General features: G+C 39.8%; 8 protein-coding genes across 20 annotated transcripts in view; 5 read left to right on the top strand and 3 right to left on the bottom strand.

Moving 5' to 3' along the window:
* The window catches only part of msna (moesin a), a 17384-nt gene extending 5196 nt beyond the window's left edge, over nt 1-12188 (top strand). Inside the window, exons 2-13 of one of the 2 annotated variants that reach the window (XM_040150158.1) lie at nt 3802-3885; nt 5006-5101; nt 5234-5508; nt 5639-5722; nt 6161-6307; nt 6432-6528; nt 6633-6796; nt 7758-7888; nt 8011-8171; nt 8323-8415; nt 10303-10533; nt 11134-12188. In XM_040150158.1, coding sequence (XP_040006092.1) covers nt 3802-3885; nt 5006-5101; nt 5234-5508; nt 5639-5722; nt 6161-6307; nt 6432-6528; nt 6633-6796; nt 7758-7888; nt 8011-8171; nt 8323-8415; nt 10303-10533; nt 11134-11298 — 1728 coding nt within the window. In that variant the 3' untranslated portion in view covers nt 11299-12188. Of the gene's footprint in view, nt 1-3801; nt 3886-5005; nt 5102-5233; nt 5509-5638; nt 5723-6160; nt 6308-6431; nt 6529-6632; nt 6797-7757; nt 7889-8010; nt 8172-8322; nt 8416-10302; nt 10534-11133 lie in introns of those variants that run through there. The other variant, XM_040150159.1, reaches the window with a different exon arrangement.
* Nucleotides 12189-21185: 8997 nt separating this feature from the next.
* Nucleotides 21186-28126, bottom strand: LOC120802899 (lactosylceramide 1,3-N-acetyl-beta-D-glucosaminyltransferase-like). Its single transcript, XM_040151082.1, has 4 exons — nt 27928-28126; nt 24833-25249; nt 21534-21663; nt 21186-21372 (listed from the first exon to the last, which is right to left on the bottom strand). Exons 1-4 carry the CDS (start codon nt 28124-28126, stop codon nt 21186-21188), a joined length of 933 nt encoding a protein of 310 aa, XP_040007016.1.
* A 17164-nt stretch (nt 28127-45290) lies between these two features.
* LOC120802122 (androgen receptor-like) lies at nt 45291-71163 on the top strand. 5 transcript variants are annotated; one of them, XM_040149612.1, is made up of 9 exons: nt 45291-46950; nt 53417-53568; nt 53732-53848; nt 61950-62228; nt 63314-63458; nt 66687-66817; nt 66937-67088; nt 67516-67581; nt 70237-71157. In XM_040149612.1, exons 1-9 carry the CDS (start codon nt 45803-45805, stop codon nt 70258-70260), a joined length of 2214 nt encoding a protein of 737 aa, XP_040005546.1. In that variant the 5' UTR covers nt 45291-45802; the 3' UTR covers nt 70261-71157. The 5 variants fall into 5 exon arrangements, with proteins under 5 accessions (XP_040005546.1, XP_040005545.1, XP_040005543.1 ...); XM_040149611.1 differs by having other exon boundaries at nt 70233-71157; XM_040149609.1 differs by having other exon boundaries at nt 67516-67642.
* Nucleotides 71164-72426: 1263 nt separating this feature from the next.
* LOC120802725 (oligophrenin-1-like) lies at nt 72427-92194 on the bottom strand. Its single transcript, XM_040150825.1, has 24 exons — nt 91556-92194; nt 90189-90284; nt 89595-89656; nt 88640-88711; nt 86873-86974; nt 86655-86765; nt 86319-86423; nt 86087-86216; nt 85856-85956; nt 85675-85766; nt 84248-84326; nt 81265-81298; nt 81021-81083; nt 80464-80538; nt 79969-80053; nt 79528-79586; nt 78639-78744; nt 78320-78479; nt 78016-78163; nt 77072-77374; nt 76207-76366; nt 75586-75636; nt 74499-74547; nt 72427-74340 (listed from the first exon to the last, which is right to left on the bottom strand). Exons 1-24 carry the CDS (start codon nt 91707-91709, stop codon nt 74335-74337), a joined length of 2403 nt encoding a protein of 800 aa, XP_040006759.1. The 5' UTR covers nt 91710-92194; the 3' UTR covers nt 72427-74334.
* A 6305-nt stretch (nt 92195-98499) lies between these two features.
* On the top strand, nt 98500-100557 carry gjb1a (gap junction protein beta 1a). Its single transcript, XM_040151081.1, has 2 exons — nt 98500-98527; nt 99821-100557. Exons 1-2 carry the CDS (start codon nt 98500-98502, stop codon nt 100555-100557), a joined length of 765 nt encoding a protein of 254 aa, XP_040007015.1.
* Nucleotides 100558-103003: 2446 nt separating this feature from the next.
* On the top strand, nt 103004-106722 carry gja2 (gap junction protein, alpha 2). Its single transcript, XM_040149533.1, has 2 exons — nt 103004-103305; nt 104544-106722. Exon 2 carries the CDS (start codon nt 104596-104598, stop codon nt 105664-105666), a length of 1071 nt encoding a protein of 356 aa, XP_040005467.1. The 5' UTR covers nt 103004-103305; nt 104544-104595; the 3' UTR covers nt 105667-106722.
* Nucleotides 106723-111517: 4795 nt separating this feature from the next.
* Nucleotides 111518-127915, bottom strand: tbc1d8b (TBC1 domain family member 8B). Of its 6 annotated transcripts, XM_040150028.1 has the most exons (21): nt 127615-127915; nt 124814-124924; nt 124349-124467; nt 123317-123542; nt 122556-122796; nt 121881-122088; nt 121572-121739; nt 121288-121449; nt 120873-121023; nt 120455-120669; nt 119827-119944; nt 119422-119707; nt 119199-119328; nt 119018-119116; nt 118862-118930; nt 118502-118742; nt 118348-118413; nt 115428-115520; nt 115227-115274; nt 115036-115133; nt 111518-114894 (listed from the first exon to the last, which is right to left on the bottom strand). In XM_040150028.1, the coding sequence occupies exons 1-21, from the start codon at nt 127739-127741 to the stop codon at nt 114466-114468; spliced, it is 3405 nt and encodes a 1134-aa protein (XP_040005962.1). In that variant the 5' UTR covers nt 127742-127915; the 3' UTR covers nt 111518-114465. The 6 variants fall into 6 exon arrangements, 5 of the variants coding, with proteins under 5 accessions (XP_040005962.1, XP_040005963.1, XP_040005964.1 ...); XM_040150029.1 differs by lacking the exon at nt 115428-115520; XR_005709221.1 differs by lacking the exon at nt 111518-114894 and having other exon boundaries at nt 115075-115133; nt 115428-115491.
* Nucleotides 127916-136993: 9078 nt separating this feature from the next.
* Nucleotides 136994-143672, top strand: part of radx (RPA1 related single stranded DNA binding protein) — a 7700-nt gene continuing 1021 nt past the window's right edge. Inside the window, exons 1-15 of one of the 3 annotated variants that reach the window (XM_040150098.1) lie at nt 136994-138115; nt 138679-138818; nt 138970-139162; nt 139691-139799; nt 140044-140144; nt 140267-140386; nt 140484-140579; nt 140689-140856; nt 141391-141548; nt 141629-141771; nt 141915-141962; nt 142044-142159; nt 142259-142495; nt 143227-143409; nt 143548-143672. The exon at nt 143548-143672 is cut by the window's right edge and continues 1021 nt beyond it. In XM_040150098.1, coding sequence (XP_040006032.1) covers nt 137521-138115; nt 138679-138818; nt 138970-139162; nt 139691-139799; nt 140044-140144; nt 140267-140386; nt 140484-140579; nt 140689-140856; nt 141391-141548; nt 141629-141771; nt 141915-141962; nt 142044-142159; nt 142259-142495; nt 143227-143409; nt 143548-143672 — 2532 coding nt within the window. In that variant the 5' untranslated portion in view covers nt 136994-137520. Of the gene's footprint in view, nt 138116-138678; nt 138819-138969; nt 139163-139690; nt 139800-140043; nt 140145-140266; nt 140387-140483; nt 140580-140688; nt 140857-141390; nt 141549-141628; nt 141772-141914; nt 141963-142040; nt 142160-142258; nt 142496-143226; nt 143410-143547 lie in introns of those variants that run through there. The other 2 variants (XM_040150097.1, XM_040150099.1) reach the window with 2 other exon arrangements.

Below are 143672 nucleotides of genomic sequence, written 5' to 3'. Positions count from 1 at the left end.
GACGGGAGAGGATGAGGCAAAGCTCTATGACTGTAAACTATTTAATTATGCTAATAGTGACATTTAATAAATTTAAGAAAAAGTGGTTGCAGGAAACAGTACTAAAAGACCCCACATAGAAAGAAACCCTGTGCTCTTCCTATCACCCAGTTTGTTCTATTCAGCCAAGAACTTCTGTCTACAGACATAAAATACTGCATATAGCCCCTGCGAAATGAGCAACTTTTGGTCTACTTAACCTTCCATTCACATCAAACTTGTGTTTTTTACCTAGGAAGTGAATTGTTTTCGGCTGCATACATATTTTCCTACTGGCTTACTCCAAAGTCAGTACTATAGTGCAAGGTAATATTTGAATATTGGCTTTTGAGGATATAAACATGCTTGTCGTCTTGCTCACAAGTCTTTTCACATGATTTCCCTTAATTATTAGTTTTCACATGGTTTTCCCATGAATTATTGGCTTTAAGCGATATCAAAACAAGGCTGTGATGCTGTGCTTCACACAGGATAGGTCATTACCATCACACTTTCCCACATTTTCACACTTCATATTCAGCTTGGCATTACCTAAATTGTTATTTGTATGCTGCTGGCAGTGACAAGGTTAGAGTCTAGACTTCAACCACATACATGTGATGTTGGATCAAAGTGAGTCTCAGTGGAGAAAAGTAGTATGCTAATCAGTACTTCCACCACTGTTTCCGCTCTAGGCTTCTTTAAATCACGTCTTTTCTGTGAGTTTCAGTAGTTTCTCTTCCTCTTCCAGGCAAGGTAACCTGAGGTGTTTCCTAAGGTACACTTTTGGGTTAACTTCTCCATCATAGAATATGCATCTTAATTTTATTATAAAACAAACTTCCCCACTTCCTACAAATGGTAGTTAGTACTTTAAATTTTCTCTCTCGACGGGGTTAATGCAGCTTTCTATATTTCTGTCAATCATACAGCTCTCATGTTTTCTGTGTTAGCCTTCTTCCATTGGCCAATTAAATTCAACAGTTAGATTGCATTTTCAGAATTACACCTCTTATGAAAACTTCTATGAAAGATTGTAAATTAACTGATAAAAGTCTTAATTTACAGATTTTTGAATTATATGGAATTTTAGCCATGCTAACAGCAAACCTCTATGGAAGACAATGTAGGTCAGCCTGTTGGTCAGTACACAGGTCCACCACTTTGGTCCAGGCTGAAATATCATTACAAATATTGGCTGGATTAAATGACATTTTCATCTGGTGCCATCATCAGGTCAAAATTTCCATTTTTCCAATACTTTGGTTTACGACCAAATACCCACAAAACTAATGACATTCCCATCAGCCTCAGCTGTACTTTGTGTTCATTGCTAATTAGCAAATGTCAGCTGTACTTTGTGTTCAGTGCCAATTAGCAAATGTTAGCATGCTCACACACTAAACTAAGATGCTGAACATGAAAAATATTACACCTGCTGAACATCAGCATGCTAGCATTGTCACAAGTTAGAATGCTGATGTTAGCATTTAGCTGAAAGCACTGCTTTGCCCTAGTACAGCCTCATACAGCTGCTAGCATGGAAGATATGTAAGAGGAGTGTATAATGTATTGAAGTCCAAGACGGTTTGAAAAATGATCTTAAAACTTGATGTGAATCAGATTTGAATGCTCAGTATATTTAAAATAATAGGTCAACTTTTATACCATATTATTTTTATATTTTATATAATTTAATATCAGTAATTAGGTTTTCATTTAGTAAAAATGATAAATGCTGCTTTTTGCGATACTGGACTGAAGGACATCAGAACATCACACCATGTTTGATTAAGTGATGAGCTATGAAGTGATGAGTTAGTTTGATAAATCAAAGGCCTATTATACTATCAGAAGAGGAAATTAGACCTTTATAATTTATTTGCGCCGGTACAGCTATATAAGTAAGGATAAAGCAAATATTAAAAGTTTAAGATAGTTTGTGAAACGGAGGATTCTCAAAGAAAGCTTCACATTTCATAAGTCAATCAACAAGCCAATAGCTTATCATATCAGTTATCAATTATTATTTCACTGCCACAAAATGAGTGTTTAGATTAGGAGTATAGTTTTGGTGTGTTAAAAAAATAGTGAAGAAGTAAGTCATGGAAACATTACACATGGGCCTGAGAGGGGTGTTTCTGAACATGTGCTAATAATAGCGTGTTTAGTGTTTTTGAATTCCAGCCATGAGGGACACACCCAAACTAGGCAGAAAATTTATGAGCATAGTTCCGTTTTCATACAAGATCAGCTATTCTGACTTAGGAAATGAAACCGCATAAACCCAAGTGTGGTCATGAACTGAACTCCTATCTGCATTAATGAAAAAATTTTAATCAAAGTTCAGAGTTGTTGGTTTAAAGAGTTCCATGTCTAGACGACTCTAGACATCTGTGCTGGAGTTCAGTGTAGGCCCAGATTGTAGGTTTCACTCAAGCTCAAACCGCTGGCCCTGCTGACATGGATGGGAAAGAACGCAACTCTAATCAGCCCCGCAACTGGGAAATAATACATTCCATTGTTGTTCAGGGCAGGCGTGGGCCTCAGCCTTCGCAGTTATTTCCCAATAGACACGTGTGCTGCTGTCCTCATCATCTGTAAGAGAACAGAGAAAATGAAAAAATGCCTACATTGTCAGTTTACTAAGTATAGAAGCAACTTATTCTACTTAGTGAGGGGAATTTTGAGGTTAAATAAGTGTATTCAACTTTTGACATACATTTGCACTCCACAAACATTTCGAGTCACTTAAATAAGAAGTGCGTCACTGATTAAATAACAAGCTGTAACAAAGTATGTTACCTGAAGATGAAACAAACCTAATTCAAAGTCTGTTGTTGTTAAATTCCACTACAGCAGATAGCTTAGCAGAAAGCTGACATGTTGCTTGATACATGGCAGGATGTAGACGACTCTCATGAGAGCTAAGTGTTTAGCAGCAGTGCCTCAGAAGGCCCAGCCACCAGAGGATGTGGTTACTTCCTGCAGATAAGTTCTATACTGAGACACAGCCAGATTGGTACATCTGTTGTACAAAGTGTGGAACCAAGAGAGATGATCCTTCATGTATTCTACATATATCAAAATATAATTTTTCATCATATGATTATTGTTTGATTGTACTTTGGAGTTACCTTGTTCTCCAACAGACATCGCGTGTTGAGTGTGTGAAGTGAGGGTTGTGGTTTCACCTTACCTGCTTGGTTTAATCATCTGATTTTATATTAGAGTGTTTTAATTTAAAATCAGCTGATGAACCACAGTGTGTGGAATTTGTTTGTGATTATGTAATCGTTTAATTTTTCTAAAGGTTTAAGTCTTTTAATCATTCTTTTTACTACCACTGGGGGGGGTCACCAGTTTGAACATTTCAATTTCTACATATAGTAACTTTAAGTAAAAAAAAAAAAAAAAGATTGTTTTTTTTTCAGTTTAAGCATCAAATGGTTTCCCAAGAATGAGTGTTAACTGCAGCTTTGCATGGCTTTCTTATGCCAGAGTTGTGTGTATACTATATGAAGTTAAGTAATTTTGAAAAAGGGCTGATTGCTGAAACCATAAAACAATATTCATAATTGAAGAAGTAAACGTGAATCAATTTCTTTGAGACAAAAGAGCCAGTAATCTCTTGATGATGCAAAGAGTAATAATAAAGAAATGGAGGGATGATTTTACATCACATATTCATAGTGATATAAGTGAGATGTATTTACTGCCAGTATCCAAAATGCTGTCTACATCTAAAAATGTCTCATTCTTCCAATTTGCTCTCTTCCTCAGATTAGTGTAAGAGTCACCACAATGGATGCTGAACTGGAGTTCGCCATTCAGCCCAATACAACGGGAAAGCAGCTCTTTGACCAGGTATGAGAAACTTGTAACTTGTAACTAATATTATGTGCTTTCCAATGACAGTAACAAACTTTTGAATCAAACTTAATATGGAAGCAGAAGTTATCATTATTATTATTATTATTAAAAGTTTTTTTTTAACATTTTGTTTGTCTTTGTGTATGATACTGTGTATTTCTAAACCCTAAGTTACTGTCAAAAATAAATAAAGCTATAAGCAGAAGTTAGCTGTATTTTCAATTACAGTGTAATTACCATACTAAGTGGATAGCTTTGGATTTGAAAATTAATTTTTATAGTGTATGAAACAGAAACTTTATGAGACAAACTGGTCCTTTTCGGAGATACAGTCACATTTAGATTTTTATTTTATTATTATTTTTATCACATGTGCAATGTTTGGAGGTTCTTGGTTCTAACAAAGTCCTTTTCTTTTTCCAAAAATAATTTGTATTCGTAGTTTTTGTGTTAAATGTTTTCTGTTAAGTGTGTGAAACAAACTAGAACTGCAATTATTTTCATTATCGATTAACTGCCGACTATTTTCTCAATTAATCTATTAATCGTTTGGTCTAAAACATCAGAAATTGGTGAAAATTTTCCATCACGATTTCCCTGAGCCAAGGTGATGTCCTCAAATCTCTTGTTTTCTCTGACCAACAGTCCAAAAAGCAAAGATATTAAATTTACTATAATGTAAGACAAGGAAAATGGATTGCACTAATATAGCACTTTATTGACCACTGAAAGCGCTGTACACTACTGTCATATTCATCCATTCACACACACATTCATACAGCGCTTTTCTATACACACACAATCACACACTGATGATACATTGGGGCAATTTTGGGGTTCAGTATTGTGCCCAAGTACAAGTTGACATGTGGACTGGAGGAGCTGGGGATCAAACCACTGACCTTCTGGTTAGTGGACAAGCCGCTCCACCTCCTGAGCCACAGCCGTCCCCGAAAGCAGCAAATTTTCACATTTGAGAAGCTGGAACCATAAAATGTTTGGCATTTTTGCTTTGGTATTTGACCTTTTTGTGTTTGATGTTTGTGAGGAGTGGAGTTTACTAATGTTCTGGTGAGAAGGCACCTTAACAATAGTTCTGCTTTTATGTTTTAAGGTCGTTAAGACCATTGGGCTGCGGGAGGTTTGGTACTTTGGACTCCAGTACCAGGATACAAAGGGTTTCTCTACATGGCTCAAGCTCAATAAGAAGGTGAGCTCTTTAGTATTTTGGTTTACAACACTCATTTGCCCTCCTTTGTCAAGATTGAACTACTCTGTGGAGCTCAAGTCTATTTACAGAAAGAGAATCTTTACCCCTCACCCGTGTCACGTTTTATTTTAGGTGACAGCCCAGGATGTGAGGAAGGAAAGCCCGCTGCTGTTTAAGTTCCGTGCAAAATTCTTCCCCGAAGACGTGTCGGAGGAGTTAATCCAGGATGCCACACAGCGGCTGTTCTTCCTGCAGGTGAAGGAGGGAATCTTAAATGACGACATTTACTGCCCTCCGGAGACAGCAGTCCTCCTGGCCTCCTATGCAGTGCAGGCCAAGTATGCTGACTACAATAAGGAGGTCCACACACCAGGCTATCTGTCCAGTGAACAGCTGCTCCCTCAGAGGTAATACAGGTTTCATCACCATTTCTGTCTGGCTGTTAACGTCAGATTGATGTCACCTTTCAGCCAGTGTGTTTGTATGAGACATGTTTCTCTGCATGACTTCTGATGCTCAGATGTCTCATGTTCTCAGAGTTCTGGACCAGCACAAACTCAACAAGGACCAGTGGGAGGAGAGGATTCAAGTGTGGCACGAAGAGCACAAGGGTATGATGAGGTAACCACTGACACACGTTTTCACTTGTTTATGCCTACACACACACAAACAACTGAAGGACAGAAACTTCGTTGCCTCCTTGCTCTTTCAGTAAACGCTATGTCAAGACAATCTTTCACACTCTTACCCCAAAATATTGACTGAAATGTATATATTTGGAAGACTAATGCACCTGATTCTTCCTGCCTGGACTGTCGGCCAAACTATTTCTATTTAGGGTTGCAGTTTGGTCTTTGGAGGTTTCAGCAAACACTGGATTACAATCTAACTCTTAAACTTTCCTCTTCATTGTCTTGTTCTTGGCAAGGCTTATTTTCAGGCTTGTTGCTGTACATTTCACACATGCCTGCCACCTTGAGCTCAGTGTGTCTTGACTAGTTCCGTGCAGTTCTCAGGGTCAGCTAGCGATAGTCAATGACATGTCTTATTTGTACACAGAGAGGAATCCATGATGGAGTATCTGAAGATCGCTCAAGACCTTGAGATGTATGGAGTCAACTACTTCAATATCAAGAATAAGAAAGGAACAGAACTGTGGTTGGGAGTGGATGCATTGGGACTCAACATTTATGAACAGAATGACAAGTGAGTGATTCCACAACATTGTATTTATTGAAATAGCCAGAATTGGTATACAGTATTATTACTGATTTCTGTCCAATGTAATGCAGCTGACCCAGAGTTTTTGTTTTTGCACTTGCTTCAACAGAATGACACCCAAAATTGGATTTCCTTGGAGTGAAATAAGAAACATTTCCTTCAATGACAAGAAGTTTGTCATTAAACCAATTGACAAGAAAGCACCTGTATGTTAACTCTTAATAACAGACAGCTTGTTACAATTAAATAGTCTGTATTTACAAGTCAATGTATGAGTTCTGGAAATAACCCTATAATATTGCTGTTTTAGGACTTTGTATTCTATGCTCCGAGACTACGCATCAACAAGCGCATTCTGGCTCTGTGCATGGGCAACCACGAGCTGTATATGCGCCGCCGCAAACCTGACACCATTGAAGTGCAGCAGATGAAGGCTCAGGCTCGGGAGGAGAAGAATCACAAGAAGATGGAAAGGTAATAGTCACAAGCAGGAAAAAATGTACAAACATTTTACACATAGATGTGATCACACTATGTGACATCTGATGTTTGAAATCATGTAGTAAATTCAGGAAATGGACTACTACTGTAAATGTACCAAACATGTCATAACCATAGCTTGTTGTAGATTGCAGCTGAATGACCTGCTTTAAAGATGTATCATACAACAAGAGGGTCAGTTTTGTTCTTTGCAACAACAACTATAGAAACTTTAAGTCTAACACTGAAGCCCTTAGGACTGTAGTCTCCCTGTCAACTGGTCGATTGGTGGGTCGATATGCTCTTGGCCGACATAATTCTCATTGGATGGACAGTCGCCGGTATTACTTTCATAAAGAAAAAAGCGCTACGTCAATAGCCTTCCAGGATTAATCCATTATTTACTGCGGCCGTTGGAGGGACAGGCTACGTGTGAAAACAGGGATGTTTTGAAAACACTTTTGTGTTTAACATTTGAGGCTTTGAGCATTTATACGTCAGTAGTTCTTCACCAGTCGATGTAATTTAATTCTATTTTCAGAAATCATACAAATGTGGACAGGTCTGGTCGGCTCTGAGTCTGTTGTTATCATTTAGGTTACAATGATTTAATATGCTTAAAATACTAACTTTTTATGAGTATTTATAAATTCATTTAGGCTAATAAGACTCCCAGTAGAGTGCGCTCAATGCACTCATTTTTTTCCCTACGCTCAATCTATTGTTTGAAGAATTGGTACGATTTCAGTCAACCCGGATTTTCTTTGGTCAACTACAGCCCTGCATTATGTGTGATGGTTATGTGTGACTCTTGCGCAGGGATGTGTAAACTAGTGTATTCTTAAATACCCTGTGTATAAGATGGTGATGATCTGCTCTACTTTCAAAAGAGCCTCCTTTTAACTGTATAATCTAATACATTTTGTATGTTGTATACTGTCTCTATTTCCATTAGAGCTCTGCTTGAGAATGAAAAGAGGAAAAGAGAAGTTGCAGAAAAGGAAAAGGAAAAGATTGAAAAGGAAAAGGAGGAGTTAATGGAGAGATTAAAGCAGATTGAGGAGCAGACTAAAAAAGCCCAACAAGGTGGGTGACTTGTTGATGTTCAAGAAAAGCTTGTTGTTGTACTGTAATGAATGGTGACAATGTTTTTCTCACGACACTTACCTGTAGTGCTTCAATTTGTGTGTGAATGTGTGTCTGCACAGAGCTGGAGGAGCAAACACAAAGGGCTCTGGAGCTGGAACAGGAGAGGAAGCGAACGCAGGAGGAGGCTGAACGCCTGGAGATTGATCTGAGGACTGCTGAGGATGCTAAAATGGCCCTGCTGCAGCAGTCAGAGAACCAGATGAAGAACCAAGAACACCTGGTCAGTTATCAAAAACTATTTTTCTTATCATAGGTATTGAAGCTAAAAAAAAAAATAAATGTACGGGTTTGATGGCTGAAAAATTGTGTGCTCTGGTGCTTCAAATATCAATATCAAGAAAGTCACTTAAAAGAAAATGTCATCCTTTTAGGCCACAGAGTTGGCTGACCTGACTTCAAAGATTTCCCTCCTGGAGGATGCCAAGAAGAAGAAGGAAGATGAGGCAGTACAGTGGCAACAGAAGGTGTGGTCTGAGTTACTCGTATCTTTAAAGTAACCCAATAGTTGTCTTCCTTTGATTACAGTGACAGTTACAGTTAACACTCAACATTAGAACTGATGGCATAAATAAAGAGTGTTTGTTTATTGCTCATCATTGAAAAAAGAGTAATAACCGGATCACTCTGAAAAATCTTTTTAAATATGAAAATGACTTTCATCCATAGTATGGAACCCCAAAATAATATTAAATACAAAAAATACATTAAAAACAAAAATAAAAGATAATGAAATAAATAATCATGTGAATAAATTGTGAAATATAGAAATGAAAAAATAATTTGTGAAAACTCATTATACAAATTATTTTTCATTAATATATTTACAACATAAATACAAATTAAATGTCATCTGCCTGATATTCTGCTGATCACATAGCCCCTCCTTTGTGACACAGTGAGGACAGACATTCCTGGGGTCCTGTTGTTGTGTGTTTTTGGGGGAGGGGTGAAAGCTCCCAGCTCGCCTCGTGTCTTTTTTGGTAAAAAGCATTTGTGCCAGCCCAGCCTCTTCGTGTTTTTGGGCAGAGTGACTCATACTGTTTGTGGTGGTGACAGCTCTCTTTGTGTGAAGGAAATCCTGTTTAACTCTTTTCCCCCATTATGATATTCTGGCTTATAAAAGACTGTTGTTAAGTGGTGGTTTCCATGTTGGCAAACGTTCAGTTGACGTTCCAGTCTCCCTCATAACTGTCTCTAATTTTAAAAAACAAGGTAGAAAAACAGTGATATAGCTGTGGGGAGGAAAGTATAATGGTCAGCCTGCTTTTCTAAGTGAGTCTCAGTGACATATCAGTTATTTTTTTAATTTCTCTTTCTCAGCAGCTTTTTAATTCTTGTTCTCTTAATTTTGTAACACAAGTTGCCATCTACCTTAGTGCTGAAATGGACTATTAGTGTTTTTAATACATTGTTTAAACTAGTTTTTAGTGTCGAAAATGATATAAACTATGTTGTACAGTCAGTATGGTAGAGCCGAAATGATTAGTTGATTAATTTTCAGTTGATGGATTAGCATGCTAACATGCTAAATAAAGATGGTGAACATGGTAAAACAATGTTACACATCACAAGCAAGTTGCATTGTCATTGTGAGCATGCTAGCATGCTGCCTTTAGCGTTTAGCTCTAAGCACCACTGTGCCCTACTGCATTTGAATCACTTCGGAGGCCAGAAGTTTCCAAGTGGAAAATTCCGAATTCTGAGCTCGAAGTAAAATTAAGCCAATGTAAATGACCAGCATGGCGAGAAACTTGTCTTCTTATGGCAGGTTAGCATATGAATTTATGCAATGTCAGCGGAGTTTAATTGGTTACATGAAAGAAACGAAGGAGGAAAAACGACAGATAAGGAAAGAGGCCGTCACACATACTAGTTTACATCAATTTAGTCAGAATATTACACACAATAGTAATTTCAAATGTCATTTATCCAATAAAGCCCAAGTAAATAGTCTTCATTTTGAGTTTAATTCTTTTTTCTTATTTTTTTTTTTTTTTTACAATATTTAAAACAAACACAATCAAAACACCCAACACCACTGAGACAAATAACAGAAAGGAAGACAGGGGAGTCATATCCTGAAATCTCAGGAATAGTCCAAAGCTACCAGTCAGCAGCAGTATCAAAACAGATGGGGGGAAACAACAGGAGAGTTTTATTCATTTAACACCATTCGAAACCAGTTTCTGTGGATGCCAAGTGAGTGACTTTAGAGCATCCGCTTGTCGCGGGCATCCATTTGTCACATTTTTTCAAGTTAGAGGTCACGAAATTTTCAAGTTCTGAGTTGTTTTTGTAGCGGGACTTTTAAAAGTAAGGCATAATCACCTCATTGTTCTGTGTTCTCTCAGGCTACCATGGTGCAGGAGGACCTAGAGAAGACCAAAGAAGAGCTTAAAAACAAAGTGATGGCGGCTCATGTTCAGGAGCCCCTAAACGCAGAGAACGAGCACGACGAGAATGACGAGAGCAGCGCTGAGGCCAGCGCTGAGTTCACAAGTGCCGCCACATACAAGGACCGCAGTGAAGAGGAGCGCATGACCGAGGCTGAGAAGAATGAACGTTTGCAGAAACATCTACTTGTAAGTTGCTCATATCCCGTATACAACATTCAGTAGATCTGTCAATAAATTATTGGACTGATAGATCAGAAGGCTAATCGTCAAATTCTAATCTAATAGGACACAAGCATACTTCTGAAATGGCTTTTAATAAACTAAAATGAAAAAATGTGTTGAAGTAAATCATACTCCAAAATTAAAAAAATGCAAAAGTAGGTCCTATTACTGCTTTCCTGTTGTCAAATGACAGTTTGTAGCTATCAGTGTGTCAGTTACACAGCATCAGTGTTGTAGTGCAAGTATAGTGAATGCACAAAAAATTAGGAAAACTTGCCATGGTGGAAAAAAATGTAAAAAGTCATCATCTTTTATTAATTTCACTTTAATGTATCAATTTTGATAATAAAGAAAGGGGAGAGGAAGATAAAGAGAGGTCAGTCATTTAGAGAAGGAATTTTACATTTTGAGCAAAATGTTTAAGTAAAATGTGAAAAAACGGGTGCAAATCACGAAAAAAGTTCTTGAAATATTTTCCACATACAGAGATAGAAATTAGTCTCATATGTTCATAATAACGTAGTGGTGTGAGATGTATTAATACTGTGATGACTGTGTTTCTAGGCTTTGAGCTCAGAATTGGCCAACGCTCGGGATGAGAGCAAGAAAACGGTGAATGACATCATCCATGCAGAGAACATGCGAGCCGGACGAGACAAGTACAAGACCCTCAGACAGATCCGGTCAGGAAACACCAAACAGCGCATTGATGAGTTCGAATGCATGTGATGTATGCATTCACCAAAAGCCCATACAGCTGGGCCTTTCTGCCTGGACTGCAGTCCTGCCTCACTCAAGCTGTTTTCTCTGTACGCAAATAAATCAGGTCCACAACATGACATGGCTGCACAAGCACAGCACAATTTACAGATACGGATCTGGAATATTCCATTTATTATCGTTCCTAACTTTGAATTTAGGCAAGTCACTGGTTGAAAAGGGACATACTGTATTTTATTAGTACATTCTTCACAAGGGGTTTATGTAGCATTTTAGTAATGGGCTCACGCCACCTATCATGATACATTGAGTTAGCATTTTCAATTTCTTTATATTTATCTGTCACATTTTTGTGTCATGATTTAAAACTAGACCAATCCAAATTTCAGTTTGAAAACTGTGCCTATAAATATATTTCTGATGTAAACATGCAACGGTTCGTCACAGCAAGCTGGGTTTTTCAGATAGTAATATCACTCCCATGATGCATTGCCCACAGTTTTAAAACCAAATGCACTGTAATCTATATAATCAAATGCATATAATATGGCTCTGAAATGTCTGGGTTGAGCATTCATAGAGCAGTATTATTTTTTGCAAATTTACAATTTACTTTCTTTTCATTTGACTGTATTCAAAATCTGCCAGCTGTTAAAAATATTACAGTATTTATACCCCACTCACAATGTGATATTAAAGATCAATTTTGTTTTGACTTTTTTTTTTGTCTGTTTTTACATTTCTGTACACGTTCAAGTCAGTTTTCAGCTACAAGGCTTCAATGTAAATTTTACTGTTAGTGCTAAAATAAATAGATTCCTTTTTTCCTTTAATACCTGCATGGAAAAACCCTGAATTGTAGACAAAATGAACTTAAAATGACATTAAAAAAAAAAAAACCTAGAAACCTAAGCTTTACATCCCATATGTTTGCAATGTACAATTTTTGGAACAATATTTTGAAATTAAAATTAAAATTTATTATCCACAATTTAACTCTTTCTCATGCAACATAAAAAAAGAAGGTTCCATTTCTGTTACGAAGAGTCTGATGCAAATATGGTGTCTGTAAAGCATTTGATTTTTTTAGCCTACATACACTGAGGTTGAAATTTTACTGCAAAATCACAAAGATATAATGCATTTTCTGTATACACAGCCCAAATCTGTGGAAACTTTCAGTTGTCACTTTTCTTAAAATTGAATGTAAATCAGTAACATCATCAGTTCAATTCAGCATTCAATTTAAAAAACTTATAGGACGTTCGATCTTACTGTACCTTAAAGTGTTTCATCGTAGTTTTATGCCTCTTCTTTTAATTTTTAATTCTGCTCATCAGTGAAGAGGTTGTTTGAAAATCAAAATACACTTTTTTTGCATCGATATAACCAGCACGGTGTAAGGAATTACACTGTAATTGTCACATGTCAAGTTGGCTGTTGTGAGTGAACAAAGGCCGATGAAGTCATCCCTAAAGGTGAATGTTGTAGTTTAATCTTAACTGCTCGGTCGTGTGTTCTCTTCGCTGAAGAGAACTTTTTTTTTCCAAAAAATCTTCCTAGAATTTGATGCGTAAAATCTAATTATTTCATTAACCATGCACTGGAAAACCACAGTTTACTTTTGAAAAATTAGTCGCAACATATTTACTGTCCTAGAAGGGCACTATTTCCAATGCATGCATTATTGATTATTGATATACTGTATGTATTTAATTACATTTGTGTATTTTGTAATTGGGTTTTTTTCAAATATGATAAAAGTTATGTGAGGTGCCAAAAAGGACATCTCTGAGGATATTTTTGTATTATAAAAGTCTAGAAGTACTTGTCAAAGATAACAGTTCAAAATGAAATGCATTTTGAAAATAGTATTTTGTTGTTAACTAAAGGAACAGCTCACTGCTGTGGTTGTAAGCTGATGGAACAAGCACCACCCAAAAGCCTGTGACAGGACTAGTGAAAAGCCAGATGCTACAGGAATTCCTATTCATGTTATGGTGCCAAAGGCCAGCTTTATACCATGAACGGAAATTATGAACAGGTCCAAAACATTTTTTTCATAGAAATGAACATAACATACTTCCTTGTGCCATTACATTTGGGCCTTCAGACATGCAAAGGGTTTTGTTCGTTCGTAGAGTTTTAGAAATTAGTGTTTGAAAGATTTATTTACACTATTTTGCAAGTTCAAAGTAAATGTATTTTAGCGACAAATATTTCTTTTTATTTTATTTTGACGTCTGTTATTGAATGAACATTTGTCATTTGTACTGAGATGCATTTTGATATACAGTGTTTTTGCCCATTGTTGCGTGTAGTTCTTGTATCTGCCAATGAAATATAAAAATGCAGTTGTTGCTATTTTGGATACTTTTCCATGCCTTTGACAATAACTTTTATGATGCTGCACTGAATGTTCTACCTGAAGCACCATGTACTGACGGCCTTCCTTTAAGAATCAAGTGTAATTTGAACTCAAGTCATCAAATGAAACAGAAATGTTTGTATTTAAAGATGCTACTCAATAGCTTGTCTTGAATCAAAAAGGACTGAAACATAATTAATATTGTAAATTGACAGACAGTGCCTTGCCCAGGTTATTCATCAGATCTTGCTGCTTAAAGTCTTCCTTTCACAAATGAATAAAAGTCAGATGAAACTGCCTTCTCTTTTCCTGCATTTTACTACTATTACTACTATTGCTACGATGTCTGTATAGTAGTTTCATTTATGTCGTACCTCATAAGCATCCTTATTCTCCATGTTTATTTATGTTTATCTCGACATGTATGCAATGTATTAATATCTTTACATTACCTCTATATCCCAGTAATCATACTCATCAGATCTGATTTTGGCCTTATGGTTCACAAGCTTAAATGCAGTTACTATGGCACCTGCCGATGTACTTCCAGTTGCAATCTTGCAATGAGCCACAAGGTGGCAGTTTACCCTCAGTCTCCAATGAGGGTGACATGGCAACAAGTTTTACAAGTGATTCAGGTTTTTTTTACATCAGTTTAGTCAATGATCCCTGGATTGTCAGAAATACAAAAGTAATTTTAATCAGAAGTGACTGTATCTATATAAGAAATACGGCAGTGGGGTGAATTTTTCTCTAGTTTACCAAAGCAACCTCAGAATGGTTGAAAACTCACAGTTTCATTCACCAGATAAAAAAAGTATAGCTATAAAGGACATCCAAAACCACCCAATAGCAAAACTCTGCAAATTATTTTTCTGAAAACGAGTGGATTTTTCCCTCTTGGAAAAAGACTCAAATGCCACATATTGTCACATACATTTTGGAAGTCCCACTTGAAACATTCAGGTTTAGACTGAAAACTCAAATAGAGGTGTATAATAAACCCAGTGACTGACAGGCAAGCAAATTAGGCTTCTTCTACTTTAATAAGAGCCCATTTCCACAGCCACATGCTCCTTCCAGCTGAGTTCAACAACTTTCAACTTTTCATAACATTGTATTATTAGTATGTTAAATGAAAATCAACAGAAAATAATTTCTTGTCGTATGTTGACAGCACTTCCCTCTTTTACGTGTGGTAGCCAAGTATTTCACCAAATAAGTGAAGGTGGTTCAAAGAAATTTCAGCTCTTATTGCAATAGGAATTTCAGTTTATTCTTGTTTAACTACTTGATGAAAATCTACCATCTCTTTCTCAACCCCAAAGGGAGGTGGTGTTTTTTCATCTCCAACTTCCCCTGTACGTGTGGTATTACTGGCCTGAAAAGGGTGTTGAAATGCTACACACTGATCTGCTACTTAGAGATAAACTGCCACGAATCTTGCTATAGGAACCACACTACAAGTATATAATTCAGCATTTCACATGGAAAATAGCTCTACTTGCCTCCTTGCTTCATTCTTCCTCTCGTTGTTAGATAGGAGCATACATCCTATTCATGTCCTTTCCCAAAATACTTTATTCTCCCTGGAATTTTTAATTCACAGCACTGTACACTGGTACAATCTGGGGCCGAGCACAAAAAAAGGGCCGAAACTGCTACAACCATTTTTTTTCTTTGCAGATTTCAAGCTTCAAGAATAATAATCTGCTTTGTCAGTCCCTTTCCAAGCAAATCATGTGCATGTTAAAAGAGTATTTCAACATTTTGGGAAATGCACTCTCATTTCTGTGCGCTAAAATATAAAGCTACAGCCAGCAGTCGGTTATCTTAGCTTTGCACAGAGACTGGAAACAGCTAGCCTGGCTCTGTCAGGTAGCATTACCCACCTACCAGCACCTCTAAAACTCATTACGTGTCAACATGTTAATTAGTGACCTTTAGAGATACTGGTAGGTCGATTTTGTTATTCTGACAGAGCCAGACTAACTGTTTCGCCCTGTTTCCAGTCTTCTAACCTAAGATAACTGCTGGCTGTAGCTTTACATTTATCGTACTGCAACAACAGTGATATCAATCTTCTCATCCAGCTCTCAGGAAAGCAAAGACAGAAAGCAAAGAAGCATATTTCTCAAAAATTTTGACAGGCCCCTTTAAGTGACTAATGCGAGGGTTTCTGGTCTTCCACCACTCTCTTAGGTGTGGACGGTTATGTTTTGACACTAGTTGCCACTAGTTGGCCTCAGAATCACTGAAAGTTGTTTAACAAAATATCAGACACTGACCATTTGAAATACAGATATATCGTCTAAGATTGCACTTTTAAAAATGCAGCATAATAGTCTATACTACTGTATACGATACACCTTGCAGGAGCATTCACTTTGCTGTACAGAGGCAGATAGCATGTACTGGTCTGCTGCATGAGTGGCAGGATGTTGCATATATTGGGCCGTAGCATTTCATAGAGCTGTAGGCATTTTTGTGTACAGTATGTGTATGGTGTCATACAATGATGTAATGAGGTAGAGACTGAAGATGCATTGAAGTTTCGTTCCCACACTGCACCCTTAGCTGTGGTGGGAGTTGTTATCTATGATCAAGTTCAATTCAATTCAATTCAATTCAATTTTCAATTCAATTTTATTTATATAGCGCCAAATCATAAAAGGGGTTGTCTCAGGGCACTTTTCATGTAGAGCAGGTCTAGACAGTACTCTTTATAATTATATATTTACAGAGACCCAACATTCCCCCATGAGCACGCGCTTGGCGACAGCGGCAATGAAAAGGTCAGTTTAGTTTGATTTGGCTGGTACATACAGTTACACTGGAATAGCTGAGCGTCCGTAAAAACAACAGCCCACTCTGTAGTCCACTCTGAGCAGTGGGTATATAGTACGTTCAATGTTCAGTCATTCTGTAAATTAAGGGGACTCAACATACAGTGCAGTTGTAGGTGTAAAGGGAAGTCAAGTGATGTCATGGTGCATTGGTCCAGATTGACATGAGGAAGTTACACTGCTGGGTGCATACATTCTGTCCTTGAAAAAAAAAAAAAGGGGGGGGTATTGTTAAATAATATGTATGTAAAAAGCGATAATAATAACTTTCACACTGTCTTCCCTGAGGAATCCAGACATTATGAAACCATTGCTTGGCCTAAGTTACTGAGTTGGCTACGTAGGCCGACAGGAAGGTGTTGGGTGCTCTCTGTCCAAGTAAAGCGATGTCCCACACCGCATGAAGGCCTTTGGAAAAACAGTGGGTAGCCCCTTTCCTGCACAGGGGGGTAAACTGACGGATGGACCACCAATCAGCACTGCAAACGACACACTGATGCTTGTCCTTGGAGCAGGAAAGGTGACAGTTAACAGGGCAGGAGGAGATGTGTGCTAAAGTTTGAGTAAAATACTGCTGACATTATCATTGATGGAGATAATGTATCAAGATCATTATGATAGAGAATGATAACGCAGCCTAAGGAACGAATTTCAGCCCATAATAGTAAAACTATTCTTAAGTGCAACTGTAACCTTCAAATAACACCTACACTCTGCACGAAGGATATGAAACTTTAGTTGATTGAATCTCACACACGAGGTTACTACTTCCTTGATTTTCAATATTATGAACCCATAAACATACAGTTCCATAAGCACATTCTGAACACAATAGTAAGAACATAAGAACGCCACAAACGGCAAACAAAACTGACAAATATGTCTCAGCAAACTATTATCTCAAAAGCTATTAGCCACAAAAGCCTTCAACAGCATTTCTCAACTATGATATGTTGACACTTTATTTCCACATATTTCCTGCGAGCTACTTTTGCAGTTATCTTCCTTGTTTTGACTTCCTCTTTGCAGCATTGAAGCCCAGTGGTCAAACGAATTGTCTTGTGCACAGCGTCATTGTGAATTCTTTTGAGAGGACAGAGGAGCACTGCACTCGGACTCATCTGCGTCAAGATAAACAGGTAACAGATTGGCATCAAATTTCTAAAACGCTGTGCACAAAAAAACATTGAGCTTGTGTATGGTTAGAGTTGTACCATCGTCTTGTTTTTTTTTACCCTGCAGAGCCGTCTTTGATGTCGTGAGAGATCAGGCCCCCCACTTAGTGTATTTGACAAGCTGAGTTGGACACTCTGTATCAGTGAGTGTCAGTTTGTCAAATACCCCAAGTGAGGTGTCACTTGTCTACAAATCGAGGTCAGCCTGGGTTACTCCATACTCGAGACTGACCAGCCAAGTCCACAGGATGAGCTACACACCAAGGGAACTGAAAATACCGAGGCAAAAGGCTTGAAATGCTTTACTTGTGGATATAGACAAAGAACACTAACCATTTACGACGGTTAAAGTGGTAATGGTGAATATAGAAAAAAGCTTAGTCATTGTATCCTCTACGCAACATTTAGTAAATCCTATGCAAATTACTCTCACACATTTAATTGCTGTAACAGTCAGACAGATCAGTTTATTCCCTGAGAAGAAGTATGTCTATGTTAATATGTTTATCGACCAAAAAAAAAGCCTGAACCCAATGTTGTTTTTCTGACTGTTTCTAGGTTTCTAGGTGACACAGTCCACAAATATGTCAGCCAAACATGCCACATATAGCCATAGCGACATAGATATGAGGTTTGAGTGTCATATACAATATGTTGCCTGCGATGCCAATGAACAAAAATAAAAATGCATGCCGTGACTATCTTTTTGTTAATGTCAATGGATGATCAGTTTCTACTTCAACAACGACTAACGTGGTAATTACCTGTTAAGGCGACTGCACATCTACTTGCTTCATTCAGTATTTTGCTAGATTCTTTTGTTCAGCCTTGATGAAAGTGTCCTCTCTCTGCCAGCATGTGGGACCACATGTCTACTCAATTTCACAAGTGAAAAAACAGACTCTGACCTGGTCGACATGCAGGGAGGAAGAAAAGAGGCCAATAAAATATATGGTGACCCTGGAGCTTCATGTGTCCTCATGTGCCCTCTGAATCTTTTGGGGGAATTTACGTGTGATAGCGTGATCTGACAAAATGCATCAATGGTGTATAATAAAGGCGAACGAGGTGTGTTTTTTACAGGCTGATCTGTGATCTTTCAAATGTTATATTTATATTATTCTGAAGCCTGTGGAAGTGCTGCATCCAGACACTTATTATCTAACGGACTTCTCAAAGTTGAGGCACGTCAGTGTGCCTTGCACTTCCTGTTCCTGACATGCTGCATTCCCTGCATGTGTTAGCCTGTTTGACACGTGGTTACCAATTAATGGCTACATTCTCACTAACTCACTGGCACCAAATAAGACTTCATCGTCAAAAGGGCTTTTAAAAGTTCAAAGCTGCATGATGTGAGTGGGCATCACTCATGTGCACTCTGTCTAGGCTGCAGAAATGAAAGGGTTTTTTTTTACACTGCTGCTTTGGTTTGCATCTGCATCTTGTTTTTATGGCGATCCCATATACAGTTACCTTAGTAGCTGCTGTATTCTTCAAATTTGAATTTGTTTGATTCCAACCAATGTATCGAATATATCTATATATTTTACATTGTTAAGCACTCCAGCCAAAATTTATTTCATGTTGCTCGTATTGATTTCCAGATAACTTTTTGTGAAGGTTGTCCAATTGTCAAGTTGAACTGCGCACTGTTACTGAGTCTTGTCTAGCCTCCAGGGTTGTTGGAAATGTTCTGAAATTAACATTGGTCTGGAGCAGGACTTCAACACATCTTTTAAAGGCATATGAATAACTTGTCTGTAAAAACATCCTTTATATATATTTTTTTATAAGATCAGTTCCCCCCCCATTAAACGCAGCAGAGACATTAACAATAGGTGTACCTCCTCCCAATTGTTGAGCCAGCTAGGCTGGACGTCTGTCAATGCAATTTGTTGTTCTCAACGGATTTAATTTCACAAGAGCAATGGGCCTCCAATAAGGCTGCCGTCTTGTGCGTCACAGCACTTATTTGTGTTACTACACCCATTTTTCCAAAAATGAAGTCAAAATCACACCTGCAATACTGCCTGACATTAATGGGATTTCAGAGGAACTGTCAGACATAAAGTTACTGGCTGTCACACATTTTACATAGACACAGACTACACAGACTTCAAAGCCCTCTGTGTATCTGATGGATTCACTACACACTTCATGCCATAAGCTATTTTAAATTACAGCGAGTGACTCTTCTGATAAGGGAGAGAATAAAAAGTAAGCCAAGTCATATGTAGTCAGCTGTGACAGTTATGTGTAGGAAATGTGCGACAATTTTCTCCAAACAATGTAAAAATCACATGGCCTTTATGCTTCAGACTGCTTTACCATATGTCTTGTTTACTTCTTTGTTGTGCTCTGTTGGGCATTTGTTGCTCTAATTCAGTTTGCCCAGTATGTGGTGGTAGAGCTCCATTCTTTGATTTGCTCTGTTAATGAGGTCAGTTTCATATAAAAGGATTTCATAATAAACACAGTGCTTACACAAATAGAGTAATTTTATACTAATTTATTCAATTTGTCAAGACATTAATCCTCCCACAGCCCCCCCCTTTTTTTGACATCTCATATGGACTCCTAGTAATTGTTGATATTTAGCCAGTATCTGCTATTATTTCTGATAATTCGTAGTCTAATTTAAACAGTGTAAAACATCAGAACAACAGCAACCCTTCAGGTCATATTTGTTCCTTGCTACGATCTTCAAACTTTAATACAGAGGGGGAATATCATTGATTAGATGCTCCCTAACCACCGTGTTCCCCACATGTAACTTGAGATGTTGCTTGGTTCTAATGACAACAAATACTGTGCACGGGCGTACATATGGAATCAATTTTGGATATTTGGGGGAAAAAAGCATTTAAACTGGGGACTAATGATTTGTATCTTTTTTTTCCTTTGAACAACAACAGAATCAAGTAAAACAGGATTTAGTACTATGCAAATGCACAATGAGGCTCTCTAGCCTGACAATGAGCTGGAGGTGAGGGGTATATACTGCAGGAGAAGTCTACATTTATTGTCATTTTATCTCAAAACACACAGATTTTTCACCACAGACAGCTCCACTGACAGAATTAGCACATTTTGATTTGCTGTGTTGTGTTCCTTGATTGTTGGCTAGTTTAATGTGTTTCTTTCTTAAAAATATCAGAATCCCTCCTCAACAGTTTCTGCTGTGGAAAAAAACAGTCAAGGTGGTGCTGTAGTGTCTATGTCGTGATCACTTTTTTTCACTCACTTCGAGGGCCGTCTCAACACTTTCACAGCACAGTAACACTGGGCTCAGTGAGTCTGTGGGAGACTCATGAAACATGAAACCGCATTCCAAAAAAAAAAAAAAACAGTTAAAAACAAAAGAACCATTCAAATAGCAGCATATAAACAAAGTAATTCACACTCAAATGCTGTCTTCCTTACAGATATCTGATGGTACCATGCTCTCCCTTGTGGCATAAAAGAGAGAATTTAATGAGTGTGACAGTGCTTAAATTAATGCTGCGATCAGTAAAACAATCGATACATGTCACACTGTGTTAACATGTGGATAATTGTGTTCTGACCTCTAATTGCAGCAACCTGTTTGCCCTCAGTCTCGTTTTTAAAAGCGTCAGGCTGCATTGGTGGGATACCATCATTCCCTTGTGTCTGAAAAAGGTTGTCTTTCATTTTCAGTGTTATTTTGACAAAGCTGGAGAACAATGCAGAGATGAGTCATTCTCCAGAATTTTCTCAAAATCCAGTCAGTTTTCACCTGAAAAGTGCATTAACAAAAAGATAATCTAGGTGGACTGTAAAATGATACTTATTTCAAATAAAGGTGTATTCGCAGGATAAAGCAACTGATTCAACGTCATATTGAGGTGAAAGATATCTATGCAAAAAAAAAAGTTTATTAGATTTCCAATATTCTTAGCTTTCACACAGATATATGTATTTGCCAATCTTTCCGCTTCCAAATGCACCAAAGTCTGAAATCCATCTGTAATGAAATAAAAAATGAAAAGAGCAGAATGAAAATTTGTAGCAGGAGGAGTGTCTGTGAGAATTGCGAGCGCGGTCTCCACACATTTTCACTGGTTTATGCCCCATGTACATTTTGCAGAGCAAAACGGGGTTTTCGTTGGATATCCGATGAGTTAAATCTAATCCTGGTCTTAGAGTGGTTGTAGGCTATTTTCTTTGGTGAACTGTGCTACATACAGTTGCATGCAAAAGTTTGGACACCCCTGTGCAAATTACATACATTTTGTTTGATATGTCTTCCTTGCAGAGCACCTCAAGCTCTAATGTATTTCTAGACTGTCTTGCACACACATCATGTTTAAGCTCTACCCACAGAGTGACGTTCATTGAAGTTTAGGTCAGGGGACCATGATGGCCAGTCCAAAAGCTTCAGCTTGTGGTTCTTGAAGTAACTCATGGTGGATTTTGAGGTTTGCTTTGGATCATTGTCCTTTTTTCCTCCAAACACACTTTTGCTGATTGTGGCCAAAGAGCTCAATTTTAAATCATCTGTCCACAGCACTTGCCTCCAAAACGTCAATGGCTTATCCAGATGTGACTTTGCAGACTTCAGATGGTGACTATTGAAGGTAAGGTTTCCTTTTGATGAGTCTTCCATGTAAAGGTTGTATTTACTTCTTTTCACTTAAAAAAATCAACAAAATATGTAATTTGCCCAAAGGGATGCCCAAACTTTTGCATACAACTGTATGATCTCAGCCCCTCCTTCCTTTATTCTAATGTGGCACCTTAATCACATTACGCTTGCATATGACCTTGCTTGATTTATTTTTTCTTTTTATGTGTCCAATCAGAGATAATTACAAACTGGGTGGGTAACACTCAACAGGTTCCGAGGTGTTAAGAAGGATTTACACTTGAAGGGATTCGGAGCAGTACAGTCTTAGTACGGATGCACAGTGTGTGTGCAGGTATTAGACCATAACTTCAAACTTGGGTAAGAAAAAGAACAGAAAAAATTAATGAACTGCAGAATGGGACGATGGACAATTATTACCACCGATAGCTACCATGTTAGCTAGGCTCATTCATCTCTATCCAGGGATCACTAAAGTTCGACCAACAAATGCTTTATATTCTCCTTACTATTTACACTTAGAGATGGACATGTCTTGTTTTCTTATTAATGGTATCTATTGTGGTGATGGATTGTACTTTGTAATTATACCAGAATAAATAATGCCAAATATAAGTGCTCTTAACCAAATTTACCTAGTAATTACCTTGAAAAAGGTGTGAACAAGGGACTGCTTTATTTTTCAGCCCACATACCCTGTAACTACACCATAATTACAATGGATGGATAAGTGATCACTTTACGTAACAGCCAATATCCCCAGGACTTACATGACAATAAGGAGCTTTTCCCCACATTTGCAGTGCTTTGTCCTGAGGGCAATGTGTTACTAGAAAAAAGGGTCCATTACCTCAGCTAGATTCAATCATGCCTGCTTTAAAAAAAAGATGGTAAAAAACAAGATAACTGACATATACTTTGTGAGTGATGAATAACTTGCCACACTGTTCTTTATACCATGTTTTGTCCAACAAACCACAATTATGTTTGTCCCTAAGTGAAAATTATATGCATTGAGCTCCTTAATTGTTTACAAAGTAATGAAGTACAGGACATAAAATTTGGTTTAGGTTTTCTCTAACATCAATTTTGATCGTCAAATGGATCTTACATTTGAACCGAAACACCATTATTGTTCCCCAGTATTTTATCATTTTAACCATTTTATAGTTAAAGCTATAGCTCTAAAGGTACATCCTTCTTCCCACGCTTAGCCGAATGTTTTGTTTCCAATCAACAATAATTCATACCATATTTATAACAGAGCTGAAACAATCAGTCAATCATCAAAAAAATGATCTTGATAATCGATTAATCGTTTCAGTCATTTATTGAGCAAAAAAATAGTTTTAAAAATGCTCATATTTTTAAGGATCTAGCTTCTCAGATGGGAGAATTTGCTGCTTCTCTTTGTAATAATACCAAAACAAGACACTGGAAGACTTCACTTTGGGCTCTGGGAAGTTGTGACTGACACAACCACTTTGTCACATTTACATTTATAGACTAAACAATTAATTGAAAAAATAATCAGCAGATAAATCAATGATGAATATAATAGTTGGTTGCAGCTCTGATTGAAAACAAGTACTCTATATTTAAATTACTTTTCACAGTGTCATTTCTCTAAGTAAATTTTTCTGAGTATATCACCATTTTTAAAATACATGATGCCATAACCAATTCCATTGTAATTACAACTCTGTTATCCCCATTTTTGTCTTGTTATCCTGTAACAATATGACTGTGACATGTAGTCATATAATAGGTAATTACTCATTTACAATGTACTTATAATGTAATTTACTTCTAAGTCCTTCTTAAACACATAGTTTTTACCCTCTTTTCTATAAAGTATTCTGTATTTGACTTTATATATTTTTCCGGATATGTGTACCCAGTAAGTTTTTTATTCATACCCCATATGTACTAAGTAATAACATTCTACTTAGCATTACCAGTGCTTTGAATATTTTTTCCATCCAATTTACATACACGAGGGTGGCATACTATTGCAAACACCTTTCAGTTTAAAGTTTTAAAAACATACAGATGATTTAATATCTCTCTGATGGTGTCAACAAAACCTGAACACTTTGAGCTTTGTGGAGGTAAAATCTATGGCAGAGCTGTGTGGCCACTGAGTGTATATTAGTGCCATCAAGCTCTGTCACCACCTTCAAGTTACTATTTGACAGTGCTAAAGCATTTCAGATTAGGGTCATGTATTCTTTTCCAGATAAATGTGGGCTGAAAGGAATCTGTCAACAAGCAGAACTACTTTATAATAGCAAGGGTCATATTTATCTAGTTTGGAGGGAATGTACATTCCTGCTGTCTTCACACCAATATGAGAATCAGGACTAAGTCCTGCTTTGGCCAGGCACATTCCCATGTAAACATCGTGAATGGGAAAAAATGGCGATTGACTGGGACATTTGGCATATGACCAAAGCTGTGCAGCCAGACAGGAGGAATCCCCCACCACCACAGTACGGGGGGGGGTATGAGTCTGACTCCTGCACAGGAACAGGAATAAAACACTTACTCCCCGGCCATCTAATGGGTCCAACATCCTGGAACAGATGACTGGTAAAGAGGTGCTTGCTTCCATCATTGTCCCTTTGGCTCTGGAGATACTCAACCATGTTGTCTGTGTTGGCAAAGACGTCATCATTGCCGTTTAGCAGGAAGCGAACATGCGGACAGTTTCTTTCCATCCATTCTAGGAGGAGTATCTGCTTCAAGGTGAGGATGTAGAATGAGTCGCTGAAGTCCCACTGTAGAATGTCATTATACTCCAGTTCAAGGAGTTTGTTCAGTTTCTTTTTCTCAAAAACCAGCAGCCATCGTTCCTGAGTTGAAGAGCCTTCGGATCCACGTACCTTTGTGTAATCTCTCTTTAGCCCAGGTTTTAGACAGCACCTTTCGCGGTCATGGTTCACAGGGGAGCTTTTAATAAGCACTTAAAGGAAGACTTCTGCAGATCGTTCAGCTCCCCCACATTTGTCAGGAGCGTCCAGTAGCATGGGAAAATGTCATCAGTGCTGATAGTAGAGAAAGTCTTAGTTGCTGATAGTATACTATCAGGATGTGAGCTGACGTTTGTGATGTTCGCAGCACACATGTTTTGTTGACAGCTGAGCCAGGAGTATGGATAAGAGGAATTTCGGGCGGGTGGCTTTGTTTGACTGCCATCTTTTCTTTTATCTGTTTGGAAGTGGATGGTTTCAGGGTCAGAAGAATCTTTACAGAGATAAACGACCAAGAGAAGACCAGCAAGAATGCGCAGATGCTTTTCATCCTTAAAACTCTGCAGTGACACTCAAAACGTTTTCTCATCATCTTATCTCAGTCTGACATAATATTTCAAAGACTACAGTTAAAGCATTTAGGGTTTATTTCATTTCATTTTTTGAACGACCACTGCTATGGTTATGTTTTTGTTACTAATCAACTAAAATTATTTGCTTGAGGTTAGGGAGAGATCAGGTCACGGTTAAAAAAAACCAAAAACTTGTTTAGGATAAAGGAAAGATAGTCAGATGGAGATGGAATACGAACTGTGTCTCCCATGTCAAACTCACACGCTGGGTTTTTCAGTGTCATAACAATGTCACACTACATTTGCCTTGCTTTCTCCTGACAGACAACAGGTCATTATTTTTATGGCCACAAGAGGTTCCTGTCAGGAAAACGGATGTGTCTGTGATGGCTCTCAGTCAGCCAGGTCAAGGACTATATAAAAGTGCTAAGACGAAGGCCTCCAGGGTGTGTGAATCGTGATATAATGGCTGTGCTGTATGCTTGACCCTTCACACTACAGGGAGCACCTCCCCACTGTGGAAAAAAAAAAGAAAAACACAGGGGATTCTGTATAACAGAGACTGTAGCTTTGAAAAGTTACTGATCAATTTAGACGCCTGAAGCAGTGGGCAACGTGACACATGACAGGTACGGTTATTGTAGCCTGCATATTTAGGCAGAGGGTGAATCCTAATAACTTTGGACTTTTTCCTCCAGTGCCACCATGAGGTTCAGAGTTTTGTTTTTGGTTTTTTTTTTTGCGTGAAATATCTGTGCAACTAGTGGATGGACTGCCCTGAAATTTTGGAGCAGACTTTCAAAATGCCAGGTCAAAAGTCCAGTTCCTGTTCTCCTTTACGTTACTGTGACAGTAAGCATAACTTAAAGAACTACGTCTTGAAGGCTCCAACCGTTGCTACGCGATAAAGGATTTGTCAAGCAGACCAAGAGCACGTCAGCCTCAGGCACGCCCTGAAGAGCAGCCCACAGCCCTGCGCCGCCTCCACGGCTGCAGCCTGGCTACCTCGGCACACAATGAGCAACACGGTCGCGACACCGCGCAGCTAAATTATATGAGCGGCTCGTGTGCAAAATCTAAAAATAATACTTCAGGGTTGACGATCCTCCATGTGGTCAAGGACTGTCCCTGCACGGAGGGACACTGACCCCTGCTGGCGATGCACTGGTGCTGCCCTACTAACGACGACCCTGGCAATAAGCAAACACGTTCCCTCCATAAACCCATATAAACGCGCGAAGAACAGTTGGGGAACTCTTAAGCTTACATCGCATTCAGGAAATGACTTGGTTCAGCGCACGACTTGTCGCGCCACAGCATCTGTGGGACAGGAGGAAGCCACGCAAGGAAACGCGCGAGGCTGGTAACACGGCCGCAGCTCGTGTCTCGGCCTCCAAAGACCCTTTCGGCCTTTTTTTAGAGTACACATCAGAAAAACAAGGGCCGTCTACAGACTTGACACCGGACACCGTCAATTAACACAAATCGTTGAAAGGACAGAGCGAACTCCGAGGCTTGACTGGAGAGAAGGACCGGACCGGGGGTAATAAATGGTTCCAGGTCTCCAAGGATCCCAGGATTGCCCGAAGGAACAACATTTCCTTCAACTGCTTGAATACCCATTTTTCCCGTTTTTTTTAGCGTTCAACAGTGGTGATAGGCTGTAATTGTGTGTGTATGTGTATGTGTGTGTGTGTGTGTGTGTGTGTGTGCGTGTGTCTGGAAAAGAGATGACTCTAGAGTAGAACTACTGTAGGAGGACTCAGGATATATAAATAAATATTATCACCACTAACAAAAAAAAAAGGACTGTGTGACTTAAGTTTATTTAAGTGTCTGACATGTTTATGCCATAACTTTTATTTACTAGTGCACACAAGTAACAAAAAAAGCTATTGTGATCCTTGAAACTCCCCATAACGCACTCCTGGATTGTAATTCCCGGGACACACACTGGATTATCAGCAAGAGAAGAAGTTGAATACTGTGAAAAGGGAGTTTTTTTTTTTCGTCTGCCGCTGTTTGACCTCATAACCATTAATTATTCAGTAAGGATACAGGGGCTAGTTATAGCGAAGAAAGGCTAAGAAAACATATACAATATAGGGTGCGTTAAAATTGTATCATACTGAATATTGTATTGATTATTTTCCGCCGACTGGATAACATTTCAACTCGTTTTCGTCTCAGTCAAGACTTTTGTGTAAAACTATAAACTACTTATACATAATAATTGATCGAATTCAGCCTGTGGAGGAATGAAATTCACAGAAACATGTAGCACACGATCAAACCATCCTTCATTCAATGATGATTACCTGAACATGTCGGTGGAACAACGCCGCCGGTGGGCATCCCTCTGTTAGTCTGCAGACCGTCTGCGCAGGTTGCATCGGTAGTCGTGGTAAAGGTGATGTACGGGCACCCCTGGGTGCGCGGTCGCCCCGAGCTTAGGCTGTCAGGCAGTCCAAGGCAGAGCACGTTCCTAAAACGCCACGTTTCCCATTGCAAATACATCGATCCTTTAAGGTTAACGTGCCTGGTAGTCAAGGCTTCCTGAGAGGCAGCTCCATGGGGAAAACAGCCTCAATTACAAATGATGAAAACGATGTCCCTTGCCATCGCGGACAGATCCTTCTTTCTGAATTTTGGATTTATGTTGGTTGACAGTTATGCGCCAAACCCCTTTTGTAAATGGTGAAGTTAAGTCCGAAGCGGAGGTGTAGGTGGAGGTTGAGGTGGACCAGGAGAATCCTGAATGGAGTTAAATCCATAGTTAACATGTAAATCAATAGCAGCCAATAATAATATTAATAATAATAATAATTATAATAATAGTAGTAGTAGTAGTACTGGTGATGATAATAATGAGAGAAAGAAATCTCTTTTCTAACAAAGGCGGTCTGTTGGTCCCACTGGACCAACAAGACTCACCGCATCCCACAGGTGGCACCTCAATTTATGAAGTATTCATATTAATATTAAGTATTAAGTAATAGTGTTTTTATGACGCTCGTTTTATAGATCGAGTTAAAACCACCCTACCCCTCCACCACTCACTATGCCGCTGAACCTGACAAAGGAGCTGCTGATCAAGTTTTACACACCAACCATCGAGTCTGTCCTCTGCATGTCTGTCACGGTCTGGTCTACATCAGCCCCAAACTACTGGCTACTGATGTCAAAAGCCATTTCGACCTACTTTCAAATTTGGTGCCATTGTAGTAGTTCTCTTCCAATGACATGCATGCCCTACTCCTTGTACTACTGCTAACATGTTTTCTTAAGAGGTGCCAGTAGATACAGTGGCTTAAGAAACTATTCAGACACCTTTACTTTTCGCACATTTTATTGTGTTGTAGATTTAATTTTGAATGGATAAAATTGCCATTTTGCCCAAAAACTGAAATCTCTCATTTACAAATGTATTCAGACCCTTAATTCAGTACTTTGCAGAAGCCCCTTTGGCAGCAATTACAGCTTTTTATTCTTCGCCAGACATAGTGTATGAAGTTCTGCCCATAGGATTCAATTTTTGTCTCATCAGAGAAGAGAATATTTTTCCTCATGCACTCAGAGTCCTTTAAATGCCATTTGGCAAACTCTAAGCAGGCTGTCATATGCCTTTTACTCAAAGTGATCTAGCTGCACTACCATAAAGGCCAGATTGATGGAGGGCTGTCAGCCTTCCAGCAGGTTTTGTGACCGTTGGGTTCTTGGTCACCTCCCTGATCGAGTTCCTTCTTTCCCGGTTACTCAGTTTGGCCAAATGGCCAACTAAAGGAAGAGTCCTGGTGTTTCCAAATTTCTTCTATTTCACAGTTACAGAGGCCACTCAACAAGTGATTTTATACACTTGCTCTGATCTTTGCCTTGCCACAGTTTTATCGCAGAGTTCTACAGAGGGGTCCTTGGACTTCATGACTTAGTTTTTGTCCCTACATGCAGTGTGAATTGTGGGACCTTATATAAACAGATGTGTTCCTTTCTAAAGTATGTCCAATCAATTCAGTTTTACCACATGTGGACTCCAGTCAATTTCTGGACACATTTCAAGGACAATTAAAGCAAAGAGGAGCAACTGACCATAATCTAGAGTGCCACTGCAAAGGGTCTGAATGCTTTTTGTAAATAAGAGATTCCAATCTTTGATTTTTAATACATTTGAAAAAATGTTTTCACTTTGTCATTATGGGTTAGTGAGTGTAAACTGATAGGCAAAAATGGCAATTTTATCCATTTAGAGTTAAATCTACTACACAATAAAGTGTAAAAAAAAGTGAAGGGGTTTGAATACTCTCTGAAGCCACTGTATTTGAATATAGTGGTATCAACATTTTTATGTTTCACCAAGTATCACTTCAGAATGGTCATCTGCACTGACGGCTTAATATTGCAAAAACTAATGATCTCATTATTGGGGTAAATCCTGACCTTTTGAACAACAAATACTAACTGGCTTTAAACAGATGGCAGAAAGGCCACAGATGTAACTTCAATCTCCATTCTCATTCTATTTTGAAACGGTAGTGTCTGTATTTCTGTCACAGCAATACATGCCGGGGCTAAAACAAAGAGAATATTTTGGCATAATAGCTGAAATTTACCAAATTGTTAAAGAGTTTAAAACCTCCTGTCTCTCAGTACTTTCTGTCTTCCCTGCCTTGTCTGCGGCAATCAGCCACAAGCCCCTTCCCCCTTCCCCTACTGAAGTGATTCACAAAAATACATAGATTCATTCTTCCACGCTACCGACGTGACTCTGGGGATGCCAGTGTTGGTGAGTGGATCTACTACTTTGGTCCATAATGAAATATCACAACAATGGGTAGCCTTAAAAATGTGTACAGTCATTCATGGTTGGTGGGCCTGCTGACTTTAATGATCGCCTCACTCTCGTTTGACATTTTTGTTTTTGGTGAAATGCCTAAACAACTATTGGATTACCGTTAAATTTATAGTGATTCGTTAACTTTTCATCCAGTGCCACTGGATGGAAGTGGAAATTTTGCCTCTGTAAGGTCAAAATTTTGTTCGTCCAATAGTTTGGTGCAAGACCAAATACCTGCGCAACAAATGACATTCTCATACGCCTCATCTGTGCTTTCTGTTCAGTGCTAGTTAGACGTATTGACTACACACATAATATTTATCAGTAGGGTCAATTTATTGTTGTTTTCGGTCATTTGATGGGATTTGTTGACAATAAGAAAAATGCATCAGACCAGGGGAAGCCACGTTTCAACAGATGCATCACGATGTTATCGTGATTCATCTGTTAGTTCAATGCGACTCCCAGAAAAAGAAAGACAAACATCTGAGGAGCAGGAACGTAATATAGTAATAAATTATGCTGCAGACTAAGTCTGAAGCTGGGCTCTGTTAAACAATAGTTATGTCCATACTGGACAACAAACTGACCAAGGATTAATTCCTGCTCCAGTATAGTTTTTTAAATGTGCTGGTAAATTAATTTTTTACATCTTATTCCTCTATTGTCTTATTTCAGCCAATGATTTATGAATCACAAATAATTTGCCAAATAAGTTGATGTTGCAGGGGAGCAAACTACCTAAGCACTGCTTTTTCTACTTAGTGGTACAGTGTGACCCCGTTCGTTGTGGATGTTGCCCTCTCAGTGTCAGCCTGACTTGTGCTTGGAGGAGCCAAGCATCCTTTTGGAGGAGATTGTTAATTGAGGGGAAACATGGATGAAGGAGGATTACTTGTTCCCTGCTTGCTACTAAAAAAGTCATTCAAATAAAAACATCACTGAGCTCACATAATTACCTTTTCAGTATTCAGTCATATCTCATGCAATGATACTTAATTGAGGGAGAGATTTTTCTTTAAGTAGATGAGTTTGGTGGGTAAGGTATGTGTGAAAGTTATAAATAAGACAGAGGGGTTTCTATGGTAAGAACTGTTACACAAATGCTAGAATATTGGCAATCCTTAGATTTTGGACTACACTTGCTGGATTTTTCCCACAACTCCTCCTCCTTATGCAGAACGCAATGCATCCTGCACTGAATATTTGTTACATGGTCCATTTGTATTGGGGTTGTCACATGATAAACAAACAAAACAAATGTGATTTTATTTCTATTTTTGATGGTGTGTTGCAGCGGTAACAAGAAAAATATAAAGTTAAAGGAGAAGCTGACTAATATTAATGATGATTAATGTTGCTTTCTCAAGATAATTGACTACGAAGGAGGAGGAAACACATGGTATTATTTTCTAAAGCAACAACTTGCGGACCACACGCAGCTAAGCAAGTAAAGTAGTGTGTTCAGGCAAATACTGAGATCACAGTAAAACCAAAATGCTTCATCAACAAGGAATGAATTAAAATTGATTAGTTCAGATGCCTTTTCAATTTTTTTTCTGAGTATTATTTATGGTCATGAGACAATCTGAGCAAAGTTTGTCAAGGGGGTGACAATGTTTATATGGCTGTCAGATGGAGACAACTTGGAATGAAGTTGCCTGCTAGAAAGATTTTTTGATTTTGGCTTCTACTGTCAAAACAAACCTTTTAGGCTTGATCATAGTTTTCAAGTCTTGTTTTGTAACATACTGTGCATTCACTGCAGCAAAATGAGAACTCTTTTACTTTAAATGCTCAAATAGTGAACAGTAAAGCATATTTGTCCATTACAGCGGGTGAATGAAATCCACAGGCATTTGCCATCATTCTTCTCGTAGAGATGTAATAACGTTTTATTGTGAAATGACCATACGTACATGTTTAGCTCATTTACTACTGTACAAATCACCTGACCTGACAGCTAACCATTTTGCAAACTATGTAGTCATGGAAGCAATATGGCTAGCACAATCTTGCAACGTGCTTAAGTTTTGCAATCTGTTGTCAACAGGGCATTAACAAGGGGTAATGCCAATTAATTTCCACACCTTATGGAAATGATACCTTGTGACAGATGAAATGTTGTTTTTAAGCAAATTTAACTAATGTCCCTTCCCCTTTCCTTTCTAAGCTGACCAGCTAACACATTGCACCTCTGCAGCTTTTTATAACTAAGGAATGCTCTGTGTTTTTCCTACTCCAGCCAAAGAAAAGGTGATACAGTTATGCTTAAAGCTATTACAACTAAAGATTAACAACAACAACAACAAAGATTTTCCAACCAATAAAACAATCAGAGCCGGATTTGAAAGCACAAAACACAGCTTAAGCCACGATCTTGTGTTTTAAATGACTCTTGTAAGATGAAATAGAATTTGAATACTTCACATTACTGAAGCTGAGGCCCTCAGTTAGTGTTGAGCTGTGTGTGAGGATTAACCACCCAACACAGGACTTGATTAAACAAGACTTTCTGAAATAATTCTAAACCCACACTATTCATTTTAAGGCAGTCAACTTTTCTGAAATTCACTGACCAGCAAAACCTCAGATCATTTTTAAGTTGCTTGGAAAGATGTGCAAAATGTGAAAGCAAGAGGATGGAATTTATCAAGAAACCAAGAGTGTGATTTCATCATATTGATAAAAGTGACCTGTAGACCTGCTCAAAGTGACTGACCTTAAGTTCAAGTTGATGCATTGAAGTATAAATATGAAACTGCATTTTAGAGTACAAAATAGACCTGCTCCTGCTCAATTTCCAGTTAAAATTAATGTCTTATATAACTTTGGTACAACTTAGCCCTTTTTTAATATGTCTAGGTGTTAAGACTTCATTTGCTCATATCCCTTTCAACATTTCTTGCACCAAGTCTGAAAAAAAAAAAAAAAAAAATCAAATAGGCAAAATTACTTACTAAAAGTAATAAATCAAGCAAGAAATCCCAAACAAAAAAAAAATCTAAGTTTGCTTTAGTCAGAATATATTAGATGTATGCTTTTCAAATTTGGTGGCAGGGTGGTGCACTGGTTAGCACTGTTGCCTCACAGCAACAAGGTTCTTGGTTTGAGCCCCAGTTCACCTGGGGTCTTTCTGTGTGGTAACTGATGAGTCGTATATCCAATGGATGGATGAATGGATTTTCAAAATGACTAGGGTTAGGCTTATAAAACTTCTCATATTGGAATATAGGTTGTAAGAACCATTTAACTGCAAGGCTTTTATACCATCAAAATAGTTTGAAAGGTACTGTTTATACAAACGCCCTGACTCAGGGTTTATAAATTAAATTCAGAGGTTGTGCTTGCATACTAGAGTTCTTACTGACTGAAGCAGATGTGAACTAATTGAAGGTCCAAATCAGCTTTGCTACAGCAGCCACAATAACCATCTCAGCACCTCAGCCCTGTCGTCTGATCGGACAAAGTACACACCTCTGTATTTTGGGAAACGGGAAATTAAAAGAACTGTTCCTCTTCCAGGATTATCTGGACGGACTGCAAGGTAAACAACGCAACACAAGTAAAAAGGATATATTTATTGTTGCCATAGATTATAATGCAGGGACTTGGAAAAACAATAATGCAGAGACATTTGAAGTGGGATTAAATCTTAAATGATTACAGTTCAAGTGGTAAAAACAAAGACTAATCCTGCAGGAATTGCCTGTCTTGTAAACCCGCTTTCACACGGCAGGAAACTTTGGGCAGATGGCCCGGTGACAGAAGAGACAAATAGCAGGACATCTCGGGCAGACAGCCCAGGGGCTGGAGAGCTGGAGAGGTGAGGACCTTGGGCGGGTGGCCTGGAGGCCAGACAGAAAGGGGGAGTTGCTCTGGAGCATAGCCCGGAGGTAGAAAAGAGACAAAACCTCCCCAGTAGACGTCAGCAAAGGCAGGAACAAAGGCAGGTCCCCTCTGGAGGGAGATTAGGAGGCCGCTGGCAAAGGTGGGTCCCCTCTTGAGGAAGAGCAGAGTACTGGGGTCAAGAGTAGTCAACAGGTGAGGCTGAGAACCAGACACAATGGAGGCTGGAAACTGGAGCGTTGGGCATGCAGCCTGATAATCTGGCGGGGCGCCCTCAAGTGGGTATACAGCCTCATGAGCAGGCAGTGTGTCAGGAACAGGCGGGTCTTCAGCAGAGACAGCGTTGGGAGCAGGCTAGTTGGCAGTGGCTGATATTCCAGCCTCAGGACTAGGCTTTTTGCCGGCTGCTGAGACAAGCCCCTGATTCAGGAACAGATAACATGTCAACTGGGACCCCGGACTCAAGAACAGACGAGGTGTGGGCTGGGAACCCTGCGTCAGGAACAGACTCAGGAACACTATTGACTGCAGGAGAAGCAGACTGGGAAGCAGATCTCTGGGAGGCATTTGGCATGGCTGGGCTGTGCAGGTGGTAAAGCTGTTAGGCTTGCAAGACACAGGACATGGAACAGAGCTGAAGATGAACTTCCACAGGTAGAAGGCCTCCGTTTAGGCAAATTCAGGGTCCCACTTCCAAATGGTGGCCAGTGACTCCAGAAGGTTTGGCTCTTCATTAAGAGAAGTGTCATTAGGCACTTTTAAGTTTTCCCAGGTAAATGGCAGGCCAAGACGGAGCTTGTCTGCTGGGTCAATGTTAGGCCAGATCGTCATGGCTGGTGGTAGGCGCACAGGCAGGCTGGTGCAATGAAATAACTTTTAAGGAGTAAGTGATGAGGACCAGGCTTACAGACAGGCAGGCAGGTGCAGACAACAGGTAACTACATAAAGGTAGCAGGAAACCACACACACAAACTTTGGCAAACATCTCACAACTGAGTGGGGAAAATGGGCTGGTATAAATACCGGGGAGCAGATGAGGGAAATGAGGAACAGATGTGTAGGTAGGCGAGGACGTTGCAGTGATTAGAAATGGTGAACAGGTGAGCAGGTGGATCTCAAAACAGGTAGAGTCCTGGGACATCTGGTGGGCAAGTGGAGTATGAAAGGAGGCCAGTAAACAGGGCTGTTACAGAAATCATGACATCTATTCAACTAAGGGTACACGGTCCTTCCCAGTACAGATTTAACATTATTAAAATATTTTACATTATTTGTAATATAATTTGTGCCTGTAACAGAACTGTTAGGTAAACTTGAAGCCTATCAAAATTCAAAACACATATTGTATATATTGTTTATATAAACATAGAGAATTGTAACTGAATTAGTATAATTTTGATTGTAGACAGGCAGTTTGAATTGTCTACTGTGAAGGATTTTTTTGGTGAAGAGCATCTGGATTTAGGAAAACACATTTCAAGAAACATGGAAAACTGAAGTGGTGACAATGCAAATATGGATATAATAATATTTAGAAAATGGCAGACAGGAATGAAAATAAAGACACTTTAAAATTTTTATTTACTGTGTTTTGACTGCAGCACAGGTGCTGCCATTTTGGACCTAAGAACATGAAGTACAATCAGTGACACAGTTCACAGTTTACTCTTGTAATGTAATATAAACTTCACTGCTAATATACTTCAGTACTATAGTATAAAAATGCTTTAAACTAACAATTCTAGCAAAGGATGAAATTTGTTGCATGTCATAACAGAACAGAACTTTATAGCAATACTACTCACCTATGAACCATATTTCTGTTGTTTATTACAAGTACATTCCATGCAATGTCAGACTGACCAGATTAGGGTTTCCACTTTAAACCAGTTTGTTTCTTCCAACAACTTCGAAAGTTTATTTCAAAGTTTTCAGTTTTTAGCCTCTAAAAAGATTCATTTATTCAATAGGACCTCCATTAGCTTCATCAAAAAAAAGGCTACTTTTCCTGGTGTTCAATCCCAAACCACATTTAACAACATAAAATCCCATTCCAACACACCATAACAACAACTCACAACTTACTTACAGGTATGTAATGAAAAACTACTAAGTACCTTGTATGTCACTAAAAGACATCTATAATGAAACCCAACTTAGCCATATTAGATCAATTCAACATTTAAATTAGATTGACATAATAACTGAGCAGATATTACAACTTAGCTTTACAGTGATCTAAAATTATACAATGAAGATAGAAGTTGAGCAAGGAGGTGCTGTTTATGGAGAAATTTAAATTGATCTTTCCTTGTTCCCTGAGTTATATGCACAGGCAAAGAATTACATAACCATGACTCTATACAATACAGTATTTTCAATGCACTTGTTTGCAGTTTTGGCGATATAAATTTACCTCCACTAGCTTGCCTATTATGACAAAGTATATCTGAAATAAAAGTAAGTTGTTTTTATAAGATTTCCAGCACCTTAGGAACAGAAAAAATTCGACTCACTTAGCAGTGAGACTTCCAATCGGTGTCACTCTGAGCCAACATAAACTTTTTCTTCATGTTACTAACATGCCTCTTGTCGCCCTATATTTAGCTTGAAGTGCCTCCCTAACATTGAAACACCCGTCCCCATCTTATTCACAATCATTTCAATTTACTTTGACTGTGATAATTTACGATTGCTCAATTGGCACATCCTTCACATGCAACTTATGTTTACGCTCGGCCTTTAGTTCTTATTATTTCTCTGTTCAATTCACTCCCTTGTTCCTCAGTACTGGATTGGGATTTTGCCACATATCTTTCTGAATGATCAGAGTACATACAATGTTTTGCCTCATCTAGGATTAATGGTAAATCACTAGTAAAAAAAATAGCAAAAGCACTTGTAATAATAATGGTCCTAGACAGGTTCCTTGAGGCATCCCACAGCTAGTAGAGTTTACATTTGAAAATGGCCCATCCAAAAGTACAGTCTTTTCCCAATAGGTCAAATAACTGTTATGCCAGAGGGAAAAAAAACTGTGATCAATTAAAAAAACAAACACAAAACAAATAAAAAGCAGCACAAGAGTGATAAGATGACCTCTAACATATTTTTCTCATCGTCTCTCTAAACCAATTATCAGTCATCTGATTTCCAGTTAATGATAATTACAGAAGGTCAGAATAAACAGTATAACTTACAGTTGCATTCAGTTGCAAATTTTTTTTGTGTTCATCTTTTCAGGGCAAACATATTGTAAGACAATGATGCATTACAAGCCTGATGTTGTCATCTTAAAGAAAATCACATACAGTACATTACTTACTGCTAAAACAGCATAATTATTTAATATAGCAAGGAAAACCATCTGGGAAATTATGACAGCATTTGCTTAAAATGGAAACTGTCTGAAGCTACCAGGAATACTGTGGCATGAAACAACAAACTACACCCTCAGAAGGTAATTGAACAAAGTAAACTGTCATCTGAACGCTGCCATTCTACTTAAATCATTTGGAAATTATTCCTGACCTCCTGTAAAGATCATAAAAAACTTTGATGTAGACAATTGCATTAACAACCTTGTTAGCAAAATTGGAAATTATACCATTGTGAGTTTGAATACAGCCTTACTTCTTATTAAGTCATTCCCTTTCTTTGTCCACCCTCTTGAAGGACTGAGTTTAAGTAAGAACAAGCGCTATGAAGGCCATGAATGACTGCCAGACAAAAATGTCCCCGATAAGAATGCTGACTGCAACATTTAACACCTGCATTATGCCCCTTTTTTTTTTTGCCTTATCGTAGCCTTGCTTAAGCATGTTTAAATGGTCTATGAAACACACAATTCAACTAACATGATTTTATGAGAGAGAAATTTTATATTCTATGCTCAATGAAATTGACTACTCCTACTGTTAACAGTTTATATGTTTTTAATGGAACATGCAAGGTAAAATGAGAGTATTTCAGTGCAGTAACATTAAAATCTTCCAACATTGAACCTTGCGGGCTCCACATTGAGAAAAGCAACAAGCAAATTATACTTTCCCTGCATTAATATTTGGCAGGATTTCACACTAACATCTTACTGTCAATACAAATTTTTCTGATTCAAGTTAGTAGTATATGAAGCCTAATATTACCCTCAGCCTCAAGCTGAAAGAGCCTGGAGATAAAGGCGGGAATGTGTGGGAGAGCAGAGAAGAGGCAAAATGCCAAGGCTCAGACGTAGACCTTCTTCTCCTGAAGACTGGGAAATCTGTGAAAGTGAAAATTCAAGGTTACAAACGAACAGCTTGAGGCTTCTCACTTTGGACTCAAAGCCCTCCCTGGGGAGACATTAGCAGAGTGTTTAAGAGGTGATAATTTAAGTTAATAATTCACATACACATATCATTTTTCTGCCTTTGCTCATAAAATAGTAGTAAACACAAACATTTTAATCCTGATTTCCTTTATAGCTAAACAGTTCAATTGTTGGCACTTTTTGTGTAAGGAAATATCTAAAATGATACTGCAGCTATTGTGCATAATGTTTTATTTTTTTGGAAGAATACAATAGCATTTTTGGACATATTTTTAGAAACAGCATCTAAGATTCAGGCCTCTGGGTGGGCACTAGGAGATGCATTGTCAACTTCTGTGGTGACAACGGACTGGAAGATATCATAGCCCTGGAAAGTTTGACAGTATTCTCCCTTTTAGTTTTGTACTGTTAGCCATTTAAGATGTGTGTCTTTATAAATTTTCATATTTGGGAGAACCAATTGTGCTGTTAAGTTTGTATTTCACTCAGAAAGTCAGAGCTTGCAGGTTGGCTAACTAGTTTCCATTCAGAAAGTACTAGTACAAACCAGACAGCAACGGGTAGCCATGCAACCTCAGCACTGGAGTCCAGATGGAGTCAAGGAGTAATGCAGTCAATTCACATTTGGGTCTAAGCAAAAAGCAAAGCCTCACATCATCATATCCAAGCTGGTTAACTGCCTCTGTGTCTGTTGTAACTGTTGTGATATTAATAACTAGTTTTAGTGCCTACCTACACAGATATTGGACAGTTAAATTACAGTACCAATGACTGTCTGAACCAAAAATTACTACTGCTAATCACTAATTCAGTTTGATTTTAATGCAAGTGGCATATGACAATAATGTGCAGCTTAGAGATGTGCACAATTGTCTTATGTGGGCAATTTTTTTTTTTTTTATAGAATCACCCCTTTTAACTACCATCTAAAGGACCATAGTTCTTCTTCAGTCCTTTTGACAGGCTTCTGTGGGAGACCCAACAGTTCATCTCGCAGGGTGCACTGCAGAGATGGTTGTCCCAGACAACATCAAGGTAAATGTGGATCAAAAGGAGGGATCCTTGGCCTACATGGAATCCTTGGTAACAAGCCAAGGCTTAGTCATATGAGTGGGGGTGTTTGATGATGTACAACCCAATCACTTAGTGGTCCCAGGTTACTTTACTGATAATGACATCTGGAAAACAAACTTTCTATTCAGTAATTCTTCATATTATAAATCAAACCTCACATAAATCATGACCTCCAAACAAAAAAATGTATGTTTTCATGTTGCCTGTTTTTCATTTACTATGAATGAAAAGGTACACAGTTCAAAGTCAGTATACTTAAAGACAAACTTTTTGGCTTTGCTGGAGACAGACAGCAACAGAAAACATAAGAATTCTTTTTACTATTTAAATGGACTGCAAGGAAATACCAGAAAAATAACCCAGGACTTTTGAAGTTTAGATTCAACAGCTGAAAATGCTCTGGCTATATCATTAGGGTGCTAATCTATCCAGACTTCCAGATTTATCGGACAAGGGTGAAACTGTGTCTAGCAAGACTGTGAAGCTCATGTTGTGGTGATGGCTGGAGGACTTGGGAGATGCCTGTACAGAAGTGCCACATTTCACCATATCATCCTGGCTGACACTGAACGATGTGCAATATTGACAGCATTTGATAAAGAGTGACCTGAAGTTTTAAGAACCTGTGATTGACCCTCTTGCATAAACATGATCATATTTGTACTGCATGAACAGCACTATAAGGTGTACAACTTTCTTTGTTTTTCTTTTATTTCATTTCAGTTTATTCTAAATTCCGTTTCATTGTTTGACTATAAAATTGAGCTAAATGACCTTTATAAATAAACTAGAGTTTATTTGTTAGAGTTCGCTTGTTAGTAAATGTCAGTCATGCATCCTCAAGAACAGGCTCAAATAAGTGCCCAAAGGAATCATCCTTTTTGGCCTCTGCATGTCAGACCCACTGAAGGTACAGTGCTTGAGGTATTTTTGCCCACTTACAACAAAAAAGGCCAAAGTTCAATAGTTTACCCCTGACAAGATGGCAATTCAAATTAGCAACACACCTTAATCTACAGTTCCCAATGTGATTTGAACAGCAATCTCACGCCTGACCAACAATGTAAAAACAGTTTGACAAGAAAATTCCAAGTAAACAAATAATCACATTCTCTACATTTTGTAAGAAGCTATTCCATGGCAAGACGTACTTTTGCTTTTACCCCACTCAAGTGGGTCATAACATCACATGGAGTCTCGTTATTGCAGCCATATGAAGGGTTCCACCAGCGATCAGATTGATTTTAAGGGATAGCTGCAGTACAAATTGCTGGCGTATTCAACAGCACCCGCACTGAGGCCCTGCTCATGTAGAAACAGCTCAACAAGAAGGGCCAGTGTGTCAAAATGACAGAAGGCTGCCTCCCAAACCGAGTCATCTTTCCCCAGCTGGCAGTGGGTAACATGGTCAGATAAGGGAGATTAGAAGAAAAAAAAAAAACCTCTGTGAAGGCCACCCTTTAAGAAAAGTTAAGATTGGTACACAACTAGACAACCTTATGAGAAAAACAACCCTCAGATCCACTATCAGGAGCAGTGTCAAACCAAATTCACAGCACCAAGGACACAGCTTAATCAACGAATAACCCCGGTTTCCAAACATGTCACCACTGTAACATTTTCATATGTTAATTAACATAATAAACCATGACAGTGTCTTTAGTCTGGCCCAATGATAATGCACTCCAAGTCACAGATGAGTTATTTTATGATATACAGTAGAAAACATGGAGTCTCGGTGCCCACCAAAAGTATTATTTGTCTATGAAAATTCTAAAACTGTTGATTTTCAAAAAGTGTATGATGCGACATTGATTCACTTTTTTTGGTAAGACTAAACTGGATTAAACCACTTGAACTGTTGCGGGTCCAAATTAAAAGCAACATAAAAACTTTGGTATGAGAAAGCCCTGCTGCCTCTGCACAGCCCAGATGGCTTCACATTAAAATGCAGACCGTGTACTTTCATTTACAAAGGCCGCACTAAGAATTGAGATCCTGTGGACTGTGATAGCTGGGGCCTAAGGGGCACCGTTTAAGAACAGGTTGCAGCATTAAAAGCAAGATAGGCGACTGTGTCTAAGTCTGGATCACAGATGTGCCACAGTCAGGTCGAATCTCCATCTGACCAGCATCATGACACAGTATCTTGAGAACTATAAATACAATATAAACATTGTTTTATACATACAATATACGTACATTACATTGCACATGAACATAATCCGCAGGATATACTGTTTAATGCACAGTAGTGATAGCCTTACAGATATAAATTAAAACTTATTAGGTACTTGAAATACAGAACATTCCATGTAAGGTGTCTTAATTATATATACATTTTATGCTCATGGCATGCATTGAAAGCAGTGGAAGCATAGAGGCAGTGCTGTAGTGTAAATACATACATATTGTATAGCTCTTTACATAAAGGCCTGGGTCCATTTTCGCCTTTACTGGCAGATCAATGAGGGGGCTCATGTGAGGATTAGTTCAGCTTTTGTGTGGGCATTCACTATGTAACATTTTCCATCAACATCAGCATCAACAGCCCAAGCAGCAGTCACTTTATGCTGCGAGCATAATATATACCAGGTATAATTTGTATGGACTAAACACCAGCGTGAAAATCTTTTCACATTAACACACAATTTGGCCAAATACTGTATATAAAATGGTTACATGTCCATCTTGCCAAATCAGTACGCTTATTTATTGAGCTAAATACCAAAATGACTACCAGTTGAAATCATCAGGGTTATTTTATTAGACGTTAGAGCTCTCCCTCCAGACCTGAGTACAATACATTACATTATAAACAGTCTTTACACATTAAAAAAAACATTTATTAACATACTTTCTCCACAACGAAAATATGTAAGAGTCGCATATGCGCATAATTTCCAGGAGATCCAGCTGAATGTACAGGAGGAACTGTCTAGTAGAGAAAGATGCTTAAAACATATTAGGTGATTGATATTCTCTCTCTGGAAGGCATTTCCATTATTTTGTCCTTCAGCAGTTGGCTTCATCTTTGATTATTTGATGAACCTATTTAGGGTTGGTGGAGCAGTGATGGACTGATAAAATCTTAAAGTTTTCAAAAAATCTTCCTGTTGGTGCTGAAAAAATATGAGAAGCTTTGAGACATTTGAATACATTAATAATGCTTAAACAAAACCTTTTGAAGCTTTTTGGACTTGTTTTTTTTGTTGTTGTTGCTAAAAAAAAAGTTTCAAGCTTCAGGGAACTGAAAACAGAAAGCAAAGTGATATCTAGTTTGCAGGAATTATAGCATCTGTTTATAGTCAAGATTAAGGCCAAAGCAGTGGCCAAACACTTCAATGATTTCATAGATTGAATCCTGTGTGCACAGTAAGGCTATAAGGTGGTTACCTGTTGTTCATGATGATGACTAATAAATGTTATCCAAATATATGCATCAATTACTTTCTCCATGTGGCATACAATTTTAGGTGTTTTGTCCACTGCATGAGATTTAAGAAACATGCAAAACAGTAAAAAGAGTTATGATAATAATTCTTTTTTAAGTGTGTATATAGAAACAATATCTACTGCACTGCGCTGGGTTTCAAATTGTCCGCTGGCTAACAATTTTGCTAACTTTGGAATTGATCCTCTCAGAGCATCAGTTACATTTGAAGCTTCGGACAGGTGTTGTGATTGTCATAAACAAACAAATATTTGACACAAGTTATCAAGCAAAACAAGCGTCGGTGCCTTGTGTTTAGAGTACCATAAAGCAGCCAACATGTCTGTGTGGTTCTGGCCTGACTGTTGGTGGTTTCATCGTTGCTGTGGATTGACATATATGGCTACTGCATCTTTCAGTCAGTTCTGTAAGCGACTGCATTTTTGCTGTTGGTGGGAAACCTGACAACCAACACATCCCTGGCTGTGATATTTCAGAGACAATAGTGCTAGATACTGTATGATCCTTGTCTTGTTTTGAGGTACAATCCCTGTAGGACTTCTAACACTAGATGCTTGTGCATTGTGCATTAAATTCTGTAGTTGGTGAGTTGATCTACACGTCTAATCAGTTAATTCACTTTTTTTATATGCACTCACTGAAAATTATTTTAAATTCTAGTCAAGATGATTAAAAAAATTATGTATAAGACTAGAATATTTTTATTGATTTTAAGAAAAAATTGACAACTCTTGACACAGAGTTAAATTACATCATTAAAAATTCTTAATCTGCATATACTCCTTCTGCCTCATTGAAAACATTGCAATCTATGAATGTGCAAATATAGTTATACTAGAAACAAACTGTCTCTTCTTTTCTCTTTTAAGCTGCACATTTAACGATGACTGGTTTCCAAACTAGTTCTGATGTCACAAAATCATGATGTAATGCATATTTAAAGGTGAGCATAGAGAAACTTCACCCCTTCAGGCGATGAATATAAAAACATCTTTTTAGTGTCAAACTATGCACATAGATCATTCTGCACCGTGAAGCTCAAATATCCAAATGAAGTAACAATGTAACACATTTTCGAGTGGAGGGGAAAATCGGGGTTTAAGGGGTTAACAAATAAGCCTCTGATTTCACACTTTATAGCAAATTAAAACTGATACTGATTCTTAACTAGAGTTTCTGATGGCAACTGCAACATTTTTACTTTTCTTGACTTCTAATGGATGTGTCAAAGCTGGTGGTAGGACGGCAGGCAGGCAGGCAGGTGTAGTTTATTTGATGGTGTTGACCTGGCAGGCAGGCAGGCAGGCAGGCAGGCAGGCAGGCAGGCAGGCAGGCAGGCAGGCAGGCAGGCAGAGCAGCACAAATGGAGACACACACAGCAAACAACCTGATAACTGAGTGGGGAAAAGGGCTGGTATAAATGCCGGGGAGCGGATGAGGGAAATGAGGAACAGGTGTGGAGGTAGGCGAGGAAGATGCAGTGTTTGGAAATTGAAAACAGGTGAGCAAGTGGATCTGGAAACAGGTAAAGAGTCCTGGGACATCGATGGGTGGGTGGAGTATCACAGGCAGACAATAAACAGGGCTGAGACAGAAATCATGAAAGGATGGCTCTGTCAAACATTTCTGGATGTCACTTTGAAAATACGTTGCAAATCACTAAATGAACCTGCATGTCTGTTTGAAATTTAACGTCATTGTCTAATAAATCCCACTACATAGCCTCACAAAAAGTCATATGGGCCTCTTGGACCAGTACTGTGGTACTCTAGGTTAAAATGACAAACACTTGCAAAATAACGTGCTATTAAGAGCTCCATCTCTAGTTAATCTGTAAAAGGATTTACAGCTGTGGAGATAAAACAGCCTTAATGATAATTAAATTGGCAGTCTATACTCTAGGAAAGGAGTGTGTGTCTGTGGTTCTGGTGACAGGGCTGTATGGAGATATTAACAGCTTTATTAAGTGTCTGAATGGCCTGTAAACGGACTATACTCCAAATACTATGAAATTTAATCCGCGTGCAAATTTTACAGCAGTTTGGGAATACATCTGGAATTCCACTTGTGATTAGGCTCGACAATCGATTTTCTATTTATCTTGTAAAAAAAAAAAAATATATATATATATATATATATATATACATATTATAAATAGTAATAATAACAATAACCGAAGTGTATGGGCTATTATAGGGAACAGGCGTGTGCCCCGAGGAAATCGTCCCAATAAAGCAAGAGGCCAGTCCTTAAAAATGCGACACACACACAGAGAGAGAGAGAGAGAGTTTGATATAAAACAACTGGAAACACGAACCCTGTTATTACATAAAAATGGGTTTGGTTCGTGCACAGACACGTTATGTCAACCGTGAATTCACATCTCTCTTCCGCCTATTATGGCTTTCATTTCAGTGGGGGAAAGTGCGCTGTTAGACTGATAGTGGCAGTAGTCCTCACCTGGGGTCACTTTGAATCAAAGCGAACTTGAGCGCCTCTGACTCCGAAGATCTCAGTTTAGGAGGAGTTTGTGACTCCCGTAGCTCTCCTGGGACCTTTACCGTCGCGTTTCGCACAGCGTGCGAGCTGGGCCGAGCGGTGACAATTACTGGGACGTGGCGAGACCTCTCGTAGTGCAAACTTCGGTCTCCTGCCCGAGTGAACACACTCTGGGAAATGAGCCAGTCCAGCCAAACTAACCGGCGGGTACCCTGTACCAAGACCTGGTCAGGGGGCGAGAAAATGAGGTCGGGCGACGCGGTGAGCGCTCCCGGCATGTCGCTAAAAACTGAGGAAAGTCGGGTTTATTTCAGCAAAACCTCAACGGGAAGCGATGCTGTCAGACTGAGAGAATCCGGCGATGCAGACGCAAACATTTACGGACCCGGGCACAGTAGTCCGCAAACCTGTGCCATGGAAAAACACTGCTGCCAAACAGCCGCTGTTCCTCGGGAGTTGTTAAACGCCGAACGCCGTGTGGGCAGCAGCCCCTCTCTTTCTGCCTGCGCCACGATCTCAGACACGGCCAGGGAGCTCTGCAAAGCTGTGTCTGTGTCGCTGGGTCTGGCCATGGAGTCCGGTGACACGAGCGACATGGACGCCGCTCTCCCCCCGTGTGCTGCGAATGACCATGTGCGCGGCGGGAGCTTATTCGGAGCCGGAGCCGTGGCTCCGAGCTGTCCCGGAGCCCAGGCTCTTGGCGCCGAATACAGCGCGTCCGACAGAGACGGCCGGCCCCTGCACGGGCAGAAGCAACTGGTGGAAGTGTTCAAAAGTTCGGAGACTGCTACGCCTCTGCACCACTTCACCTCCACTCGGACATCTGTGGGGGAGCAAAACTTCACACTGTGCGAGCCCGACGACCTAACTTCAGTGCGCGCTGCCTCCTGTCCTTATGCTCCATCCGGGCCAGGAGGCTTGGCACACTTCGGCCACACGGCCACAGAGCGGCCGTGTCGGGTCTACAAACCCCCCGATGAAGCGAGGGACACCGCGGAGGCCATGGAGAACAAGTTCGGTGGTCATCAGCCACAACATTACAGCGTCAAAGTCAAATCTGAGGACAGTGAATCTGCCGGGGCGTTGTGGGCCAGTAATTACACCTTTAATGAGAAGTACAACTCTCAGTTTTGGGCTTCGAGGCACTGCGTAAATGCGCACGACACAGGAGCCAACGCCGCCTTCATATGTAATCCATGTGAGAGGAGCGTCATGCGTCCTGAACAGTGGTACCCTGGTGGGATGCTGAGGCCGACCCATCCCAACTCCAGCTACATGAAGACTGAAGTCGGCGAATGGTTGAATGTCACCTACAACGACACAAGGTAGATGTTGATGATGGTGGTGATGATGATAATAATAATAATAAAAAAATGTCTCTCATATCATGTGATTAAAAAAAGACTAATAATGTTTTTAGGGAGCAGAAACAGCCGAGTAGGCGCCGACTTCTAAAAGATATTCCAACAAAAATTACTCTCTGAGCCTAGTTTTATGCTACATATCTTAAATCTGACCACAGTCTGACCTTAAACTAACCCCAGATGTGAGTCTGTCTTGTCCATGGAGTCCCCACCCCAACCCCCACCACCATTAAATTGATGTTTTTGGCCAAGCGTAGGTTGACAATCCACTGGGCAGTAATAGCAACAAAATGCAACACTTAATCAGAAAATGCCAAGCTTCATCCCGGGAACAGATGTATAACATGCATTCTGCTTTTTTCTTTATTTCTTACAGACAGCTGTTTAAACTGAAGAAATCTTTAAACTGAAAAGATAATAATAAAGAATAAAAACTACCGCAGTGACAAAAAGTGTATTTTAGGCCTTTGTCTGGCTGCTTTCAATAAATGTGTTGGGAAAATTTAGCTCATCAAACTGAGGTTGTAATGCATTTTGAAAAGAGGCAGGAATATGTTTGTCTGGTTGGCATACTTGACATTTTCAGATACATGTGCAACCCAGAGCTGTTACTAACTACTTCTTCGGATGAGACTGGAAGCATCCCTTGTTAAAATAGATTTTCCACTTACATCTTTATGTAATTTGAGGATTTTTCTCATTATAAAGAGATATTCCCAATGAATGTCAGCAATGTCAAGAAAGAATAAAGTAATAATATATGTCATATTTGTCATACATAAAATCCTAAAGTTCTTTTCCAATGCAAAAACCGTTTTTTGGCCATAGCACTGTACAGCTTCTATCTTACTTCTCTGGTCTCCTCAATCAAACATAACAACCTTTGTTTTGTCTGGGACACCTGTCAATAACACCCATTTCAACATGAAGGGCGAAAAAAAAATGTCTCGCAGAAAAGTCTACTTTCTCCTCTGATTTATGGCTTTTCTTTGAGTATAAATATATTTCCTTGTGAGAGAATATTATCACTGAATTTGTTTGATTAATTTCATAAATAGGTCTGATTTGACTACACAGAATACACACAGAATGAAACTACAGCAAAGCAACGTGTTTTGTTTTGGTTTTTTTTAAGTGGAGGCAAGTGTTGATAGTTTGCTGACAATTTTAAATTTTAGTTGATAATTTTATGAATCTTTCCAAAGGTTCCACATGCATTTTTAGTCTTCTTAAAGTTGCATGAGCTCTCAAGTCTGATTTGTAGGAATACAAAGGACAGAGCGGACATGTTGACTGACACTGACAGAGTAGTTACCGTGTGTACACCAGACAGAAGTGTCATGCAGCTGCCATCAGCTGTTTGTGATTTCTCTGGCTTGGTGAATGATTAATAGCCAGACACCTGTGTCTCTGGCTATTAGAGTGCAGTGCCCTAAGAACCTGCATGACTATATGTACAGTGAATAATTAAACCAGATACAGAAATTCAGATAAAGCAGAAATCAGTGGGGTACTTAAAAGTGAGGACGGTGAAAGCAGCTGCAAAATCCCACAAGGAGCTGCCCTTCTTCCCATCCCTGCTAACAGGAGGTATGGCAGCACGGTCCGCCTGATCTACTGAGCGGTGGGCTAACGTCATTTATTCTGAATAGTAAAGACATAGAGCCCCAAACATACCTTACCAAATTTGGTTTATATTTTATTTGATGTAATTTGCCTTTTTATTAAATATTTTGACTGTAGAGGGCAACATGAAACACGGAAAGAGGGAGTCGATTGATCTGTGACAGAGGTCCTCAGCAAGACCTAAAACTGGGTTCAAGCGGGTTATATGGTATGCAGTTTAGACTTCTAGCTCAGCAGGATGTCCAGCTCTCATCTTGCTTATCACCTCGGGTCCTGCAGCCTGTTCCAGGAGGCAGGTCCATCGCTTCAGTGATCTGCTGCTCATTTGCATCAAGCCGATTCCCTGAACTTTTGTCTGTCGCCAGACAGCTAAAATATCTCTTCTGCCATGAATGAGCACCTGTTGCTCTACCTCTTGTTTCTGCTTCAATATTATTTGTAGAAAAAAATACAATTGCAATAGACAGATATGTATGTTTCAGTTTCACCTGGTCTCAAAGTGCGGAGTATCAAGAGTATAGAGTATATTTACTCTAGATTACGGTGTCACCTGAAAAGCCTGAATGTGCTTTATATGTTATTGCCACAAAATGGTAGATGTAGTTGCAGTACTGGTCTGTCACCCATACTGTATGTGGGTCACATGACAAACATCATCGAAACATTTCATGAGTTGAAAATCGATTTAATTATGATGATGTTTATAGTTAATTGTCTTTTTTTTAAAAATCCCGTTTGTTTTTTAATGTTTTGTTTTTTTGTTTACATTTTCTAACACTTTGCAACAGTAAAGACAGTAGAATTTCAAAGTCTGGGATTGTTCAACCGAAAGGTTTTGAACACCTTGGTGGCATCGGCTGTGTACTTTTTTTTTTTTTTTTTGGCATTTTATTATAGTCGTCACACAAACAGACAGAAATGATGAACTTATCTTTAACAACCAAACAGAATTTACAAGGGCTATAGCAGGAAAGAGCACAGTAAGGACAGGATTATTGTATGGCTCAGATTTGGACTTCTCATCTGTGAGTGAAGTGAACATCCACAGTGGGCTGGGAGCAAAGCAAATTGCAGTGAGAGAAATGTGCAGCAGTGGAATTCAGTGATACTATTAGTGCCTCCAGTATATGGGATCGGTCCACAATCCCATACCTGGCCAAAATACATCATGCTTAGCCGAGCCCTGTATTCCTCTGCATGCCGTTACCTCACAAATGATTGAAAACAGATGTTTGTTCAACTACTTAGCTCTAGCAAAAAGCACTGTATGAATATGATTGTGTGTTAGTTTAGCAAATGATACAGAGTGAAATGAGGCAAATAAATAACAATCTGAAGCAACTCTGTATATGGAATCATAATCTTGGCTCATTCAGCAACATAGAAAAATATGGGTAGCACACCACAGCACACTAAACACAGACCACACAGAGGTGGGAATAATCATAATCCTTTGCTGCATCAATCAGACATAATTGTGCGTGGACAATTAGTTTTTTACAGACCTTTATAGTTGGAAACATTAGAATACTAAAGATCATTCTGTTTTTTGTAAATTTGAAAACTGTTTTTGTTTCACACAAAATGGTCTAATAACAGTATGTTACATATAATTGTAAGGGAAAACATTTATATGTATGGGGTCAGTGAATGTCACCATGTTTCTGAAAAATCTTACATTTTTTGTGATTGATATATTCCTGATAAAATATGTAAATGTATCAAGTGTCTCTTGCACTCCAAGGGTGTGAGTGACCGTGAGAATGAATGCAATTTATAGCAGAATTATTTAATCAAATCAGCCACTATACCAAAGTATATTCAAATTGAAAAATATAAAAGATGACAAAAATAATCCATTTTTAAGGCAGTATGTTAAAAGATCTTCTAACCACACGAGTCAGAGAGTAAAGTAAGAATGAATGTTTTGTTCCCAAAACCTGACAGAGAATGAAATATCGCATTGAAAAAGAGTAATAAAGGTAACATAAAAACGGTATCGGACATGATCCATTTACTAAGAACCACTCTTAAAACTACACCAGTATCTTTGATCCGTGTATGCTTGTAAATGGAAGGATTTCCAGGTCACAGGACTGGTTAGTCTTAGATAATCCACACAAAATAACACACTTGACAAACTGTCCTCTTGTACTATGGAAGTAATAACAACGGATATTTAAAGTCAGCATTTCACCATAGTCATCTTTTTGCTGTTCTCCAATCTATTGAAAAGGGTATGTTGATTTGGATGAGGTCAACTGATTTAATAGACACTATATCAAAATTTTGTATTTTGATATATATATGATGAAAAATGAATAATACTAGTTGGTCTTTTTTTTTCTCCAAAAGTCAAAGATATAACACTATAATCTTTTTATTCTAAAGGTCACCAACCACCATTGTTGTTTTAAAGTTGTTTTGTCACCTTTGTTGTGCCAGTAAAACTAACTAACTAATAGGAAGCAACGTTTTAGTCAAACCTGTGGACCTATCTCTTTACACTTACAAATATATTAGTATAATTAGCGGTTGCCTTTGTAGATTCGTGCTCTCAGTGTTGGCATACTGATCTGGAAATGCATATTTCTTTTACATTTATTGCAAATGGATCTCAGACCACATAAGAATTATCTGTCACTATTCATCACCTGAAAGTGAATCTGAAACTGTGTACTTCAGTACTGCATACAGTACTGAAATATTTAAAGACTAGATGTATAGCGTGATCTAGATTTTGTCTTGTAATTTCAGTTTCCACATTTAAATTAATTATTTTGTCAATCAGAACACAGTGGAGGTTCTTCATTTAGGCTTCATCGTCGTCTCTTTTACAGTGAACCTTGATTTCTAAGTCGCACGTCACTGAGGCAACGTTATGTCTGAGCCTTTTCCAGTCTCCTGGTGTTCAAGGCTGAAGCTGGGCTGCCATCGTGCCCCCCTCCGCACTGGGTTGTGGTGGTTGGTTTCCCACACCATTCTCAGTCATCACACTCTCTGCCCTGCTTAAATCACACAGTGAGAGGCTGTAGCAGGGTTCTGGAGAAAAAACAATAACTGCTTTGTGGTTACAGTTTAGACAGAATAAACAAGTAAAGTAATTATGGACCTGCTGTGGAAAATGAGTTCAAGGTTAGGTTGTATTTGTCCCAAATTAATTTCAAATTAAAGTTACAGAATATAAAAAAACCTTTTGACTTACTAAAATGATTAATGAAATGTATAAATATGCAGTACTAATGTGACTAATAATCAAATGTCAGTCATCAGTAGAAGCAAATCGTTTGATTATTTGTTAGCTATTCATGGCTTTGCAATCAGAAAGTATTCAGACCCCTTCACTGTTTTCACATGTTATGTTGTAGCCGTGTACAAAAATCATTTAAATTCATTTTCCCCCTCATCAATCTGCACTCAATACCCCATAATGATAAATAAAAAACAAAATTTTTGAAAATTCATTAGAAAGGAAAAATTCAAATATCAAATTAACATAAGTATTAAGACCCTTTGCTATGACACTTGAAATTTAGCTCAGGTGCCTCCCATTTCTCCTGATCATCTTTGAGATGTTTCTACACCTCGATTTGAGTCCAGTAAATTCAATTGACTGGACATGATTTGGAAAGGCACACACCTGTCTATATATGGTTTCCCAGCTGACAATGCAGGTTCCCAAGAGCAATGTGTCCTCCATAATTCCTCAATGGAAGAAGTTTGGAACAACCAGGACTCTTCCTAGAGCTGCCTGCCTGGCCAAATTGAGCAATCGAGAGAGAAGGGCTTTGTTGAGAGAGGTGACCAAGAACCCAATGGTCACTCTTGCTGAGCTCCAGAGATCCTGTGTGGAGATGGAGAAACTTCCAGAAGGACAACCGTCACTGCAGCACTCCATCAATCTACGCTTTATGGCAGAGTGGCAAAATGGAAGCCTTTCCTCAGTGAAAGACACATGAAACCCCATTTGGAGTTTTCAAAAAGCACCTAAAGGACTCTCAGACTGTGAGAAACAAGATTCTCTGGTCTGATGAAACTAAGATTGAACAGTTCGGCCTCAATTCTAAGCGTCATGTCTGGAAGAACACAGGCACTGTTCATCACCTGCCCAATACCATCCCAGAGGTGAAGCATGGTGGCGGCAGCATCATGCTGTGGGGGTGTTTTTCAGCGGCAGGGACAGGGAGACTGGTCGGGGTTATGGTAAAGCTGAATGGAGAAAAGTACAGAGATATCCTTAAGGAAAACCTGGTCAGAGGGGCTCAGGGGCTCAAACTTGGCTGAAGGTTCCCCTTCCAACAGGACAATGACCCCAAGCACTCAGCCAAGACAATGCAGGAGCGGCTTAGGGACAATTCTGTGAATTTCCTTGAATGGCTCAGCCAGAGCTCTGACTTGAACCCAATAGAACATCTATGGAGAGGCCTGAAAATGGTTGTCCACCATCGGTCCCCATCGAACCTAACAGAGCTTGAGAGGATCTGCAGAGAAGAACAGCAGAAAATCCCCAGATCTAGGTGTGCAAAGCTGTGTCATACCCAAGAAGACTCGAGGCTGTAATTGCTGGCAAAGGGTCTTAATACTTATGTCAATGTGATATTTCAGTTTTTCATTCTTAATAAATTTGCTTATATTTCTAAAATTCTGTTTTCACTTTGTCATTATGGGGTATTGAGTGCAGATTGATGAGGGGAAAAAAATGAATTTCAATGATTTTAGCATGAGGCTGCAACATAACAAAATTTGAGAAAAAGTGAACGGATCTGAACACTTTCTAAATGCACTGTATGTTTGACTGCAGGTTTGAGGCTGGCAGAGAGCACATGTTCCCCATGGAGTTCTTCTTTCCACCACAGAGGACGTGCCTGATTTGTTCAGATGAGGCATCTGGCTGCCACTACGGTGCACTCACCTGTGGCAGCTGCAAGGTTTTCTTCAAAAGAGCTGCAGAAGGTAAAAAGCAAATGAGTCTAAATTGGACTCTGATTTTGCCCTGCTGCCTCTTTGAGCTCATGTATCCTTACTAATTGTTTCCTGTTATTAAAATTGGAATGACATGTACTTTGTTTTACATTTTCAATCACTCAAATAACCTGTGGTTTCTCTGCCCATGTAGGCAAACAGAAATACCTGTGTGCAAGCAAAAATGACTGTACTATTGATAAGCTAAGAAGAAAGAATTGTCCGTCTTGTCGGCTGAAGAAGTGTTTTGAAGCTGGAATGACTCTCGGAGGTAGGATGGATTCATGGTCTAAAACCTGCTTCCGAAATGATCATTTATTGTATTGCTGAAGTTTAGTGTAGCATTACTAACCACTAACTTTTTTTTTTTGTAATACCTGGTATCATCAGTTGCATTTCACTTCAGACATAGCACGTGTGAAGTACAAATATGCATTAAGATATATACATTTGTGCAATATGGACTATAATGAAGGCAGCAATACCACATAATGTTTGAACAAAGCACACAACAGAGAAAGTGAAGTCCTAAAAGTGAAACTATTAATGGTTTCCCGTGACCAAGTACGTTATTCTCTCTACACTGCACATCTTAGCTAGCTCTCTTCAATTGCAGCATCATCACAATAGGGGATGTTACTGATAATCAAGCCCCTGACTGAGCTGCCATGCAATTTAGACCTCTTCCATTCACTTCTCCTTACTGTCACCCAGACCTGTTCGTCATATTAGGCTGTAAAGATTGACATGTAGTGGACTAATTTTAGTCTTGTGTTCAATTTTCACTCTCTTCCATTTTCTCATTCTGTTAACGGTGAAAATTGTACTGGAAGCACAAAGCTGACATGAGACATGTGAATTAAAGCAGCAGACATGCTGGTAATTTCACCACCAGTCACTGACAAACCCATGGAGGGAAAATGTGATCTAATGCTGTGATTGTCAGTAAAAAGGCACACCTTTTCTAGTTGTGGCTAAAAAGATCTTTTCACTTATGTTCTCATCATGGACATGTAATTCACTCGGGGCATTTTACAGGAAAATTCATGACAATAATTTGTAGCAGTGGAGACAGAAAAATTATACACTTGGTCTTATTATCTCAGAGGTTTTTTACTCAAAGTACTTCAAAGTCAAGTCATTAAATACTGAGAGAAAAGGAGAGTTCTGAATTTACTGATAGGATGTAGCTTCATTTATTACAAAAGTACAAATTTATTGGCAGTTATAGCTATTAAATTATAAACTTCACATCATTTGATTACTGTTATTTGTTTCACTTCTCACAGTTTGGAAGATCTAAAGAGAAGCAATCAAAGCTCTGAATCGTGCTTCTGTAGAGTTTGGGATCTGTTCAACATTTAGAAGCATAGTTGTTTTAAGGTGCTTGGAGGTTTCAGTTTTTTGTAATTTTCACTTTATATGACTCCTGGAATGTTAATTATATACACAAATAGAAGCTGAGCAGGGACGTTTACCTCTACCAAACCATGATATTAGTCTCATTTTGCAGCAACCTGAAGTAAGCTCACTGCACATCTAGACTTAGGTTTTTTTTGTATGGAAATCCAAATACACTTCATAGATTTTATCATTCTGTCTATCATTCTAAAAAACTTTTACAGTTTAAGACCTCAGCCCCTGACAGTCTTGAACCTGGACGCTCTTTTCATGAAGCTTCCAGAACAAATTGTCTCTAACCGAAAGTGTTCACTTTGACACATGTATGAGACATTTACCACAACAGCTACTGTTTAACTACCAGCGAGTGACAGTTTTTTAAGTTAATGATTTAGACAAGCTGCCATTCCCTTCCAACTTCTTAAGGGGAAAAAAACGCAGTGTGTTGGTGTACGACTGTTCTGGTACCATTCCATTGCCAGAAGTTAATTTCATTAAATGATGAAATTGTTTTATTTTGGCCTGGTTTTAAACTAAAAGGATTTATCAGAAATAGAGTCATGGCAGTTATGTCACAACTTACTTTCATAGTAGGGTAGGGCTTCCAGTTAGCCATCTAGGCATTAGTATATCACTTTTAACTTACAGTCCATCCATCTCAACATAGCAGCCCAAGTGTCCTTTTCCCCAATTCTCCAGGGAGATCCCAAAGTCTTCCTAAACCAGGGGGGAAGCTCTAATCCCTGCAAAGTGTCGTCGTCTGTGCTGAGGTTTTGTTCCAGTTGCACTCAAAGAAACAATTACTGCTTTTGGTGTGAAAGAGTAATAATGACTCAATAGTAATGTTGTATATTTACACATATATGTACATGTGTATGTATATAAATGTATATGTGTGTATATGTATATATGTGTGTGTGTGTGTGTGTGTCTATATATATATATATATATATTAGATGTGTGTGTGTATATATATATATGTATATATGTGTGTGTGTTTATGTATATATGTATATATGTATGTATATATAAATATATACGTAATATACACACAATAAGGTCCAAGTATTTGCACAGTGACACAATTTTTGTAATTTTGCCTCTCTACACCACCACAATGAATTTGAAATGAAGCCATCAAGATGTGATTGAAGTGTAGACTTTAGGTTTTAATTCAAGAGGTTTAACAAAAATATATCATTAACCGTTTAGGAATTAATGCCATTTTTATACATAGTCCCTTATTTTCAGAGGGTCAAAAGTAAGTGGACAAATGTACATAATTATGAATATAAGGATTATTTTTAATACTGCAAAATCCTTTGCAGTCAATGACTGCCGTACATCTGTAACCCATGGACATCACCACATACTGAGTTTCCTCCCCTGAGATGCTTTTCCAGGCCTTTACTGCCGCCGCCCTCTGTCGCTGCTTGTTTGTGGGTCCTTCTGCCCTCAGTTTTGTCTTCAGTAAGTGAAAAGCATGCTCAGTTGGGCTGAGTTCAGTGACTGACTTGGTCATTTAAGAATATTCCACTTCCTTGCCTTGAGAAGCTCTTGGGTTGCTATCGCAGTATGTTTTGGGCCATTATCCATTTGTACTGTGAAGTACCGTCCTATCAGTTTTGCAGCATTTGGCGGAATCTGAGCAGACAGTATAGCCTTATACAATTCAGCATTCATCCTGCTACTTCTATCAGCAGTCAAATCATCAATAAACACCACTGACCCAGTTCCATTGGCAGCCATACATGCCCATGCCATAACACTGCCTCCACCATGTTTGACAGATGTGGTTTTCTTTGGATCCTGAGGCCGTTCCTTCCATTCTCCATACTCTTCTCTTCCCATCATTCTGGTACAAGTTAATCTTGGTTTCATCTATACAAAGAATGTTGTTCCAGAGCTGGGCAGCTTTTTTGGATGTTTCCTGGCAACGTCTAATCTGGCCTTTCTGATCTTGAGTGTTACTGGTGGTTTGCACCTTGTGGTAAACCCTCTGTATTTATATTCATGAAGGCCTCTCTTGATTGTAGACTTTGACAATGATACATCTAACTCCTCAAGAGCGTTTTTGACCTGACTAGATTTTGTGAAAGGGTTTTTTCACCAAGGAAAGATTTCTGCGATGAACCATTTTAGTTGCCTCTTGGTGTTGCTGAGGTTGCTGCAGGTGTGTGCCTTTCTAAATCACATCCATTCAGAAACTTCTCAAAGATGATCAAGAGAAATGGGGGCCACCTGAGCTAAATTTCAAGTGTCATAGCAAAGAGTCTGACTATGTATGTGAATGTGATATTTCAGTTTTTCCTTTTTAAATAAATTTGCAAAAATTTCTAAAATTCTGTTTTCACTTTGTCATTATGGGGTATTGATTGTAGATTGATGAAGGGAAAACTAATTTAAAAGATTTTAGCATAAGGCTGCAACATAACAAAATGTGAAAGCAGCGAAGGTCTGAATACTTTCTACATGAACTGTATATATTTACACTATTTAGCCAAAACATTAAAACCGGTAACTGGTTTTAATGTTGTGGCTGATGGTTTATAATTCAGCTGTAAGAACTGCCAAGAAAACTTACTTCTCTGATATTATCTCAGAACTCCTATAACCCTAGAACCCTGTTCAACTATAGACCATCGCATCGCTGCTCCTAAATCTGCTCTTGATTGCCATTCCACTTATGAATTTCTTTCTCTGAGAGAGTCGACAATATTAGAGGTCATATTGGACCCCCAAATTAAGAGTCAATTCATCTTCCTAATTTTATATCAAATATGAGTTGTTTTCAGTTTGTATCTTGTCATACTCAATAATACATATTAACATTATGTCTTCTATGAACTCATCTACTTGTTCTTTTGACAAATAGTTAATAATTATTCTTCCTCCCTTGCCACAGGCTCTATCCGACTCTGTTTCAAGCATGCCCTGGTCCACCTTCTTCTTTAAAAAAAAGCCTTGGTCCTTGTGTTTTTACTAACTGCTGGCCTATTTCAAAACTTCATTTCCTTTCAAAGGTGTTAGAAAACGTGGTTTACACAGAGTACATAGTTTGAACAGGGTCTTTGAGAAATTCCAGTCTGGTTATAGGTCTGGGCATACCAAAGAGACAGCTTTACTTCACGTCTCAGATGACCTCCACTTAGCAGCTGACTCTGGCCTTTGCCCATCTCAATTCTGCCTAACCAAACAACTGCATTTTATACTATTTCTCATAATATCCTACTTAGTCTGCTCTGTCACACTGGAATCCGTGGCTTGGCTCTTGAGTGGTTCAAATCCTATGTCTCTGATGGACAATTCTCAGTCAAACTTGGTAACTCAATATCCTCTTCAATTAAACTGTCCAGCAGTGTACCTCAAGGTTCAGTTTTGGGACAATGTAGCAGCTCGGCTTTTAACTGGAACTATAAGAAGAGAACATATAACACCTGTTTTAGCATCCCTTCACTGGCTTCCCATTACCTTTTTAAAATGCTTTTATAATCATTCCAAGCTACATCTCTGACCTTTTGATCCCTTACACTCAAGGATGCCCCCTTAGGTTGGCAGAAAAAGCTCTTAAAGGCAGTTCCTAAGTCCAGACTCTCAATTATCATTAGTATTATCATTATTATTATTATCAAGGTAAGAGTCAAGTAAAATATTGCCCCCAAAGTCCAACAAGACATCTTCAGACATCTTATTTTGTCTGACCAACAGTCCAAAAATAACTGACAGAAACAATGCATTTATACTAAAAATAGTTACTAATTCGTTTTCTTTTGATTAATCAATTGATTTATTGAATAATAATGTTTATCTTTAGTGTAATAATAGGGTGTTAATAATCGGCCAAGGTGGTGGAACAATGTTACTGTAAAATTTTTGCAATTACGGTATATAGTAATAGTGCAGGTAATATTGAGGGGGTGTTTTGATGAAAGAGGGCAGTAATGGGGTAATGATAGACTAATGGTATTAGTAATGAGGTAATATTAAGGTTATTTTTTTAATTACCAAAATTAAAATAATGCAGAAATCCTTTTTCATCACCCTTCCAAACATTTCCTTTAGAGAATTACTCTCAGATTTCACCTTCAAATACCATAAATTATCGTGACGAAGCATCCAAGAAACAGCCATGAAGAAAAAATTTAATATCACCTGTTTGGTCCTAGTTTCTGGTTATGTTTAGTGTTAATTTTAACCTAGTATGTCTATTATTAAGAAAAGATAATGGCCTTGGGTTTTCGTCAATATAATCATATCATTAAATAACAGGTGTTTAATCATTATTATTATTGCCTTATTATTACACCTAATGCAAAAAGTTAACTTTAATATAAAAAAGAAATATTTTATGACATCTTTAATAACAGTATCATCCCATTATTACCCTGTTATTATCAAGGTATTACCCATTATTACATTGCTATACAGAGCTCTAACGTAAAATGCTACCCACTGTGATATGTTATTTTATATTGCTCACAGATCATAAAAGTGTTTATTTTGTAATTATCTTATTTTTATTGGAAAATATAACATTTGAGTGTGCAACTAACCAGGAGACTTCTTGGAATTAATGTGTGATGACAGTGTGAAAGGTTTTATCTAACTACTTTCTCAATTCACATTGGTGAGCTAATGATGTAATGAGATCTACAACCTGGACACCAAAGTGAGAGTAAATTGGGATCTGCAAAGGCACCCATTACAGAGAGCAATAGATGATAAAGATGGTGATTATAATGACAATGAGTCTGGTAGTGGCATAGAAGAAGGTGGACCAAAAAATGTGACTACAGTGAGCAGAAAATTGCCAATAAATTTCACACGTGCAGTTTGATTTGGAAAATGAGCTTGTAATAACAATGTAAGATACTGACGCGACTGCTCAGTGCTCTGGTCAACCTACATATACGGATTCTGTAAAGAGACAGTTAACAGTATCTTGACTGATTACTTGTTCCTCAAGACTTAATGTGAGTGTAACAAAGACTGTGCTTGAATCCATCATTTGGATTTCTCCTCTTGTTTAGATTGGCTTCAACTCAAGTATGGGGATCTTACGGTTAGCTCAACCCAACCTATTTACACTGTACTCTGCAAAGATCAGGTGTCTGTCTGTGTTACAGCTGAGAATCCCGGGGAGTAATTTCTAATTAACCATTTTTATTTCAAATGTTTGTTATTGGATCGGAAATGGAAATGTGAGACTTGCAAATGATCCTCCCTATATAATTTGCAATTTGCTTTCAGCCCTGCTGTTTCTGAGAGAGACTTAAGTCGTAACTATAACTGGCAATTCAATATTTATCAGACTGAACCGAAAAGCCAGGCTGCAGTTTTAATTAGACATTCTCCAAACGGAAGCTGCAAGAGGCAATAGCATGACAGTTGACAGTTACTTTTTACTGTCAGTCAACACGAATAAAAGGGATTTAATAAAAAATACTGTATGTTGCCTCATATTTTAATTATTAGGGTTTTTTTCCTGCCTAAAGCTAAATACTGTAGATTAATTGGCATCATTTCATGATCTAATTCTTTGACTTCTTAAATATTTTGTTGAGCATCCCGATTTAACAGCAAAAATGTCTGTTATTCAATGCACTCAGCACATAGTCACCATTTGTATCTGTATGTCACTCACACTCCAGCACAGCTGTCATTCTGAAGTAACAGGCTGAGCTGAAGTGTAACACAACTCGGCACTATAGTAAATGGTTTGTGGCCTTAGACCTGACTGTTAAAGAACAAAATGTACAGTATTTATATATATATATATATATATATACATCTATATATACACATATATGTATGTATGTATGTGTATGTGTGTATGTATATATATATATATATATATATATATATACACACGTATATATGTGTATACGTATATATGTGTATATAGGTGTGGGTATATATGTATAATTGTGTGTTTGTGTGTGTATGTGTGTTTGTATATGTATAATATATATTCAGTATTTTATGTTTTTGGCATTTCATTGTCTTTTAATCCCTTTATGTTTTATGAAACTCAAGCATAATGCCAATCTACATGGTTCAATGAGATATATAGTTAAAGGATATCGTTTTAGAACTCTGCTCAGGAAAAAATAAATAATAAATAAATTCTTATATTTTTACATCTGCATGGCCAGGACTCACACATGATGACCACAGGCCTTTCTACAAGATGAGGCTCATCTGGTCAGAGAGTTTTCTTCCAAATGGAATTTGATTTAATATTTTAAAGCTATTAGCAGATCAGTATTGAGTATTGTTGGATAAAATTGATATTTCCCTTAAAAAGGTTACTTGAAAACCACAGTTTCAGTATGAGACATTTGTAACAGATGATTTAGAGAGTAGAAAAAAATCCTCAACATTATAGTTTTTGTTGCCCAAGTTTCCTCTAATGTTCAAAAGACGAAACAGTTACCCGTGGTGCGTATACAGACACACTGTCTTACATAACAATGATAACCTGACAAGATGTAAATGACTGATTTTAAATCAAATCAACTGAACCGTTTTGTACTAAAACCTATGATCGTGACCATTTTTGAAAGCGAAACGCTGTAGAATGAACATCGCCTCTTCATTCTGCATACCACATTAAGCTGTAATGGGCAAAACGTGCAGTAGGAGATCTCCACATCGAAGGCAGAAAATCCATCATGGCTTCAGACACAACTCTTTGGAGCAAGGGCAGCTGGATTCACCAGTCAAATTCAATCAGATGTGTCAAACCTAAACCGAGGGAATTCAACAATTGGTGAAAAAAATATTGTCTGACTATAACTTTGATCCCTTTTTTATTCCTTTTTACTTAATGTCAAGTGGGTTGAAGATTGAAGATCTGGTTGATTTGTAACTGGCTTTGTGACAAAATAGCGTAATTATTAATTGTCACAGCTAAAGTTTTAACTTTTTAACAAGTGAACTGATTCTCAACTTCTTGCCTTTGTTTATAGCACGTAAACTAAAGAAGATTGGACAACAGAAAAACCCTGAAGAGGATCATCCTGTACAGGACCCTGCAGAGGTCATCCAGAATATCTCTCCTAAATCAGGCCTGAACTTGAACTCCCAGCTGGTCTTCCTCAACATCCTGGAGTCCATTGAGCCTGAAGTGGTGAATGCAGGACACGACTATGGCCAACCAGACTCAGCTGCCACCCTGCTCACCAGCCTCAATGAGCTGGGAGAGAGACAACTGGTCAAAGTGGTCAAATGGGCCAAAGGACTGCCAGGTAGTTGACACTGCATTGGTTTTTGGCGCAATGTTGATCAGCTTATTTCCTGATAAATTTACCTGACAAATGCAAGTTGTAATTGTCACTGTCCTTTTAGTTCTGTGTTACTCCTGAGGGAAATGTCTATTTTTTATGGTAGTGAAATGCTTTGTTTTGTTCATCAGCTAATCTCTAATTGTCTCTGTCTTCCTGAAAATAGCTGCCTGCTGTAAAATCAGTATTGATGAGAGCAGTGAGAGTACATCAAAACAGCAAAGTGATGTTCCATTAAACTAAATGTTTGCTGAAATGCAGAATCAGAGGACATATATATATATATATATATAATATGTGTGTGTGTGTGTGTGTGTATATATATATATATATATATATATATATATGTGTGTGTTTGTGTGTGTGTGTATATGCTGTGGCCACACTCAGACCCTTGGGAGGAGGCTGGCTGGTGGGAGGATGAATCGCATCAACCACTTGAGCAGCTCCCAGACCATGTGGGAGGAAGCCTGTTACCTCTTCCTTTGCTCCTTTTTCCTTTCTTTTTGTCTCCCTTTCTCCTGTCTTTCTTTACATTCTGGTTTTGGGTTAACCCCAAAATTTCTATAGTTGTCAGGGGCTGGAGGCAGGCACATTAGCCACCCCACCCATGGTTTCAGCCAATAGCTGCTGTAACATGTTTTGTGAGATCTACGCACAAATATTTGAAATGAAAAGGGTGTCCTGTGTCATTATGAGACACAGCCACCTAAAGTTGTGTATCACCAGCATAGAAAAAGATGCTGTGCCTCTAAAATATATAGATTGAAATGAAGTAGCCCATAAATTGATCCCTGAGGCACATCACAAGTTATTTTACAGTGTATGTGATCAGCTACAGAGGCAAAGAACTCTCTGCCAGGGGGTTACAGTAGGAAGCAATCCAACAAAAACACATCAGTCTGTTTAAAGATGGGTTGGTTGACAGGCAGAAGATTAGTATAATTTTAACAAATGTTCTGGTAAAAATGTACAAGAGTTCATAGTGTTTTCAGTACAAAATATGTCATGTTGTGTAACATTTTGTGACTAAAAATCTCTGTCCTTAGGTTTTAGAAATCTCCATGTGGACGACCAAATGACGGTCATTCAACATTCATGGATGGGGGTGATGGTGTTTGCCCTGGGATGGAGATCCTATAAGAACGTCAATGGCAGGATGCTTTACTTCGCCCCAGATCTTGTGTTCAATGAGTATGTACAGCTCTGAATTCTTGAGGTCAATTATATTTTCTAAAAGGATTTCATGAGGAAGTTACCAACGGGCTGTGCTTCTCATTATAGTCACTCCAGTGAGTAAGATGGTGCTATCATAGATAATACAGACACCAGTTTTTGTCTGTTTTCATCTCTTTCTCTTGCCAACCTTCCGTGATTTGCTTTCCTGGTCATGCACAAAAACAAAGACATCTCTAGAGTTTTATAAACGTAAAATAGAAATGGGTACAGGCTTTTTAGGACTGTGTTCCAATCCAATTTCCTCCTTACGTTGTTTTTGTTACTGTGAGATTAAATAAAGAACTTTAGTATTCAGCATTCAAAGTCTCATGGTCCTGGTGAGTGAAGCCGATTCAGATATCAGTGGTGAGGTCTAGTATAAGTATTGGTGAGGAATATTAATGGTTACAACACCTGATATGTTATTTAGTTCCATCAAATGTTTACTGCCACAATCTAGTACATATTGTGAGTTTAACTGTAAATCAGCAGTTATTTAATTCTTGTGCATTATTTACGTGTACTTTACAGGATGTATTTAATGCCCTTGTTCACCAACCACAACCAAACGTTATGCACTGAAAAATACATCAGATGAATCTTGCCATCTTTACCATGTCAGCAATTTACAGATTTGGAAATGTAGCTGATCTGATAACTTTTGGAATAAATTCTGTTTGTATCAAGTTTACGGTTGACTGACAAAATAGGCTTATTATTATTACCAGTTTTTGAAAGGCCAAAAATCTGGTATTATGATTTGGGCATCATCTGTTCATGCAGTATACCACATTTGGTTGTAATGACTTCAATTGTGCAGTAATAGATCTTAAAATCATCTTTTGGTAAAAGGCAGAAAATCCGTCATGATAGTCTTAATAATCCGGACACAAGTCTTCAAAGCAAGAACAGGTGTCTCGTTTAGAGGAAATTGATCAAAATTTTAAATTTAAATTGTAATTAGAGTGTCACATTCACAGCTGCTCCTTGCTATTTTCTGTTATCAAGCTTGTGATAACATCTTATATAAAGAGAAGTGTCCATGTCGAATTTGGTGGGGAGAAATCTCCAATAAAAATGTATATTTATGAATGTAGCTGCCTAAAGGTTAACGAAAAAGCCTTGTAACTGGAACATAGCTGGCTCGTTCTTGAACTGGCAGGGTATATCTGGGCGAGGAAGTGAAGCTGCTCAGTGACAAACAGATATGACTGTGGTCAAAGTGGGCAGCTTCCAGATATGATTGTGTAACTGTGCCGGTGTGTGGCAGGACATTGCTGAAAAAGAGCATTTGTGCATAGCAAACCTGCACTGAATAAATAAAGCTCAAATAACAATTGTTCAAACTATCCAAGTATCCGAGAATGTGAGAATTAAGTAAGGGTTTGAATAGTTAATAGTATCTCACATTGATGACATAAGTGGATACTAAATCATAAAAGCCCAAATTAGTAAGTACATTAAGCTATTTATATTTAATTTTATGTAGAACTTAGCTGTTAGACAGCTCTATAGCTGCTGTTTGGTCCACTTAACCCAAACTGTGTCTCTTAATAAATGAGAAAGGACCATTAGTGTGTTGTTTTCCTTCCCTTTTTTTTTTTTTTTTTTTGTGTCCTTGAATAGGACTCCAAAATCATTATGCAAAATAGCAGCTATGTTTTTTGACAAAGCAAAACACTGTGGAAACAGAGTGTATGATTGTATCTGTCCTGGCAGGTAGCATCAGCATTTAAAACATCATCATGGAGCAAGCACACTGGCTACATTTACTTGCTGTTTACAGTAGGTTAATTCCTACAGCAATCAGTAAACGTGTTAGTTTAAGCTGTGGACAAATATATGAATATACACAATATTGGTTATTAGTTTATGTCTACACTAATGCATCCACCGCAGGTTATTGTATTTAATGTATTTGTGCTCATACAAAAACCTTTTTTGTGACACTTCCACAACCTGTGACAACTTCCAACCTGTGTGTCACCCTAACCCTAACCCCTGCTTTTATCCATTAGATAGACCTTAGTTTCTATGTAAGTATAACAGAAAAGGTGTCTGAAACCGACATTATTCGGTATATTAATATAATATATTAATACTGTAGCATTTCACTAAGTTTAGGATAAACTCACTAATATTTATTCTACTTAGGGTCCTTCCTTCCAGGGATTTAGTATCGGACTTCTTTAAAGTTGGCAGACTTACAAGAGACAGAATAAGACAGGAATGGTCAAAACTGAAGAAAATGACTTTTAATCTCAAGTATGGCTCAAACCCCCAAAACACTGAATCCTACATTTCCCATAGATCAACTCAGCGGTGTCTGTCATTAAACCCTCTCTGTCTACTAAACGGTCGCGTGTTTCAAAGTCCTACCGCCAGTTTGTTAATTCGGCTCTCTGGGAAAAATGGGAATTCTCTAAACCTATGCTGAGATAACGCTAATGACATCAAAATGACATCATCAACACTGTCGTTTACTTTGTCCAGGAACTCTCCAATAATTGGATTATATGCTGGCCCATGGATATGATACTTTTGTACAACCACATACCTGAAACTCTGCATCCATTTCCAGAGAGATGGAGAATGTTCAGCTCTATTTAGCTCAATTTCATATCTCTTTGTCTTTCGATTTTAGGCTCTTTTCTGTGGTCTGCAACTGGTGACATTTTAGTATTATTACTAATTCCTTAAATATGCTCTATTTCACCTTTGTCTTCACAGCATAAAAACGTGTTACAAATTTCCTTTTCCTGATGTAATGAAGGCAGAATCATTTAATGTAGGAAGAGATGGCATACTTTAATCTCCTACTCTTGTTCTCCCATGCGTGTTGAACTCATCATTCAGGCATGATGAACATGAAATATCCAATCATCAGCTATGATGAACTTTAAAAAAGTGATAAATGACGGGAATTCTAGTAATGTAACAGAGCTGTGTGTTTTTAACATCTCCTTCCAGATGTCAAAGATCAGGGCAGATATCTGTATTGTTATAGTGATACTGTATTTCACTGTCACTGTCTCCTCTACAGAATTAATCAAAATGGATCTAACCTCTGACATTCTTTCCTCTTCCGTAGTTGTTCATTATAAAATAAATGACCAACGTGTAAAGCAATTTATCCTTTGCCTCTTTGGATTTGAAAGTTCCTATTCATTCACATCTCCAATCCTGACCTTTTTACATCTGCAGACAACGGATGCACATTTCCACCATGTATGAGCACTGCATACGGATGAGACATCTTTCACAGGAGTTGCTGCTGCTGCAGATTACTCAGGAAGAGTTTCTCTGCATGAAGGCCTTGCTCCTCTTCAGCATTAGTAAGTACTGTCCTGTGTACTGAACGTCAAAACAGACTAGTGGAGCTGCAGTAGAGAGAGCAAAGTCGGAAAGTTAACTGCCAATCATATAGTCAAAACTGTTTCTCTGTTTTCACCAGTTCCAGTTGAGGGTCTGAAGAGTCAGAAGTACTTTGATGAGTTGCGTCTCACCTACATCAACGAACTTGATCGGCTCATTAACTATCGAATGACGACTAATTGTTCTCAGAGGTTCTACCAACTCACCCGACTCCTGGACTCTCTCCAGATGGTGAGATAACCTGAAATCATCAGAGAAATTTTTGTTACATGTACGCATGTATAATTTCCCCATGTTCGAACATGTGGCTACATTTTACCAAATTAGACAATCAGGGGAAGCAATATAAATCAAGAGTCGGAATTCTACTAATTTGGCTAAAAAATATCTGGGTAACTTGTGCAATTAAATCTAAGGTAATGCTGTGCGTTTTAATAGCCTGGGGAAAATTACTGCATTGATGCTAGCACACGTAGAATCTGACACTTTAAAATCTAACCTTAAAAATCTAATAACTGTTCTTCAGGGTAGTAAAAGAATTACGGATGAGTTTACAATGATTCATTTAGTGTAATTTTTTCTGAGCATTAGTTGGGTATATCTTATATAAATTTTATCCTAATGATGTCATCTCTTTGTATTTTTTCTTGTGTTTCAGACAGTAAAGAAGCTCCATCAGTTTACATTTGACCTTTTTGTCCAGGCTCAGTCTCTCCACACCAAGGTCAGCTTTCCAGAGATGATTGGAGAAATAATCTCAGTACATGTACCAAAGATCCTGGCAGGTTTGGCTAAACCAATCTTATTTCACAAGTAGAAGGATTTTTTTTTTAATCAAAAAATGACTCAGCTTTGCTGCCTCCTGCCTCCAACTTTAACAAAGGCTTTGCACTGTTTCCTTATGTGTTTGATCTAATAGCTCTTAGCCCTGTCCCATAATCATTATTTTGTTTCTCAATTTTTTTTCCTTTTAGCCATAATGGAGATTGTTTGTTCAGAACTGTTAAAGTTTTTTTCTGAAGAGCTGCAAGCCATCACCTGTTGATCGCTCTGTTGTTTCTGAGTGGAGAGATTGTGTTTTCAGCCTTAGCAATGAAGCTACTTTCCACACACATTAAGTCTGTAAATCATGACTACAGCAGCGTAAAGTAGCAGGGTTAAAAACACTCACCAAAATCTGTTTAAATAATTACTGCCGTCAGACGCAAGCTCCTACTTGTGAAATAAAGATCGGCAAATACAACTTGGAAGGCATTTAAGTGCTTAAAATAAGAAATGTGTTGGTTTTAGATTTGTTTTAAAAATTCACACTTTTTAACTTCAACATATTTTTTTTATTATTAAACTTTCTAACTAATGCACAGAATTCTAAAATCGTGGTATGACATTAAATGTGCCATTAAACAGTGTAGAATGGACCAGATTCATTACTGTAGCAATCAGTATAGATAAGATTACAAATGTAAAACACAAACTTGATGTTGTCGTGATACTTTATGCACATTAAACCTAGAATATTAGATTTGCTGAAAAAACAAAACAAAACACGATTTTCCTGGTGTATTAATGTACAGTAGTTGTTGTGCCGCAGGTGGTTAATTCAGGATAAAGCCTGTGTGGACATGTGATTTCTCAATTATAAACAAAAAGTAAATAGTGAAATTAAAAATTGAGTAGAGTACTAGTTATTAATATGGAAATTCAACTATTTAATAATTACATCATTGTTACTACCACTAGTGAGCTCACGTGCTTCTCAAGCAGGTAGGGTCGAGGAAAATTCTCCTCCAGTTGTATTTACCGCTTCTTTGACTATTCACCAAAGTGTTTCTGACGGCATTCAGAATAAATTCAAAGGCTTATTTACCTCATCTTTGAGAGAGACAGTGGAGAAGATGGCAAGTCATGTCAGGTCGTAGAACAGGTGCTGTGTCTGGTAGTAGCCATACAACCAAAACCTCAAACTGTGTATTTTAAACATAAAGAATACTTCACTATTTACTCTTGTCTACTTCTGAAATCAAATATCATACAGGCTCAGTAATACAATTCCTAAAAAGTACAGCATAGTGTAAAATTTCAGCTAAATGACAGCCATAAAAGAAACATTCTGAGTTATACTACACTGTTAAACTTCAAATACGATTTACACACTTGTTACCAGAATTAAAGATTACTTTAAAGTACTTCAGCATTTACACAAATTATCTTCACACAGTAAACTGGCCTTGTTTGACTGAGCCAACGCAGCACACTGCAGACATCTCCAGGGAGACACTTCATGCTTATTGTCGATGATGTTTTCTTGATGTTACTAATTTTAAAGCATTAGCTTATAAATATGTAGTGGGGAAACTTGTTAAAGCAGGTACTTGGCATAAGTGAAGTTGGAGAAAATTGGAAAGGTCGTTAATACGTTTTGATACTGTATTACTCCAACGCACAGCTTCAAAATCAATTTAGCTACGATAATTAAATATTAGGATGACTTTACAGTCAACTCTAAAGGCATTTTTGTCAAGAAGATCCGTGATAAAACTAAAATAAAGTCATCAGTTGACGGCGTAATGCTGTGAGCGGCGGGTTGCAGCAGCAGGGACTGGGAGACATGTAGAGACTCAAGGAAGGAGGTTGGCACCAAATACAGACAAATACTGAATGAGAACTTGATTCAGAGTGCCAGAGGTCTTAGGTTAGAGCAGTGACGTTCCAACTGGACAACAAAACTGGAAGGCCCTCAGAAGCAGCTACAATGTGAACCCGACTGGGCCTGCCAAACCTCAGAGATAAACATTTTACATACAACTACACTCTACGTGAGGCAGAGTGTAATTTAGACTGAAGTTGTATCTTTCGGTAAAAGAGCTATAATCGTAGCAGATTGTAACTTCTCTCAATCCGGCTGTTCCGTGTGTATTACAATCCAACACAAAAAAAACTTGTGTGGCTTATTCACTATTGTTCAATAATTTTCAACAATGTTTTATAACTCTGTAAATTCAACACTTTTTAACGTTTTCTTTTACAAGCTTGTATATACATGCATCATGTGTTTGTATAACTGTATGTGTAACTTTTGGCTTTACAGAGGGCAATGCATGGACATCTATGTATCCTTCCAATTACCTGTTTATTGTATACTAATTGATAGTGTCATCAGTGTTCAATGCACGGGACATCTGTCAAAGGCATGATGACAATTTGTTGTAGAGTGTACAGTGATACGTTGACGGACAGTTTCAGTTTTTTAAAACGGATTCATTCATAAACTATGGTGAAGCGTGCAGAATACTTTACTTCCTCTGCACAAGTTGATGTCCTCATGTCTTTATCTTGTCTCTTTTTTTTTTTATACAACATTTGCTATGTGAAAAGGAAGGAGGGAGAAAAGGGAATCCAGTAGCTATGGACGAGAAGAAATGATCCATGAGACTTGACCCCACCACACCAACTAATCATAGCCGTGAAACTTTAATAAAGCGTGTCTTCGGTCATGGCAGTAAATTGTAAGATTGAAACTAAACAGAAATCTGACAAGAACCCAGATAATATATTTTTCATGTGCAAAAACAGTCAAATGAGTAGCAGTATGTTGTAGTTCGCTTTTTTTAATGCTTTAGCTTTACCAGTGGATCACGCATCTCAATGAGCCACATACTGTAGACGCCCCTCTACATTTTTAATACTAAAATGATTAGGCCACAGTGTTTGTATGATGTCAATGAACAATAGCTGGTATGTGCCCAGTGTACTGCATATTAAACTGGTTCTTTGTACATGAAACAGTAACTGTATATATTGATTAGTTTAATGTCTGTTTTGGTGTCCAGACACTTGACTTTTGAAGTAATCTCTTGTATGATTTATACCTTTTGTGACCTTTGTGATTTTCAATGGTGTTAAACTGCATCATCTTTTAAAATTAATTAAAATAATTCTGAATCTGACCATGGGAGAAGGGTTTGTTTGAAAGTTCAAGTGATTGTACAAACTGAATAAAGTTAGTGGAGGGGGAACTTTGTCATTTTCACTAGAAAAAACTATTGAAAGGTTCTTCTATGCTTGGAACAACTCAGATTTAAGCTATTGAGAGGCTCAACTTTTATTTCAGTTTAATAGTTTGCATTTTAACTTACATAAACTCCATGACAGCAGCGCAAGAGGGCAAATTAAACTTGGGAATACAAAATAACATTTAGGCCTTTCCAAAGTCCAACTCCACTTTCCTCGTTTGTTAACAAGCTCTCTTAATCATACTGGAGTAACAAATCGAGAAATGTACCGTAGAGCACAATTAGTAAGCATGGTGCCATTAATGGAAAAGCAGAGAAACTATTTAACATGTATCAGGTGGTACATTTCCAAAGCATTGGAAAACATTAGCGCTAAATACAGCATGGATATCAGCTTGGACATCCAGTAAACAGCGTGCGTGCTTCAGTGAGAACACGCATTCTTTTGTTCTTGTGTGTTGCCTCCCTTTTTTTAAAGTATTGCCCTTGGCCGCATGTTAATTTACTGAAGTTCAAGGTCATTATGAATTGGCATGAAAGGGAAGGGAAGGGAAGGGAAGGGAATAGTTAAGGGAATTTCCACTGGTCCCTGATGTGGGCCAAAAATCCACCACTGCCGAGGCACTGCAGTTGTGAGAAATCAAGGTACAAGCTGATGGAATGAAAAAGGCAGAGGTGAGGAGGAATGGCTCAGTCTGGCAATGGAGGCTGGAATGTGGTTGGGGGAGTGGATGGTTATAGAAATACCATGTCCAACTGCAAACAGGTTTTTAAATACAGATACCCACTGAGTGCATAAATGCTAGGAAGCGTTTTGTTCCTCTTTTTAACTACGCATGCCGTAGGTGGGAAAAGTTTATGTCGTAACTGTTTAACTTAACTGGCATAGCACTGAAGAATACTTTTGCCTCTTAAATTTACGTCTCTCCTGTCGAAACGCGATATTTGTGAATGACAGTCAAACCACATGGAGCCAAAGACCCTTTATGCTCCTCAGTCACGACGGTTGAGGATAAGAAAAGATCAGGGTCATAGTCAGAGGGCCCTGTGAGGTTTGTTCAACTATTCAACACCACAGAGGATGGACTAGAGGAAGACACGGAGAGACTTTTGGAGTGCAAGAAATTCACTGCATGGGGGAGGAGCAATTTCTTAAAATTATTTTTAGCCACGCTAGTGGCAGGGCTCTAGGGGATGGCAATGTTGGTCTGTCGGTCCATCAATCACTGTGGTCCAGGCTGAAATATCTGAACAACAATTAGATGGATTGCCAATATATTTTGTACAAACATTCATGGTCCCCAGAGGATGAAGCCCTCTGACTTTGGTGATTCCCTGACTTTTCCTGTAGCGCCACCATTAAGTCAAAATTTCAGTGTCCAATACTTTGGTGTATGACTAAATACTTGCAAAAATGACGACATTCCCATCTGCATCAGTTGTACTTCGTGTTTCATGCTTCTTAGCAAATGTAAAACGGTGAACATGGTAAACATATCAGCGTCACTGTGAGCATGTTAGTTTGCATTTTGCTTAAAGCTCCGCTGTGCCTTTTGTAATGTTATAAAATGTCATGGCAAAAATTAAAAAACAATATCAGACTTTTCAGCCAACATATGGTAGTTAACTCTTCATTCTGAGCAGACATTTTATTCACAGGGTTGAGTGTTGGTTCTCGTCATTTTTCCACTATTTACATGCCTCCGATTGCATGTTTTTAACAAATACAACAAATGTGTCAGCGCCCATCAATCTAGAAAAATGACTTTATTTTTGGATCATAAAGCTTGTTTTGCATCAAGTTTCGGACACACGTCACCTTGCCAACAACCATTTATATATCTGCATACAAAACTTGTGAGAAATTAATAACAATCAAGACATTTACTTTGTCACAAAACAGTTCTGGCGGGCAGAGATTGCTACTGTTTTATGAAACCAAATCAGATGGGTTTTTTTGTTTTGATTCACGTACCTCCACTGATTCACAATGGATGTTGTAGTTAGAGTAAAGCCAGTAGCCGGAAATACAACAGAACACTTAGTCTTGAGTCTGAACAAACAGGCCTTAGAGAGTCATTCAACGGAGAACATTAGTGCAAATGTGAAACAGAAGTCCTAAGAATGATTGCAAACATCAGCTCACAGAAAGACTGAGGAGCGAAGACTAAAACACCATGCAGTAACACAGAAGGGAATGATAATACACAGCTCATTTTTGACAATATTCATGAGTCAAGTTAAGAACGCTTTGTGTTTATTTTCCTTTTTGAAAACCAGACAGCAACAACAATTTTCAAGTTGGGTTATCCAAAAAACAAGTGTAAAACTAACATAATTACCATTTTAAGAAAAACTAAATTTAAAAAAAAAATTAAAAACTAAACTAAACACTGGAGTTTTTGTTTCACATATTGGAACAACCAGTTTTGACCTGCTTTTTAATGCCAACAATGCATTTGAGATGCAACAAATTTAGGTAAACTTCAAGGACTCTCCTGTGCAACCTAATCTACCTACAAGAGGTAAGAAGTGCGGGAATGTAAACTAGTGAATCTGTTTTTTTAACACTATATTCGGTGTAAATTCAAACTACATTGGCTGTAATGCAGACTGACAACTTATAGCAAATATTTTTTTAAATGCCTTTAAAAAGGGGACTCATGTTTGAGTGACAAGTTATGTCTCAACTGAGATAATATTAAAATATTTTTAATGAACCAACTAAAATATTTTTCATAGATATAATTACTCCATTGTTAGATTTAGTTTAACAGTTTATTATGAATTTATTTTGTCCAATTCCTTGAATTAAATTTAAAGAAATTACTTTTTTTTTGTACATCCCGGTTTGTTTAAATACTGAAATACAGACTTTAGAAGTTGCTTTTCTTTAAGCAGATCCACTGAAATAACAGGCAATAGTTTTTGTCTAAGTTGCTTTATAAAATCTAGAAGTTAATATTTAGAATGTCACATGTTCAAATTAATAATAAATAAACTGATTGAGTGAGTTTTAATCATTTACTTTTCTTTGGGACATCTATTTCACACTGCTGAAAACAAGTGTTAAGAATGTAGAAAAGTCGCTTAGACCAGTTAGTTCCCTCATATAAAATTGACCAAGCTTTAGTCAAACTGTTTAACACTGTAAAATGACTAAATATTGTAAAATTATTTAACAAAAGTGTCTATTGGTATGGAAGGAAAAAAAGTACTTTTACTCCATCCCAACTTTGGAATAATAATCAAACACTGAGGCAGTTACTTTCCAAGCTCATTCAAATTTCAGTATGGTCCTGTGTTGCCGTACGACACGATTCTCAGTTCAACTGAGAGCCATTTCCTCAGTCCATCAGTTAAGATCAGAATGGACTGAGTTCATTAGCGGTGACTCCCTCCAGCTTAGGTGCTCCAAACAGCACATGTAGAGGTCACATGACGTGGTCTGAATCTCCCTAACTTCAATTCTGGGGAAACAAAACAAAGACAATCTGTCTCAAGTATGAAAATAAACTTTTAAATGCAAAATGCTCCTTTTTCCCAGTTTATTACGCCAGTATAATGAGACACAATTACTGTGAGAGCTTTAAAAATACCGAATAAATGCAAACTTACAGTAACTCACCTCTTTTTTTACATTTGTCACTCCTGGTGGTAACGGAGAGGTCGGTGGACTAAATCAGAAAAGAAAAAAAAGAAAAACATAAATTACAATTTCAATTATGGTGTGCAGCACCGTTTCACCTCAACCACCAGACCCCCCCCATTCATTGCATCTCACACTGTGTCAAATGGGTCTAACAATTTTACCCCACATCCACATGTAATAATCTAACAACTAACTGTTAGATCTAAACTAGATCTGATGTTAGTAATACTGTATTTAAATAATATTCGTTTTGTACTGCTAATAACAAGTCGGTTCAGAAGGTACAACTTTTCAACTGTGGGATAACAACACTAAAGTTACACTCTGTGCTTCTTCCGTCCGAAGGCCAAACATGAGCTTTATACGTCAGCAGAGGTCACACCCTCCCCCATTCGGACACATTAATGTGAACTGTATTTAACACGGACAGAAAGAGAAACTTTCTTTGACGAAAACTGCCACAAACTTTTCCCACTCAGACATTCCCAATGTATATGCCTTCTTCACTCCCAGTGCAGTGAGGGCGCCGGGGACCTGAACCTGGACCAGCAAGCATATCGGAAAAGAGCACATGTGTTTCGTTTCTGTCTCACAGAGGCATTTTTACATCATCAGCCGGAGGAGCCAGATGCCAGCCAAAATAGGAGAAGCCTACTGTAAGAATAGAATTAGCAAGCACACATGCAACTGCTCAGCCAGGGTGTGTGTGTGTGTGTGTGTCTATGTTTGTATGTATATGTGTGTGTGGAGGTATTTCACACATTCTGGCTTCAAAATGGGAGCAAACAAAGTAAATAGTATGAATTATTGTTTGAAAAGTGACAAACAGCCATACGCACCCACCATCTTTATAATTTTCAGTAGTTAACTCTTTATAATAACATTCATTCATTTGTTAACTTAAAATAGGAATGTAATCGTTTTCGGCTATTACTAATAATACCTTTCTAATCATTTGCATGCTCTGTTGTGGTTATATTAACTTTCATCTACTATACAGCTGGTATACACACATAGGTTTAAGCACAAACTGAAACAGACAAAGAAAATGTCTTTCACATACCTGCCAACTTGCCTGGAGGCATTCTCAAAAAATTTTGTTTTAGAGGCAACACTGCAGAAAAAGCAGAAAACAGACATTTTGGTATTGTAGATAAACATATGACTCATCTTGTATTTGTGATTCCTTGTTAAATCCTTTGTGATCCAACAGTCAGCATGTATTATTTGGCAGACTGTGCTTTTTTTTTTTTTTAATACCCACTCTCAACATACACTCTTTTTTACTGATTTTTTACATTTGTGTGGTACTTACCTACGGACGCCAAGAGCAACTATTTTTACACGCCTTTTTCACAGCAGTCAGTTTGACATGTTATAACAGGAAAATCAAAGGTGTAACTATTTAGATTAGTAACGACTGCAATCCATGTACAGTAGGTGCTCCAGTTTCCTAATATTGTGCATGCTGGCTACCTGAAACAGCTTAATGAGATGCTTAATGGTACTGAGTCATAGTTAATGTTTGCCATCTGCGACAGCGTGGCTGGTATTGTTTTCACCGTGCGAGTCTGTCTGTTTGTGGAGGGATTTGTCACCATGAAAGCAAGCAAGATACAGTCACGAAACTACAGGTGTATAGTTTAGATCGAGATGAAGGAAAAGTTCGAAAAAGACCACTTACTAGGATGTGGGCGTGCCGTCGCTGCTGGCTGCACTTTGGGGCTTTTGTGGAGCGGGGTATCTGGAGGGGGGCTCAGGAGGCCTGACTGGGGGTCTACAAATGGCCTGTTTCTCTGTGGACCTCGTACCGGACTTCGATCCGGTCAGAACATCTGAATCTCCTGAAAAACAAAAACACCCCCAAAGCTTCATGTAACATTGCATGGGAATGTGACGGAATTTGGGAATTTGCAGGTGTAATTAAGTGAATTCAGCTTCTGAGGTTATGGGGGGTTAAGAGTTGTATAGGAGCCGTACAAACTTAAACCTCACTACTATGTTCAACAGCTAGTCCCTAACTTTCTCTGTCTGCTGTTTGGTGGTGAGCAGGTAGTGTTGGGTGAGTTCATCAGCTGCCTGCTGCTGCTGCTGCTGCCGCTCGAAACAAGATTCATGACACCAGTGAGAGTGAACCAAAACAGTCAATTTGCAGGCCGTAAAACCAAAACAACGAGCTGAAAATGCCCAGTTTCAACATTCACATTAAGTTATAATAACTGAAAATCCAACAATGGCAACGATATTTTGAATAGCTTGAGTCTTCAACAATTAATTGCCGTGGGACTTTAACTTGTCTAGAAACCCTACTAATCGGCGCAGACAGTGGCAACATGTGTTGATAAAGGGAGAATGAGAAGATAATGTTTTATTTGACCAATACATCACAACTTTGCTTTTCATATAACACTATACCCCTTTGTTTTAAGTTTTTTCTTGTTAAATCCTGTAAAGCTTTAAGAATTTTCTTCTCTTGACTAGGGCAAACTCAGATAAACAAGCATGATTTAAGAAATGTTCAGCTACATACACACAGAGGTTCCTCATACCTTCTCTGTTGGCTGCTGTGCCCTTTGGAGGTGGTTTTCTGCTCTGGAAGGATGGTACTCGGCTCACATAGACTCCAGACTCCCCATTTGCCGCTGAGGAGGAATCTGGCCTTTGCCTTGTATCGTCTATCTTTCCAACATCGGACTGTCTCTCCGGACGATTAGCAGGTCTGGGCATGAGCGCTTGTCTCGGAGGAGGTTCTTTTGGAACCAGTGGGACACAGCCTGCAGGTTTTGTCCGCTGCAGGGGAACGGGGCTCACGGAGACATCCGTGTCCACAACGGAGCTGTCGTCCTGGCCGTCTGTTACAAAGAAACACCATAATCAGTGCAAGGTTGTGACTACTTGGAGTGGACTCAGTAGCTAGAACTGAACATTGTGATGAAGAATGTGATGTGTTCTTCCTATCTGAGTACAGTAACCTCAATCATCAGTCAATGTGTCTATCCATGTGTAAGACTAAGTGCAGGAAAAATAACAAAAAAACATGTTCTGTTAATAAGACGTAATACAACTACTAGGCCAGCACTTCACTGAATTAAGACGATACACAGTCATTGTTACACACGATACACACGATACACACGAAACACACGCGAAACACACGAGACACACAGACACACGAGACACACACACACACACACACACACACACACAAGGGCTTCGGATTAATCATAGGGCCATTATTTGGCTATACCAAGTAGTAAGTTAAGAAAGTTAAATATCACATAGAGAGGGCAAGATGCAGAACAAGAGGAATTTCCTTTTAAGTATTTTATGGACAGACACACTACAAAAAGTGTTAAGAAATGTCCCCGGAGGTGTGTTGTGGTACAAATCACATTATAAATAATAAATAATGATAAAAGTTCAGCACAGACAGGATGAGATAATGATGAGGATGATGATGACATTCGGGCCAAAGAGAGAGGCTAATAATTACTCTCTGCGTTCTGGAAGTGGTCATGAATAAGCGGTTGATAAACACGAGGTGGCCGCTTGGAGATTGTGATGGGCTGCCGCTTTCTCGGGGTGATCCGCGGAGGAGGGACAGGCGGGGCTGTGCTGTCCTCTGGCATATAACTGAAGATCTGTATTCACACACACACACAGAAAAAAAAAAAAAAGTTAGGGTAACACTTTGGTTCATTACCCAGTATTTCAGCTTCATGCAGTCTATAACATTGTTAAATAAATGAAATGATACAGAAGGGACAGAAATTACTGCTTTCATTCTGAAAATGTACCTTTTTGTAGTCCTCAATCAGAATCTCGATAACAATGTTTTGGAACTTGATATCCAACATGGCCGCCACAGTCTCCTCCTTTGCTCTCATCAGCGTGGGTCCAAAGATAACAGCCATGTTTGAAGGAGTCATGAGGTTTTCATCACTGTGACTGCACACACTGAACAAATACAAAGTCCGGTTTGATGTAACTAAATGTAACTAACCTGTTAGCACAGGCAGTGACATATTATCCCATTTCAGAAAGAGTGCAAGAGGTCCTCTGAGGGCAGTAAAAACAGTAAATCAATCAAAATCAACTAAGCAAGTTGGCACTTACTTGACCAAGTGTTTAATAAGCATCTCCAGCATCTCCCGATTCTTCTCTGGTAGTTTGTAAGTTAGTGAATGAATTTCACTTAGTCGAAAGTCCAGATTATCTGACTCTGTTGATACAAAGAAAACACAAAGTTGCCAAATGGAAGAAATTTAAAATGATTGCATATGTGAAGGGAAATATGTAAGGAAATGATACAGTTATATATAAACATCAAATCTTTAAAAACAATATGGAGTAGGGCACAGCCATCCACTGCGATGGCATTAGACTAATAATAAAGTCTCCATAACAAACTCAGGCCCCGTTCAATTAATGAAAGGCATTTCCAGGAAACCGAAGCCAGCGGTTTTCTAAAGGACCACCTGTCACATCCTGACAGAATGAGGCTGATGCTATTAAACTCATTTTCTTCTCTGTTTTACAATGATGTAGCGTGACAGACAAAAACAAACAGATTCGATTTCTAGACAAATATGGTGCTGCCTGGAGACCTGCTGAACCTACAGTCTGCACAGTACTGATATACAAATGCCTCTCTTATACCTTAAGTCTTTTCCAGGCAGTGCTTATTGATGTTAAAGTGGGTATAAAGATATAAGATGCATGGCAAGTTCAAAGGTACTGCCCAAGCTATCATGGGAGAAATTGTTTTCCACTCTTGTACTCTAACAGGTGAAGTTTGAAGCAAATGCGCATCTCAAGTTGTAACATTCCTAATGCCTGTGACACTTAAACATTTTTAGAAGGGGATGCAGTTCTTCTATGTCCATATAAGTAACATATTTCGATGGTAGATCTAGATCTAAGAGGAGAATTTAATGAGGAGGCGGACATAATGACACAAACTCCCCCAATCTCAGTGCAGGATCATTTCCAAAACATGTCTTACTTGCAGCAAACATAAGGTCCCTGTGTAGACTGTAGGTCATCAGAGGTTCAGAAAGACTCCTGCAGATAAATAAAGACAGTCGTAAACACAAGTGCAAGACCACAGTGCAATATAACTCACCACATCAAACACACGAAATACAAATAGCCGCACTCACTTGTTACACAATTACACTAGAAAGCACTTAGAGAGCGCAACCTCTGACAAGGCTAAATTTGCTATTTTCATAATAGCAAACTGTTAATCATTTTTTAATTATGATTATATCATACCGTGATTCAATTTAAATGTATCTTAAAGATAGAGTAAAGAACAGACATTCGGTTAGATAATTACAACAATTTCAAAAGAGAACAGCTGTAAATTTAGAACGATAAAGTGTATTTACAACAAATTAATTATATGCCTCCTGCTCACGTGTCTATTTACACACAAACACACCTTAGGTAAAACTTCAATGCACTTGTGATAGTTTTAATGTCCCAGTCGCTGCTTTGGAGGTCCACATCTCCTGGGTTTGTGGGGTCTATGAAGGAGCAAATTAGAATAAACAAGCAGAAAATATTTCAAGGCTGTTTATGTCAATAAAATCAAAAAATTCAAAACTGTGAGTTACAAGATGCTATAAAGCCCTGTGGACCTTAATGGAGCAGCAGAGTCGGGTGATAATTCTCACTACAAATGACCCCTCTCGCATTAAGAGCGGTCATTTCATGCGTTCTTATTACAAAAAATATTGTTTATAACCACTTTAAGGCCGAACCCTCCAGAGCAGGAGCACTGCGAGTGAGCGACCTGCTGATATTTCCCACTCAGACCCAAGCTTCACAAAAGCTGCAGAGTCTGTTGTGTTGTAGAGTCAGGTAGATGAGCCCAACTGAGGATAACAAAGTGAATGGGCCGATGTAACACATGTTCAAAGGCTTATTTCCTTACCAAAGAAGGCATTTAAAAGCTTCTGCACTTGGATGTTGCTACCAACTGTTCGGTACACTCCTTCCTGTGTCACTCCTGGAAAGAGGAGAGGGGGAGTGAAGAAAAAGGGGAGTGTAATCTGGACAAATACAGAGCAGTGGAAATGTACCACACCACTTCTTTTCAGAGCCAGAATTAAGACACTGGTGTTCTTTCCTGATTATGAAAGCTTCAATGAACTATGAAGACTGAACATTGCTCCATGCTTGGCTCATGAGTCAAATTACATGCTTGAGGCTTGAGTAATTAAATTCTGCTCTTGATGAATCACGCCAGTGGAAAAAAATAGTGTGACTGTAGAATTAGAAGATTGTATCTGCCCTCCAGACAGGGTTGAAATATTGAGTTATTAGCATGCACTGAGAGCATGCTTCCAGAGAAGAAATAATAGTCAATAGAGCAGCATGCAGGAGTGGCATCAAAAGGACTGACCCGTGACTCAACTACGCCCCCTAAAGGGCATGTAGGCAAACTAACTGAACTGGCATCTGGGATAAAGCTCTAATAGGGCCCTTTACCTTTTGTTTCAACATAGTTGATGCACTTTCGCACAAACTTGAATCCAATTTCATTCAGCTCCACTGTGAAATTAAAAAAATGAGCAGATTTAACAGCATACAGTAATTTTAAGACAATACTTCTCATTGTTAAAACATGAATGCAGATGCTCTCAGTGACATCAGATGTAAAGTAAGACATAATTGTGTCTGCCTACATCAAAATCACATCTTCAGACTTTGAGAATAATGATGACTGACTTACTTTCAGCTTGCTTGTGAATTGGGGAATGATAGATCTGAAACGAAGAAATGTAAAAGGAAAGTGAAGACGTGGAAAAAAAAAATCTACCAAATCTAACACAGCCTGATCAATGTACACGGCACACGGTTTTCTCAAAATTGAAAATGAAACCAAAAAAAAAATACAATTATGAGGGTACAAGAGCACAAAACTGCTCCTCTGAAACCAACTTCCAGCACTCAGTAAAAGCTTCCAGGATATTTGATGGGAATATTTGCACCATTAGTTCACCTTATGAGCATATTTAAGTTACATTGAATTAACAATAATGAAAACAGAGAGAAAGAAGGATGACTTTGATGCAGGTGTATGTGGTTAGGCGGTGGAAAAAAGTAAGGTTCCTGCATCAAAAACTACCAAACAAATGAAAAGAATTTGGTTGGTAGTCCTGGAAGCAATTTGACAAAGCTTCAATATTAAAACCGGAACATGACTACAGGCATAGTCACCAATAACATACCCTGTGCATCCAACTCACTCAGAGACCAGTCAGTTGCTGTCAGATGTGGTGGATTTTATGTTAAAGCTTCATCCAATTCTTCCTCAAAAACAGATTACTGGCTTCCCCACTAATGAATATCAGAGGTCAAGGCCAGGTACGGAGCAGCTGGAGACATGAGTCACCTGTCCAAGCTCACTTCAGCAGGGCAAGTGGTCGTTGTCACAGGTGGTTGAAGTGTGAAATATCACTGTCACACCCTGTCAATAATTTACAACTGAGAAGAGAACAACAACTACAACATGACCTGTCATGTCTGTATATAAGAGTTTCTTCTCAGCTTTGTTTTGACTGTCACAAACTTTAACTGGAGTAACGTGTCTTCTGTTTATTTGTATTTTCACATGGCACTGAGTTACTTTATATCAAAACAGAAGCGCATGGCATTGAGTGTTACGCTACCGACAAATTTGATGTATGGATGCAAAGATAATGAAGTTACCTTAAGAGAAAGGAATTACTGACAGTCAAAAACTGAGTTTTTCATCCAATATTTGAAAAATTGTCTTAGCCACTGAAATGAAAACAGAGTTTGGAGAGGCACATGCAAACATTTTGCTATTTGTCCTACACTTTAAACGCCAAATAGTTTCAAAACATTTTAGTGGAAAATGAAGTGATCTGTAAATGTAAAATTCCATTTGTCGTTTTGGCACATGGGCTCATGCATGTCAAGCACTTCTTGGTGTGGACATGGAGACTTATGGACTGTCATGGATCAGCTGGCTGCTGGTTTCAGAAGGGTTTTGCTTCGAGAGCTGCGGGAGGTTTGTATGGGCACAAAACCTCTAAAATTATTGCCAAAGTGTGTATACTAGGGCTGCAGATAATTGATTATTTGATAAGTTGTTTTGCCAATAAAATAGTGAAAAATGACTGATCAGAATGATCAGGATTCGCTTAAGCCCATTTTGCTTGAAAAATGACTTAACAATTAATCTACAATAAATAATCTATCAAAACAGTTGCCGATTACTTCTCTTGATTGACTAATGGACACAAATCGTTTCAGCTCTATTGTCTACTTTAAGCATGTATGATGATACAGACATTGTCATTTCTTAAGTACTATACTAACACTGTACATTAAATGTACGAGAAAATCATCATGCTTTCAGAGAAATGTCCATACGACAGCACTGAAGGGTAGAAGCAGTGCTGCACCTTATATTTCTGCTACTCAAAAAGCTAACGGGCATTCAAAGTGCCATAAGGTCGACAGAGTTGGTGTGGTAGAAGAAATTATTATAAAAGAGAAACCACAGAGTTGATCCTCCTCCACACTGAAAGCTCAGAGACACTGCAGACTTGGTGGTAGCACAGCGCAGTAGATCTATCTTTCTTTGGTTGGAAAAGCTATTGTGACAGTTTCATAATATACAGAAGTCATTGGGGAAGTTGCACAGGAAGAGGGCACTGAAAAGTGTGCCTTGTGTTATTTTCACATCCTCTGACAGTGACGGTTTATGTGCTTTGTCCACAACTCACACGACCTCCACCACTAAACCATCTGATATTAGAGAGATCTGACAATAACTGCAGTGAGCGCCAAACAGAAAGCAAAACAGTGTTTATAGCTACGACCAAACGAGGAATTAAGGAGGTCTTAAATTTTGCTGCTAAAGCACTTTATTATTTCATTGCCCCAAAACCGCTCAATCCAGAGACGGATCATGGTAGAGGAAAGGTTTGGCAGATTAACTAATTGGCAGCTCCTACAAGGAAGTTTCCATCAACAAAACACTAACTGTGAATTCATCTCTGCTGTAAAACGATATTAAGACTAACCAGGTGCCATCATTTAGCCACACATTGATGGAATAATGTGCCTTACAAGCTTCCCACTATCTCTCACATATCTGGCAAGTTGCCCTGGATGTAGATCCCTATAAGTTACCCATAATGGCTGCTCCTAGCGGCTACACCCTAATTTGGGTCAGACTCAGCAACAAACGTTTGAAACGTTTATTTGGAAAGCTGTAGGATGCTCGAGCTGGTTGCCCCATATACGCTGTTTTGTGCAAGTCACTTTTTCCCCAAAGTTAGCATGACCCATAAAGCCACAATAGCCACAATTATGGGAAATGCACAAAGTTAAAGTAAACCCGAATTATCCTTTTTTTTCTCTCATTTGTTCCAGTTTTCTCTGTCTAGGGTTTGCCTGATTCGTTCTTCGAAGATTGATTAGGTGCAACCTAATTAGGAAGCTGCAAATGACACAATCATGACAATTATAGTTTCTTCCAGAAAAAAAGTTGCAATTTAAGATTTAACTATCTACCAAAAAGGTTGGGTTAGACACTGATGAGTAGATTGGAAATGTTTAGGCTTTTAGGTGTCAGCACAGTTGCCATATCACTCTTGGTATTTTGACAGGTAAGCCATTTTCACAGAAATGATCCTAAATAGAAGAATAATCCTGAATGAAATGAGATATAAACTCACAGGCTCTTTTCCATCCATGGCCTCCATCCACAACTTCCTGTCCCCTTCCGAAAGAGCCTGGAAAGTAACGGGTGTGTTTCTATGGAAACGGTAACAAAAAGCCATTAAAGAGGCAAAAGGTTGCAATGAAATTATTCAGTGAGAGGATGTTCTGCTACAGTTCCTAAACACTGAATATTTAGTTTAGTATCAGCTTGTGCACCTCATGGATCTTACACACACACACACACACACACACACACACACACACACACACACACACACACACACACACACACACACACACACACACACACACACACACACACACACACACACACACACACACACACACACACACACACACACACACACACACCAAGCAAATCAGGTTGGACAAAATACCAAAAACAAAACAAGAAGAAATTCACTCAAAGTGTCTTTGAAGTAAATGATTCAATCCTATGTGGCGGATGGAAGTGGGAAATGGAGACAAATCAGACAAGCATGAAGAGATGATGAAAATCCATTGTTGCCGTCTGTCTAGTGGAGAAGCAACAAACTCTGGTGCCAAATTTTACAGCTTGTAGGCTTCTGAATTCATTGTTAACTAAAACAACTGTGCTATGAGTTTAAAGCTCTTTCTGCCAACTGCAGGGATCAACACATGATAAAAACATCTAAAGCTCATGAAAAAAAACTTTTCCCTCAACTCTGACAGTAAAATAAAAAGGACCCTGATATTTATAAGATAGCATAAGCACAAAGCGTGTTAGTGTGTGCAAACTTGGATAAAGACAATTTTAGCAAACAAATGATCAGAGATAATATAAGCAGACGGATATGCAAGTAAGAGAAATCCCTATTCATTCACTTCTGCTAAGGTCAAAGGTCAGGGTAAGGTGCTAGCACAGGAAGCATTTCAGGGACATTCAGGTGGGCGGACGCTGGCCTTAAAACATCTTAAACCAACGTTATCTTTAACACTAGACAGCGCTGCCACCTTGAGCTTGTCAATCAGCTGTCTAGTCATTATGTTGTTGTTCAGTTCACACACTGGCACAAATGAGTTGCTCAACAATCAGATGCTTTCAAGTGCTTAATGCATAATTCAAGCTTCTCTTAAACCTTTAAAAACACCCTGTTGACACTTCAAGTATCTCCACAGATACAAGAAACCAGATTACGACAGAAAAATGCATTTAGTACTGAACGGCCTGCTGATATAAAAATTAGCTGGTTTTTTTTGCTTCCCCTGAAATCACTGAGCTTGCCATCTGTTTCCAACATGCGCCCGTCGCTTAGGGATTGTTTGGGCTACAGTCCATTTATCCCTCACACTCTGTCCTTGTAAACCACCTGTTCACCTCGCCGCCTGAACCTGTTTATCCCACAGGGCTTTCGTGTTGCCTCATCTCGCAGGTTTCTCAGATTTGTTTTGCGCTAACCTCTCGTTAGTTTCCACGTCAAAGCAAAAGCGCTTGTCGATGGACTCTGTCTTCCGGCGGATGCAGGATTTCAGTGTCAGCTGCGTAGGGCCCTGCAGGGAAAGAGGGAAAGTTGGAAAGTGGTCGGTATGCGTGATGGAGATGATGGCAGTAGAGCCGGCACAGCACAGCACACAAGCACCTGTTTAGTTGTCGGCTTCTGTTCACAAGGTACCATGACCAGCAGTCTCCCCTCCTTGTGATACTTGCAATAATATTTGACCCATGACACACCCAAAGCCCCTGTTGGGAGAAAGAAAAAAAGACAAGGGGGAAAAAAAAAAAAAAAAACAGGACGGGTCTTGTCAGAGGGAATTCCAGCAGGAGCCTGTACAAGCAACAAGCTTCTGTGTAAAACATGTAGTACACTTACACTTCTCCTGACAGTACAGATAACCCTCCATCGGCAGAAAATTGTGCATTTTACAGATCTGGGATGGGTGTTTCATTCTTTTCATCAGCTCCTCCATCTCCTCGCGAGTGCTCTCATAGTGATTTCTCGTCTGCGGGCAAAACCAGACAGCACTTCAGAAACTTACGGACATCCAATTAAAGGATATTAAATCTCACTAATGGCGTCATTCGTTGCCAGTAACACCACTAACGTTTTGCAAGCTGAGCTGCAGTTCCTGCTTATAAGGCATGAAGTCCTGAGTCATCTCCACTGTCAGGTTGTTGAGCGTTAAAATGCTGTGAAGAAACGCCAGCACCTGTCCAACCAAAGCATGAATTATATACTTAAGACTGCTGACACCAACAGTCAGAGCAAAGGAACCATTCTCATAAAGAAGGGACTGCTAAATGACTACTGGGTTTCTGTTTTGTCTAGCAAATTTCATTTTGTCCAAAGTGTACTGTATATTTCCTTGGTCTCTTGTTACGTGTGTGTGTGTGTGTGTGGCAGCAAGGAGGAAGAGTGGGAGACCCCAGGCGGCACTCACAGGCTCCACCACATCAAACTTCTTCTTGTCCTGCACCTGATGGATCTGGTACACATACTCCACTGACGATTCGTAGAAGTTCACCCGCTCTCTGTCTAGGAGTTCATCAGCCTGTAGTGAAAGCAAAAATAAATTTAAAAGGAAATTTCAAGCAGTGGCTCTCAGCTCTGCATTTCAATCCAAAATTGAGGCATAAGACTTGTTGTACTTCACCCCACCTCTTGAAGTTGACTCTCTTTCTTCTTGGCAGAAAGATTCAGGTGTTTGTCTAACTGGGAGTAATATTTTTCACTCTCTTTCTCAAACTTCTTTTTCTTTTCCTGCAAGACAGATTTGTTAATAGGGAGGATTGAAGAGATTTTCATAGCAACAAGAACATCTTTTTAATAAATCACAGGCTGAAAACATACAGCTTATAGAAAATTTGAGGCACCTATCCTCTAACACAAATCATTAGCTCCTCTCAGGGACTGTTACTAACAGGACTTTTAGTTATATTACAGTATTTGAGAATTTAAAAAGTCTGATAATACTGGCCGATACTTTGTTTTTAATTTTTGTTTTTTTGTTTTTTTTACATAAAGAAACATCTTCGATAAGGAATGATAAGAATTTTCAACCACAGGCACTCATACCCCATGGGGTACGTAGGCAGTTGAGAGGGTATTTTGAGAAATTGTACAGTAGTGCAACTAACTGATTGACCGTTTTTTTTAAACAACATATATCCACTTATTGAGTCAGCTGTAACACGTGAACATGAAAACAGGTTAGCAACTGAGCACAGGAGTCTAAACAAAAAATACTGGATAAACAGTTGAAGTAGTTGCCACAAAGTATTAGATAAACGGTTTAAATAAATAGCTAAAAGTGCAGATAAATAGTGAAACGGCTCAGAGTACTGGATAAATGGTTGAAACCTTTAGCTTTTGCCGCTCCAAGTGGTTGTATTACAAATGCAAACTTGACCAAACCAAATTAAACCAACCTTAAAATAGTTAAGTAACACGCAGTTTAAAATCAGTTCAGATGAACGCACGGGGGACGTGACCGGTGGTGTTGGTGGAAGGGTATTTGATGTGACAGAGCTGTGGGGTGACATCAGACAAAAAAGACTGGGAAGCGCCGGTCTAGCTCTAGTGTTAATTATTGTGAACTCTATCACTGTTGTTCTCTTCATTTAAACACTTTTCTTTTTAGAACATTTTTACTCCCATGTACTTTTAGAACGCAATACTTTTTTTCTTTTGAAAACCTTGATTTTTGAAACCGGTACATTATTCTGTTGAAATTAACAGTTGTTTAAATGGGCCAAAATACTGAATAACTGACAACTTCCAATTTAGCTGAGCAGTGCTATGTTACATGTCAAAATACATTTCTACATGAGAGCAATTCTATTTACGATACCTTTTAAATATGAATTCATTTTCCATGACATCCGTGACCTGCATAACTCATGTATATTTTCAGTTCCATTTGCAGATAAATGAAACAAACACAGCAGCAAGAATTGTGGGAATGAGCTGGTTAATTATTACATTGAGGAGAAAAGGCTCTTTTAATCACCAGAGCCCAATCAAAAAGACGCCCAAATGTAATGCTGATTAATCAAAGTGATATCACACAGAGTTTCCCGATGACTCCAAAAGCAAAACATGAGCTGCTGCTCTGAACTACAAAACTGCTTGACTTAACACATTAAATGCCCCGTCAAAGAGCAGGAAGACATCTGCATATTATTGTTCGTAAACAGGTGTATGCTTCACACATATATTCATAAATAGATTTGAGGAAGTAGCTATACCATCCTGTCCTGTCTGTGCAAGTAACAGTGTGACTTTCAATGCACAGGAACAGTCCAAACTATGAAGCCGCTGCAGCAGAACATCGTTCCCGGTGCTAACTCAAGAACTGACTGCTTTTATTCACATTAGTGAACCACATTTCCCTTGCAGAGCAGTGGAATCAGTAAAAACACTCACTTTTGTTACTCCTATTTGCTCTTTTCTGAACTTCTCCAGCGGCTTGATGAGAAGATCGGAGGCGTTCTGAACCTGGACGGGTAAACATGAAGCAGCTGTCACTGCTTTGCAATTTAAAATGCAAAAACACACAAGCTTGAGTTGCCATGCCTAGAACACACTCTGACATATAGTCTTTTTGGAGATAAATGATCATGATAAAACAAACTTGGAAATAAACATCTTCAATTTGAGTGTGAAAATGTATTTTTCATAACCGCTCCCGCAAGCAAAATTTACCAGCTGACCTCCAGTTTGAAAATTAGATCTGTATCCAGAAAACCCAGTCTAACAGGAAGTGCTGCTTCTAATGTCATGCACTGATTGCTTAAGTCTAAGGCCAGAGTATGAAACGAAGAACAGGAGATTGTAGCTTGGGTTCATGTGGCTTGAAAAAACAGGAAAGATTCAGGAAAAACTTGGGTGTAATAACAACATAATGATGAAAACAACTAGAACACTAGAGAATTAATTATTCAGCATTATTTACAGTATGATAAAGAGTGTGAAATAACAATTGCAGAAGTGATGAAAACATCGTGAAAACAAAAAGGCAGAATTTAAAAAAAAAGGGAACAAGAAAAACAAGAGGGGAATTGATAGCAAATTAGCTACCAGCATTCCTCTTAACAAGTACACAAATTTACACATTTGGTATTTAGCTGCAGGCATGTGTTTGGTAGTAATATATTACAATTAACATATAGAAATGGAATACCTGCTGTACAAAGAAAGCTGCTGCTTTTGCATCGTAACAAACACAGAGCGAGCTTGTTAGTTATCTGTAACAGAAGGTGTCAGAAATGTCCTTCCAAGTGGACTAATCTCTTTTGCAGGAGATGCTAATGTGGTTTCAAATGTCTAATGAGGGTTCAAATAGGATACAGAGTCAGCATGGAGGAAGCTGATAACCCACCAGCATCATCCTGTCGTGCTCCACTTCCTGCAGGAGACCAGCAAACTCCTGGAACGACTCAGCTGGGGATGAAAACAAGAAAGACCATGAGGACCGGAATAAGGGATTTGTACATTGTTATCTCAAGTGTCTGATGCGGGGAACGCATTTGGACCTAACACAAAAAGCAACAGAAAACACTTCTCGTAAACTTGATTGAATTCATGATGATAATATTTCCAGCTATTTTTATTATAGACACTTGTCAACAAGCTCTCATGCAGAAGTTTCGGTTTTTTTCCAAACCATTTTGTTCCCCGACTCCTAACATTCAAATTGTGAGGAATTACCCCTCGGGTGCCAAAAATGTTCCTCTCCACTGAGGTCACGTATTGAAAGTAACGGCTAATTCTGATGTAGAACACGTCTAACTTTATAATGACAAATTCCAGGTATTTCTGGCTACTCCTCTCTCCTCTGAGAGTGTCATTTGCCATACAGTAAACAGAAAAACCTGCTGGCGTGAAATGTTCTGCAAGTTTTCTAAAAGTCTGTTCATCATCATAGTCCGCAAATATAACGTGTGTGTTTAGCAGCATGTCTGTATTATCTTACCAATGTTAATCTCATCATCTGTCAGGGAGTCACCGATGAAGTCGAACTGGAACATGCTGAGAGTCTGAGAAAACCTCTGCACTGCCACAGAATAGCCTATAAGAAAATAAAATATAATGTAAAACAAGATTTAGCCTTTTTAAAACATCTGAATGGAGCTCCAAAGGCCTCGGCCACAACTACATTTAACTGCAATATACAAATCTTTATCATTCTTTACATCCGACCCAGCTGTGCACTCCAGGATTATTATTACTGTGCATTTTTCTTTTTATCTCTTGTAGGAAATTCTGAAGTAAGAACGACATCCTCGGCAGGATTCAGCAGCACAGCAGCAGCCAGTGTGTGGCCGATGCAATATATTATCCCTGTTATGTCTGACTTTTATTACCGAAACAAAACAGCCTCTGTCAGAAGAATACTGTAGAGCATTTTGCATGAGGAGATTCGCTCGAAAATCTAGTCTCATATTTTAAATCTCTCCTTATAGCCTTCTTTTAGTAATTGAACTGTTCCCAATCTTCTAATCATTTCATGTTTTTTTTCCCCCATCAACAAAGTAAGTTTTCTGTTTAATTTGTTTATTTTATTTTGGATTCTTTCTTTAACTGTGCCTTTTTTAAATAAAGTTTTTATTGTACACTCGCAAGTAAATGAGCAGTGAGACAGAGTCCTGATTATTATGGATTGAGATAAATATATGACTTTAATGAATATCTCTTAGTGCAGCTTATCGCCACAATAAGCACTCGTGACCTCTGGCTATTATCCGGATTTGTGATAGGACCTTCACTTCTCTACAGCACTACTAAAGTACCTACAATGACAGTTTGTGTTTTCGAGGCTAAAAGATTGTCCTTGGTGATTTGGACAGCAGAATGGACAGTATTTGGCAAGTGATACAAAACAAACAGTGTTCCCCCTCGTGGGTGCCACACTGGGCCAAATATACACATCTACAGTACTGCATAATGTCACTGGCTCTGCTCCATACTATCAGTGGGAGTGGTCCCACACTACAACCGGCAGCCGAGAGATGACAGGCAGCATCACACAGACTGGGGAAAGGTGGAAAAGCAACACATGGATAGATGCAATTCCCGCAAAAGCAGACAGCGGTTGTGCAGAGCCCGTCCTCCTGCTCATCGAATCCACGGCCTTTCAAGGCAGGCTCTTTGGTCTTATCCCAGGGGAGCACTAGCACCTCCCTGAATGTGCCTCCCCCACCCCCCCACTCACATTGATCCTGCAGGCCCTTCAACAGGCCCCACTGATGCTCAACCCGCACCACGCCGCTATATTTACACTCAGGGTGCAAAGCTGTTACTGACGTCCAAACCAGACCGATAAGATTCAAGCATGCTTACCCTTGATTGCACTGATAACACTGTTGCCATCTTTTATCAACTCTTTGAGAAACTTGCTGGTTCTCTCCAGCTCTAGTTCATAACACTTGAGCGTCTCCCTGAAGTCCGGACTGTCCAGATAGCAGTCGCTGAACTCCAGAGGCGGGTGCCCCATCTTCTGGGCGAGAGGGTTTTGGCCAACAGAAACACCGAGGTTGTTCTAGTGAGCCGCGCAGCCTACGCTCGTCTGGCCATCGCTGCTCACTTGAGGCGACTCATCTGCTCGGAGGAGCAGGAACCATGGTGTCCGTGGGAGCCTGCGGCGGCCGCCGGTCAAACGCGAAGTGAACTAAGAAGCGAGGGGCGCGTTTCGGACTCACTTCCCCCTTCTTCCCGTCTCACCCGCTGTGTAAACTCTAATTTGACCGGATCCTGCTCCTCTTTTCCACTTTTTCCCTGTCGCGGTGTCGTGATTAGAGGCGCGGCTACAATCCCTTCGGACGCGTCCCATCCCGAAATGTTCCACACTAGTACGAAACCTCCTTCTCTCGTTCACCTCGGTTTGAGATCAGCTGTTAGTTTGTAGAGTTTACAACACGTTTTCAAACCGCTGGTTTCGTATTGTAAAACGTACATACTCTTCTAACAGATGATATACAGATCCTCAGGCCTCACATCTTTGCAAAGAGCGCACCAGCAAGCTGAACTGGACGTGACCAACTGGATACGGACTCGCAAAAAAACTTCCCCCTTTTTCCCACCCAGGAGGTTCTTAAAGGGGCCGCCGCACAGTCGGAGGATCTGCTTTCAGGCCCTGCCAGAGATCTTGACACTTCGGATGGTGCTCTCAAAAAATGGACCTGAACAAATCGGTCATAACGACAGGGAGCCTCATGTGGTTAAAAAAAAAAAAAAAAACAAACAAACATATTTCTGCTACACGAAATTTTATAAATGTTCCAGGGGTTAAACAACTCAAAGATATATGCAACCACCGAAGAGGGGTCACCAGCAGACAGTGCTTTGTTTTAAGGGGTCACGGCTGCCACAGGGTTCGTGTTCTTGAAGGCAGGCTTTCTAAAAGATAGTGTCAAGAGTCTGTGGCCAAAAATCAACGGTCCAATTCATAGAAAAACTGGGGGGGGGGGATTTTAAAAGATTCTCTAATGGATGCAAAAAGAGTAGATTTTTTTTAATGTGTAAAAGGTGACACTGTAAAAGAAAATCTGTCATTCAGTCAAAAAATGTGGTCATTCAGTCTCAACATTGTCATTTTGTGCTATCCAACAGAGTATTAAACCACAAAGAGGTGGTGACACAGATCAAAAACTACTTAGTTTATAATGCAAATGAAGGTTGTAATGCTTTATTGTTCATTGTAACAGCTTATCTTAAAAGATTTAAAGCTCATATATGGTGATGTTGCACACGTATAAATGCATCTGTCTGTGTAACTGTTCTGCGCCCCACGTGGGTTGTGTGGCTGATGGGTCCATGTGGAACACCTTGTTTTCCTGGCCACTTTTGTCCGGATTGCTTTGTTGATAATCTGATAGTCTATTTATGTCTCTAGAGTTAGATGGTCTGTAAATTTGGCTGACGCACGTCTTTTGACCGAAACATTAACTTTTATTCACAATTTTCCCTGTGTCACTTTTCCCACTTGAAATAAATTTACTCTGTTTCCATCTTTAAAGTTTCTGTTACTTTTTTTACTTTTAGTTTTTCTATCGAGGCATCACAAGCCTAAAAGACTGGGAACAACTGGCCTTAAAGTTAGACAAGTTAATTTATGACCAGAAGACTGGATAAATTCAGTAATTACCACCACACTTTCACCACTGAGTTGCCCTAGAGCAAGGCTCCTCTGCTCCACTGACAAACAGATCAGGCTCTGTTGTACCGAGCAGCTTTTAGGGGTCCACGTTCACATTCTAGTGAAGGTGGACTTCCCTCAATAAATTAAATAAAAGTTCATCTTGTCTTATATTTTCATTGCTCTATGATCAAAGCTACAGCAGAGCTATGTGTTGGAGGAAAATCCTTTTAAATCCAAAGCAGCTCATGATACACACACACCTGCATAGGCACATTATGTGTGGACTCCTGAACATATCACTAGGACCATGTGATTATTCCACAGTGAGACAGCACACACCTGTATGTGACTGCGTGTAATCCCACATTCAAGTTCAAGTACCATAACATGACCTGACATCGCAGCGCAGACAGCTTCGCCACATTTAGCATACGCGAGCGCTGAAGTGTCCCTTACAGCACACAACAACAGGAATCCTGCAAGAGTGATACTCGTAGTGGTGTGAAGGATTCTAATTAAGTATAATAAGGTCGCTCGACTCATAGTAGCGTTCGACATTAGGAATGTAAAAGAAATACCAAAATCTGTTTGTATGAAAACTGGCTTGATTATATTTTGACTAATGTCTGATGATAAACATAATGACTATTGCTATCTTGATCTATCTGCGGACACGTTTCTCTCCCAAGCGGCCTGTTTTGAGATGTCGCAATGTAAAGTTGGATGACTGAACAAATTGCTGCTGGTGTGATTTCCCTCTCACCATAAAGGACTGACTGCTGACTGCATGCACTGCTGATCTTTCAGTTCTGCAGAGTCAGAGTCAATCACTGACACGTTGCGATAACTGTCGCTGACCTCCAGATGTCCTCCTTCAGACTGAATTGAAGCAGGGAACAACGGTGAGCCTGCAAACACTTTAGAGTGCTTTATTTGAATCCACCAGTTACGTTACAAGTATGCAGAACTCAGTCAGTCAAACATTCAGTTACTGAGTTTCCCCAAGGCTCACTAATATTTGCAACCAGGGAATTTCACTCCGTGTACAGGTCAAAACGAGCCCGCTGCTTGGATTGAAACTTCTCTTCAGCCTTCATTTATAAAATCAACACCAGGAGTGTTAGAGAAGTTACAGAATGGCTATGAGAGATAATAAATCATCTTGATATCCCACAGGAATCTTTACACATAATTTCATGTCTTGGTAACACCTTTCTGACAGGCAACATTAGCAACTAAATGAACGATAAGGCAATGATTTGCAGTGTAGAGCCCTTTACAACGGTTAGAGTTATTCACAATATGTGCAACCGATTCTAAATGTTGTTCAGAGTCCAAATACATCTAACAATGGAGATGATGGTGTCCAGGGTACCATAAAGCAAGGTTATCTACACACACAAGCACCGACACACATACAGGTATGTCCATAAGTAATCGGACAGTGACACAATTTTCATAATTCTGCCTCTGTACACCGCCACAATGGATTTGAAACAAATTCATCGACTTTCAGCTTTAATTAAAGATGTTTAACAAAAATATCACATTAACTGTTTAGGAATTACAGCCATTTCTATACATAGTCCCTCCTTTTCAGAGGCTCAAAAGTAGTTGGACAGCTGACTGACAGTCAGTTCCATGGCTTGGTGTGGCCTGTTCCTTCGTTATTTCATGACAAATTCAGCAGATAAAAGATCTGGAGTTGATTCTAAGTGTTGAATTTGCATTTGGTAGCTGTTCGTGGTAACTCTCAATATGCTGTAAAAAGAGGTGTCGAGACAAATGAAGGAGGCCATCATTAGCCTGAAAAAACAAAACAAACCTATCAGACAGATGGCAGAAACATTAGGAGTGGCCGAATGAACAACTTAGGTCATTCTTAAAAAGAAGGAATGCACTGGCGAGCTCAGCGACACCAGAAGGCCTGGAAGACCACAAAAGACAACAAAAGTGGATGATCACAGAATTCTTTCCTTGGTGGAGAAAAACCCTTCATAACATCTAGACAGGTCATGAACACTCTTACTGAAGTCAAAACTGAGGGCAGAAAGACCCACAAACAAGCAACGACTGAAGGCGGCTGCAGTAAAGTCCTGGCAAAGCATCTCAAGGGAGGAAACTGCATTTGGTGATGTCCATGGGTTCCAGACTTCAGGCAGTCATGGACTGCAAAGGATTTTCATTCAAGTACTAAAAATAATCCTTATATTTATATTTATGTTGGTTTGTCCTATTACTTTTGAGCCTCATAAAATGAGGGACTATGTATAAAAATGGCTGTAATTCCAGTTAATATGATATTTCTGTTAAAGCTGAAAGTCTACACTTCAATCACATCTTGATGGCTTTGTTTCAATTCCATTGTGGTGGTGTATAGAGGCAAAATTATGAAAATTGACTCACTGTCCAAATCATTATGGACATCACCGTATTCTGACACACTTAGGAAGACATTGCATTGATTTCCATTCAGTCACTGGAGACTAACCTTAACCTGTCTTTAACCAAATTTTGCTTCTGCTTGTGGACAACACCTCCCTTAAAGAGCAAAATGTTTTCCTTAGTAGTCTCAAATCTGCACTGAATTTCAAAATGTTCACAATTCTCTCTCTCATATACCTATATTTGCATCATGCAACATTGTGCTGCACTAAAAATAAAGGTGGGAAATTTGTCCCACAAGGATAAATGTTAGGTCCCCTTCCATTTTCTCTTTACTTAACTAATATTTATTTTTCAACTGAACATTGCAATGTCTCTTTTTATGTTGATGACATTATGTTGATGATATTGGAAATCTAAAAGATACAGTAGAGTATTATAAATATTTAGGAATCTGGTTAGATATAGGTCAAAAATCAAAAATTCTATTTGGATTCAAACAGAAACAGAAAAAAAACATTATACAATCCACTATACAATCAAGGTCTGCAAGGTCTTGTGAGAAATTCTTGGTGCAGGGGAGACCAGTGCAGCGCACAGGATTAATTTCTGGTAAGACGCAGGAGGAACCCGGCTTGGAGACACCCGACAGAGCTCAGAACCTACAAGCGCTAAGCTCTACAGCTCCAAGCATAGTAGTTCAGCAGCATCGGATCAGGTGGCCTCCAGCAAGCCAATATAGATTGTGGCACCATTTCGATGAGGATGTGGCCAGAATCATCGAATCAACATCAGAGAGAGATGCAGACAAACGGCTTCAGACAATGACCGCCATCATTGTCAGTTATGTGGCAGAGAGGTTCGGCATTGAAGAGCGCAAGACCACCAGAACCAACTACACCATGAACCAAAGGGCAGACAAGAGAAACCACCGATGGCCGAGCTCCGGAACATCGTTAGGAAGAAACTCACGACCCTGCGCAGAGCAGAATGGCAGAGGAGACGGAAGAGAGAGAGAGCCAGGAAGCGAACTGCCTTTATAGCCAATCCATTCGGATTCACTAAGCAGCTGCATAGGCAGAAGGCCAGTGGCTCCAAGGAGGAGCTGAACCCCTTCCTGCACAACACCCTGAGCGACCCTGATAGAGGGCAGGTGCTAGGGCCCCTCAGGGCCCTCTTCAACATGTCACCTCCTACAGTGGAGTTCAGCACCAGAGAGCACACCTTGAAGAAAGTCCAAGAGGTGGTTACTGCAGCCAGAGCCAGCTCAGCTCCAGGACTCAGTGGAGTAACCTATAAAGCGTACAAGCGCTGCCCAGAGCTCCTCAGAATCCTTTGGAAGACTCCACAAGTGATTCGGTGCAAGGAGATCCTTTGCTGACTAGTGGAGGCAGACTTTCTGATCAAATAAAGCTCAGCTAACTAACTTTTAAATATCCAAAGAGAAAAAGGAAACTGTTTTGTTATCTCTGAAAAGTTATTTCATCTATTTGAAAAGCCAGACTCAGAAAATCAGTTGGTTTTGGTTTGTGACTGCGTCTGTAGATTTTCAGCCACAGAAACAGTGGGGTTATGTAGAAACACTTCCACATCCCAGTGCTAATTCAACCTAAAAAACAAGCACTTAATCCCACTTAGCAGAAATATGACAAACTGGGATTGGTCCAATAGGGACAGAGTGAGTAGGCTGAATCAGTGGTTAATTTTTAGGCGGGCAGCAACAATGTGGATGTAAAGGCTGAAGAGAAAAACTAGATGAGAGACTGATTATTATGATAATAAACCCTTGTCCTCTTATCTTTAGATTTTATGGGCCATTCTTTGTTTTAGACCTTTATTTTTTACTCCATATTGCGTCAAAAACATCCTCCACTTCCTCTGCAGAACACTGCACAATAAGGACCAGAGGACAGACTGCAGTCCCCACACAGATTCCTCAACTGGGCAGAAATTAAAATGTTTGATCTGAATTCTGAAGCTGTTTGTTTGGTCTGGGTAAATGGGGCTATTGTATGCAAATATTGCGCACAGAAGCATATGACCTCTCCAGTGCAGGGCAGTGGCTAGTGTGAGAGAAATCATTAGCAATGCAAAGTCATGGTGCTCTGATACTCTTGTTCACAGTCACCGATTGAGAAAAAAAAATTCTGCTACTCTCAACGTAAATGTTTCTGGATGTACTTTATTCCAAACTGCAGCTAAAGGTAAGTTGGTTTTACTCCTCACTCTGTTACCAGATCATGTAGCTGAAGAAATGTAGGAGCGTTTGCTTTCAGTGTGCTCAGCTGGTTTATTCTGTGCTTATGGGTAGGTTATGCTTTACTGTTATGTCTTAGCATGAAATTGAAGAGTTTGGGAAATTCCTTAAGACTTACAAAGACATAAAAATTAAAAAAAAATGACTCTCCAGCAAGCTGGTGACAAATTAGAGTTTGACTGTTCATATTGTCGGAACTAGAGGAGTCCTTCTCTATTAAACTTTGAGACACTTTTGGTGAACAAAAACATTTTCCTGCCAGGAATCAGAGAGTAATACAGACACTGTTACTTTGGGTGGAGATGCCCACTTTGTATGCTACGCCATGGCGACTGGTGAACTGTGAAAGCAGGTCACATGATGCATGGTGCCAGACTTGAGTGTTGCACTCTTAAGTGGCCTGCCAGCTGCAGAGGGGGGGGGGGGGCAGAGAGGCTTCCTTCTTCTCTGGATTCACATCCATGCCAGTCCAGCGGGTCAGCATTGTCCTCTACGGTGCCTCCTATGCCTCTTACACCTCCTGCTGAGCCGGGTAACAACTCATTTAAACTCATTTACAGTATACTGCATCAGACTGGAAATGCAAACATGTTGAAGACACAGGACAACCAACAACGGTGCAGAGGAGATAAAACACTTTGGATACTTTTAAAGTTAAAATAAATTTTTGACTTAGAAAAGTCCTAATTTGTTAATTTGGTGGAAGGAAAAGGAAGCAGAAAACCTGAGGTGCAGTTACACAGAGTGCTCTATCTCAACTTTTTTTTTTTAGGTACTAATTTCTTAGCTGTGGGACTATATTGTCCTACTTATTGGGTATGGTATTGTGTAACACCTAACTTTGCAGTTAGAGTGTATTTGTAAGTTTGCTGATGAATATTTGAACATATTTCAGATTCATTTTTTAGTCCATTCTCTCAAGTCTCTGCTCATCACCTGGCTAGATATATTAAGGTACAAGGGCTGCATATAACAACTATTTTCATTATCAGTTAACCTGCAGATTATTTTCTTGATAATTTGATTAAGTGTTTGTTTTATAGAATAAAGAAAATACTGACAAATAGCCATTACAAATTCCTGATGTCCAAAATTGTAATTTGCCTTGGAGTGCACATCCTACATAAAATTATAGAAAATCATCTGTATGGTAATTATTTTTTAAAAATTAGAAAGATCTGGTAAAGGGATCTTAATCTTAAAGAGAGGATATACTGTATGGAAAAACGTGGTGGCTGATGCCAAGTGCTCAGTTAGAGATATAGTGGGCAAATTTATATGCTACAAAATTGATCACAGCTATTATTATACACCAGTTAACCTATAAAACATGGGACTCGGGTGAAAATTACTACTGAAAGTGTAAAAATGAAGCAGGTAGTTTTCTTCATATGTTGTTTTTATTACTCATTTCCAAAAAGGAAATGAGTAATAAAAAACATTGGGGAGTGGTGGCATAAACCACTGCCAGGATCTCCCAGACTGGGTGACAGGTCTCTTGGCCTTGCAATTGCAGCTTTATTGGGACTTCAAGGATTGTTCCAGTGAGAGAGAAAAAAAAAAAAGCCTTTACTGTAAGTATTTTTGTTTATTGGTTTGTGTTATTTTATCTCTATTAGCTACTTTTATGTGCCCAGATTTGTTCTGTTTATTCTGTTACCTGTTCTTCAATGATTTACTGTAGGTTTGTGTTGTCTTGTGTTGCATCATGTTCTGTATTTACTGGAACACTTTAAATTACAAAAAAAAAAGAAAATAATCTTTAGCAAAATCTTCTTTCACCTGTTGACACTCTTTGATGTGTTTTTTGCATTTCCTCCGTCAGACCCGGAACCAAAGATGAACTGGGCATCATTTTATGCTGTCATCAGCGGTGTGAACAGACACTCCACAGGCATCGGTCGCATCTGGCTCTCTGTCCTGTTCATTTTCCGCATCCTGGTCCTGGTGGTCGCAGCCGAGAGTGTGTGGGGCGACGAGAAGTCCGGCTTCACCTGCAACACCCAGCAGCCGGGCTGCAACAGCGTCTGCTATGACCACTTCTTCCCCATCTCTCACATCCGCCTGTGGGCACTGCAGCTCATCCTGGTCTCCACTCCTGCCCTGCTGGTAGCCATGCATGTGGCCCACCGCCGCCACGTTGACAAGAGGCTCTACAGACTGTCAGGGCGGACCAACCCCAAAGACCTGGAGCAGATAAAGACCCAGAAGATGAAAATCACAGGTGCTCTCTGGTGGACGTACGTCATTAGCCTGTTGTTCCGCATTGTCTTTGAGGTCACCTTTATGTACGTGTTTTACATGATCTACCCCGGTTACAAGATGATCCGGCTGGTGAAGTGTGACTCGTACCCCTGTCCCAACACAGTGGACTGCTTTGTGTCGAGGCCCACAGAGAAGACTGTCTTCACCGTGTTCATGCTGGCCGTGTCAGGGGTTTGTATTCTGCTCAACATTGCAGAGGTGGTCTTCTTGGTTGGGAAGGCCTGCAGTAAGCATTTGCACAATGCTGGAGACTCGACTATGGGTGCTTGGATCCAACAAAAACTCTGCTCATTATAACAAGGCACACAGATTTCATACCTGCACGAAGGGATATGAAAGTGACCGTAGGTCCAGGCAACAACAGTTAATTTAACATGTGAGTAATGTACATAAAATATACTGTAAATCACAGTTTGAAATGGTTATGATTTATCCAGTGTTTATAATCTAAGTGAACAAAGCATAATATTTTCAGACAACAAGTTTCACCCCAGTGCGCACAAGATTTTCAGTGATATTTCAAAGCATTCTCACTGGAAATGCAATATCTGTGGATAAGTTACAACTTGTGCCATGAACCAAAACACTGTAAACAGCAGCACTGACAACAACAATAATATAATGTAACATAATATAATAGCTTGATGTTTGGACGAATAAAGATCAATTCAGCAACATTTTATAAAACGATATTCCAGCTGACCATGTCCTCAGCCTTCATGTCATGGAATTTTTGATGTTTTAATTATGATGAAGATTTTTGGTCTTGAAATGAAAATATTAAATTAAGATATGTGATTTAAAATCATTAGATTGTGTCTGCTGAAAATAAAATTAAATATTCTATTATTTACATCAAATATGATCATGAATTACATGCTTTTGTCTATATCACCATGAACTGAATCTAATGGACTTGGGGATTTATGGCGTTTCTTCAGCTGTTATTAGTGAGATGTTTTACTAATAAAATGGAAAATATGTTGCATTTCATAAATGTTAAATGATACAGTGTTTGTTTAATACAGATTATTTACTTCGGTGGTTAAATGGCTCCTTCAGAAACAAAGCAATAACTCAAGACAAACACACAAAAAAAACTTGAACTGCAAACTTTCTATTTTGAAGTTTACTACTGATTTCTAAACATGTTATTTAAATTCATTCATTTTGAAGCTGGATGTTTGTTTCTTGTCAATACATAGAAGGTTAAAATCAACCAGAGTTTGTGTAATTGTGGTATTTTCAAAAGATTTTCTCACCAGGTCGAAGTTCAGAAGGAGATGATTACACATGCTGAAATGTCTCATGTAAAACGTCTGAGGCTTCTTAAATATGACCCCAATGGGAGTGTTCCAACACACAATGGACCAAGACAGTTCTGTTGTATTTCGATAGGATTTCTTGACTAAGTGGAAATATTTCACGTGACATAAATCACCAGAGAACATCAGTTATGCGTAAGAGCAAATTAAGCTGCAGTCACTGCTGTGCCATTTTCTGTGATTCTTCTCAGCTGTCAGCAGTGTGACTTGGAGGACAACAAGACATGTGAATGAAACTTCATCAGACATTTAGTAGCAGCATCACCATCTTTAGACTTCAGATCCTCTGAGCCACGTTGCCACCTGTGAGGAAACATCTCAGGCTGATTAAGTTCTTCTGAAGGCCAGAGTGCAGAGTTTTGGTGTTATCAATAGCTGCGCCATGTAAGGGGTCAGTGTGTGGGTGACAATGGTTGACCCAGGGGACAGCTGGACCGGCCGTGGCCGAGCAAGAGGGCATTTCTCTTTTTAAGGAACGTGTCGGCACACACCATCTATAGTGCTCAGATTGATGAGAAGCATACTGGCAGCGCTTTAGCAAACACAAATTCCTCCAATCTGTTATTCCTGTTTGTGATCAGTGTTAGAGGCGACTGTCAGTCAGCTACAACAAGGTGTAATACTTAATTAAAAGTCCTGCATTCAAAATCTTATTTAAGTAAAAGAACATAAGTATTAGCAATAAAATGTACTTAAAGTGTCAAAAGTAAAAGTACCAATTATGCAAAATGGCCCCAGTCAGTGTTAACATCTCTGAAGTATCTATAATATTGGAACATTATTACTGATTTATAACATGTAAATGTAAGCAGCATTTTACTGTTGTCGCTGGTCAAGCTAGACCTAGTTTTATCCTATCTATATACATTTTGACTGTGTAATCTGGAGAAATGCAACACAATTTATAGCTTATCATATATTATGTATATTTACTTTAAAGGACAATCGAAAAAGCTGTCAAATATATGTAGTGGTGTAATGTTTCTATCTGAAATGTAGTGGAGGTCAGGTACAAAGCAACAGAAATTGGAAATACTCAAGTAAAGTACAAAACAAGTACCTCAAAATTTGCTCAAGTACAGTTGAGTAAATAGACTTACTTACTTTTCACCACTGTTCTGTGGCCTGCACCAGAGTAACACTGCAAATAAAGCGTTTGACTACATGACTCAGCGTCTCTATAACAGCATTAGGTTTGTGCATCTTTCACTGTATGTATCTGTCACTCATTCCACAAGCAGTAACCCTGACTGAGGGACGGCTCTACAGTGTCTAACACTGTCAAGGGTCAGATCACCATGAGAGTGACAACAAAGCCACTCCCCTCACCATGAATTATATTTAGCGCACCCTGACATGTAAGACCAACCTGCACCCTCACTGGACTTCTCAGCTGCCACTCAGTTGAACAGAAAAACCTCTTAAGCGAGGGGTTTTTATACTTTTCTACGGGCACGAATGTTTTCAATCTGTGCTTGCACTGAGACCAGGCAGGGATTTCGTTATGATGGCTTGTTGAACACTGGGCATTGATCGGGTCAGAGTGGGAGGGCAGCAGGCGGGATTACAGAGCCACCAGTTAAAACTATCTTAGGGAAGTTTATCTTGGCGTTGCATTTTCCTCAGTGGTTCAGGAGAACATGGCCTCTCTGTGATTTGAAGAGGCTCAGTCGCCAAGTGACTCTGGATCTGCACTGCTGTAGGAGATGAACATTATCAGGTATGTCTTGGTATGTATGAATTTATAAATGAAATCCAGGCCCACTTTCAGTACACTTGTAGCTGTTACTAGCCGACTTGTGTGGAAAGTTTTTTCTGGATCCTTCATTTCCTAGCTGGCAATCCTGAATTTCAAACAGGTGCTCAGATTCAGAGTCTTTCTACCTCCGATCACTGTTCCCTATTTCTAAGGGACGAGTACAGTTATTTTTTATGTTAGATTTTTTGCTACACTATAGCCAAAAGTTCCCTGAAATTTTAAATAAATACCTAATTCTGGAGTTGGGGAGCAATGTTGGGTACTGTGTCACAAGATCTATGCTGAGGCTAAGCATCTCCCCAGACTGCTCCAGGGCTTTCTCTCAGACACAGTCCACTGTGTCCTGGGAATTTTATGAGGATACACTGGATAGGACACAACCTTTAAGAATACAAACAGTGAATTCATAATCAATCAGTGTTCCTCTTGGTAAGTCACTTCTGGGCTTTTGAAAGTACAGTAGCCTTTGGTTGTAGGGTGTCTGGAACACTATGCCACTAGCAAAAAGAAATACAGTATTTATATTGATATGCATACAAGGAATGTCATGAATAAATTATATTTCATCTAAACTGGCTGAATTCACTTATTGGATTGAATGTCATTTCTATGCATGTAAATGCACAGATTGTCGGTTTAAAGTTTATGAATCGGATCATTTATCAATTCACTTGATCAAATTTACATTGTGGTTCCCACATTTAAGCGCGACACAGGTATTCTGCATGCATAAAATGCATAAAAACACAAGATACTGTTATGAGTATCAGGTTTATTTGGATCCTGCTGTGACCCCTTTGCTTCTGAATTTGTCTTTGAAGCTGGTACAATCAATATTTAAAAAAAACAACCAATTGGTCAAATGACTGTGTGTGATGAAAAGGGCTCGCTCGTAGTGACAAATCCACATAAAATTACCCCCCAGCTCTGCAGTTTCCCTCAGCTCTATTGAACTTTTTTTAGCTTTGATGCTAATGTAAATAGGTGACTGGTTCCAAACAGTTATTAACTTCAAACGTGACATGTCAGTATTGTGCTCACAGTTTGTTTCCAATACCCTTAAGTGGCCTAAAAATCTGGTTCTGTTGGCATACTGTACCAAGTTTTAGCGCCGAGTCTTTCTTTCATCCAACTTAAGGTGAAGCTGTCTCTGATAAAACTTATATGTTTCAGCCTTACATTTTTCCTTGTCCTTACAGGCGTATCTCCTCGTTTTTGTCGAACAAGCTGAGTCTATATCTGTGAGCCAGTATGGGGGACTGGAACTTGTTGGGGAAGCTGCTGGAGAGTGCCCAGGAACACTCCACTGTTGTGGGTAAAGTCTGGCTGACAGTGCTGTTTATCTTCCGCATCCTGGTGCTGGGAGCCGCCGCTGAGAAGGTGTGGGGCGACGAGCAGTCCGGCTTCACCTGTGATACCAAGCAGCCCGGTTGTCAGAACGTCTGCTATGACAAGACCTTCCCCATTTCTCACATTCGCTTCTGGGTGATGCAAATCATCTTTGTCTCCACGCCAACTCTCATTTATCTGGGCCACATCCTTCATCTGGTCCGCATGGAGGAAAAGGAAAAGCAGAAAGAGAAGGAGCTCGCCATCCAGAATGAAAAGCAGCAGCAGTTACTTGGCAACAAGACCAAGAAGGCCCCAGTTAAAGACAACCAGGGCCACGTGCGTTTGCAAGGTGCACTGCTGCGAACCTACGTCTTCAACATTATTTTCAAGACCCTGTTTGAAGTGGCCTTTATTGTAGCTCAGTACTTCCTGTATGGTTTTGAGCTCAAGCCGATGTACACCTGCGACCGCTGGCCTTGCCCTAACGTGGTGAACTGCTACATCTCCCGACCAACTGAGAAGACAGTCTTCATCCTCTTCATGCTGGCAGTGGCCTGCATCTCACTGCTGCTCAACCTGGTGGAAATGTACCATCTAGGTTTCACAAAGTGCCACCAGGGGCTCCGCTACAGACGATCACAGCTTGCGAGTGGGGCCCCCAAGCACTTAACGGAGGCAGTTATGCCCTTTGTACCGAGCTACAACTACCTTGCTGGTCATCCTGCAGTGCCTGAGCCTTTCCCTACAGACTCAAAATACGGCATGGCAGAGCCAAACTCTGCTTACAGCCCCTACAACAGCAAAGTGGTTTACAAGCAGAACAGAGACAATATGGCTGTCGAGAGGAAAGGTAAATCAGAGGGAGACGATGTGAAGGAGAGGAAAACCTCCAGTCCTGTCTTTGAAATGCCCGTTGAAAATCAGCGCAGAAACAGTCAGTCAAGCAAGCACAGCAACAACAAGAGTAGGCTGGATGACCTGAAGATCTAGGGAACCTTCTGTGTTTCTATACAAGGGGTTTCTATCAGGAACAACAGGCATTAGCCTGTGAACATAATTGCATGAGTACAGAAGATTATTAGGAACAAATCTAATGAGTAAAGCCAAAAAATATTATAGTTGTGATCAATCAATGCAAGTCAAGACTTGAGGGCACACAGGACAGCTTTGTAAATGAGGAACAAGTATTGAATGCATTTTCAAGAGCTCCTCGGCTCACAGGGTTTTTTAAATATGAAAGATTATTTACCCACATGCATAAAAAGATAATATCCATAAATTACTATTATGTTCATATCTTTTTCATGGGTTCACCCAAGAGAGCAAGTATCATGATGTTACTTAGAAGACAGGGTTTAATAGGGTGATGCTTAAATACATTTTATTCTGCTTTCACTATAAGTTTGTGTGTGATGGATGCAACTTTAAGGACTAAAAGTGAAAAAGCCCCACTGCTCACTCAAAAGTCTCAATTCCTCTTTTGGGATCTTGATATCAACTAATAGCTCACACTTCCTCATTTAAGCTCAAAACAATGTTGTGCTTTCACAAATCTGGCTGTGTTTTCTAAAATGTTGACTTGCACATTAATTAACACTCAAACTTGTTTTGCACACGTTCAGTAGTTTTGACATTATTGAACTTGAACTGAATATGTGGGTGATGAAGATGCTGATTACTTGAGAATTTTTTGTTTACAAGCAGTTTACTTAAACTAAAACTGTGAGTTGCATGAAAAAGATGTCAAAACAAAAGCAAAAACATGCTGTTACACTTGTAAATATGTTGCAGACATGAATTTCTTACTTCCAGTTCAATATTTGAGAATATGTGTGAATGCAGCTTTTATATATAAGTATACATATATACATTTTAGAGCTGCGTAGTTTACCATCACAGATTTCTCAAACGCTGTTGTCTTTTCGAGAGACTTAGTGAGTATTTCCATTCAACTTTTGCTTTTAACAATCAAATATTGGCAATAAATGTCAACCTTTATTTGGACTTTCTACAAAAGCAGATATCATGACATATACGAACATTCAATTACCATGCTTACTTGTTTGTGACTGTAATTTTATTAAACTGATGTGCAGCAAAGGAGTGTTTTGTCAAAATTCCTCTTTTAATTCAGATGTCAGATCTACTTTGATCATCGACAGGCTAAAAATAACTTCCATTTCTTCCTCACTTGACATAAAAATATCACAGATATACTCTGGTGGTATTTTTTTCTGCCCGTATGGAGCTTTTTCACAACCTTTCCACTGCTGGAGGCAAGCTGATGATGGTGTGATGTAAATAGAAAACTCCGGTAATAAAAAATGTACTACTCATCCCACAACTCAGCAAATGTCACAGTTTCAGAGCCAGACTATGCTGGTATTCATATAAGCCTCTTATTAGACGACTGATGTTTCCATGTTTATCAGAGCATTAATTCAGTAAAAGTGAATTTAATATGTGTGCCCCTTAGATTTCAAGTATTTGGTTGCTGTATGTTTTAATCAGAACAGTTTGATTTGTCACAGGATCATGAATGTTTTAATCATTTAAGTGGATGTAGATCATCTCAAAATCAATTCTATACATATCAGACATGAAAAAATAAAATGAACATAAACCACATAAAACAGACTTCAAAGACTTCCTTTTTTCACCTACATAACATTGCAAAAATCAGGCACATCCTTTCTCAAAGACGCAGAAAAACTAGTCCATGCCATTGCTTCTTCTAGGTTGGATTATTGGGATTTCTTATTATCAGGCTGTCCCAGCATGTCTTTAAATACTCTCCAGCTGATCCAGAATGCTGCAGCTCAAGTACTGACAGGAGCTAGGAAAACAGATCATATTTCTCCTGTGTTAGCTTCTCTGCATTGGCTCCCTGTAAAATCCAGAATAGAATTTAAAATCCTCCTCCTCACCTTCAAAGCCCTTTTTGGTCAGGCGCCATCATATCTGTAAGAGCTCATAGTGCCCTATTACCCCAGTAGAACACTGCGCTCCCAGAACGCAGGCTTACTTTTGGTTCTTAGAGTCTCCAAAAGTACAATAGAAGGCAGAGCCTTCAGTTGTCAGACTCCTCTACAGTGGAACCATCTTCCAGTTTTGGTCCGGGAGGCAGAAACCCACTCCACATTTAAGAGTACGCTTAAAACCTTCCATTTTGATAAAGCTTACAGTTAGGGCTGGCTCAGGCTGGTCTTGACCCATCCCCTAGTTATGCTGCTATAGGCCTAGAATGCCCGGTGACTTCCCGTGATGCACCAAGCTCCTCTCTCCTCTTCTTCCTCTCCATCTGCACGCATTCAGATGGCATCAATGCTTGTTATTAACTTGACTTCTTCTCTATCCCATAGTTTTGCATGCTTTCTCGTCTCTCTCCTCTCTCTTCCTGTAGCTTTCTGCAGGTATTTCTGCCTCTAGAGCTGCAGAGTCTTGAGTGAGAAAAATGTATCTGAGCTTTTGTGAAAAACTCCCTTGTTTGAGTTTAAGTGACTTGAGTTTTTTGAAAAGATGAACATAATGTCACATGAACTAAAAAACTGATGCATGCAAATATGTGTTATCCAGGCCTATATCACATACTTCTGAACCATGAATACAAATAGTTAATTCTCATAGTGTGTTTTTTTTTATCTGCTATCACTCAAGATAAGAATAATGGTCTTGATGATGTTTTACAAATAAATGCTTCGTAAAGGGTTTAGTTCCTCACAGGTAGAAAAGTCCCAATCTGGACCCTGTCTGGCTGACAACAGCCTCCTGCAGGTAACAGCTTCCATGTATTCAAATGTATCTGATGCGAATGTTACTAGGATGCATATACTGCGATGATTTGTGGGTGCTGCGTTGTGTTGTGATGTTGTGTGGTCACTATCTGCTCAGTGTATCAATGGACCCCTGTTGTTTTTTGCCTGAAGCTGCCATGTTAACTTCTTGGTTTCTGCCAGCTGCAGCACACACACAAAGACTGAGTGTGGTGTGGATGGACACATTTCCAAAACACATACCATCATACACTGGTGAGAGCTAGGCTTCAAAGGCTTCTTCGCTGCTTCTATAAATAACTCCTCATGCACACTTGGAGGAGCATTGTGAGTGAAATGGGGATAGGAGCGCCGAAAACTTTCTTCCCCGGCATCGACAGCAATAACAAGTTGTTGCCAACAATTTAGCCCAAATAAAGACAGAGAGGCTTGTTGTGCATCAAATCATGAAGCAGCACTAATATTTATAAAATGATGCCGTCTTAAAAGAGGGTTCTGACACAGTCAACACACAGCATGCCAGTGATAGCGCTGTGTATCATCTCTTCTCTGCCCTGCAACAGGAATAACAACTGCAATAGTTTCTTTCATTTAGTCAGATGCTTGTTGGCTGAGTGCGATCACCTTTGTTTCTCTGTGATTTATCTGAAACTCATTTTAGTTTATAATTTGATATTTTAAGTAGTCACAAATAAAACTTAGACTGTTTAAATCCAGCATAGTTTTTAAGTTACTACAATATCTTTTTTTACCATCATTAACCAAGGCCAGTGGCATGTATGATTAAAAACTGACTCATAATGGCTGTAGAACAGTTTGTCTGTGAGAGAGGAGAAATGCTTCTGGTCTTCACTGACTTTCATTAATGATATGAACCAAGATAAGAACTCTCAAACTTCCAGATCAGCCTGATCGCTCTTGAAAGGAAAGGCTGAGAACTGAACAGGTGATGGGGGTTAAGGTTATGAACTTGGGGTTACAACCATATGCAACCAAATCTCTGAGCCAGAATAGTATGTAGGAGGGATTTGCAGAGACCGTCCGTCACCGAGCCCCACTGCTGCTTGTAAATCAGACAGACAGAGTCCACGCTTTAGGACGAGTCAACGAGGGGGCATTTCTCTGTTAATGATGATTTATTATGGGCCCAAGTATGATCCCAAGTTTCTGTCATTCCATGAAGAGGCTATTTTTGTTGCTGCTGTGTCGCAGAAAGCAGTAAGTGTCCATCATAGAGCCTGCTTTTCAGGTCAAAGCCATTGAAACTTGGCCTTTAGTTTACTGTAGCATCATAATTAATTTAGATCTGTCTGCATTTTCTAGACATCTTTAGCATGTGGATTTGCAAAAAATTTAATTTACGGTTTTCAAAAATTAAATTTCTGGTGTATTTAACATCCTGCTCCCATATACAGTACATAGGGTGTAACAAACCAGAAGAGCCAATTCACACATGTAGTTTTAGTGGACTGCAGATATTTATTGTTTGTTGGTGGTGGGGGAATCACCTGAAGGAGCAAAAATTTCCAGACCTGTGGGTGAAGTTTGGAGCCGTGCTCATGACAGCTGTGACCGATACAATATGCATAGAGTCATAGCTGCCTCATCTAACTTTTAATCATAGCTTTAAATCCCTATTTTTATGATAACAATGTATCAGTTGAGAATGTTAAAACAATTCGAAAGCGTGAAAGGGGTCGCTCGTAGTGATGAACAGAGAACTACTACCTGAATCTGCAGCTCCCCTATGCGGCTTCCTTTTTAGCTCATTGTTTAACTGTCCAGCCCCCAACTTTACTGTTGTGGTTCGCTCTCAATGCATTCATAACGTCGTTTTCGGCCACAGCAGGCAGCTGTTTTCAGCAAAGAGAATTTAGCAACTAAAAAATCTCTGCTCGCTTTTTCCCTCAGCAGGTGATAGAGACCAAAAAAGGAGCTAAAAGAGAGTGAAAATTAGACTTATATTAACCAGGTGACCAGAAACACAAATCCAAATTAAAGCCCTGTCTTATGCTGCAATGTGTTTCAGTAAAACAAGGAAACCAATACAATACCATACATCTTCACTACACATACCTGTAAGGAATGGCTAAAGTTTTACAAATACCACAGTACTAGTCAACCCTTTCTTCTGCATTTGTCCACAAGTTCTCATCCACGTCACACCTTGTGTCCTCTCTTGCAATACACCTGGGAAAGTATGTTTTTACATGTCTGATCCATCCTTGCAATCTTCTGCATTTACTACTTGTCCAGACATCCTTTATTCATTACATCAAAGAGAGACATCTGATCAAATGGACAGTGGTCATTAACTTTCCATCTCCATGAGGAACAGAGTTCCTCTGTTGGGCTGAGGAATGGGGAGTGAGACGAAAGGGAAAGTGACAACATCCTGGGATGGGCTGTAAACATGGAGAGAATGGTGAAATGCCACAGTGCTCTGCAGGCCAATTAGGAGGTTACGCATTTTTAATTTCTTTGTAGAACGTAGCAAAGTACATTGTCATTTACAGAAAGTTTCTGTGATGTTAGGTTTTGAATGTAAATTTAACAGTTTTCACAACAGTAAACGTGACTGTAAACACACAGGGCTTTGGTGGTGGTTGAGTTTGACAGAGGGAACAGTTTGTTAATTTGAAAGATGTGGTGATTGTATGCATTTTGTGCCAAAGTAATGAAAAATGATCCTTAGTTTAGTCCACACTGATTGCTGTTTTGCGTGAAGATTTTTGAAAAAGTGAGCTCAGTATAGAGAAATGTGAGTTAACAACTGTAAAAAACTTAAAGCATATCTGTAACTGATATATCCCTTTCATAATGCAGAAAAATGTGTTATAAAATAAAATCCTACATAACTGCCTATATATCATACGCTGTTGAGATGCATATGGACAAATATATACAGTAGATTCAGGCTAAAGCTTTGACCTTTAAAACACAAGTAATACATACTGGTTAACATTTCATCAGTCACATGTAAATTCATGTTGATGTTTGTAGAGGTGCTTTACTCAGCAAGAAGGAGCCAAACCTTATTATTCATAGAATCATCACTCTTTATTCTGGTACATATTCATGGAAATGAAAAAAAAAAAAAATCCTAATCAAGCAGGTTAACAGAAATATCTGTGCTTCACATATTTTGCAAAACAAGCTTTTAATCAAAAGGTACAGTCTATAAAAAGCATTTGCAAATATAAGGATATAAGGACTATAGACTAATGGAGCAGCCGGAGCATTATCCATGTCTACTGTATACACTCTGAATGCTTAATGGCAGATCTGACAGCGTGCCAGGAGGCTGAAGATTCCAACTCTCTGATTTCCCTCCCTCTGTTCTTTCAAAGTCATGTCCTTTAATTTATTTCCACAACAAGAGGAAACCACTAACTATTTCAGGCTAAAAGAAAAAAAATCATCTCAAGTGCCATTTTTCAGAGGCTATGCCTGAGGAAACAGTAAGGAAGTACTGAGCATCAAATGGTTTACCTTAACAACTGTTCTATATTTCTTCCACGAAAAACAACAAATGAATTCTTGAAAGCAAACTTGTCTTCTTTATGTGATCTCTAATCTTTAAAATAATAAATCATCAGAGATAGACTAAGCATGCAATTATTCTAGCAGAAATATTACAACATCTTTGATAAGAGGCTGTAAGTCGCATTTGAAAAGCCTTTAAAATCATTCCTTGAAGTTTGGAGATGGTACAAACGCAGCCCGAAACTGCAGGTGAACAGTCGTGCTGAAATAGTTGGACCGTGGTCACAGATGACTGAATGGAAATAATGGAAATGATGGAAATAAAGCTGCTGTTTTGAAAGGCTGCAATATGTTCAGCTACTCCGCTCCTGAAGCCCTAGGCTGAGCTCTCCTGTTGAAACTCTGCTGCCTCAGCACTGTTACATTATGGCTCATTGAACTGAAGTCACTGATTATGCTTTGGATTTCGGGCGTGACAACATATCAAAGATGAGGGGCGGGTTTTGATTTTTCTGTTTTTGTTTTTATATCAGTCATGTAAACACAGTATTTTTTTTATTTTCAGTCCCAATGAGAACTGAAAGGAGTATGTACAGCTGACTTCAACAAGCTCCTCTACGTCAATTACCCTACAATTACACAATGAAATACACTTCAGATTGGTCCTAAAGTCTTAAGTGAAAAAATAAGTACTTCATTAAGAAAATAACAAAATGTTCCCAGCAAATGGCAAAATAATAAAAAATATAGCACAGAATTGCACTTGCACTTAAGAAGCTTCTAAAACACTTTCCCTACACAAGCAGAGATAAAGCTCTATAAATTTGCAAATTCTGCCCCTGGAGATAGAATGCTGCACCTCTGAGATCCAGCCAAGATACAGGCATATATCTACAGATTGTGAATCTCAAGCAGCTGTGCAAATTATTCACTGAGACAGAAGCAAGAACAAAGAAAAGAGGCAGAAAGTGCACAGATAAGAAGAAAACAACAACTGAAATACTGTAAGTCAAGTCTGGCTTCCTGTAACAAGCAGTAATAGTTGCTCTTTGTCGAAAGCTAGCATAATGTGGCAAATCCTGTAACTATGCTACACATGCTCGATATTTACGTTCCAGACAAGATGTAGGCTATTTATAACTCATTCATATACTTTATATGTCCCAGGTCAAAAAATATCCATTTTCTCCCTTTTATTTTACACAAATTGCACCCTGAGATTTGATAAAACAAAATGTCCTTCAAAAGGTTTAAGGTGTGTCCACAACAGTCCACTATCTCATATATTACATTTTCAATACAAGCCTCATAAATACAATGATCAAACGACTACTGAGCTGACCTTTATGTACAAAATGCTGCACCAATACTAGAGCATAACATCCTACATGTAGAGTATGACAGAAATAAGCAAACAATACATCACTCACTCACACTGTGAAGATCACACACAGGACATTTCCTACACAATTTCAGAGGACACAAGTGGTCTCCCCGCAGCAGCACTGTGAAATTCAAACTAGTTTACCTTTACAGATCATAGTTTCAAGTGTGATATACTTGAAGTCGTTCTATGTTACTTCATGTGCTGCTGTTGCAGGGCGGAGACAGACGAGTGCGCTGTGGCAGTACGGCATTCTCTCATGTTATTGCAAATGCATAATACCGTAACTGAACCCTTTATGCTCTCAATAAAACGTATCTGACATCTTCCCTCAGATCTCTGTAGATCTCTGAAATTGGTTTGTGGCTTCCATGGACAATACTACAGCTTGTCCTTGCTCACTGAACCACTGTGTATTCTGTGCCTGTGTCAACTGAAAAGCTGGTGTTTCTCACAATAAGCTGACATTTACAGGATATACTCACCAGGAGACAATGAAGTCACAGGACACATTAGCATTTACAGGATGAAAAGATCAAATCTGAAAGATAAAATATATCAAGACATCCAGAAGGAAAATCTCCCTGTGGACTTTCAGTCACCTTGTCTACGTCATTCGTTATGGAGGTGTACATCAGAGACAGCAGGAAGGACAAACTCTACTGTCTTTCTAAATACAGAGGACAGGACAGAATGTCCCTTATACAATATAAAACTATAGTGTATATGCTCCACGGCATAAAGGGGAAAAATATTTTACACTACAGTTCAAATCTGAAGAATCTCAGGCTACATGAGAGGATGCATTTCATCAGTGAGGCTGAAAATGCATCATTAGAAATGAGGAACAACAGCCTACAATATGTTTGCAACGAGGCTCATCAGAAAAATGCACTGAAGTTGTTGGTCAGTGGATTCTTACTACAGTGTTTGAAATGCTTAAAGATGTTGCACGTCTTCCAAGCCCCACATGCACATGCACACGCACACGCACACACACACAGCATCCCAGATTTTGAAATCTGATGTCTCCTCTCCATTTATGATACCACTTGCTTTCTGTCTCACCAAAAAACCCACTGCCCAATCCAAGAGAAAGGAAATTCATGGTGACTTCTAGGTTTAGATCAGAAGCAATGTATCCTTTCACTTATTTACCTTTAGCTTCAGCTGGGCAACCTTAGCTTGTCCCTGTTTAGTCTGAATGTCAATAGGTCTTTCAAAAAAGCTGACTATGATCGGCTCGTTGAGCAGAGAAGCCAGGACCTGCTCGAACGAAAACGACCACTCCACCTCCGAGAGGTCGGGCCCTGCTTCCTGACTGTTGTGGGAGCTGGAGGTGTCGGAGCTCTCCGGGGTGCTAGAAGCTTCTTCGGTTGAAGACTCCTCCGCAGCAGAGGTACTGGTAAGCTTCGTGGACTCAGGCGGGCTACTCGGCTCCTGCAGCCTCCGTCCCACCTCCTCCATCCTCAGGAGAAGGCTGGTCACATGGGCCACGGCTCGGTACAGAGATTCCTCCTCTGGGTCGCCATGAAAAATGTTGTACAGGGTCTTGGAGAACTGGATGAACTGAGTCTGAGATAGAGAAAAAATAATATGCACGTTCTGTACTTCATCAGATCATATTATCTCGAAAATGTGAAGTTACATTTTTTTTTTGCCACTTCAGGAGAAAAATGGTCTCTTCAATCAGTAAACACAAATGGATTGAATTACCTGATTAATACGGGGTAGGTCCTTGATAGTTTCCTCTTTCTTCAGTATTTCATTTTGCCATTGTTTCAGGTAGGCCTGCAGGTCCACCTTTCCTCTACCTGTCAATTTTACATACAAACTGTACATTACCACACAAAACAGTAATTTTGTTGTAGCCATGGAGTGTTTATAATAAATTTGGGTGTAATTACCTCTTTCAGGGCTTTTCCTTATCACACCATCCTCTGGAAGATCAAATGCTGAAATGTATAAGCAGGATGTGAGCAAACTGTATGGAGAAATGCTTCCAGAACAATCAATGCATTCAAGGCAGAATCGTCACAGAATTTAGGTGGAAAAGGGGAAAATTTAAATGTGAGTTTTAAGGGAAAAGAAAGAGTAAAGAGGCTGACCAGTGAGTCTACTCAAGCGAGAAGAGTCTTCAGTCACTGGATTAAAGTGCTGGATTCTTTGTTCCTTTAAGTGCAAAGGACTACCTGTAAAAGCTAGAAGATACTGTCTGTGAGTGCACTAAGACGAAAGACAAAGTGACAGAGGTGACAGAGGATCCATATGAGTAATGTAGATGAGATTTGTTAAAGAATCTGATTGAAGAAAACATAGATGTGCATATACACCGAGTTATTAGTTTATTAGATACAGCCTAATGCAATCCAATCAACCACTGCTGCAATAGATGACATCATCGTGAAGTTTTCTGTCTTTTTTTTTAACCTTTAACATGACCTTAGATATATACTGTAGTTAGTGGTGGTGTTGTATTTAAATACTGCTTGATATTTAAAAAGTGGCTCTACTCATTTATATGCATTAGAGGGGCTAATAAAGTGGTAACTCATTGTTATATACAGTATTGTCACATGTGAATAAAGACTCATTCATACCTATTCTGTGCAAAGGAAATTGATTATTGTCTTCAAAATAAAATAAGGCATTCCCTCGTAAAATGCTTTCTGACTATCTGTATTATTTTAATTTCTCACTCTACTATTACTTCAGATGTGCCACATGTCTATGCTCCCACCCCCACCACTGACTGTGACTGTGATTAAACCATTACCCTCGCCAGCCAGCAGTCTCCTTATATCTGCCTGATAGCTCTGTGCTGCATTAGCAGCACAACCTGACAAATTGCCGTGTTGGTTATTCATTCAGTGTGTCTATGTCATGACTGCTGCTGAAGATATTCAGGATTTCAAACACGATAAACCTGACTGATTGGGGTGACATTTCTTCAATTGCCTGCAGCAGGCTAAAATCTAGAATTTTATTTCAAACCTAAAGGGCAGATGAACATGAACTTTACTGAATGCTCTCTCTCCATATGATCTTTGTTTGTGCCAGTATGTCAAATTATAACCTTTGTACACACAATAACTAATTTCAGTTTACACACAAGATACAGCGTAATGCAAAAGTCCATTTGCCACGAGTTAATCCTGTTTAAGGTGCCAGTACGCTCCGTCGGAACTTCTTGTCGAATGGTTTTCAGAAACTCCCTCCCCTCACACCTTTCGAACGTCAGATTAGGGGGTCTGTGTCCAACCATTTCTGTAACTTTCCGAAAACCAACAATCCAACAATCTCACCCACTTTACACCATGACTGGCCGGCTGTGCAGAGCTGAGAAAGGAGCCAAGGATTGGACTTCTCCCTCTGGCTTCATTCTTTCATTTGTTACAGAACTTGTTGTGGCACTTTTCACATGTACAACCAAGTCCAACACTATTGTCTAGTGTCTTCCTGGAGAGACTGTCTGAAAATGTCCCCATTTCTAAATGATATTGCGTCGACGCCCTCTTTATGACAAACTACCTTCGTGTGTAGTCGTTCGAATCAGGTATACACACTTTTGATTTCCGACATGGTCACACAACCCTTGTTACAAACTAGTTCTGACAGAGCACAAACTGTCCCTTATGTTCCACAGATGTAGAACTGTTAATATTGTAATCCGAATGATACCCTTTTTAGCGCTCCTATCTGTAATGTCCTCAAAATTGGAAAAACCCTTGATCAATGCAGTGTTTGGCCCAGTTCCAATGCCTCCCCCTCACACAGTCACAGACTTTGATGTGGGCTCTCAGTAAGTCCATGAGGGCTCAGGGCTGCCCTACTGTGAAATCCTCAAAGCGTTTGAGAGCTCTTGTTTACTTTTTCAGCCCATTCTGCATACGTCTTGGAAGTCCACAACTCTGCATACTTTGCCTGAAGGAAAAACCCACATTGCACAGTGTCAAAGTCGGAATGACAATGAATTAATAAGCGGTAAAATTTTCCTTTTAATTATGAGCACACTTGTTACTAACCAGCACTGTGCACGTGTAGGTGTTTGTCTTATGATGGCAGGATTGTGACTTCAAAAACGTTGGTTTGGTCGAACAGAATTCTTTTGGTTATGAAGGGGAAGTAAAGAACAAACACTCGGTACTTAGGGCAACCTTGGAGCCTACACACGTAGCCACTGCAGGTACAGTGCGGCCCCTGGACGCAGAAGTATGAATCCAGCTTTAGGGGGGCACATTGGAAGTCGTTGTCTACCATCTTGTTTGGACTGTGACACCCCGATGGGACCTGTCCTTGGTGCTGAAGCAATGTGCACTCTCCATCAGACATAAAACAAGCTTTGCTGCCTGATGTTCACTGGCCCGGCACATCACAGTGACTCAGTACTACTCTGCTGCTAAGCTGTCAGTAGTAATTTGAGCAGTGCTTCCTCATCAGATCCTCTTTGTGGAGAAACTAGCCCACTGCAAAATGCCCTTACAGCTCCTTACACCCATCGTTGCAATGGTAAAGTTCTTTCACCCAACACGGACTATTCTTACCCCTGCCCTCAAGCACGCACTGCCACATCATGCAGACAAGAGCCACACATTCAAGGACAGTTTCTTCCCCCAGGCAATGTGCTCACTCAACAAATGCTGAGTTATGGACTGGATTATTGAAATGACAACTCATACATTTTCAAGTCCTGTAGATAAAAGACTGATGTGACTCTATCTGACCTTGTGTTTTACTTTAGGCTGCTTCTGTGTGTCTGCTGCTCTAATGTTATTGCTGTCATGTAATGGCGTTAGGTAGAATCTGAAGGCCGTAAAGAAACCTGTATGAAAACATTTGTTGAACTTGAACTTTGACCCTGCTGGAGTCTATCTTCACTGTCAATATATTTTGAAAGAAATGGCTCAGTGGTTGAAGCTGAAGATACAGTAACACAATTCTATTTTCTATTTTACAAGAGACAGGTGCCACTGAGACAACTAAATTTAGATTTGCTGCTGCTGGTTTTACCCTTTGTTCGTCACTCACCTGGTGGCAGGTGCAGCTTGAAGAGGAATTTCAGCTTATTTGTGAAAGATCCACTGTACAACGTATCTGCAGGAGAAGAAATATGCAGTTATAGCAGTGGGGATAGTGAGGTTCACAGCTGCTTTAGTGGAGAGTAGAGAACACGTGAGCTTACCAAGGGCACAGCAGAACTCTTTAAAGTTGACAAGGCCGTCCTGGTTCTCATCTATCAGGCGGAAGACCCAGAGGGAGAGGGTGCACTTGGTGCTGCAGAAAGCCCAGGGCTCCAGTAGGGAGAAGAGCACGCTGAATTGTTGGAAACCCAACTGGTACTGCTCTAAATAGGCCAGGCTGGGGTCATGATGTAGAAGAGCTGGGCTCTGCATTGTCCAGTAGCAGCTGAGGAAATGCTGCCTCTAAACAAAGAGAACAAAGAGAAATACAGTATGACCTGTCTATTTCTCATTTCTTAATTATGACAACTGTCATTTATGCATGATGAAACTGAAGATACTGTATTACGTTTTTGACTCACTTTGAACAAATTATAAAGCTCATCAAGGTGTGAGGCACTGAATCTGACTTCTTGGGACACCACCCGAATCTGAAAACAGATTTTAAAATCAATCTTTAATGCCAACAATGTAACAATTTAATTACACTACTTACTCTAAAATCAGTGGGCACTTACTACATTTTGCTTGGTTGTATCCTCCAGTGTCTGGATCACATGCAGTTTGTTTCTTTTCCGTGAGCTCTCGACCTCCTCTGAACGGATGTTTCCATATTTCTGTAAAGAAACAAGATTAGTTCAAATCAACCCCAAAACCCACATCCCTGACTGAAACTGATACTGAAATAACCTGCAGTACCTCGTAGGCCTCTCGGATGAGTTCACTGATATCTACATTCAAGTGGGATGCTTTATCATTATTGCCCACTGAAGCTTGCTGCACTGTTGGGGGCAATGGACTGTCTTTGTTTGTAACACTGTCAAAGAATCTGAAAAAAACCATAAGGGATAGAGAAACATTCATTTGCAGAGCACTAATGTTTAAAATATGTCAGCTCTGCTTAGTTTGTGTTCACACAGACTTGTTGAGGATGGTGACGGCCTCTGCATCGTCGTTGCAGCTGATCAGAGCCTCCATGTTGTAGTCCAGCACAGCCAGGCCGAGCTGCAGAATTGCTTTTATGCCATCGTAGAAAAAACAGTCCACCACGTTCACAGCGCTCTCTATGGGCAGGACACTGATGAAGAGAGTGAGAAACCAGGACAAGGACACGGATGAGAAGAAACTCAGGTCTGTCATGTGCTCCACCAACTGGGGGAGGTTTTCTCGAATCAGATCCTCGAACACTGCCTGGTCGACCAAAGCACCTGAAGAAAGATGGGCAACATTTGTAAGCACAAGTAAATTCTTAAAATATTAGAATTTTACATCCACAAGTTGCCAGCAGAAACAGTATCAGAATGGCATCCTTTGCTTCCCCTCTCACCAATTATTCGACGGTTAAAGTAATCCGGCAACATCCTCTCACAGACGGCTACTAAGAGCCAGAAGGCCTCCTCTTCTTTTGCGTAGAGCAGGAGAACTGAGGTGAGAATGTTCATGGCCTGAGCAGGACAAAAAGGACACACTTTCAAAAACAGATTATTTCAGTCCTAAGTGTAAGGTTAACTGCAAAGTGGAGGCCAGTATAAAGATATTTGTGTCTACGAGGGACATTTTTAAGTGCATTCTTGAAAATATTTTTCAATTGTTTTAGAGTATCTGTGGCCTTTTCTCACCTCCAGTGGTTTTTTTCCACAAGGTACGTGGCCTTTTTAGTCTGTACCATAACTATCCCCTCATCCATCATTGTTAAAACCACAAAAACAGGATATTCTCACATAAATTACCAGTAGAAATTAAGAAAGTATGATTATGAGAGTATCTCTTCCTGGTAATCGTGTTTTTGTATGTGTTTTTTCATAATTATCATAGATTTTTCAGTGATAACAAACCTCTGGCAAAAGTAACAGTAATTGGCTGATAGCTGTTCCTGCATTTTACTCACAGCCTCTAAGAGCTGTCAATCAGGGCTCTTCTGCCTGTTAACAAAAAGCCTAAAGAAATCAAAATACCTGGCAGTATCCGATTTTAGGGTTCCTGTAGGCATAGGCAGTAAGGACTCTGCGTAGAGCCGAGATTCCTGTGTCACTCTGAAAGGCAGGGTGCTCTGGCAAAGAGCGGTGTAAGTCTCTTTCAATCTCATCTGTAGCCAGAGTGCTTGTGCCCAGAGACTGTTCAACCAGCTCAGTGTAATAGCCGGGGTGAGTGGCCATGTCGTTCACAGCTCCTACAGAAGCAAAACCACATCCAGTCCAAAAACAGATGCTACAGAGTTCCCACACCAACCAACTTTTACTTCATTATTGATGTTGAATGAACACTTGAGTACATGACACTTTCAGTCATGCACGGCTTTGTTATCAAATCACTGACACAGCATATAGTTTACTGTGCATAACATGACAAGATTAATGTTTGATGTATAAACACCTGAAAAAAGCATCCACAGCTCTCCCCTCAAGGCCTCAGGAACACCACGAACAATCAAGTCTTGTGTCTTCCTGGTGAAGAACATACTCGTGCCACGTCCATATTCAGCAAAATGGATGTTCCAAGACTGCTCCTTCATCTTTTCTTTAAGCTTTCAAACACACATACAGCACACCTCATTGTTACTGTAAATGGTCTGCAACGCATACTTCATTTTTATATATGTCAACTCCTGAACTGATTGGACACCCACCCACACACCCCCCTCTTGCAGTGCATAGATATTTTAGGTTCTGATGCATTACAATTGCATGATGGTAATCCAGTCAGATGTTGTCAGTGAATGTGGTGGTTTTCCACAAAATGTGGGTGAAAACAGACGGAAGCTTGATTTGAACAGAACTCTGGTATTTACCATTTTGGGGTCAAGGTTTTCGACATCCTGGGGGTGGAAAACAGTCATGAGAGCCTCGGTGCTCACTGCCTTGCTGCAATCTTTCTGTCCAACCATCAGAGTTACATCCTCTGGATTGTCCTCAAAGTGGTTGATTAGTGACTGGCATTCGCCTCGTATGGCCTTGGAGATAAAGACAAATCATTTTTCATTGTCAGAACCCACTCCAGTCTATATAGAATGAACAGAAGGAGTAAATAAACAACTAAAATTGCACAATTAAAGCTGCAGTTAAATAACGTTACCTCTGATGAAGCAGAGTGCTGAGGGCTGGCACTGATGCCACACCTGCTACGAATTGTGTTGGCAAGCCGCTGGTAGTCCCGCACCTCAGAGAAACGCAGCGCCCTCTTGCCACGCACACACACCGTTAAAGCCCTGCTGCTGGATTCTGGCTTCTCAACATTAACGACCTGGAAGAAGGCAATGTTGGCAGACCTGACAGTCACTTTTGGAGTTTTCTGCTATTCATCGGTATGCAGTGTGCAATTTGAGCCTGTGCGTTATTGGAAGTGTTTTTATCGATCCAGGAGTACTGCCTTTATTGACTTTACCTCTCGCATTGGAATGATGACGTGGCATTGACTTCCATCCTGACTGGCGAAACACAGGTAGTTCTCAGACAGACAGATCTTGCCAAGTGTGTTAAAATGGCTGAAGGGCACCCACAGGAAGCTCTCGTGCACCTCTAAGAGGTTTTCCTCCTTCGGAAGCCTGAAAAACGTCCGAAACTGTGCACTCTTTGCATGAGCTTCTAGGCCTCTGTGGGGGAAGTAAAGCAGAAAATACTGTAGAACAGAACATCACGTTAAAGTTTTCTAACAACATCCTTTAAGCATCCTTCAAACTCACATGCAGAACGGTCTCATAATTACCTCTATATAACAGTTTCTTTATTGCCCTGTTGTTTTATTATAACCCTAAACGTAAAAACATTTATTGAAATTCTTTTTTTCTTAATTACAAAGCAAGATTCTAGCTTCAATATCAAATCAAAAGCTGGAATATGTAGTAAAAATGGTCAAAGTAAACAACTACAGTAAGTTGCTTTTAAAATACCAAACACCAATATTGTCCTGTATGACCTACTTGACACTTGAGAAGGGTTAAAAGAAACAGAAATAACATTTGAATCAAGTCAAACTTTGTGTTTACTCCGTTTTCTTACAGTTGGCAGCCAGCACTAACAGGATCATGTAAAGCTATTCAGTGTAGCAGACAGACAGTACCGCTTGGTAATTTGCAGGGGATCGAAGAGCGCTGACTCTCTTTGGAAGGCCTCTTTGTCAAAAAGACGCTTGATAGAGTAGTCAGCCAGCTGTTCCATGATAACGAAGGTTTCATTAAGGTGCAGCAGCATGGAGAAGTAGTGATCCTCTCCATGAGCCAAGACATGGATGCTCTCAGTCAGAATAACGTTAGAGGTTTTCTCCAGCCTCCAGATCTCGTCCCACGAGATGACCAGTTTCACTGCAGTCATACACAATAAATGAAAATGAAATCTGTGATTAAGGCTCACAGACGCAAGGACAGTTATATTGAATGAACTGGTAAATTGGTGTTATGATTATTGTGCAATTCTGTTTTCTTTTTGTCCAACAAAGCCCAATTTCTCAGTAATTAAAACAAGTGCAATCCACTGCAGTAACAACATACTCCGTGGCACAATTATAAAGAATTACTGATGTCAAAGAAATTAAAATGTTTGTCTTTGTGAATATTCTTAAAATGTCACTCGGTGTCATGAGGTTTTCATTTGCCACACTATTTTTTAAGTGTGCCTCCACTAAGAGCTCTGCTCTAATGGCTTTTTCACAATTACGGCAGCTGTCATTACAAAGAGCTATTTTATAATGAAAAAATGTTCCTGTAAGGCCATAAAAGCCCACTATGGTGGCCGTTATGAGCTGCCACAGTCTTTGTTGCCACCTATCAACATTATCAAGACAAATGTCAGCACATGTTATGAAAGGGCACAGAAATGGCTTACCCTCAGCTCCCAGCAGGTATGAATAGAAGCACAGGAAGTTAGTGCTGAGGTAGAGCCAGCCCTGACAGGGCACTTTGCCTTTCCAGTAGCTGCATGAGTAATATGTGACCAGCTTTTCCTCTGGTGGCAGCTCAAACCACTTCTCAAACCTCAAAAGTGCTTCTCGGAACTTCTCAGGATCGTCCTCCAGCACCAGGGATGCCTTCCCTTCCTCAGCAATAAGACCCTAACATATTAAATATAGAGGGTTACTGCAGATTGAGGGTGATTTTAGAACAATGCATCATGTTCATTAAAGCTGCTGTAATCAATACCTTTTTATCAAAAATGGAAAAAAGGACTGTGAGTAATTTGAAAGGTGTTCCTCTTAAAGAATTAATTATCACCCAATTCTGCAGTTCACCTCAGTTATACAGAACATTGTCGCATCTTTCAGCTCATTGTTTTGGTTTCATGGCCTCCAAACTAGCTTTCATTCAGTCTCACCACTCTAATATGTGTTGTTTGCAGATGCAGCAGGAAGCTTTTTCTTCCAGCCAAAAACCTCTGATAAATCCGCTTTACACTACATTCTTAACACCAAACAGCAGACAGACAAAGGTGAATATAGTGGAGAATTTAGAAGCTGAAGAGAAGTTAGTAAAGACCAACAGAGCTAAAACGAGAGTGAATATTGGAATTATTCACTGGGTGGCCAGACATGACTGAATAATTGGTAATGTTGCTCTGCGTCTGCATGACATGGAAATAGTCAACTGTTTGTTTACACATTTGCCACGCTCGTGATAATGTGTCACTATTGTTTTTACAGCTAGTTGTGCTGCCCCCAAATGGCCAAAAAGTCAATGAACTACAGTTTAAGCAAATGATGGTCAGAGACTACAGTTTTAGAAAAATGTACAGCCCAATACCATATGCAGTATTTTATAGCATTACAATTAAAGCCCTGCTGAGAGATAACCTTGTTGAATATTTAGTTGTGTGGGATGTTCTGAGTCCCCAGTTAAATATGTCTGTTCTTATGGGTCTTACTCTAATCTTGCCCTGTACAAAGCTGGTGATGTCTTCGCTGGAGTCGAAAACAGAGAGCGTCCTCATGATGTTCTGCTGCAGCCAATCCCAGTGCTGAACAATTTCCTCTTTGGTGACACCTGACCCAATATCAAGAGTGAGAAAAATTACACAAACGCAAGGCAAAACGTAAAAAATTGCTGATTAATAAAGTGGAGCATGCTTTTATTTTGAAAGTATTATCATGTTTGTTTGTTTTAATCTCTGAGGAAAATAGACTTGTCACTAAAAAAAGTCCTAGGTAACAGGAGAAACAACTTCTGCTGTTAGTTCTCACATTAACTTGAATTTCAGAATACTGGCTTCATTGTGATTCTGACTGAATTTTGCTAAAACGTCAGTATATTAACAGTGAGTGTTTTTATGCTATGTCAGCATGGCCTATTGAAATATTTGCCAAAATAAAATGAAAATACAGTGACATACCACATGCTATTGACCAGTACACTTGTGAGTCTGGTGTGTGGTGAAGAATACGGTAGGGAGCAACTTTGGATGTGGAGTCCAACACAGTATCCAGAGTTCCCACAAGGAGGCCTGTAACATACAGTACATTGATATTTTTAACCAAGTCTGCTACACGTGGCCTTCAACCATGTGACGCCTTTGAAAATCAAAAAAAGTCAAATATCAGATTTCTATACGATAATTAAGCAGCTAAGAATGAACACAATAGTCTTTCATTAAAAGACCTAATTTTCGGACCAATTACCAATCACTGTTTGTTGACTGATCACAGCCGTGTTTAACTGCTGTATTTACTGATGATTTGACAGCATCAGAAAATATGACTAACTTCAGCTAATTCAGCTACTGTCTAGGGTTGTTCAGACTGTCCCTTTATAATTGTACTGACAGTGGAAATGAAATGGAACTGAATGATCCCCCCCAGGTCCATGTTGGAGCCACACAACTAAAATTAGCAAAATCTGTTACCTTTATAACTTCTCTCTGACATGCCCTCCATGAATAATTAACAAGCTCGCACTGAAACCACTCTCTCACCCATTGCATCAGCATTATACTGGCCTGCCTTGCTGAACGTGGATAGGCTCACCACATGTAGTACTTGTGAGCCACCAAATAGTATAGGCCTCAAAATGATCAGACACGGTTCACAGAATTTATGTTCTCATCAGTGTAGAACAACATCGCACAGCAGAGGATAGGCTTAAACGCATAAAAGTCTTCAAAATACTTTAGACACAAAAGGCTCTTGTGGAGAGGGCTTCAAGTGCAGCATGCTTTGTACCATCGGGTAGTATTTAACCTCCAGTATAATTAAACCAGCCAACAGGACTTCGGTCCTTTTGTCTTTAGCTAGAACACCAACACCATTCATTATCATTAATTACCTATTAATTACCTTACAGCTGTCACGCTGCAGCTCGAGGGCAGAGACTGTGAAAATGCACAATCATTGGTGGTCTTACAAGCACAACTTTATACCGTCAGGTGACGATGGTTTTCAAAGATCCAAGTCAGTAAAGAATGTCATGCAATTAGGTTTACGCAACAGATTTTATCTCAAGCAGAAACTCATTGGAGGTTCAGCTGGAATTGAGGGACCTGAGGGTGAACTTGATGTTGCACAATGTAAAGGAGAATGCTGCTTTTTTTCAAAAGTTCATAAATCATTCCTGGGGAAAAAAAAAAAGAAAAAAAAAGAAAAAGAAATTTCAGCTAGTTGCTTTGAACATGCACCACTCTTTCCTGTAACTGGAAGATAAGATTAAATTAAACAAAAACTAATCAAAGTCATAATTAATCAATATGGAAGGGTACAATCCCCGAATTACTGTTCATTCCCCAAGATTTGTCATTTAAAAATATATGATCAGTAGGTCTGCTAATAATATTGCCAGCCAGTTTTACATTTTATATATTTGTTTTAATCACATTTATTTATTCACATTTCCAAAACAAGAAAACAGGGAAAGCTGTTATGCCAACTCTACAAAATATCTATAGTAGGGCTGAAGAATTGGTTAGTTTACTAACAGAAAATGCATCAATGACCACTTTTATAGTTGACTAATCTTTTAAGAAATTTAACAAGAACAAACTGCAAAAAGTGTATTTGCTTTGGCTTGTTTGGCTTCTAAAATGTGTGGATTTGCCATCCTTTGTAAAGTTTGGGTCTTGGACTGTTGGTTGGACAAAACAAGCGATTTAAAGACTTGACCTCGGGATCTTTTTCGGACATTTTTCTTTAGACTTAACAATACATGAAAAAATACTAATAACTGACGGATTCATCAATAATGGAAACAACCGCTAGTTGCAACCATACCCTGCTGAAACAATAGTTTTCTCTCAATGCGAAAAGATAACATCTCATTTTCGGGAAAAACTATAACATGTCCTTTATTTACAGTGTGACAGCCCAACTAAGCTTCAGTGTCTCCGCAAAGTGGGCGACACATTTATTGTACAGGGAGAAGTCCCTTCCAATGTAGTAAGATGACAGATTCAAGTGTTTTATCTCTAGCCTCTGGGAGAAAGGGGTGCAAATCTTCACACACTGGGGGAAACCAGCAGCAAATGGTAAATGCTCACGAAGGATGGGACATCCTTTTTAAGATGAACCGGTACCATCAGTATGCTCCTCCGACACGTAACACGTGATTTGGGGTCTGCTTTTGTCAGCTCGCAAATTGTGACTCGAATCTGCATCTGACAAAAACCGTGGCTCAAAGCTTTTAGGCCGGTGTACATCCTGCAACCTAAACACAATCAGCAGGAAATGAGATGAGCTGTGTGTTTGACTGACTGACAGACAGACAGACAGACAGACACACGTTTCCCCTGTGACCTCGTCAACTCTGTGCTGTTACAAACATCAAACAAACCCAATAAGCCACTATATGACACGTCCGCTCAAACAGCCCTTCTACTCCTGTAGGCTGGAGTGTCAACCTGAGAAACCAGCTGTTCACTACCGAAACCGACTCATGCAATTTCGACACCGACGCTTGTACCTGTTGCAATGAGTTTTTTTGTTTTGGGGTTTTTTTTTTGTGTGTGTGTGTGTGTGTGGTTTTTTTTTTAATCTAGTGGGCTATACAGCAGCACCCGCCCCACACATGACAGGCGGCGCGTAAGATAAGCAAATGTATGGCGAGTCAACCCGGTCAAAGCTTGTTTGTTTATTTCATGTGTTTCGGCGAAGCCGCAGCAGCGGTCCTCTTCGTGCGAGGAGGTGAAAACCGAGCCGCGAACGTTACCTGTCAAACCGCCGCCACCTTCCCCGTACCCTCGTCTCCTTTGCAGTACGAAATAGTCGTTATCCTTCTCGGTGACCCATAATTTAAAGGCGTTCTTCAGCAGAATCTCTTCAGGTTTGAGCCACATGTTTCATATGTCATGGAGTTATCTCTCAAATCCACCTGACATGTCACGGTTATCGGCAACGTAGCCCAACATTAAATCCGTTGAAATTTGTTTGTGTCCGAATCCCTCCCTTCCCACGTAGACAAGAAATGCTGCCAAAGTCGCAAAGAATTATGGGATTGTAGTTTCTGACGAGAAGGCGGTCCTCAGAGATTCATTCTCTGGGATCAGCTATTTCATAAATGAAATGGGGGGGGGGGGGGGGTAAATAATTTAGATTGTATTAGCTGATCTTTACTTCAAGAGCAAAATTGGTTTTTTTATCCAAGCTGCAATTTTTTGAAATATATTAATAGATTTTTAAATTTTAAAAGATGTTTAATATATTTTTAAAAATATATATAAAAGATAGCTCTGAGCCATTTTCTTGAGTTTCCCAAAACACACATACAAAACATTGGTATAATTAAGGGGGAAAAAATGCAAATACTTTTCTTTTTTTAAAGAATAATTAAAAAGTATTATTTTTTTTAATACTTAAAAAGAAGATATTTCTATGTAAACAATGCATGTTGTGTTTTTAGTTTTCCAATTCATTTAAATATTTGGTAATTATGTTTTTATTTTGGCTAAAAGAAAATGTTAAAGTATTTTTTCAATAAATCTATGAGAGCATTTGCTCTATATTCAGATTTTGGTGTGGTGTCAGTATAGTTTGACCGGTGAAATGACCCTAAATGCAATAAAAGTACCCTCCTATCAACATGACTTCCTCTCAGACCCCTTGAATAAATTTATGTTCACTGACACATTAATGATTTCAGTAACAAATGGAGTGAAAAATATGAATGTGCCACTTCCGTCTTCTATAAAATTAAACATACTTTTATTTAATTGTCTATTTCATCCTAATTTTAGGGAAACTTTAATAGCAAAGGAATGTAAACTGTGAATTAACTCTACTTATTCTGTAAAAGAAGTTAGGCACATTTATAAAATGTTATTCTGCCAGAGTACAGTGACCGTTGCTTCAATTAAGGAAATGAGACTACCATGACAGCTGATTCACTTGGCAGGAAGTTGCAACAATGATTTTTGGAGGAGTTCAGGAGTACGCACAACTGTAAATCCCCTTTACCATTGAATATTGATGGTATGAGTGACACATATTAATGCTTACTTCAAGCACAGGCATTGTGACTTGGTGAAAGAAATGCAGGAATGCAGAAATTAGTTCCCATTCTGCCGCAGGAGCATTGTTGAGGCCAGACACTGATGCTGGGTGATCAGGCCTTGCTGGCTCTCATTTTGGTGTTTCAGTTCATCCCTCAAGTGCTGGATGAGGCTGAGTTAAGAGCTCAGTGTAGGCCAGTACAGTTCTTCTTTACAGAACTAAGAAAACCATTACTTCATGATTGTTGATTTGAGCAAGTCAATATTGTCATGCTGAAACAGGAAAGGGCCTTGCTGAAACTGCAACCTCAAAGTTTAAAGTGTGATGTTAAAGTCTCAATATATGCTGTGGCATGAGATGTCCCCTGACAAAAGGTTGTAGCCCAAACACGGAAAAGAGAGCCCCAGATAAATTATGTTAGAATCATTACAATTATCAGTGATGGTGGATTTGTCGGATTTGTTTTTATCAGTTGTAAATATTTGATTCTATCAGAAGTTTTTAATGAAGGGGGTGACGTCACGGGTGACGTCACTAGTCCTCATTTACCGAGATTGTAAATAGGACCCGGGGCTGCCATCAGATTAACTTCCACACTCCCACAGAGGAGACGTGGAGAGCTCTTGAGGAAGGAAGGATCCTGGGTCGTGGCTGTTATCAGGAGAGACCCGGTCTGCCGATAGGCGCCTGTCGGTAGGGGCTGCACCAGGGATCGCCGCTGAGCTTCAAGCTCGTGGCTCGATCTCTTGCTCGTGGCTATGAGGTGGCTCGCTTTTCAGCGAACGTGCTCCCACGGGCGAAGTGGCTGCAGTCCTGGTCTGGACCCTCAGAGCCTTCACGAGTCCTCTGTGGGAGCTATTGTGGGGTGGCGGACGGACGGCCGCTTTGACTGACTGACTGACCGACTGACTTTCAAATCAAATCAAATTTTAAACAAAAAGCCTTACTTCAGTATTCAGTTGTCGCCAAAAGTGCATCCACACATCAGTTCACTTGATTCGTTATATTGAGCATTCAATACCATGACGACTGGATACTATATGAAACAAACAAGGGAAAAAAAGAGCCCCAATCATTACAATTATCAGTGATGGTGGATTTTTCGGATTGGTTTTTATCAGTTGTAAATATTTGATTCTATCAGAAGTTTTTTATGAAGGGGGTGACGTCACGGGTGACGTCACTAGTCCTCATTTACCGAGATTGTAAATAGGACCCGGGGCTGCCATCAGATTAACTTCCACACTCCCACAGAGGAGACGTGGCAGGCTCTGGTGGAAGGAAGGATCCTGGGTCGTGGCTGTTATCAGGAGAGACCCGGTCTGCCGATAGGCGCCTGTCGGTAGGGGCTGCACCAGGGATCGCCGCTGAGCTTCAAGCTCGTGGCTCGATCTCTTGCTCGTGGCTATGAGGTGGCTCGCTTTTCAGCGAACGTGCTCCCACGGGCGAAGTGGCTGCAGTCCTGGTCTGGACCCTCAGAGCCTTCACGAGTCCTCTGTGGGAGATATTGTGGGGTGGCGGACGGACGGCCATGTGGCTGGACGGACGCTTTGACTGACTGACTGACTGACTGACTTTCAAATCAAATCAAATCAAATTTTAATCAAAAAGCCTTACTTCAGTATTCAGTTGTCGCCAAAAGTGCATCCACACATCAGTTCACTTGATTCGTTATATTGAGCATCCAATACCATGACGACTGGATACTATATGAAACAAACAAGGGAAAAAAAGAGCCCCAATCATTACAATTATCAGTGATGGTGGATTTTTCGGATTGGTTTTTATCAGTTGTAAATATTTGATTCTATCAGAAGTTTTTAATGAAGGGGGTGACGTCACGGGTGACGTCACTAGTCCTCATTTACCGAGATTGTAAATAGGACCCGGGGCTGCCATCAGATTAACTTCCACACTCCCACAGAGGAGACGTGGAGAGCTCTTGAGGAAGGAAGGATCCTGGGTCGTGGCTGTTATCAGGAGAGACCCGGTCTGCCGATAGGCGCCTGTCGGTAGGGGCTGCACCAGGGATCGCCGCTGAGCTTCAAGCTCGTGGCTCGATCTCTTGCTCGTGGCTATGAGGTGGCTCGCTTTTCAGCGAACGTGCTCCCACGGGCGAAGTGGCTGCAGTCCTGGTCTGGACCCTCAGAGCCTTCACGAGTCCTCTGTGGGAGATATTGTGGGGTGGCGGACGGACGGCCATGTGGCTGGACGGACTGACTGACTGACTGACTTTCAAATCAAATCAAATTTTAAACAAAAAGCCTTACTTCAGTATTCAGTTGTCAAAAGTGCATCCACACATCAGTTCACTTGATTCGTTATATTGAGCATCCAATACCATGACGACTGGATACTATATGAAACAAACAAGGGAAAAAAAGAGCCCCAATCATTACAATTATCAGTGATGGTGGATTTGTCGGATTGGTTTTTATCAGTTGTAAATATTTGATTCTATCAGAAGTTTTTAATGAAGGGGGTGACGTCACGGGTGACGTCACTAGTCCTCATTTACCGAGATTGTAAATAGGACCCGGGGCTGCCATCAGATTAACTTCCACACTCCCACAGAGGAGACGTGGAGAGCTCTTGAGGAAGGAAGGATCCTGGGTCGTGGCTGTTATCAGGAGAGACCCGGTCTGCCGATAGGCGCCTGTCGGTAGGGGCTGCACCAGGGATCGCCGCTGAGCTTCAAGCTCGTGGCTCGATCTCTTGCTCGTGGCTATGAGGTGGCTCGCTTTTCAGCGAACGTGCTCCCACGGGCGAAGTGGCTGCAGTCCTGGTCTGGACCCTCAGAGCCTTCACGAGTCCTCTGTGGGAGCTATTGTGGGGTGGCGGACGGACGGCCGCTTTGACTGACTGACTGACCGACTGACTTTCAAATCAAATCAAATTTTAAACAAAAAGCCTTACTTCAGTATTCAGTTGTCGCCAAAAGTGCATCCACACATCAGTTCACTTGATTCGTTATATTGAGCATCCAATACCATGACGACTGGATACTATATGAAACAAACAAGGGAAAAAAAGAGCCCCAATCATTACAATTATCAGTGATGGTGGATTTGTCGGATTTGTTTTTATCAGTTGTAAATATTTGATTCTATCAGAAGTTTTTAATGAAGGGGGTGACGTCACGGGTGACGTCACTAGTCCTCATTTACCGAGATTGTAAATAGGACCCGGGGCTGCCATCAGATTAACTTCCACACTCCCACAGAGGAGACGTGGAGAGCTCTTGAGGAAGGAAGGATCCTGGGTCGTGGCTGTTATCAGGAGAGACCCGGTCTGCCGATAGGCGCCTGTCGGTAGGGGCTGCACCAGGGATCGCCGCTGAGCTTCAAGCTCGTGGCTCGATCTCTTGCTCGTGGCTATGAGGTGGCTCGCTTTTCAGCGAACGTGCTCCCACGGGCGAAGTGGCTGCAGTCCTGGTCTGGACCCTCAGAGCCTTCACGAGTCCTCTGTGGGAGCTATTGTGGGGTGGCGGACGGACGGCCATGTGGCTGGACGGACGCTTTGACTGACTGACTGACTGACTGACTTTCAAATCAAATCAAATTTTAAACAAAAAGCCTTACTTCAGTATTCAGTTGTCGCCAAAAGTGCATCCACACATCAGTTCACTTGATTCGTTATATTGAGCATCCAATACCATGACGACTGGATACTATATGAAACAAACAAGGGAAAAAAAGAGCCCCAATCATTACAATTATCAGTGATGGTGGATTTTTCGGATTGGTTTTTATCAGTTGTAAATATTTGATTCTATCAGAAGTTTTTTATGAAGGGGGTGACGTCACTAGTCCTCATTTACCGAGATTGTAAATAGGACCCGGGGCTGCCATCAGATTAACTTCCACACTCCCACAGAGGAGACGTGGAGAGCTCTTGAGGAAGGAAGGATCCTGGGTCGTGGCTGTTATCAGGAGAGACCCGGTCTGCCGATAGGCGCCTGTCGGTAGGGGCTGCACCAGGGATCGCCGCTGAGCTTCAAGCTCGTGGCTCGATCTCTTGCTCGTGGCTATGAGGTGGCTCGCTTTTCAGCGAACGTGCTCCCACGGGCGAAGTGGCTGCAGTCCTGGTCTGGACCCTCAGAGCCTTCACGAGTCCTCTGTGGGAGATATTGTGGGGTGGCGGACGGACGGCCATGTGGCTGGACGGACGCTTTGACTGACTGACTGACTGACTGACTGACTGACTGACTGACTTTCAAATCAAATCAAATCAAATTTTAATCAAAAAGCCTTACTTCAGTATTCAGTTGTCGCCAAAAGTGCATCCACACATCAGTTCACTTGATTCGTTATATTGAGCATCCAATACCATGACGACTGGATACTATATGAAACAAACAAGGGAAAAAAAGAGCCCCAATCATTACAATTATCAGTGATGGTGGATTTTTCGGATTGGTTTTTATCAGTTGTAAATATTTGATTCTATCAGAAGTTTTTAATGAAGGGGGTGACGTCACGGGTGACGTCACTAGTCCTCATTTACCGAGATTGTAAATAGGACCCGGGGCTGCCATCAGATTAACTTCCACACTCCCACAGAGGAGACGTGGAGAGCTCTTGAGGAAGGAAGGATCCTGGGTCGTGGCTGTTATCAGGAGAGACCCGGTCTGCCGATAGGCGCCTGTCGGTAGGGGCTGCACCAGGGATCGCCGCTGAGCTTCAAGCTCGTGGCTCGATCTCTTGCTCGTGGCTATGAGGTGGCTCGCTTTTCAGCGAACGTGCTCCCACGGGCGAAGTGGCTGCAGTCCTGGTCTGGACCCTCAGAGCCTTCACGAGTCCTCTGTGGGAGCTATTGTGGGGTGGCGGACGGACGGCCGCTTTGACTGACTGACTGACCGACTGACTTTCAAATCAAATCAAATTTTAAACAAAAAGCCTTACTTCAGTATTCAGTTGTCGCCAAAAGTGCATCCACACATCAGTTCACTTGATTCGTTATATTGAGCATTCAATACCATGACGACTGGATACTATATGAAACAAACAAGGGAAAAAAAGAGCCCCAATCATTACAATTATCAGTGATGGTGGATTTTTCGGATTGGTTTTTATCAGTTGTAAATATTTGATTCTATCAGAAGTTTTTAATGAAGGGGGTGACGTCACGGGTGACGTCACTAGTCCTCATTTACCGAGATTGTAAATAGGACCCGGGGCTGCCATCAGATTAACTTCCACACTCCCACAGAGGAGACGTGGAGAGCTCTTGAGGAAGGAAGGATCCTGGGTCGTGGCTGTTATCAGGAGAGACCCGGTCTGCCGATAGGCGCCTGTCGGTAGGGGCTGCACCAGGGATCGCCGCTGAGCTTCAAGCTCGTGGCTCGATCTCTTGCTCGTGGCTATGAGGTGGCTCGCTTTTCAGCGAACGTGCTCCCACGGGCGAAGTGGCTGCAGTCCTGGTCTGGACCCTCAGAGCCTTCACGAGTCCTCTGTGGGAGATATTGTGGGGTGGCGGACGGACGGCCATGTGGCTGGACGGACGCTTTGACTGACTGACTGACTGACTTTCAAATCAAATCAAATCAAATTTTAATCAAAAAGCCTTACTTCAGTATTCAGTTGTCGCCAAAAGTGCATCCACACATCAGTTCACTTGATTCGTTATATTGAGCATCCAATACCATGACGACTGGATACTATATGAAACAAACAAGGGAAAAAAAGAGCCCCAATCATTACAATTATCAGTGATGGTGGATTTTTCGGATTGGTTTTTATCAGTTGTAAATATTTGATTCTATCAGAAGTTTTTAATGAAGGGGGTGACGTCACGGGTGACGTCACTAGTCCTCATTCACCGAGATTGTAAATAGGACCCGGGGCTGCCATCAGATTAACTTCCACACTCCCACAGAGGAGACGTGGAGAGCTCTTGAGGAAGGAAGGATCCTGGGTCGTGGCTGTTATCAGGAGAGACCCGGTCTGCCGATAGGCGCCTGTCGGTAGGGGCTGCACCAGGGATCGCCGCTGAGCTTCAAGCTCGTGGCTCGATCTCTTGCTCGTGGCTATGAGGTGGCTCGCTTTTCAGCGAACGTGCTCCCACGGGCGAAGTGGCTGCAGTCCTGGTCTGGACCCTCAGAGCCTTCACGAGTCCTCTGTGGGAGATATTGTGGGGTGGCGGACGGACGGCCGCTTTGACTGACTGACTGACTGACCGACTGACTTTCAAATCAAATCAAATTTTAAACAAAAAGCCTTACTTCAGTATTCAGTTGTCGCCAAAAGTGCATCCACACATCAGTTCACTTGATTCGTTATATTGAGCATCCAATACCATGACGACTGGATACTATATGAAACAAACAAGGGAAAAAAAGAGCCCCAATCATTACAATTATCAGTGATGGTGGATTTTTCGGATTGGTTTTTATCAGTTGTAAATATTTGATTCTATCAGAAGTTTTTAATGAAGGGGGTGACGTCACGGGTGACGTCACTAGTCCTCATTTACCGAGATTGTAAATAGGACCCGGGGCTGCCATCAGATTAACTTCCACACTCCCACAGAGGAGACGTGGAGAGCTCTTGAGGAAGGAAGGATCCTGGGTCGTGGCTGTTATCAGGAGAGACCCGGTCTGCCGATAGGCGCCTGTCGGTAGGGGCTGCACCAGGGATCGCCGCTGAGCTTCAAGCTCGTGGCTCGATCTCTTGCTCGTGGCTATGAGGTGGCTCGCTTTTCAGCGAACGTGCTCCCACGGGCGAAGTGGCTGCAGTCCTGGTCTGGACCCTCAGAGCCTTCACGAGTCCTCTGTGGGAGCTATTGTGGGGTGGCGGACGGACGGCCGCTTTGACTGACTGACTGACCGACTGACTGACTTTCAAATCAAATCAAATTTTAAACAAAAAGCCTTACTTCAGTATTCAGTTGTCGCCAAAAGTGCATCCACACATCAGTTCACTTGATTCGTTATATTGAGCATTCAATACCATGACGACTGGATACTATATGAAACAAACAAGGAAAAGAGAGCCCCAATCATTACAATTATGTGGGTATATTTTTGATCACATTATTTTTAATTAAGCTCAGGACTCCCTCCCTAACTGAAGATGGATTACAATAATTTGATTTGGAAAGCAGGCGTCATTTGAGCATTTGAATCCCTCTGCGACTGTTGCGATGGAAAGGGAACGTAAACTTGTCAACCCCTGCTGGCACCACAAACAGCATAAAATACCAACTCACCATATGCATTATCATGTGCAATTGTACTGCAAGCTAAAAACTAATAAATTAAGACTACAAAAAATGCATTTTTGCGCTTAAAAAAGAAATCAGTATGCAATGACGCTATTATTTAAAATCTCAATCAGATGAAATCCTATAAAACATAGTAAAATAAATAATGATTTCTGTTTGATCCAAATTGCATCCATCCATCCTTGTTTTTGATTAATACTTTTCAGCACTCAGTACCATGAAGATTATATGTAAAACAGTGTTGAAAGTAATGGAATAAAAACCTGGAAATCAGTTGTTTAAATGAAAGCAAAACAAATTTGGCCCTTTCTGCATTTGCACTTGACATCCTTACAACCCCGGCTATCAAATCAAATATGAAACAAAAAGCCTTATTTAAATATTCGGATGATGACGTTTGATCCAAAGTGCATCCACACATCAGTTTCAGCGTGTCTCAACTCTCTTCTGTCATAAAAGTTCGACGTTGTTTTTACATGCTGATCTCTGCTGCCCCCAAACGCTCCAATCAGATCTGGCAAATTTAAAATCAGTCGAGTCAGCAACATTTTATTTTTCTTAAAGTCATCAGCGTTATAAATATTCTTTGTAGTGAGATGGGTGCACAGTGACCGACTAAATGGCAAGCCCATCATTCCAAAAGAGACTTTCACCGGTTTCACGCGATTCTCAGACAAATAAACAGACTAAAAGCGAGAAATACATTTCCATATATCTGCATGTGTGCAACTAACAATTAAATAAAGTTATAGCTGATGTAGAAAAAATAATCCCTTTTTCTCACATAACTTGTAAAAGTTTAGATCGCCAAATGTAATAAATTTAAACAATTTACAATTGAACTACAAACACACTCTCGCCCTACAACGCAACCCGCGCTTTGATGACGTCAGCTCAATCCGACAGCAACCGCAGCTGAGCGCGGAATTTAAAAATAGGAATTTGCTGCGTACATTCATATTTAAGAGCTAGTTTTTCGGTCGGACTGAAATATTTGGCGTAGTAACGTTAGACATATAAACCGAGTAAATATATTAAGTGAATTTCTTTCGTTTTGCGCACGTTTTTTGTTGTTGTTTTTGTTCAAGGCAAATAGTGACGCAATCAAACAGCACCCGCGTTGTTTGTATTGTTAGCCAGAAGTAAGTAACTTCGTTGACGATGCAGCCTCCTCTTAAAATACCGAAAAATAAGACTTTTATGGTATGCTAGATTTTGGGAGATAAGTCTGATTTTACATTTATTCAGGTGCGACAAGTTTGTCTGTGTCAGTTTAAAAGCGTTGCTAACACTGGCAGTAAGAGGTTCGTTATTCAGTCAACAAGCTAACATGAGATCCCTTTGGGGGCAGTAGCAACACACTGTCTCTCTAGCAGGTGACTAGTACAAAGAAGTTTCCGCGATGGAGGATAACTCGTCTTGTTCTTCGATGGTGACTGGTCTCTCTCAAGCGTCTTTCCTCCAGTGGACGCTGGAGCGATTGTCCTCGACTCAGTGTCTGAAGCTGAAAGCTGGGGAGGGGGCCCCTGTCGCTGTCATTGCACTTCAGAGGTACTTATCCGAGCAAACTGAAGGGCAGCAGCAGCAGCTCCACAGCTACACCTACGATGTGACCATCACCGACGGAGTCTGGCGAGCAAAATGCTTGGTTCACTTTGGTTTAAATCACCTGGTGCACACGAGCACCCTGAGGACTGGCACCGACATCAGCATCACGCAGTGCTCTTTTGTTTACAACGAGAGAAGACTGGGACACGGTTACATTTGCATTGAAAAGCTCATATGTGGCGCAGAGAGGTCTGTCGTCCTGCCCCGTATAAGCGATGTCGGTTCACTGCCTATGCTGGTCAAGCATGGCATGGAGAGGAGTGTGGTGCTGCACAGTGATGTTCCCCTTCAGGTGAGCCGCAAACACTACCTGTCCCTGTGGAACAACGACGATCCAGAGGGAGACGTCTGGAGCTCAGACTCTCCCTCATCTGACACACTGCTGGACGGTGAGATGCTGCTCCCTGATCCCTCTGTCACACACTGAGAGTTACACGGCATTTACATTACCGAGGCGGAACCTGCTACTTGGCTTTTCTTGCTTGATAACTAACTTAAATGACTGATGATAAGAATCACTCTTTCAGCACATGTATGAGGACCAAGTAGACAGGACACATTACTGTTCACTCAGCTACAACAATCTTATATTTTTAGAAAATAATTGTAACTAATTCAGGTTTTAAGAGCTAGAATAGACAAATGTTAAGCCTTATTTCAAGACACTGCAATGCATAGAATCCTAGACAATATGTAGTCGTACATCATTAAGTACTTGCATAATTTAATTTAAAAAAATAATAATAATTTGCTAAGTCTAAAGTGTAGATGGTAGGAACGCCTTTGTTGACTAAAACATATTTACTAAAATTGTCTCTCTGGCCATTCCAGCTAACACCTCTCCTTTGCAAATAAATATTTATTTTCCATGACAGAGTTGAATTGGATTTGGCTGCCATCTTGCAGTCAATATCCTGATGATGTGTTGTCTGCAATGTCTTCTTTTCAATAGTGTCCAAGATTACTCTACTAAGTAGTCTGGAGTCATATAGAAGCCCATGGAAACCTCTCCCTCTCCTAGTGAAGATAATACACAAATCTAGGTTAAGATATTATGGGAAGTTTGGGCTCAAGATTGATTACCCCTACCAGGTGAGTTTGAACTAGCTGAGCATTATGAGCCACAGTAACAAGATGTGAACAGGATCTCATTTTCATATTTCTTATAATTCTTTCCTTGCTGTTATGTTTAGACAAAGTGTAGTTTACTTGTTTTTTCACCTCATGCTTTGCCATATTCCAGGCGTACTTTGAAGTTGCTGACCAGAGTGGCACAATGTCCCTTGTGCTTTGGAACGAACTTTGTCCAGAATTTTACAAGAGACTGAACGTAGGGACAGTTTTGTACCTTCAAAATTACAAGCTCAAGCAGAGTTATTCAAACCGGTCACGCCCGCAAATGGACCATCACAGAATGAAGACCTTTAACTCTGTAGGTATGTACATAACCACTGATCACAGTCTTGAATTTTAAAGCGTATTACCACCGTTTCGTGTGAAAAGCTTTTTTTTTAATTGTCTGACCAGAAAAAGCACAAATTCTGTGAGATGAGGCATAACATTTTCATTGTGTTGTAGTAGTAACTTGTCTATTCGACCCTCACATATTCAAATGATAAAAAAAACAACTAACTACAACTTTTTCCAGCTGCAGGATTTTGGGGGGTTCTGTAGTTTATACATGCAATAATTTGCTTTTACCTAAGGTCAACCTTTAGAATTTGTGTGGCTATCCTTTGACCCTTTCACCTATTCTGCATGTCTTTCATTCTCCTGGATTGAAAATTGGGCTTGGCGTTTACACAGTATGGAAAATGAAAGTCAAATTTTCAATGTTCTGAAGAGGAATCATAAATAGCTGTGTGTAGTTTCATCGTCTCTCACCGTGATTTCTGAAAGGGCCAGTGAGCTACACCCATAAGCTTACACTCTGCCATGCTGTCTGCATATGTGTTTTTTCCAAGAAATCTGCCTGAACCCTCGCAACCCAGCTTCGGTCATCACTGTAGTCTCACCAAAGAGTGTGCTGCCTCAGTGGGGATTGCCCGAGGTTTCATACCAGTTCACAACCAGGTAGTGAATTGCTATTGATTCATTACTCTACCGTCTTACATCTGTCTGTCTTTATCTAGTACTTGAGGTGTGCTAGATATGCTATTTTTGCTATGCTATTTTTTGAATGTTTTGATTTATACAAATATGAAAGGCATACTGATTAATATTATTCTGTCTATACAGCATATGCTTGCTAGTCCCTGTGTTATTAGGATTGCAGTTTTGTTCAAAAACTGCTTCATGTTATGCATGTTTTTCACAGGTCAGAGTTGGAAAAATTAGCCAGCAATTCTGCTTGTGATATCATTGGTTTGGTAACATTTGTTGGTCGTGTTGAAAGAGTCAAGAGTAAAGGGAACAAGGGTAAGAAATATTCATATTTTATCTATTAAATGTAAATTATTTGTGAAAACTGAAGGAAAGCTGCTGAATTTCCTTTTTGATTATATTTCAGTTATTGTCGACTGACGATGTTCACCTTTTAGGTCCAGAAAAATACTGGACGTATCGCTGGGTCCACGCAGTGGATGGGACATCTAACCATCCTTTCATTCTAGAGATTTTTTCCTCTTCCCAACCAGAAATCTTCAGTTGTATATGCCCAAGTAAGTCAGCTGTATCAGCTCATAACTGTTAGCTCTGCTGTCAGACTTAAAAGCATTTTCCCTTAGTTTGATTAATACATACTCATCTCTTCCACAGTGACCTACCTGGTATGCACTCAGATGAGGGTTTGTCAAGTAGAGGGCTCATTGCCTTACCTCACAAGCAGCTGCGAGACAGAGACCTTCATCACAGGTTAATCGACCTGTAACGATAAGTACCTGATGACAGCCTACATATATGTGGTGACAGTATTGGTTACTGCAGCTGGACACAAACTGTATATTATCTGTGTCCACAACAGGCTACCACAAAGGTCAGCCATATGTGAGTGATCCCACAGTGAAGAGTTTCATCCAGTGGACCAAGACTCTGAAGGACAACGTCATCCTCAAGAAGACTGCTGTTGGTGGCTATTATTGCTACCCTCGTCCCCCAAAGACATTTACACAGTCAATGGCAGATGCCTCAGGTGAGGAAAACCCACCGAATGGTTCACGGATGAATAGTTTTATTTAAACATTTTTTTGTTTTTAGTTTTCAGAACACATTAATATCAGAGTGCAATTTTTAGAGGCCAGCTTTTAGTCTTTTAATTTCAAGCTGTGAAAGGATGAGCTCTGCTTCAGTACTGAACCATAATGAGATGCACTTGGTTCTCTTGTGGGTGGCAGAAATCAAATAAAATCTGGGTCAGCGTTCTCCTGCAGTTCTGCCACAAGATGCGCTGTAGTGTACGGTGCAGATAACTCAATTGTACTGTACACTTGCTATGTCTATATCTTAATGCCTAGTTGCGGGGAGTTAATCTTTTTACATTGTATTTGAGTTTTCAAAAGCTATTCTTTCAAGCCATGGATAAGGACACAATTTATAGTACAACAGTTTGGCCTTTAGAGTAAAGTACACCCTGCATTTAAAATTTTGCATCCGACAGTAAAAGTGATATAGTTTATTTGTCTGTGTCGACTTTTGTAATTGTAAAACCTTTACGCTCCGTCTTCAGCTCAAGTTCCTCTGGTGGCTGCGGTCGACTTGAAAAAGGAGTTAGAGACCCTGCAGTATCGGGAACATAAAAAACTGGCAATACAAGGACAGATCACGGCAGTGCTGTACATGAAAACCCCAAAGACCACGCAGTCACAAGCAACACAAGAGAAAGAGGTAAAAGACTTTATTTCAAAGTGTCTTCCCAAGAGTAGTGACTATTAAAACTGTAAAATAAGTCAGATGGTTTCCTGCAGATGCCAGATTTGTCTACTGATGTGTGTGTACCAGACACACCCGGTCATCCTCCAGCAGCTGAGCAGACTTTGGCGGACAGTTTAACATCTGCCTCGGCTGAGAAAATCTCAGCAAGCAGAAGAAAAAGAAGAATTGAAATGAGGTATGATTTGACCCCTGACTAATAGATTTGCGAGCTTGACTTTGAATCACTATAGTACTTTTATGGCTAGTAGGAGCACAATTCACTAAGTAGAGTGTAAACTCTACATTTACTTCAATGTAACGTGTAAACATGTTTTCCAGAAAAGCCACAGAGTCCTCCTTGATTCGTGGTAGCGTGCCATCAAAAAGGTACTGATGATTCAGCTTGTTGTGTTCATCAGTTCACCATTTCAACCATTCTGAGCTTAATTGTCTCTGCTCCTACAGAAGGGCTGGACATAAAAATACAGAGGAAAGACAAGAGCAGGAAGAAAAGGAGAGTGACTCTGAATCAGAGGCAGCTCAGGATGTGGAACATAGCCTGCAATCGCAAAATCCAAATCAAGGTGAAGTACTGAAGCTACACCTTCACTTTGTTTATCTGACGTCATCTCATACACTGTCAGTTTCACATTTTTGACACTTGCCTGTCTGTTCTCCACCAGACTCTGTTGTTTTATCTTGGCAAAGCAGCAGTTGGCTGAAGCAAAGACAAGATATATCTGAACATTTGTGCCAGGGTGGTGTGTACCAGGACAGCATCTCTCAGAGGTTCACGCCTAATGCAAAGAACGTCCTCCTGCAGTGGGGTAACCTTCAGCCAACGCGGTGGACACCAGAAGAAACTGCTGAATCCATCCCGCCTGTGGTTTGTCCAGGATACTACCAACTAACAATATTAGGTAAAGCAGTGTTTCACTGTGAGGATTACTTTGATCTGTGAAGCACAAAAAAGTCCCTCACTGAAAAAAGGTGTGCTCTTTGTTCTTCCTGTCATTTATGTCTTGGTATAAATTAACATTTTAACCTCTGTTGTCCAACCTTTGCACAGTGTGGCAGAACATCCTCTTGTTCCCTAAATAAAGTTCTCTCTGAATCATTCTGAGGGTGGATTCAGCAGCTTTCTCTTTCTTATGAAAAGCCGTCTCAAGGGGAAAAAAATTGCCGTTGTATTCATTTAATACTGAATACCCTCAGCTAACTGACCTTTACACCATCAATGAGACAATTCAAGGTTGAGACCTGCTGTCAGAGGAAACCAAGTTGCACATTGCCACATTTAGAGAGCTGCGAAATTAATTTCCACTTCAATTCAATTCAATGAACTCTGTATTATTTAGATGGACCTGCATTGTTAAACATTTATTCTGTCTTTTAGTCTATTTTCATCAAGTTGTGTAGTTTAACATGCTCGTGTCAGCGAAAAGCAGCTTTTAGAATAATAATTAGCCAGCAAACGTTGTCAGGTAGGGCAGCCTTTACAGCCTCCTTTCAGGTAGGGCAGAAAGAGACATCTTAAAAAATGACCTGTGTTTTTATGTCTTTTGATTGTTGACAAAGAATGGCAACAACTACCATTAAAATCAGTTTTCCAAACTTTTTATTTATTTATTTATTTGTATCTTCCTGGCAGGCATAAACAAGCAGATAGCCGTTGATGCTGCATATTTTCCTGTTGTCAGTGCTGATGAGCCCAGGGCTGTAGGACTTCCTCAGGATCCCCACGGTAACACGATGCTGTCCTGCCTTTCGTCGGGCTTCCTCTGCCCTCTCAGTGTCGCAGCCAACCACGGTGATGCAACCCTTCCCGAGCCAGGTAGCCGCCACACTGGTAAAGCAGTCGCTACGACAAATGCTTTTCCAGCAGACCTGTCAAGTCATCATATTTAGGATCATTTTGACAGGCAATGCTAATGCTACAATGCGATTTTTTTGGTTTTTTTTGGTCTTGCAGAGGAGGTCTTAGTGACTGCCGGCGAGCTGGAGGATACACACGTCGTGTGCATCTTGGACCTTTGTCATCTGGGTGGAGATAAGGTGGAAGTCCTGATCAACAAGGTGTACAGAGTGACAGAGGTT

The sequence above is a fragment of the Xiphias gladius genome, chromosome 17 (assembly GCF_016859285.1).
Source record: "Xiphias gladius isolate SHS-SW01 ecotype Sanya breed wild chromosome 17, ASM1685928v1, whole genome shotgun sequence".
In the NCBI taxonomy this organism is placed as follows: domain Eukaryota; kingdom Metazoa; phylum Chordata; class Actinopteri; order Istiophoriformes; family Xiphiidae; genus Xiphias; species Xiphias gladius.
This window is presented reverse-complemented; position numbering and strand designations above follow the sequence as displayed.

Excerpts from the sequence above, each read along its gene's own strand:
- LOC120802899 (XM_040151082.1), bottom strand. The coding sequence starts at position 28,126 with ATGTATTTGCAATGGGAAACGTGGCGTTTTAGGAACGTGCTCTGCCTT. Across the intron at positions 25,250-27,927 it reads TGTTCCACCGACATGTTCAG|TGCTTATTAAAAGCTCCCCT; the intron begins GTAATCATCATT and ends TCTTCCTTTAAG. Across the intron at positions 21,664-24,832 it reads ACCCATTAGATGGCCGGGGA|ATGGATTTCAGACTTTGGTG; the intron begins GTAAGTGTTTTA and ends ATTTCATTACAG.
- LOC120802122 (XM_040149608.1), top strand. The coding sequence starts at position 45,803 with ATGAGCCAGTCCAGCCAAACTAACCGGCGGGTACCCTGTACCAAGACC. Across the intron at positions 53,849-61,949 it reads AGCTGGAATGACTCTCGGAG|CACGTAAACTAAAGAAGATT; the intron begins GTAGGATGGATT and ends CTTTGTTTATAG. Across the intron at positions 67,089-67,515 it reads TCCTGGACTCTCTCCAGATG|ACAGTAAAGAAGCTCCATCA; the intron begins GTGAGATAACCT and ends CTTGTGTTTCAG.
- LOC120802725 (XM_040150825.1), bottom strand. The coding sequence starts at position 91,709 with ATGGGGCACCCGCCTCTGGAGTTCAGCGACTGCTATCTGGACAGTCCG. Across the intron at positions 89,657-90,188 it reads AGATGATGAGATTAACATTG|CTGAGTCGTTCCAGGAGTTT; the intron begins GTAAGATAATAC and ends TTTCATCCCCAG. Across the intron at positions 78,164-78,319 it reads TGATTGAGGACTACAAAAAG|ATCTTCAGTTATATGCCAGA; the intron begins GTACATTTTCAG and ends GTGTGAATACAG.
- gjb1a (XM_040151081.1), top strand. The coding sequence starts at position 98,500 with ATGCCTCTTACACCTCCTGCTGAGCCGG. Across the intron at positions 98,528-99,820 it reads TACACCTCCTGCTGAGCCGG|ACCCGGAACCAAAGATGAAC; the intron begins GTAACAACTCAT and ends TTCCTCCGTCAG.
- gja2 (XM_040149533.1), top strand. The coding sequence starts at position 104,596 with ATGGGGGACTGGAACTTGTTGGGGAAGCTGCTGGAGAGTGCCCAGGAA.
- tbc1d8b (XM_040150028.1), bottom strand. The coding sequence starts at position 127,741 with ATGTGGCTCAAACCTGAAGAGATTCTGCTGAAGAACGCCTTTAAATTA. Across the intron at positions 123,543-124,348 it reads TTGTACAGGGCAAGATTAGA|GGTCTTATTGCTGAGGAAGG; the intron begins GTAAGACCCATA and ends TTAATATGTTAG. Across the intron at positions 119,945-120,454 it reads CTAAAATCGGATACTGCCAG|GCCATGAACATTCTCACCTC; the intron begins GTATTTTGATTT and ends TGTCCTGCTCAG.